We start from the raw sequence: 121,896 nt of genomic DNA on the forward strand, positions 1-121,896 counted from the left end.
GACGATGAGAATTCTGTCGCATTCTTTTGTCTTTAATACATCAAAAGCTGCAATTAGCACGAACAGTGGAGCCGCAATTGTAGCAGACTGTACGAAATTACAAAAGAGATCAGAAAACAGGAATAACTTCAATGAACTTGTCAAATTCGTTTTTCATTTCTTTTTATACAACAAGTAATTTGGTAGGGCGCCTGTGCTGAGGATGTGGTATGTTCGTTTCGGAGCGATCACTGAAGAACAGTTAAGGTTAAATATTTTCATTTACTGACTCAGATGCAGAACATACGGGACATTTCAATTGTTTCTTAAAAGTTTTGCATTTAGCATGTTCCCTTTAGTCATCCCGATTGTGGATAAAAGCAACTTAATCACACTAATTTCTTTATAAAAATGAAATCCTCAAAATATTGAAATATTCAAAATTGTGAACTGTGATTCTTTTGAAGTTATTAACTGATTAGCATATGAGCCGTGCCATGAGAAAACCAACATAGTGGCTTTGCGACCAGCATGGATCAGGATCCATGCTCTTCGCTTTCAAAGCCTATTGCAATTAGAGAAACTGTTAGCGAACAGCATGGATCCTGACCAGACTGCGGGGATGTGTGGTTTCTTTTGTTCTGTATTTTGGTCATTTCTTATGTGTGTGGTGTCCAAGCGATGTTTTACATATTACTCTTGAATAAATACTGACAAGGAACATTGAGGTATTATTTTGCCTTCTTCTGTTATTGATAAAAAGGAGACTAAAGTAGGAGACTAGAAAGCGTTTCTGTTTTAGATCAAAATGAATTCACTTGAACACAAGAGGTTTGTCGGTCTCTTTTCAATACATCATGCACGACACTTAAGATGATCAATTATGCCTTTAGTACTCAGACCTTTGGAATACAAGGTGAAGGAAAATCTCTGCGGAAGTCATCGTTCTTTTGTCTTTAATTCATCAAACAATGTGAATAAACAAATTAGCAAAGTGCATTCGTCAGTTGATTGACAAAAACAAGAAAACAAATCAGAAAACAAGAGTATGTTTTATGAACTTGTCGAGATTTATTTGTCAGCTATTGCAGTTGTTCAACAAGTGATTTTGACAATTGTCAGAATACTGCGGATTTTGTTTCAAACAACTCCCTTCCAGAGCTAGCAGAATATGGGAGATTCGGTCAACTGTACACAAGTCAGTTATATTTAGCAATCTGAGATAAGAATTTGGAAAAATGCTGAACGGAACTGCTAACGCCCCCGTTGATGGTTTGACAATTTATTTCATATTACTATTACTGCATTTATACTCCAGTCCCTGGGGACCTCCCGTGTGCAAAAAAGTCTACCGGCTAATTTTTATATCAATGTTTAGATAAATGTCTGAAGTGTCAGAAAATTTTGGGTGGAGTTGCCGCATCATGGTACGTTTCTAGGAATCCAAGATGGCGTCCAAGATGGCCGCCAAAATTATGAAAAAGCACTATCTATCATTTTTTAGTCATAATTTTATGAAAATTCGAATAGTTTTTAATCTTGATGTTCACAAAATATAATAAACACATTTTGCCACCCATGTAAATCAATTTCTCTCAATTATTTGTACATTTATTTAAAAAAATTGAAAAATGTTCATCAAAATAATGCGAAAAAATGACTAAAAAACTGATGCTGCTGTGTATTTTCACTTCTCGTATTTATAGTTTCGGTGAAATTTACACTTTTTTAGTTTAAGGTGTTAATATCATTAGTTTTATGTACATTGATATCATTTTTATAGTATATGGATGCCTAACTCTTGCTCTTTTATCATTTTAGTGGGTGGGGTAAATGGAAGGTAATCCCAGATGTGCTTCAATTACTGATAGTTTTATGACATTTTCCCAATGTTTCTTGAAAATATATGGTATTTATATGATGTTTGCCTTGATGTGATGCAGGTGTAATCTTAACATATATATCTATGATTTTAAATTCGACCATGTATCGTCGTTGCCATGGTAACATCTTGTAGAAAATAAGAGAAAACGTTTCAATATTTGTTGTTTTGGTGTTGATTTTTTTCCCCACAAAATAACCAACCAGTAATCTCTATTTTTTTCCATTGCCAGTACCTAAAAATTCAAGCTTAGAGAAGAAGAAATTTATATTTAAAAAAAAAAGTGTATTAGTACTCGGGTATTTGAAATTTTAGATAATAGACCGGGGTTATTGTTATCGTTGTTATTCTGATGAGCTTTGTATTATGAAAAAAGTTATGTTAAGTAAGTTCTTTCTTATCAAATTATATTTCACAACAAAACCTTATAGAATTAGTAAAAACAAAACTTCCTCTTCAAAAGTGTACAATTACTCGGATGATCAAAAAGTTTAGTTAACATTTAAACAGTACCTCATATTTAGTGACTCGAAGTTGATATAAAAAACACTTAAATAACAAGTACATTATTTAGATTTTGGGATACCATAGATTAAAGCGTAACATGTATTGATAGCTCATGCCAAAAAAGGGAAGGAGTATAATTGATTGTAAAATATTAATTTAATTTAAATTCCATTTCTTGAAAATTCCGCTTCACATAACATAGAATCCAGAATTGCCACAAACTATCATGCTAAAATATAGAAAATCCTTTTGTATAGTACTTTTATGCAGTTTGTAATTGCTCGAGAATTTGTAATTAATTAACAAAATATAAATAAAATATTCTATGTGAGAATTGTTTGTAACAGTAAATACAGAAAAAGTAGAAAACTACAGGTCACCCAAACGACACGACTTAAACGAAAATGCTGCAGCTCAGTTTGATTCAAAAACCATAAATACTTTTTCCTTTTAACATTATTTGATTTCTCTATAAGGTTCCTTATTGTAGACATTTCAGTGTTTGTTATGTATTATGTCCTTTATAGTCCCTTACTGGTTGAAAACCCGTTTCGGGACTACAGGAATGTGCTTTTCCGTCCGTCATTCCGGCGTTCTGTCATTCAGTCCGTCCGTCCGCAATTTCGTGTCATAACTCTGCCATTCTTTAAGAGATTTTAATATTACTTGGCACAAATGTTTCCCATGATAAGACGACTTGCCATGTACAAAACACGCTTGTCCTTAGCTAAAAGGACAAGATCACTCTTGAAAGTCAAAGACCAAAAGGGCCTTTTTCCTGTCGAGTCTGTGATTCAAGAATCATTGAAGGGATTTTAACCATGAGTGTCATGCGCAAGAAGCAGGTCTCAAGTCTAAGGTCAATGTCACACTTAGAGGCCAATTATTTAATGATCAAATTCAAGAATGACTTTGTCCGGAACATTTCTTCTTCATGCATGGAGAGATCTCAGGGCTTTGAATTTTTCATGTGAGGAAGCCATCCAGCTAGCTTACGGAAGGTTGGTAAATAATGCACGGAGGGGCACCTGGGGTCTTCCTCCACCGTTAAAGCTGGAATGTCGCCATATGATCTATCATGTGTCGGTGCGACGTTAAATCAGAAAAAAGATGTTCACTACAATGAGGCACCCTTGTTTTAAAAATTACTTCCCTTTTTACAATGAATAGCTTATATTGTAACTTTTTTTAATACTGGCCGAAGGGAAAAGTCGGGACAACTTTTTTGTGGTACAGCATGCATGTTATATCCAATTTTAGGTGTTTGTGCCTATCTCAACCTGATAAAGTGTGGACCTATATCATATAGATTTTTAGCTCTACTATTCGGAGAATTTGGGGGCTATTATACTCGCCCCGGCGTCGACGTCGGCCGCGGCGTGACCTTTCTTGGTTAAAATTTTTCGGCAACCTTTGTTTTTCTGTCATATCTTCGTTACTTTTGCTTATATCTTACTGTAACATCACATGAACATTGTCAAGTATACAAACAAAGTATGTGTAGGGACTGAGCCCATTATACCAATGGTCAAGGTCACCATGGAGTTATACTTAGGTTATTTTTAAGGTTAAAGATTTTCGGAAACCTTTGATTTTCTGTCATATCTTTGTTACTTATGCTTATATCTTACTGTAACTTCATACAAATATTGTCCAATATAAAAATAAAGTATAGAGCCCATTATACTCTAGGTCAAGGTCACAAAGTTGTTTTACTGGGATTTTTTTTCATGTTAAATGTTTCCGAAAGCTTCGTTTATAGACATATCTTTGGTACTCTAAAAGATAGTGACTTGAAATTAAAAATATTTCTTTATGATTATCATCTACATGTTGGGTTACAAACCCCATTACTCTAACTGTATTTTTGACAGAATTATGCCCCTTTTGTACTTTAAGATTTGTTTCGCAATCTTCGCTTTCTGGTTATAACTTTTATGCATTATAAGATAAAGACTTGAAACTTTATATGTATCTTTATCATCATCATCTGCATATGTGGTTACAATCCCCATAATTCTTGATTTGTATTTTTGACCAAATTATGCCCCTTTCGTACTTAGATTTTTTAACAAACTTCGTTTTCTTGTCATAACTTTGGTATTATATAAGATAATGACTTAAACTCAAAATATATCTTTACCATCATCATCTGCATGTGTGGTAACAATCCCAATAACCCTTATTTGTGTTCTTGACAGAATTATGCCCCTTGGTGTACATTTCTTTTAAAGTAAGGGTCTGTTATTGAGATATATATTCATCTTACTGTCAAATCCCCGAATAGTGGAACGCGCTGTCTTACAGACATCTCTGTTTTAAGATTTACTCCATTGTGTGACCCTACGACAACTTCTTAATGAACAATCGAAATAGATTGACCGACTTCGTTTTCATTTTAAATGATGTAATTTTGACTCCCAAGTTCCCGTTTGATCGTCTGATTTTTGCACAGAAATCATGACATACAAGGGAAAACAACTTTCCTACGAAAGGTGTTACATTCAGCCAATATGAAATATGAAATTAAATTTGACCATTGGCCTCTAAGTGTGACAGTGGCCTTAGACTAGGGACCTGTTCTTGCGCATGACACTCATGGTGGTGAATATTTGTGCCAAGTAATATCAAAATCCCTTTAAGGATTGTTGAGTTACAAACTGGACAGGAAAAATACCCTTTTGGTCTTTGCCTTACAAGTGTGATCTTGACCTTTCAGCCAAGGGTCCGCGGGTTTTGCACATGAGACGTCGTCTCATAATGGGGAACATTTGTGCCAAGTAATATTAAAATCCCTTCATGAATGGTATGGACCAGACACGAAATTGCGGATGGAAGGACAGATAACAGAATGCCGGAATGACGGACGGCAAAGGATATTCTTGTAGTCCCCGAAACTGGTTTTCAATCAGTAAGGGGCTAATAAGGACTAGAATATATAACAACACTGAAATGTCTACAATGAGGAACCTTCTAGAGAAATTAAATAAATGTTAAAAGGAAAATGTATTAATGGTTTTTGCATCAGACTGAGCCTGCAGCATTTTCGTTTATGTCGTGTTGGGCGACCTGTCGTTTTCTACTTTTTCTGCATTACTGTTACACACAATCCTCACATAAAATATGTTATTTACATATACATGTATTTTGACATTATCAAAAGTTGTCGAGCAATACAACAGATTAAAAATCGATAATTACAAATTGCAAAAGAGTACTATACAAAAAGGATTTTCTATATTTTAGCAGGATGTGACAATTCTGGATTCTATGTTATTGAGAAGGGGAAATTTCAAGAAATGGAATTTTTAATACAATTAATATTTTACAATTTAATTATACTCCTCCCCTTTTTTGGCATGAGTTATCAATAAATCTTACGCTTTAATCTATGGTACCACAAATATAAACAATGTACTTGTTATTTAAGTGTTTTTTTATATCAACTTCGAGTCATTAAATATGAGGAAATGTTTAAATGTTATCCAAACTTTTTGATCATCCGAGTACTGGTACACTTTTGAAGATTTCTTTTCGACTAATTCTATAAGATATTGTTGTTAAATATAATTTGATAACATATAGAACTTATTTAACATAACTTTTTTCATAATACAAAGCTCATCAGAATAACAACAATAAGAGTAACCCCGGCCTATTATCTAAAATTTCAAATATCCGAGTATTAATACACATTTTTCGAAATATAAATTTCTGCTGCTCTTAGTTTGAATTGTTAGGTACTAGCATTAGATAAAAATATAGATTACTGGTTGGTTATTTTGTGAAAAGAAAAAATAAAGAAAAAAAAATAGAAAACCCACCAAAACAACATATATTGAAACTTTTCTCTTATTTTCTTCAAGATGTTACCATGGCAACGATGAAACATGGTCGAATTTCAAAGCAAAGATGTATATGTTAAGATTATACCTGCATCACATCATATAAGTACCATATATTTTCAAGAAACATTGGGAAAATATCATAAAACTATCAGTAATTGAAGCAAATCTGGGATTACCTTCCATTTTCCCCACCCACTAAAATGATAAAAGAGCAAGAGTCAGGCATCCATATACTATAAAAATGATATCAATGTACCTAAAGCTAAGGATATTTACACCTTAAACTAAAAATGTGTAAATATCACCGAAACTATAAATAAGAGAAGTGAAAATACACAGCAGCATCAGTTTTTTAGTCATTTTTTCGCATTATTTTGAAGATCATTTTTTGATTTTTTAAATAAATGTACAAATAATTGAAAGAAATTGACTTACATGGGTGGCAAAATGTGTTTGCTATATTTTGTGAACATCAAGATTAAAAACTATTCGAATTTTCATAAAATTATGACTAAAAAATGATAGATAGTGCTTTTTCATAATTTTGGCGGCCATCTTGGACGCCATCTTCGATTTCTAAAAACGTACCATGATGCGGCAACTCCACCCAAAATTTTCTGACACTTCAGACATTTATCTAAACATTGATATAAAAATTAGCCGGTAGACTTTTTTGCACACGGGAGGTCCCCAGGGACTGGAGTATTACTAAACTCCTCACACAAAAGAAAAAATGTGTTGGTAGTAACATTTCAACAACATCGAGTAATACTCTACCCATTTTCAGAAATATGCATATATGTTTTGAAACATTGATACAGAGATGAACATATTAAATTTTCACAGATATATGGCAGCATGAAGAAGTCGTTTTGTTTCTATCAAAATTTGTCCTGCCTTACAACGAAAATTGCTGATTTTTTTTAATTCTGAAAATTAATATAAACATTAAATTCTGTGACTTGGGCTTCAAATCAGTTGTCCCTCACCATCATCCATGCATGAAACTATATTACAATGGCATGCAACTGAACATGGCAAAATATTATAAGTTTATATTGAGTGCAAACATGAGAAAATATTAAACATCAATATGAATATGTTAAATGCTTTAATAATAACAAGTATAGTCTACAAAATATGTTATGATCATTACTTTTAAACAGTTCAATAAACTTAAGCATATTTGGTCGATTTCATAGTAGGCGGGAATTTGTGATTCTCGCAAATCTTTGTATGAATCAAATAATTTACAAATTGCATTGTTACTTAACAAGGGGTTTCGCAGAATGACTTAATAATATATGTATAGTGGCAGAAAATGTTTGGAGATGCAGCATCATCCGAAAGTACTGCTGTGATAATTAAACAAGTATAGTATAAACCATTTTGGAAACTGCCTATTAAAAAAGATATACAAAATTCTTTATCAATATAAGTATCAAGATTTCCTATACTATGCATTAAAACTACGTAATAATCAAACATAAGAATATCAATACCTCATTAATATAATGTTACTATCCTAGACAGATCGGTACCCGTCTAAGAGTCTGTATAAAATACTTAAGAAAACCATTTATTTTTTTGTTAATGTTTGACACCTGGTCAACCAGGGCTGACGATTCACGGTTTCCTCGTGTCTATTTACTTCTTTCGTATATCATTATTTGGACGCTTTGTGTGAAAATCCATTATCATGAGACACAATTATATTGCATGATTTACCAACTACAAATAATTCTCTCTGATTTAGTATACAAATGATATAGACGTTTATTTCATCCATTATTGTTGAATAAAGTTGCAAAGAATAACAATGCCATCCATTTCGAGTACGTATTTGTGCATTTTTATCAAAGTTACTGTCTACAAATAATGCCTGAACTACAATGCATATCACATTTAGGATATACATGTATAAACATAATTAAATACTCGTTTTAAAGTATTTAAATATTCCTTTCTTCCGTTGAATGAATTCTTAATATATCAATTTCATGACATCGTGGCCGTTTTCTTTCTTCCCAAAACTGAATATTTTTTAATTAGAATAAATATAAAATGTTACATATAGGAGTCAATCTGATCATTACGGAGAATACGGAAATACCCGATGTTTCACGATTGATATACGAGTACGTCATATGATCCCTATCATGACATATAGGTTGTGGTGTTCGAATATGTCGATGTTTGTATTAAGCAATATGTTGTTGGTCGGCAATATAACCGGAATAAGTCACGGCTTAAAGTTATATATATATAGTATTCGTTATAATGAATAAAACATTAAATACAACTGAAGAAAACCTTTTCGACCATTTTCATACAAGTTGTGGTGTTTGAGTATGTCGATGTTTGAATCAGGCCAAAACGTTTTTGGGCGCCAATATAACCGGAATAAACACACGGCTTGTAGTATTCGTTCTCATCAATAAAACATTAAATGCAATTGAAAGAAACTTGTTGACCATTTTTTGTCGCTTTAGAAATTTTCTGCAAGTTGTTGACTGACCATAAAAATAAATACTTTAAGAGGTTGGCATAAACCCTTTGTGCACAGAACATTAAAGATAACTAACAATGTTATCTCTGTCGCTACCGTTTGCTTGTGAGTTTTATTGTGAAAGGTAGGAATCTGCCAGAAACTTTAACTGAGCCTCACCATGAGAAAACCAACATTCTGGTTCTCTAACGGTTTCTTTAATTGCAATAGGGTTTGAAAGCGAACAGTATGGATCCTGACCAGACTGCGCGGATGCGCTGGCTTGTCTGGATCCATGCTTGTCGCAAATGCACTATGTTGGTTTTCTCATGGTGCGGCTCAATTATATTTACAACATTTAAAGCACGAAAATGTTGGTCTTAGCATCTAATTCATAAAGTATTACTCTCGTTGGTTTTTGGCATCATGGAGGTTTTCTTATATTGCATACCCATATGGACGTAGATGAAATGAAGTAGTAAATTATAAGTCAGTCTATATGTTTTTCTCTACAATTTATTTTATTATCGCTGTTGGATGTCATAACTCGGACGTGTGTGTGAAAACCCATTACTGCTAGACAATAATGTCTTCAAGATTTATAAGCTGAATTCCAGCTTACTGGCTTTCATGATAGTAAAAGTATTTTGAATACTTTTTTAAGAGCTATGGTAAGGCTTTAACAAAGTTGTATACTCATTAATGAAGAAATGTCAATTTGCTTATTTTTAGAATAAGCATCACGCTCTTAATTTCTGTTGTTGTTTTTTTATAAGCAAAGTATATACTTGTGAGCTGGTAACTGTAATTAACGATTTAACACAAACGTATTTATTTTTTTAATCATTCCCTTTTCTTAAATTATGCTCAATTTCTTAACAATGTTACAACTATATCTGTACATTGTGAAAGCAGCTCCTCCTACAGACTGCAAATAATAGATATACATCATCAGCATGAGTTAGACCTGCGCATATCGTCAGTTTGTGGGTATATGTCAGGTTTTTATTTATGCTTATTTCTTGAGCTTAACCATAACATAATAATAAAATTGTGTACCTAACTCCTACAGATTCTACTCATCAACACAATCTAAACGAAACTTACATTGTATTATTGACATGAAGCGGAAATGTGCATGTTTGGAGTTATGTTCCATCACTTTTTCTTCAGCTTAGGTCACATCAACACAATTATGTCATATGGTAACTTTTCCAACCCCTAGGGTTTCCATCACGGACGGGATACTTGCGTCGAAGCAACAATCTTCCAGAAGCCAGCTAAAAGGCTAAATTCTACACCCAAAGCGAGATTATGTACTTACATAGATGAGGGCTAAAGTGATTTGTAGTCGTTGACCTAAACTACTTGGCCAAGTTTCCTGAAATATGTCTCTTTTACGGAGTACATTAAATCAGAGCGGTGGCTGTGCTCTGGCGTTTTCAATGATTTTTTGTTCAATTAATCCCTTGAATAAGGGAGTGGTTACATATCCGCATTTAATTGAAGGAAAACTACTTAATATAATAATTGAATATCAGTACCCCTAAAGAATGGAACTGTCCTTTGTCCTACTTAGTAATGTGGGTTTATTTTACCTTTTAAACAGTATATAGAGTATGGTGTCACATTTCTAATGGAAATATCCATGGGCTGTTAAAAATGCCATAAAACGTAAACGGTTCCTTAAATACATTTTTGAATAAAAGTAAATGCATTTATAAGACCATTCACCGGGGCTGTCAATACCAGAAAAAGGTTGTTCAGTGTATCAAGACACTTCTCAGTTGTATTGGAAGCATGAAAAAAATGTATTTAGCTCTAACTTAAAACTTTTACGTTATTCTATTGGATATTGTATATCTATCACTGCATATCAAAATGTTTGACTATTATGGTGTCATTTCACTCAAAATCTCTATTGGCTAGTCCAAATATCAAAAGCGGCCTTTTAATGATACATTGAGTTAATAAAGCATACTTTACACAAAGCTAGAGAAATGGAAGTGTATAAATTTTAAAAGACAATGTTATAAAAAGTCTCCATTGACGTATAGTAATATGTGTTTCATTCCTGTAGACCATGTTGCATGCTAGAAGATTGGTCCATAAGAACAAAACGTACCATGTTTCCAGATTTAACCCCAAGTTAGATAAAAAATAGTCAATACATGTCAAAGATGTTTATAGTATTTTGAGTCGTTCAAAATATTATAAACTTTAAACAGAGTCTATGACTCTTAAATGTCCTTTGAGCTACAGGTTTCACGTGATACCTATAAGGTACAAATTGGCTCAGTATTTCTGATTTAGCTCCAGCTTAGAATTCGCAGCTAGATTAAATCAAAACACATTCTCTTCCAATGTCTAAAAGAATCGTTGATTTTGTCTGTAAGATGTAAGATGTTTCCGCTATTCTAATTATTACTTTTGTCTATCTACTAGTACAGGGATATGTAATGTATGAAAAATAATTATTTTCATAATAAGACCAATACTTTCTAAAGTAATTTAGATAAATAATGTAACAAAAACGTTTTCGAATATGCAATCTGGCAGTGTTAGTCATTGCGGTCATGATTATTCGATTTATTGTGCACTAACTATAGAGGAAAGAACGCGGGAGTCTGATAACAAGCATTTTTGTTGAACGAGTTTTCCTCTAGCAAGTAATGTACTTGTTTGTCAACTAAGCCTCTTTAAAAGAAGGGACGAACTGAAATTTTCTGTCTCTAGATAACATCATAACTTAGTAATACAAATATAATTTTAAAAGGAAGTAATTCTGACCACACAGTCGGATATTCCTCATGTTATCATTTATAAAATATTATTTACGTCCCATAGATGTTGCTAAAGGAATATGCATTTCGTAATTTAAAAACCTCAAGGTAGAGTATTAGAACACGGCACTTTTTCTAATTTCCGTCTTTCACTGTATCAAGTTTCATAGTAATCACTTATACGCTTATAAAGTTATGGTAATTAAATCATTGTATTATGCACGAAGTTAAGAGTCTAGGCAATAAATTGTTGCAAGCAGACTGCATTATTTCGCTGTACATAAAATGCAACTTCTAGTTTGCAGCTATTTTTAGAATGCTAAATATTTACTGACAACCTTTATTTTCTTTAATAATTCTGTTAAGAAGAAAAAAAAGCCTTACTAGATTATGTAGAATCTACATATTGTATATAAATTGTAGACAAAAAAGCATCGCAGTGCGGATCAATATGGGACCGACGCGATATGCATACCTATCAGTTATTAGGAGAATAGGTTGATAAATTGCTCAAAGGCGGAAGGATAGACAGATGGACTAGTGACAAGTGCTATCACATAATACACCATTTGATCAAGCAAGGCAAAGACTACAAAACCTCAAAATTTAAAGAGATCCCTGGTGAATGTGGATTTTGTATTAACAGTCACTTAAACCTTGACCTTTGACCCAGTGATGTAAACTCTAAAAGTTATTTGAGGCCGTTCAATGACTCTGGCGAAAGTAGCATTCAAAGCATGGCTTTCTCAAGATATTGAGCAGAAACGATTGCGCAGAAACGGTTTCGTACAGCAGTCACTGTGACCTTGACCCACTGACCTAGATATAAGCAGAGTTTATCCACCTCACATATAAAATGAGCCTATCAAGTTTGAAGACAGTCATAACATAGATGGTGGAATGACAAGCAGAATGACATTATACATCATTTTAGGCATGAAATAATAAGATGTAAACTAAGATTAAAGGGGAAAGTAATATAAGTATTTGTATACATTATATTGGGGGGAGGGAGGAGGGTGGTGGTAATAAAACCCTTTGATATATCTATCTCCGTCAAAGCATTACATAGGTATTGAAACTTAACCCAAAGTCTTTTACCATTACTACTGAACTGAATATCAGTCCATACTATGCCCAATCATGAGGGTTACAATCATGACTATGAAGCATATGGATTTGAACATTTGAGCCGTGCCATGGGAAAACCAACATAGTGGCTTTGCGACCAGCATGGATCCAGACCAGCCTGCGTATCCGCGCAGTCTGGCCAGGATCCATGCTGTTCGCTTTTAAAGCCTACTGCAATTAGAGAAACTCTTAGCGAACAGCATGGATCCTGACCAGACTGCGCGGTTTGTATGAACAACATTTGTGCACAGTAATACTGAATGGATGGCTAAGTAACGTACCGAACACAAAAAAAGAACAAGTTAATATTTGTCCACAAAATTTGAGATTTGAAGGGTGACGTTTGAGCTGGAGGCGCGTAACATGTCTTCTTGCTAAAGGGATTATTTGTGCCAATAATTATAGAATGTCTTAATAAGTGGCAGAGATATGGACGATCAAGAGGGACAAAGGACTGGCAATATAAAGAACAAGAGGTGCACACCTATAAACGTTTTATTTCAGCCAGTAGAGAATTAATCATGGTCAGTTATTAATCATAAATAAGCTATTGCGAGCAGACCGTTCATTGAACAGATTAATAATCTTTGCTAATCTCCTTTCAATCAAATTCATAGGTCTTGACAACTCAGTATACCGAAACCATGCATCATGATTCAGTGTTGTTATATTTTCTGGTCCTTTGGGATCATGGAGTCCATTCAACATATGTGTAATAGAGTTCCGCTTAAGCCGGTGCTAGGGGGCGTGAGAGGTGTTGCACATTTCATTACCTCTCATGAACAGACTCAATCAAACCGAGTCTGCTATTCTTCTTCTTGGTTGCATTCCAAAGGATCTTTTTATAGATTTTATTTTTTTTAACTAAAAACATCAGGGCCCAGTTGTTCGAAACTTTAACCGGCTGTTCTTATTTACTTTATTTTAAAGAGTTTACAATGTTTATGATCCTTAACTTGTACATTTGATTTAACAAGTCTTTTGAAATGTTGAAATATAACCGTTAAAGGTAATCGACCGTCAGCTTAATCACCTGTTAAAATTTTGGACAACTTTGTCCAGAACAGAATAGAAAATAAGTATTACGCTCCGCGTACATTATACATGTACAATCAAATTTCAAGGTCAACAATACATATTATTTATCACACATTTGATACTAAGTAAAGAAAGTAAAATAATACCTGATGTACGCAGAAAATATTTTTGCTATTCGTTATCTCTGTTTAATCTATAAATCAATATGATTCTAAACAATTCAAACAAAAAGCCAAAGTAAAAGATAGCTCGTTATCTTGAAATTCAACTTCAATTTTCCCGTTATGTATACAGTCTTTTCAAATTAGACCGATAAACTGTAGAGGTTTTAAGTGTTGTGTTCACTTTATATCTATTTACATTTTTCAGAGTTAATCTTTTGACAAAGTGTTTTGAACAAATGTCAACCAAGTTGCTGATAAAGAAACAGAAATGGAAGAACAACTAACACAGAAATGTGAAAACACCAAGCAAGGACTTTATAAAGTTATGGATATGTTTTGTGAATCTTGCTTCAAAGATGGTATTGAGAATGTTCCGGCTGTGGTTTTTTGTACAGATTGTGTAACATTCTTCTGCAAAACATGCCTACGATATCATACAAAATTTCTTCCAGACCATGTTCAACAAATACATGATATGCCGAAAGATTACTGTCAGGAAAACTGCAAAAACCACAAGAGTGAGCTAATAAAATTCTATTGCAAGAAGTGTGACAGCTTTGCTTGTACTACTTGTACTACAGATAATCACAAAGGATGTGAATCTTTGACCTATGTTCCAACACTACTGAGTGAGTTTGAAGAGAGGTCAGAACAGGAAAACTTTGAAGAAAAGATGCTTGCCCTTGAAGAAAATCTACAAGAATCAAAGTCAGTCATTAAAAATAGGTATGACCGTATGGAAAATACAAAATCAGAAACAAAATCTATTCTGAGGGAATACAAAGAAACCAATCAGAAATTGTTTGACGATCTAGAAAGAGAGGTATATTGTAAAATTGACAAAATTAGCTCTGAAGACAAAACCAATCTTGCTAAGAATAATACAAAACTGGCGGAGTTGGAAATAAAATTTCAAGCAATTAAATCTGAATATGAAAAGATTAAAAAGACCAGCCAAAGATGTAAACTATTTATGATGGTAAAAACTAGTAACAAAGAGATTAAACACATTCAAGAAAAAATTGAAAAATTGAACAATGAAACCGAAATACATGAAATAAATTATGAACCAGCAAATATCATCAAAACCACCAATAATTTAGGGACACTTAAAATCGAGAGGTCTGGACAAACTCAAATTTCAGAGCATTTTCCTGAAAATATGAAACAAACTGAAAGAAAACAAAAGACAATATATAACACAGGTGCTTGGCTTATGGCAATAGTAACTGTTGTTATACCTGTCAGTGCTGCAATACTTTATGGAAACTATATTTACGGTAGAACTGACCTAGAGCATGTTAGTAAACTAAAGACCAGACGTGCATCTGTTACTGAAGAGGAACCCATACTTCTTTCAAAAGCTCATATAAATACAAAAATAAGAAATACAGATCTTATCAATTTGTCGAAAATATTTCATTTATACGGAAACTATCTGGTTTCAATAGATAGGTCTAATAAACTATTACTGTTAATTTCTACAGCTGAGAAAAAGATTGTTTCAACATTTGCGCTTAAAGCTGAACCACGTGATGTAACAAAGGTAAACGAAAATCAAGTTGCTGTCACATTTGATGGGCCATTTAAAATTATGTTCGTGAAAATAAACAACATACGCCACAGCGGAACTGTTTCATGGTCAGTTGTAAAAACGATGGCCAGTAAGTCGTCTACTTATCCTACAAGGTATGTTGTTTATTGTAATGAAAAGTTCTTTATCTCCTCAGGAAATAAAATAATAATTTTTGATGTGAATAGAAATAAATCGAAGACGATATTCCTTAAAGAGACAGACTATGTTTATGATTTTGAGTATCTTACATTGGGAAAGAGAGCAGAAAGTTTAGACATTATTTCATACCGTTTCAACAATTCATTGAAATTTATCCATGTGGCTCCTGATAAAGACTATGAAACATCTTACATGCATGAAGATCTAACGACACCAACTGGAATAGCAGCTGATGACAAAGGAAATGTGTATGTGTGTGGGTACGAGTCTAATAATATTCATGTGCTTTTTGGAGACCTAACTAAAGGAAAAGTACTACTAAATGAGTCTGATGGAATAGAATTTCCCTGGACAATAACATTTAGTGATGAGGAGAACAAGTTATTCATCTACTCATTATGGTCAGATTTTATATCTGTCTTCAGATTTGTGTGATAGTTACCCTTCACATTGATTATAATAAACTATGTAATACTAATTGTATTCATGATAAAGAGTCTTGTAAGTTTCAACAAATTTATCTATACTAACATTACATACATTCTATGAACCACTATAGCATACATGCGCCTGTTTGTTTAATGTAATATAATACTGACTTACAGTTACAGAACTTTATCATGTTTAGCGATAAGTGTGTATTTGCTGATGTAACTTGCCAACTTGTGTAAATAAAGGAAAAGCATAACACTTCCAGAGACAATATTTTATGAAGATACCTAAGTTTGTTTACTTTATGCAAAATTGCAACAGTTCAAGTCATTCAGTGACTATTCAGGACTTAAAGCTGGAGAGACCGAATATAGACATCATTACTGGCAGAAGCTGACATCTGGGTAGAACTATCAAACTTCCAAAACTAGTTAGACGACATCCTCTCATGGCAATCAAAGCGCCTCTCATGACAATAAAAGCTGGGCTAGAAACTCACCCACTGAAGTCAGAGATAAACGATTCAAAGTCAATGACTTGACCCAAATGATAATTAAGGCCCAAATCTGTTAAGTTACGTGACCTTAATTTTATTATCTCGGTTATTCATGCATATAGTTTTAATCTAACTTCGGCCATGTTTTCTTTCCAAATGAGGAATATTTCAATCCAATTCAATATAAAAAGAGCTGTATGAAAGGCAGCGTACTCAACTATACGAAACTATTAGTGAAAATGACAGATCATCCAATTCAAAAGAAAAAGTCTTTCTGGGGCGATGTAATGCGTAGATGCGTACAAGGACACTAACAGGTGGAAATTTTAAAAGACAGAAAAGAACGTTTGCCGTTGTTGGTTGTAGACGTGTGGAGAGAGAATGGAGTAGTTTAAGAAGACACAGTGCAAGTGCGAACCATGTCATGAAACTTTATTCAATACTTTGACAAAGTCTGACTCCAGTGAAAACTAGAGCTATCACTACATCTGTTTCATACCCCACCCCTCCACAAAACTGGTTTGTAAGAGAAAAAAAAGCTATCAGTAAACTGTATACTAACCGAATACATCATGTAGGCCTACTCGGGAAGATTTCCAATAAAAATCTGAATTGATATATTGTTATTGCTGTAAATAGTAAGGCTTTATATTTGGGGTACTCGGTACATAATGTATACCCCGACAAATATGAACACAGTCTTCTTTTGGAGTGGGATGACATTTAGGAAGGTCTATTATACTGAGGTATACATTAGAATATGTTAATCCTGCAAATAAAACGAAAACACATTTTTGGAAGGGGTGGTGAAATAGGACGTTTACTAGAAGATCCTTTATATTCGGGGGCACGGTGGTATATCCCAACAATACGAACTTATATTTTTTTTTTTATTATTTATTCATTTTTTTTTTGGTTGGGTTTAACGTCGCACCGACACAATTATGTCATATGGCGACTTTTCAGCTTTGATGGTGGAGGAAGACCCCAGGTGCCCCTCCGTGCATTATTTCATCATGAGCAGGCACCTGGGTAGAACCAACGACCTTACACAAGCCAGATTGATGGCGTCCTCACATGAAGAATTCAACGCCCCGAGTGAGGCTCGAACCCACATCGATGAGGGGCAAGTGATTTGAAGTCAGCGACCTTAACCACTCGGCCAAGGAGGCCCCTGAACTTATTATTAATACGATCAGCAATATTTTTTATGTTTGTACTAGCGAGGAATGTAACAGGAGTTGTTATACCTCGTTTTTGTCTACAATTATAACATCACATTAACCGAGAAAGAGATATTTTGACTGTCAAAAATATTTTCAGCCTTTTTGACACATGACCAAGCGAAAGTGACAGTCAGGTCATGTGAACGCGCTGATATTTTGAATGCCATATTAGGGCAAATAACTGATTTAATTTTTTAGCCAAATCATGTAATGATTGCCTCCCTTGTACATATATAGTAGTGACGTCACTTTTCAATGTGTACGCAGGCGATTCAGACGAAAGATCAAATGAATTTAAAACAATTTTTTTAACATTCTCATATACATAATGTTGTTCGGTATAATAATATAAATATCATATGACAGCATGTGTGACATTGATATTGTCAATCCTAGAAACAGAATGTCACCACTCGGCTTTCGCTTCGGGTGACATTCTGCCGTCGGGTTGATAATATCAATGTCACACAAGTTGCCATATGATAGTTATATATTATCACTACAACGCTTTTTGAAAATTAATTCAATGAAATATTTAAAAAATTGCATATTTTTCATTATGCATAAGAAGTAGACAAAACTATACTTTTTTTGAAAGATCTTTCAATACGCAACAGATACAATAAAACTGAACATTGTTCTTACCACTACAAAACAAGATACCCAAATTAGTCTAAGTCGCTCACCTGCGGAGGACCTCGAACCTTTAAACCTTGTTTCTGCCCAACTTTGGTGAACACCCATTAAGCATTTCATTGAAAAATATTTAAAGATTTTTTCTATATTTTTGCTGTAGCAGCCCATAAAAGGGTCATGTGCCAAAATTTGAAACAAAGTTTGGACAGGGTTCACATCAAGCTTGATGAAGATACATAAAGTAGTTCATGACAAGACGTTTAAAGATATACTACGCCCAACATTTGAAAACGTGAACAAATACTACGTATAGTTTTTGTAAACATAAAAGTAACAAGTTTATATGTGTTAACAGTTCTATGCATTAGATTAAAAATAGTACATGCTGCATACGTGTATAGCTGAACATTGTATAAATGTCAAAAAATGTAACATTTTTTTTATTGCATGACATTTAATTATGAAAATAGCTCTACATACACAATTAATCTATATACTCAGTAAAGTATATTTCATGAGATTTTTCTACATTTTAAGTAAATATCTAAACATATAATAGTTTAGTGGAAAATAGCAATTGGATATCTTTAAAGGGTTCTGTACTTTTTATCACTGGTGCCCCTATCCCCCAACACTAATAGTGGCCAAACTGATACATTTGAACAAGTCTTATAGAAGTCCATAAAAAGATGATATTGACCAAAAGCCTGATGTTATTCTGACTGGCAGTTTCAGATGTAACAAGAATTTTACACAGAGTTACCAATGCTCCCCCCCCCCCCCCCCCCCCCCCCCCCCCCCCCCCCCCCCAACGGAGGTTTTTCACAATACTGCATGCCAATAGAATTTCTTCTTCTAAGTAAAAGTGGGAAGCAATATGCAAACAATGTATGTAAATCATATCTATATATCAATTACTTGATGAAGAAGTTATGTAGTTTGAAAACGTCTGAAAATCTATTATAAGTGAATGATTTTTAATCTTAGATTTAACGTGATTGTTTTTTTAAATGATAAGAAAAACAAGGCTTAAAATATATTGAAGTATTTTATCATATTAAAGGAATATAATTGATAAACACACGAAATTCATGATACATGTATTTATATTGTACTCATGAAAGTTGTTTTTAAATTACACACCAGAAAAATACCAGTTAATACCAATGTTGTTCAATGCATAGCTGCACTACATATCAACCTAATGAATTGCAATCCTAATAATGCTATATTAACCATATATACCAAAACGTAGTCTTAGCTCAATTTAACTTGTGTTTATTCCGATATATTATTCTCAAAGCATACTGTTCAAGCTTATCAGTTTAACCGTTGGCTAAAATGTCGAAGAAAAGCGCAAAAGATGCTGCCAAGGAGAAGGCGAATAGATCAAGTACAAGGAGCATAATAAAGGAGATGCTGGGTCACCGATAGAGGAGATTGAACAAGAAAAAAAACAAGCAGAAAAAGCAGAAAAGCAGGTAAATTTAGACTCTATGCTTATCAGTCACCCGACCTCGATAGAGACAGAACAAAGTTTTGAAAACATGATCTCCGTGATCAATTCATTTGATAAAAAAACAGAGTGCGATGGCAAGTAAAGATTACACTGAAAAAAGTTTCAGTACACTTGTTTCCGAAAAGTTACTAGGCTACTCCAGACCGATAAAGAAATATTAGACCTGAAGAATTTCAACTCAGATCTAGTACACGATGTTGATTAAATGAAGGCTGAAAATGAACTCGTGAAACAAAACAATAAGGCGCTTGAAAATCTTTTCATGGAGAGAAGCACTAAATTTAATGAGGTGATGATTAACAATATGGAGCAATATACGCGGGATCTATGGAGTCGATGGCAAGAAAAAAGGACGAATCATACGGGGAAAGCAAAGACCTAGTAATTAAAATTCTGAAACTAGAAGCTAAACATCAGCATTACAACGAACGACAATGATATAGCACATCGGCTGGGCAAATTCTCCCCGGAGGGAAATCAACCAATGATACGCAGATTCGTAAGTAGGTCAATTCAATCACGTGAGAAAACAATTAAAAGGGAAAGCGATCGTTATCAGAGAGGACCTCACCATAAGAAATGCGAAACTTCCTGAAGCTGTTTCTGCAAAACCAGAGGTATCCAACGCATGGACCCACGACGGTAAAGTTATCGCATTGTTGTTATACGGAAAAAAAGAAAGATTTGATCTGCAATCCGACTTAGACCAGCCACTTATGCCGGAAGACGAAGTGAACAGGCTGAGAGCCGAGAAATCCAAAACTTCATCAACTAACCTGTAAAACAGGATTTACCCATTTGACAGTGACACGCACGTGTTTCTGTTTATGTTTAGTGACAAGACGTCTAAATATAGCTTTTTAGGTCAGGAATATGCTTACGATTGTTGATGTTGTGCGTATGAGATAAGATGTTGCTCGCATGAGATAAGATGTCGAGCGCACGAGATAAGATGTCGTGCGCTCGAAATAAAATGTCATAAGCTCGAGATAAGATATCGTGCTCACGAGATAAGATGTCGTATCCACGAGATAAGATGTCCTGCGCGCGAGATAAGATGTTGAATGCACGAGATAAGATGTCGTGCGCTCGAAATAAAATGTCATAAGCTCGAGATAAGATATCGTGCTCACGAGATAAGATGTCGTATCCACGAGATAAGATGTCCTGCGCGCGAGATAAGATGTTGAATGCACGAGATAAGATGTCGTGCGCTGGAGAAAAGATGTCGAGAGCATGAGATAAGATGTCGTGCACACAAGATAAGATGTCGTGCACTGGAGATAAGATGTAGTGCGCACGAAATAATTTAATCTTAAAAAAAGATGCATTTCCTAAACATATCACCGTAGCAGCATGTAAACTCGGAGCATTTCTATCTTTAGTTTCGATGCGCTAAAATAGCACAATGCCCCACGTTTCCATTTTAGTCAAAATGCTTCTTCATATTTCCAGCAAGTGCTTGTAACATTTACAATGGATTTCTACTTTATATTAAATTATTAATATTACGAAGTGTTGCGTTAAACCAATAGTGAATTCTCTATTTCGAATCGTTTAAATCTACGAATCGATATCATTGCATTTAGCACAAGATCAATGTCAAAGATCATTTTACTCTCAAAAACAATGAAGTCAGTGTTGTGCTAAAATCGATTGACTTCAACGTAGGTTTCAAGTTACAAATGTTAAGGTATTCATATAAACTATTCAAATCATATCAATAACTATTGAATAATACGGCTGCGTAGCTAAATAAAATAAGGTTTGTAGGCGAACTTCTTTTAAATGAGTTAAAAACTACACTGTAGTAAGAAATTATGATTTAATATTTTGAAGAAAAAAAAATCATCTAAATTGCTGTCATTTTAAATATTAGTGTGAATAAGATGGCTAAGAAGAAAGTAAAACATGCAACAAGAAGAGACTTGCTAAATCACTCTGACGAAATTTTGGATATGTTTTGTGAATCTTGTTTTAAAGATGGTATTAAAGACGTTCCTGCAGTTGGATTTTGTGTGGACTGTGTAACATTCTTCTGCAAAACATGCCTAAAATTCCACACAAAGTTTCTACCAGATCACGTTCAAAAATGTCACAATGAGATGCCAAAGGATTTCTGCCAGGGGAACTGCAACACCCATAAGAATGAAATTGTAAAGTATTATTGTACAAAGAGTGACCTTCTTGCTTGTTCAACTTGTAAGATAAATGATCATAAAGGATGTGAATCAGTGCAATATGTTCCAACATTACTAAATGAGTTTGAAGAGAAAAGAGAATATAAAAGTTTTGACGTTATGTTGCAAGCTACTGAAGAAAAACTACAAGAAACCAAGTTAGGCATTGAACAGGGATATAACCATGCAGAACAGAGTAAAGAAGAAACAAAATCTGTAATCAACATATGCAAAGACAACACTGCTAAACTGTTTGATGATCTAGAAAGAGAAGTTAAGTATAAGATTGATGAAATTAGCACCGAAAACCAAAAGAATCTTGAAAGAAGTTCAAAAAAACTTACTTAGTTGGAAACAAAATTTCAGTCCATTAAATCTGAACGTGAAAGCAACAAACTGACCTACCAAATGTGCAAAAAATTTACGCTGGTCAAAAGTTGTAGCAATGTAGTCAGATCCATTAAGAATGATATTGAGAATTTGAAACATGAAACTGAAATACATGAAATGAGTTTTGAGCCAGGAAATATCATTAGAACTATTGATGATTTTGGAAAACTAAACATCGTCAAGCCTGGAGAGCATCAAAACTCGGGACACGTGTCTGGAAACCGGAAGCCAGCTGAAAGAAATCAAACGAAATATTGTACCTGTTTTTGGCTTATGGGTATAGTGACTCTTATTATCTCTGTAATTGCTGGTATAATTCAAGGAGATTTTTCCAATGATAAATATGAGAACGTACATAAATTCAGTGCTAATGAATCATATAACAGCCGTGGATCTATAATTAGAGAGGAGCAGATTATCCTTTCAATGGCTGATATAAAGACAGATGTAAACAAAATGTTCTTTTTGATGAAAATTTGCTACTTAACCAGAAACTACCTTATTGCAATTGATGGAAACAATAATCTAGCACTGTTAATTTCTACTGTTGAGAAAAAGATTGTTTCAGATTTTCTGCTTGGAAACAACCCATGGGATGCAACAAAAGTGAGGAAAAATCAGTTTGCTGTCACATTTTTTCAGTCATCTGAAATTCATTTTATTGAATTTAAGAAGCTTCACGGCAGCAAAACTTTTTCATGGTCTGTCATAAAAAAGTTAACAATCTGCTGTCCAGAAATGATTTTAATTATATTATGTACAGAAATGAAAAGATTTTTACCTCTGCAAGGAATAAAATAACTATTTTTGATATGAGCATGAATAAACTGAAGACCATATTCTTTAACAAAACTGACGCTGAGGTATTTGACTATCTTACAACAAGAATAAATGCTGAAACTGTACATATTCTGTCACAATTGTTTACAGATTCATTAAAAGTTCTCCATGTGACTCCTGATAGCGTGTATGAAACATTCTACACCCATAAGAAACTCACAGAGGCGGCCGGAATGACGACTGATGACAAAGGAAATATTTATGTGTGTGGGCATAGATCTAACAATATCTTCATGCTGTCTAGCGATATAACTCGAGGAGAAGAACTGCTGAATGAGACAGACGAAATACGGTGGCCTAGGTTTATAGCTTTCGGCATTGAGGATAAAAAGTTGTTTATTCATTCAGAAGGGACAAACTATATATCAGTCTTCAGATTTGTGTGATATTTTATACCAAATGTATATTGGTTACAAATTCATGATTGTCTAGTATTCAGGCTTTTCCCATGTGCACGAGCTAGTTTGTGTTGATAATGATTTCTGGATGTATAATTTCAACGACAAAAAATGAGAGTTTGATTTGTTAGTTTCCCCGTGAAAATAATTGTCGTTTTGTCTTCCATCTGAAAATTCGCTTATGATTTATAATTATACAATTATTCATCCTGTGTAATAGATATAAAAGGCTGAGACGCATTGTTCTCACTTTATCAGAATACATTAACCCCTTACCCTGCTAAAATTTTATAATGAACTTGTCCATCTTTCATTTTGGACAGTACCAGTAACGATTAAAAGGGATGTTTACAAAAAACATACTGACTGAATGGCGACCAGTGCAGATTTTGATCAGGCTGCACGGATGTTTAGGCTGATCATGATCTACACTGGTCGCAAAGGCAGAATTGGTCGTGGATTAACAACAATTTAAATTTCAATAAGAAGTGATTGGGCGCGCAATCAATACTATAACTATCCCCAGCAAATCTATTCCCCCTGTGTCATATATGAAATGTTAAAAGTGCACAATGCATTGAGTTTGAACTTGTACGCTATAGCCGGAAAACTACAATTAACTTTTAACTGCTTTTAAAAATTCATTAACATGTAACATTCTATTTCTAACATAATTTCATTCTCAAATTGATGAGAACAGAAAACAAAGGTAATGAAATATAAACAAATATTTTTAGAAAGAAATATATATTAAGCGCACTATATATTGCTATACTGATATCCTATTGAGACAAACTTTTGGACAATGTAACTGGTAACTAGTGTTGAACACTATTGAATCGTCCTGGTGCCAGTAGAAACATTTGTAGTTAGTTCTTTGTACGACTTAGTAACCCATACGTATGGCTTACTAACTCCTGCGTAGGACATAAATACTTCTACTAAGGACTTACTAACTCCTAAGCACGACTTAATAACTCCTATGTATGACTTACTTACGCCTACATATGACTTACCAACTCCTACATAGGACATACATATTCATACTAAGGACTTACTAACTCCAACGTATGACTTAATAACACCAACGTTCGACTAACTAACTCCTTCGAAGGACTTAGTAATGTCTACGTAGTACTTAACTTATTCCTACCAAAAGATCAGATTCCATAATTTTCTCGACTTGGAACATTTTGTAATTTGACATGATAGCTTCATCTTCAGTCTTTAGTAAATACATGTCTTAACGTATATACAAAGTTTGAGGACATGATATTTTGTAGCTTTAGAGAAATCTTGAAAAATGTACCTTTATTGACATTTTTGCTAGGCAATTGCTTATATGGGAAGCTGCCAGAAGAAGTGTTAAATGCAATGAAAACGATTTATTAAAAAAATTGAAAGATATTTTTTCTAAACTGAAATTTTACTGTCTTTTAAATGATGTTATATTGAGTTTTGTAGAATATTTAGGAGCCTCGTTCCCCTGTGATCCTTTAAAATGGCCTTAAATGTGAAGACCTTAATTTTAGTGGCCGTTTTGGGTTTATTGTGTAATTTCTTTGACACTTGATTTAGGTGCATTAATAAGATTATTAGTATTAAATTAGAAATATAGTGATAAGATTATTTGTGCTCTAGTTTTTATGTTATTGTTTTTTTAAGGAAATTCATTCGATTTCTTGCATAAATGCCACTAGATGAGGAAAGATTTGTGAAAAAATCATTGACCAATCAGATTGCAGCGTCGTTGGTACTTTTCCATAAATATCGGCTTATCAGTTATTTCTTTCCTCTGTTAGTTCTTACTTTGGATTTAACACTTCTTCTGGATTGGAAATTGTATCTGGAAATAAAGAGCAATTTTTTAGAAATTTGGACACTATAATTCTGATTGAGAATAAATAAGAACGTTGATTATTTATTTTAAGTAACATTTTTTTGACTGTGTAAGTTACTGGAACTTTGTCGTTATGAGTGAAATATTATACATGTACAGTACAACCTCTACAGAGCGCCCCTCTCTTAAACAAAAACCTTTCTATAACAAAATCATCAAAATTTCCCTATGCTGAAATATACTATCAAATTTACCTCTCCAGAACAACAACCTCTAAATAACAGTTAATATTTGTACCTCCCAAAGGGTGTTACTCTACTGAGGTTGCACTGTAATAGATTTATAAAACTAGACTTGTTCTTGTGTGTTCATTTAAGAAGTGTGTTGACCTTTCTTTTGATCAAAGGTATGTGGTAATTATTCTATTAACTATTGCAGCACTTAGCATAATCAAAGCCCTGAGAGAGGACTGTAGGGAAGCGTAGCTGAACCGGTAGGCATTTTAATGGAGAAGCTGGGCAAGAAAAGATTCCATCATTTTGCAATATTTCACTAAATGCTTCAAGTTTTTTGACTCATGGAACCGAAAAAGTAACCCACATTCAGACCAAAGTCAGTAAAGGTTACTTAAATCATAATCTTTGACTTGACTCTAGATATAATAAGGAACCAATGTCTGTATGTATGAAGTCTGATCATCAGTAAAAGCATACGAAGGCTTTAAGGTCGTTTTGACCTCGACACCAAAATCAATAGGGGTTGTTTATGTCTTTGGCAAGGGTCTAAGAAAATCAAACGGACAAGACAGAAAGCAGGTTCGACAGACAGTTGTGGCAGGATCTTGTGTATACATCTTGTGTATTACCTCATGACTATTTTATTATTATTCAACATTTTGGAGAATTCGATTAGTGTGGCAATCCAGAATAAATCCCAACAATACACAAAATTATTATTTAATAAACCCATTTCGAGCACGATCGTGAAGTTTAGATAAATTACATTAAAAAATAAAAATTTTAAAATAAGACTAAAGAAAACTTATTTAAAAAAAATAATAAGCAAAGTAGCGTTATGGTTCCTGTAACTGCGCATCCTCTTATTGTGCAGTCAAAACGTGACGTTTCAACAAAATCCTCTCTCTCTCATACACACACACATACACACACACATACACACACGCACACACGCGCATACTCATATTGCCTACCATGTGGACACTGTAGTTTTAACCTTCACTGTGGACACTTTACTTTCTAATGGTATTATTCAAACAGAATTGATAATTTTCTTACTCTATCTTATTACTGATGCTACTCATTCGATGATTTACTGAAAATAGCTAATATAAATGAAGAAGGGGTAACCCACAATATGGACACAAATTAGTCGTTGTGGACACCAGCCTTATATGGTAGGTGTCCACATGGTCATATGGCTTCACATGTGCGAGTGTGCATACTTTTTGATACAGGTAAAGGGTAAGGACTAAGGGATCATTCAACACAATAGTATTTAAAGGCCTAGATCCACTACTATGTAAGTGTCCCCTACAATCCAATGAACAACTCCCATCATATCTGCTGCTTATCAGCGATTATGTAACAATAGCTGATTAAAGGGCAATTAGCTCAGCAGGGTCCCAACTAGACCATGAAGATGTGTGCAGTGGAGTTGAAAGAAATTAATTTTCCTTCAATGTGGAATACCGGTAATAATAATAATTACTATTATTTTGATATTATATAGATAACAATAATAATATAACATTACAAATAAAATAATAAAAGATATAGTAATATTATTACAAATAATAATGATAATAAAACACAGTTATAGTGAAAACTCAATGATTTCTTTGTGTTGACAAACAATATTTTCCAATATCATAATTATTATGAAATTCATATTGATGAAGGTGATCCTTATATTTATTTAGAATATTTACAAAAAGAATGGGAAAATGGTTTTCTCGTATTTATGCAATCACCATTATTTGAATATAATATACTGGATAAAGTCAAATTATTGTGTTCCATCTATACTGCATTTTCAAGCCAAAAGTGTACTTTTGTCATGCTTTATTTTGTAACACTGAAATGCACATTCGGTTTCAATCTTAGACAAGTGTTATATACAGTATTCTGCAAGCATTAAACAAAACTTTTAGATGAGTGAAAGTCAAATTTTTCTGCAATATCACACGTCTCCAGACAGAATTTGAAAAAAAATAAAAGCCAGTTTTTTTCCTAAACTAAAGTTTCTTATTATTTATTTATTGTGTTTGACCAACAGATATTTTTCTTTACATAAAAATGCCAACAAATAGGTATAACTTTAAAAGTTATCAATATTTATGTTTCCCCTTCTCACTAACCGATGCATTTGTAAGGTAGACTGACCTCCAATAAACAATGATCCTTGTTTATTGGAACCATACTGTGATAGTCATTAGCCCCAAACTGTGTTGGTGAAGATAGAAATCCCTTGGCCCACTGCCAAGATCTAGGCCTTTAATTAAAAATTCCTATCACTGTTAAGATGAAAACAAACACAGTGCAAAGGATGAATAGATGTATTCGGACCGCGAACACGTATTTATTGTAAATAAATGTAAATGAATGATAATGGACTAATACTTAAACAAAAGTTCTGTACAAATTCTGCAAGAATGAATTGTTTGGGAGGTATAACTTAGACGAATGATAAATCTTTAGCTTTCATTCAATAAGAACGACAACCTCAATTGAAGAACTACAATACTTTTATTTCAGTCATTTTTTTTTTCATGAATGAACCCGTGATAGTAATTTGTCGATATTTCATGACCTCTTAAAGGCCTAGATTTTGGCAGTGGGCCAAGGGATTTCTGTCTTCACCAGCACAGTTGGTGGCTAATGACCATCACAGTATGGTTCCAATAAACAAGGGTCATTGTTTATTGGAGAGTCAGTCTACCTTACAAGTGTATCAATTAGTGTGAAGGGGAAACAATGTTATTTATTTAAATTAATGAATAATTGATAACTTTTAAAGTTATGCTAGATTTTTTGGCATTTCTATGTAAAGAAAAATATTTGTTGATCAAACACAAGAATAAAATAATCAGAAATTTATTTTCACAATTATGAAATAATGAGAAACTAACTTAAAGAAATATGCAAGTTTTTATTTTTTTCAAATTCTGTCTGGAGAATTGTGATATTTCAGAAAATTGTGACTCTGACTCATCTAAAGCTTGCAGAATACTGTAAATAACGTTTGTCTAAAATTGAAAACAGAATGTGCATTTCAAAGTTACAAAGCAAAGTCACTTTTGGAAACATACTGAAAATAAAAATTGAGTATAGATGGAACTCAATGATTTTATATTATATTGTTTGTCAGCACAAAGAACTAATGAAGTTTTCACTATACTTGTGTTTTGTTATCATTATTATTTTCAATATTATTACTGTATCTGTTATCATCCTATATGCAATATAATAATGATATTAATAATAATAATAATGATAATTATGATCATTTTTATTATTATTATTATTATTATAACATTAAAGTAATAGTTATTATCATCTATATAATATCAAAATAATAGTTATTATTATCATCATTCCACATTCACTGAAGAAAAATTAATTTCTTTCAACTCCACTGCACACATCTTCATGGTCTAGTTGGGGTCCCTGCTGTGCTAATTGCCCTCTAATCAGTTACTGTTACATAATCGCTGATAAGCAGCAGATAAGATGGGACTTGTATATTGGATTTGGGGTGGGGGGTACACTTATATAGTAGTGAATCTAGGCCTTTAACATGAACATCCAGCAAAAACAATACTGTACATGAACGAGTGTCTGGGGACTTTATGTCAAAAAGAAACAACACATAAACATTTTTACATTTTGAAAATGTATGTCTGTTAGATTTCATTGCAAGTTTAACGGATGTTTTTTTTTCTGTTAACTTTTTTTTCAGACTGACTTCATTTTTTTCTTTAATCTTTGTATTTCATGATGGACACGAAATTTGATGTTCTTCCAGTCACGATAAAGCAACAGGCTCTCATTTTTCCTTGCTCGTTCGCATTCCTCCTTGTTAGGAACTCTAAAGCAGCGGAGATTTTTGGCGAATGACCTTCGCATGGCCGCTAACTGCTCCTCTGTCCAAGGAACGACCTTGATCTTTTTGCCTGTTTGTACTGGAAATTCTAATATATACAAGAAAAATGTTTCAGTTACTGGGTAAAAAACACATAAAATCATAGTACAAAGAATCATGAAGGATAAAAAGAAAGAAAAAAGAATAAATAAAGAAAAAATAAATAAACAAAGCTTTGAAATTAAAATGAATTAAATTTATCATATTCAACAAAGGGTTCTAATTACATTTAAGGTTTAGAAAGTACAAGTGGTAAAGAAGAAATATAAAGTTGTTAAGCCTTTACATTAATGTCTAATTTATTTGAATGGAAACTATTATTGACTGCAAAAAAATCATGCAGTGATTGTGTTAACACAATACCTGCTTTGCGTTGTTGTTGTTCTCATGACCAGTCGAACTACAGACCTTCCTTTGGTATTCACACGTTCTGCGTTCTACAGGAGGCTGTACGAAAAGGTCATTGTTTTTTCATTAATTTTGATAATGTATATTTGATAATGTTCGTTAAAATAGAAGTTTTACTGAAATATCTTGAATGATTTATTTCAACACTTTGTCTTAACATACTGGAAGTTCTCATACATGTATCTTTCAACCCCGTCGAAACGAGATTCGATACATTACCATATTTTAGCTAAAACATCCTGAATTAGTTATGTATCAGCATGTTTGGAGATAAAGAAGGAAATAGCCACTTCGTATTTTCATAATCTGATAACAAAATTGCATGTTAAAAGTTGTTTTAAATTTACTATCTTAAAGTGACTACTCAGTATGAATTATCAGTCCCAAATGGAATTAAATCTTTAAATACAATTAAAACTGGCTGTCAAAATGTCAATCTAAAACCCAGCGGAGACCGAAAATTGTTTTGTGAACATTAGGCATGGGACGCGTCCAAGGTCAAGTTCCGATCATATTCCAAAAAAAGTTTTATGGCCTGAGTGCATGTATAGAATTGTCAATGAAATTACATTTTTGACACCATTTGAACAATTCTGTGTGGTCATTTGATACAACCAGCTTAGCAGTCGAGACAAGCCTTTATCATTGACAAAAGCCTTTTTGGTCCTGTACCTTTTCGAACACATGCATAGACATGGTATGTGTAGATACTCGGTTTTGGGGAACTTGGACAAATATTTAAACTCATGAAAACTCACGGTATATATTGGTTTTATAATTTATCATGTAGCCATCTTTTATATCCTGATAAGATAACGTGACCGGGAAAACTGAATGAATTCAGTACCGTATAAAATGAATTTGTAGGGTTTGAAATAGTTCAGAATATACATGTATAATACCAAGTAAGACATTTTTACCGCGGTGCATTAAACTGTCGCGCATCGTATCGTGCATTTTCAAAATTGTGCGTCGTACAATAACATTTCAGCAACACGAGTGCATTAGTACGAAACTATGTTTCCAAAATCACTATATACATTCTTTGATACCAAATATTCAACTAAATTGCAACATACTGTTGTTTTGATTCCCTGATCTTAAATAGGCGAACCTCTTGCGGCACAAGGGAATAGGAAGAGTGTCTGTCTCTAAGACTTTCCTTACCAGGTGGTCATTAGAACCGGATGCTAAATACGCCGCTGTTCAGTTTTGCAAAAAAAAAAAAACCCAACTTACATACAGTTTGAGAAAACCCCTATAGTAAGTTCGCAATCCGTGGTCCGCAGTACGGGTCGAAGTAAACTGAAAATCTCTATTAGAAGGTCGCAGAAATGGCGAAAATCTGACGTTTATAACAAAAATGCACTTACTGACCTTTGACCTTGTGCTGTGACCTTACTATGACACTTAGAAGGCGACAGCCCCCCCCCCCCCCACCCCCACTGAAACTTTTCCAATTTTATTTAAGTTAACAATGAACATGGCTGTCGGGCATTAACAAAAAATGCCATCAAAGGCATATATATGGGCAGACTACTAAATACATCGGTTGTTAAATGTTTTCATAACCTCAAAATAAATTACCTGAGATATCGCGGAGCGATATCGAAAAATGTTCCAAGTGTTTCTTTATTTATATTCTCATATATTACTTTTGTTCAAATCTAAGAAGACAGCGAGTTACTATGGTTATAAGGTAACTCATAATTTTTGAACAATCCGAATTTAATATGCTCGTGTTCACGTTTACACAATGCCAGATGGTGGGCATTACAGTCCTGAGACATGCCTTCGAATGGCGCACAGTCCTGAAAAGCCCTTGACACCGGCATACATACACAGACAAAGACGCATATATTTTTAGATGAAAATCCTGAAACATTATACATTTTAAATATGAGTTGCTCTGTTAAAAGATATAGGCTCCTTACTGCGACCAAATATAATTATTCAATGCTTCAGATTAGCCAATTTAATTGTGCATGCTTGCCAGATCTTCATTGCAGCATATCTGCTTGTAGGCAGCTACGCGCCTGCAAGCAGACTATGATTCGATGGTTGTTCCAACAGTAAATACGTATACATGTTTAACAAAAAAAGAATCTTTTGTTATTTGAAATAAAGTTTTATTGCACATGTGCGAGTTGTCGTTAGAAAAGTCAATTAATTTCCTAAGTTCTCCGTTACTGATTCCGAGAGGATATTTTATTTTAAGCATATTAGTAATTGAAATCGTTGTTAAAGACACGCATTGCCAAGCTCTTCTGAAGCTAGGACACATTGTTTGCTAGCATAGTACATGTAGCATAAACAGGTTCTATTTAAAAAAGATCAGCCTATTAAAGTGCAAACGATGATTCAATGCAAACTGGTGATTATGGTATTACATACATTGGATATAGAACACTAACTTTCCATTGAAAATGTTTATATCATTTTATTAAATATAGATGTTGATTTAGAAATTAGAAATTAGAAAAAAATGCACTTGATATGATATATTTGTTACATCTTACAAAACAATCCCGCATAATTCATGATATCTCAATTTTATTTACTATCCTGGTATAGTATATTGTCAAAATGTATTCCAAAAGTATCATCCTAAATCTGTAACACATCCAGAAGTAGCATCCCGCAACTGTAACATATCCAGCTAAACTGTAACATTTTATAAAACCACGAAAAATTAGACCCACAGTGATTTTTCTACATCGTATTATAAGTGTATGCCTAAAGAGGGTTTTTATCGATGCAAATGAGCATAAAATATGGTTGAACTATATTTTAATCAACTTCTTTTAGATAATTTTCTATCAAAATTTCGAATTTTGTCATTAAACGCTTGATAGATATCAATATACTGTGTTTCGTAGGTTAAACCATGTCTCAACAGACGTATATACCATTGATCTAGAAAAACAATTTTTACTTTTGCAAATAAAGAGATAAATCTTTACCATTTCTTTGGCAAACAAAACCCCGACAGCGATTATTATCCTCCGAATGCTGTAACGTTATCCAGGAACACTGTAACAGTAGCATCCTAAATCTGTAACATGATATCCTCCACAACCGAGTCTCGTGTAACAGTTCCTACCCCGTGATTTTGAAAAGAAAAAAAAACTCAGAAGAATTATGCAATTTTTACCTGGATATTGAACTTTTTATATCAATATTGATACATATACTATTAAAAATATTAATTGAATAAAATAAAGGCATAGTAATACAAATTTGGTTGCTGTTTCTATTGTGATATTGTTAACGTGACACGCCGATACTTCATGCATGTGGTTTTTATACATATTCGGTTGCAATCTGCGGTATGAATGAAACAGGGCACCATTATAATTTTATGTTGTTACTATGTGTAATGACCCACGGAAAACTCTTTTGTTTGAATTATCAAAATATGTCGAACATCAAAATTTAACTTCATATTTTGTTTTTAGATAAGCTCCCGTCACTATGTTTATTCTTATGTACATATATCAGTTTTCTTCATTAAGAGGGAAGTAACTCCAGAAGGTTGTTTCTACATTGACATTTATTTCCCCCCGGCTCCAAATATAGGTTTGGTTCAGCTATCAGATAAAATTGTGCTACTTTAGAGGCTTAATTTACGGTGGTATGTTCAGGACATATGTTATTTTTTTTTAAGATTAAATTATCTCGTGCGCACGACATCTTATCTTGAGCGATCAACATCTTATCTCGTGCGCACGACATCTTATCTCGAGCGATCAACATATTATCTCGTGCGCACAACATCTTATCTTGAGCGATCAACATCTTATCTCGAGCGATCAACATATTATCTTGAGCGATCAACATCTTATCTGGACCGATCAACATCTTATCTAAAGCGCTCAACATATTATCTTGAGCGATCAACATCTTATCTCGTGCGCACGACATCTTATCTCGAGAGATCAACATATCATCTTGAGCGATCAACATATTATCTTGAGCGATCAACATCTTATCTTGAGCGATCAACATATTATCTTGAGCGATCAACATCTTATCTCGAGCGATCAACATATTATCTTGAGCGATCAACATCTTATCTCGAGCGATCAACATCTTATTTCGTGCGCACGACATCTTATCTTGAGCGATCAACATATTATCTTGAGCGATCAACATATTATCTTGAGCGATCAACATATTATCTCGAGCGATCAACATATTATCTTGAGCGATCAACATCTTATCTCGAGCGATCAACATCTTATTTCGTGCGCACGACATCTTATCTTGAGCGATCAACATATTATCTCGAGCGATCAACATATTATCTTGAGCGATCAACATCTTATCTCGAGCGATCAACATCTTATCTTGAGCGATCAACATATTATCTCGAGCGATCAACATATTATCTTGAGCGATCAACATCTTATCTCGAGCGATCAACATCTTATCTCGAGCGATCAACATCTTATCTTGAGCGATCAACATCTTATCTCGAGCGATCAATATATTATCCTGAGCGATCAACATCTTATCTCGAGCGATCAACATCTTATCTCGAGCGATCAACATCTTATCCTGAGCGATCAACATCTTATCCTGTGCGATCAACATCTTATCTCAAGCGCACGACATCTTATTTATATATATTAAGGCCCTTTGTGTGTGCATTTAGGTCATCAGTAAAACATACGGACAAGTTGTTTATTAGGGTCCCACCTATTCCGCTGTTATTTAAACTTCCCACAAGTACATGTACAAGTTTATCACATCAATTGGGAGAGCAATGCATATAACTGATCATCCTATCTTCAAAATCAAATGAACATAACCAATGATGCATACTGCATGTTAGAACAGCAACAAATTTCAGTTGGACTGATAAATTCGCGCAGAAAAGTTGCATGTATGAATTAAGGGAAAACAAGGAAAATCGTTTAATATATGGGCGAAGTATGGAAGCCCTGGAGGGACAATTGATTTCCGTACTTCCCACTTCTGACTTCTAACTTTTGCACTTCTCACTTCCAACTTCTTGACTTCCTACTTCCTACTTCTAACTTCCGCACTTCTGACTTCTAACTTCCACACTTCTGACTTCCAACTTCCTGACTTTCGACTTCTGATTTCAAACTTCCACACTTCTTACTTCCGACTTCTTAACTTCTTACTTCCCTCTTCTAACTCCCGCAATTCTGACTTCTAACTTCCGCACTTCCAACTTCCAGACTTTCGACTTCTGATTTCAAACTTCCACACTTCTTACTTCCGATTTTTTGACTTCTTACTTCCCTCTTCAAACTTCCGCACTTCTGACTTCTAACTTCCGCACTTCTGACTTCTAACCTCCTGCCTTTCGACTTCTGATATCCAACTTCCACACTTCTTACTTCCGACTTCTTGACTTTTTACTTCCGTCTTCTAACTATCGCACTTCTGACTTCTAACTTCCTGACTTCCAACTTCCGCACTTCTGACTGCCAACTTTTCTTTTTTGGAAGTCGAAAGTAAGAAGTGTGGAAGTTGGAAGTCGGAAGTATGAAGTCAGGAATTTGGAAGTCAGAAGTGCGGAAGTTAGAAGTCAGAAGTGCGAAAGTTAGAAGAAGGAAGTAAGAAGTCAAGAAGTCGGAAGTAAGAAGTGTGGAAGTTGGAAATCAGAAGTCGAAAGTCGGGAAGTTGGAAGTCAGAAGTGCGGAAGTTAGAAGTCAGAAGAATGGAAGTTAGAAGTAGGAAGTAGGAAGTCGGGAAGTGAGAAGTGCAAAAGTTAGAAGTCAGAAGTGGGAAGTACGGAAATCAATTGTCCCTCCAGAGCGAAGCCTACATACTTTTTTTTGTCAAGGACTTAAATTTATTTCTTTGCATCATCACTGATTTTTTGCTGCCTTTTTTATCAGTTTCCGTATTTAAATGTCTAACCCTGCAAACATGTGAAACGGTTATAAGTATAATCTAAATAAAAACAGAAACGGTGGCAGCCGTATGTTTTTACTAATGATCTGAATTCACACAAAGGTACTTAATAGATATTGATAAGATGACCGAGAAAAGATGTTGATCGCTCGAGATAATATGTTGATCGCTCAAGATAATATGTTGATCGCTCGAGATAAGATGTTGATCACTCGAGATAATATGTTGATTGCTCGAGATAAGATGTTGATCGCTCAAGATAATATGTTGATCGCTCAAGATAAGATGTCGTGCGCACGAGATAAGATGTTGATCGCTCAAGATAATATGTTGATCGCTCGAGATAAGATGTTGATCGCTCAAGATAATATGTTGATCGCTCGAAATAAGATGTTGACCGCTCAAGATAATATGTCGTTCGCACGAAATAAGATGTTGATCCCTCAAGATAATATGCTGATCGCTCAAGATAAGATGTCGTGCGCACGAGATAAGATGTTGATCGCTCGAGATAAGATGTCGATCGCTCAAGATAATATGTTGATCGCTCAAGATAAGATGTTGATCGCTCAAGATAATATGTTGATCGCTCGAGATAAGATGTTGATCGCTCAAGAAAGGAGTGTCGTTGACGCCGAAATAAGATGTTGATCGCTCAGATAGATGTCGTGCCAAATAAGATGTTGATCGCTCAAGATAATATGTTGATCGCTCAGATAAGATGTTGATCGCTCAAGATAAAATGTTGATCGCTCAAAATAAGATGTTGATCGCTCGAGATAAGATGTTGATCGCTCAAGATAAGATGTCGTGCGCACGAGATAAGATGTTGATCGCTCAAGATAAGATGTCGTGCGCACGAAATAAGATGTTGATCGCTCAAGATATTATGTTGATCGCTCAAGATAAGATGTTGATCGCTCAAGATAATATGTTGATCGCTCGAAATAAGATGTTGATCGCTCAAGATAAGATGTCGTGCGCATGAGATAAGATGTTGATCGCTCAAGATAATTTAATCCTAAAAGAATAATTCATGTCCTAAACATACCACCGTATATATCAGCTAAATAGATTGATATCAAATATACATTTGATAGATTGGAAGATAAATATTTCTAGTACATTCTTTTCTCTTTTGCTGTTACGCCACAATGTTCCTGTTACTGTGAGAAAACTAAGAAACGATAATGTAAGCAACTATACACAGCCGGATCAAATTTTTCCGCAGTCCACTAAACATTTTACAACTCTTGTCTTTCTTGTAGACTTTGAAGTATTTGTCCGGATTTCAAAGAATTTACTGGCGTTTCCTGGCGATAACGACTTTTTAATACAAAGCAATGTAATGAGTTATCTCACTAGTGACCTGGTCAATCGTAACTGACGTTTAGATGGGTCTGTTGCAGCATACATGAAGAAGAAAACAAAGGTGGTGAAACCGGACCGATTTTTATCAAACATTTTTAAACGCTGTAAATAAAGATGCAGAAATAGGCTGGTTCCCTGACTGCAAGGTTATTTTTTTTATAAATACTTGAAACATTTTATAAGAAAAATTTGAAAACAAAGACAAATATCAAATTAAATCGGTGGTATGTTTAGGACATATGTTATTTTTTTTTAAGTTTAAATTATCTCGTGCGCACGACATCTTATCTTGAGCGATCAACATATTATCTCGTGCGCACAACATCTTATCTTGAGCGATCAACATCTTATCTGGAGGGATCAACATATAATCTTGAGCGATCAACATCTTATCTCGAGCGATCAACATCTTATCTTGAACGATCAACATATTATCTTGAGCGATCAACATCTTATCTCGTGCGCACGACATCTTATCTCGAGCGATCAACATATCATCTTCAGCGATCAACATATCATCTTGAGCGATCAACATTTTATCTTGAGCGATCAACATATTATCTTGAGCGATCAACATCTTATCTCGTGCGCACGACATCTTATCTCGAGCGATCAACATATCATCTTCAGCGATCAACATATCATCTTGAGCGATCAACATTTTATCTTGAGCGATCAACATATTATCTTGAGCGATCAACATCTTATCTTGAGCGATCAACATCTTATCTTGAGCGATCAACATCTTATCTCGAGCGATCAACATCTTATTTCGTGCGCACGACATCTTATCTTGAGCGATCAACATCTTATTTCGAGCGATCAACATATTATCTTGAACGATCAACATATTATCTCGAGCGATCAACATCTTATCTTGAGCGATCAACATATTATCTTGAGCGATCAACATCTTATCTTGAGCGATCAACATCTTATATCGAGCGATCAACATATTATCTTGAGCGAACAACATATTATCTTGAGCGATCAACATATTATCTTGAGCGATCAACATATTATCTTGAGCGATCAACATCTTATATCGAGCGATCAACATATTATCTTCAACGAACAACATATTATCTTGAGCGATCAACATCTTATCTCGAGCGATCAACATATTACCTTGAGCGATCAACATCTTATCTTGAGCGATCAATATATTATCTTGAGCGATCAGCATCTTATATCGAGCGATCAACATATTATCTTGAGCGATCAACATCTTATTTCGTGCGCACGACATCTTATCTTGAGCGATCAACATCTTATCTCGAGCGATCAACATCTTATCTTGAGCGATCAACATCTTATCTCGAGCGATCAAAATCTTATTTCGAGCGATCAACATATTATCTTGAGCGATCAACATCTTATCTCGAGCGATCAACAGATTATCTTGAGCGATAAACATCTTACCTTGTGCGATCAACATCTTATCTCGAGCGCACGACATCTTATTTATATATATTAAGACCCTTTGTGTGTGCATTTAGGTCATCATTAAAACATACGGACAAGTTGTTAATTAGGGTCCCGCCTATTCCGCTGTTATTTAAACTTCCCACAAGTACATGTACAAGTTTATCACATCAGTTGGGAAAGCAATGCATATAATTGGTCATCCTATCTTCAAAATCAAATGAACATAACCAATGATGCATACTGCATGTTAGAACAGCAACAAATTTCATTTCGACTGATAAATTCGCGCAGAAAAGTTGCATGTATGAATTAAGGGGGAAAACAAAGGGAAAAACGTTTAATATATGGGCGAAGTATGGAAGCCCTGGAGGGACAATTGATTTCCGTACTTCCCACTTCTGACTTCTAACTTTTGCACTTCTCACTTCCAACTTCTTGACTTCTAACTTCCTGACTTTCTACTTCCAACTTCCTGACTTTCGACTTCTGATTTCAAACTTTCACACTTCTTACTTCCGACTTCATGACTTCTAACTTCCGCATCGACTACTCCCCTTTAAATTCCAGACTTTCGACTACTGATTTCCAACTTCCACACTTCTTACTTCCGACTTTTTGACTTCTTACTTCCCTCTTCTAACTTCCGCACTTCTGACTTCTAACTTCCGCACTTCTTACTTCTAACTTCCTGCCTTTCTACTTCTGATTTCCAACTTCCACACTTCTTACTTCCGACTTCTTGACTTCTTACTTCCCTCTTCTAGCTGTCGCACTTCTGACTTCTAACTTCCACACTTCTGACTTCTAACTTCCTGACTTCCGACTTCCAACTTCCGCACTTCTGACTTCCAACTTTCCTTTTTTGGAAGTCGGGAGTAAGAAGTGTGGAAGTCGGAAGTATGAAGTCAGGAAGCTGGAAGTCAGAAGTGCGGAAGTTAGAAGTCAAAAGTGCGAAATTTAGAAGAAGGAAGTAAGAAGTCAAAAGTCGGAAGTGAGAAGTGTGGAAGTTGGAAATCAGAAGTCGAAAGTCGGGAAGTTGGAAGTCAGAAGTGCGGAAGTTAGAAGTCAGAAGTGTGAAGTTAGAAGTAGGAAGTAGGAAGTCAAGAAGTTGGAAGTGAAAAGTGCAAAAGTTAGAAGTCAGAAGTGGGAAGTACGGAAATCAATTGTCCCTCCAGGGCTTCCATAGCGAAGCCTACATACTATTTTTTTTGTCAAGGACTTAAATTTATTTCTTTGCATCATCACTGATTTTTTGCTGCCTTTTTTTTAATCAGTTTCCGTATTTAAATGTCTAACCCTGCAAACATGTGAAACGGTTATAAGTATAATCTAAATAAAAACAAAAACGGTTGCAGCCGTATCATTTTCCTAATGATCTGAATTCACACAAAGGTCCTTAATAAATATTGATAAGATGACCGAGAAAAGATGCTGATCGCTCGAGATAATATGTTGATCGCTCAAGATAATATGTTGATCGCTCGAAATAAGATGTTGGTCGCTCAAGATAATATGTTGATTGCTCAAGATAAGATGTTGATCGCTCAAGATAAGATGTCGTGCGCACGAGATAAGATGTTGATCGCTCAAGATAATATGTTGATCGCTCGAGATAAGATGTTGATCGCTCAAGATAAGATGTCGTGCGCACGAGATAAGATGTTGATCGCTCAAGATAATATGTTGATCGCCCGAGATAAGATGTTGATCGCTCGAGATAATATGTTGATCGCTCAAGATAATATGTTGATCGCTCGAGATAAGATGTTGATTGCTCAAGATAAGATGTCGTGCGCACGAGATAAGATGTTGATCGCTCAAGATAAGATGTCGTGCGCACGAAATAAGATGTTGATCGCTTAAGATAAGATGTTGATCGCTCAAGATAATATGTTGATCGCTCGAGATAAGATGTTGATCGCTCAAGATAAGATGTCGTGCGCACGAGATAAGATGTTGATCGCTCAAGATAATTTAAGCCTAAAAAAGTAATTGCATGTCCTAAACATACCACCGTACATCAGGACCAACTCTTTAAAAATAAAAAATGTTCCCATGAAAGAACTCTTTTGAACTATATATGATTTCACTCTTTCCATAACAACCGAACATTTTTGGAAAGGACAACCATATAGATGATAAACAGTCATATCTTGGTCAGTTTTGGTGATAAAACAATAAAAATGGTATCAAAATGGAGCTAAGACATTGACCTTATAATAGCTGTATTTTTATGTTAATTATCTAATTTGCATATTCATGAATATTAATGAGAATATTACAAAATGACAAAATTTTATTAGAAAATAATATTTTCTAATTTTTAAATCAATTTAAATGTATCAAACAGTTTTGATCAGTTCTGAAAGTCTCTCAGTGTTTTCTTAAATAGTATTTTGTAACACTGATGGTAAATATTTTACTTCAAAGTAGGTATGTTCAGCTAATTTGCATAAAATTAACCACTACCTAAACCAACGTCTCAGGAAACAAGATACCACTAAACTTCAATAAAATGATATAATTAATTGTTATCAATAAAAAGCAATTATGTGAGCTATATTCTTTGGAAATGTACTTTAAACACCTTTTTGAAGGAGGAATCAGTATGTAACATACTTTACACATGTTACGTTACCATTTCAATAACCTTGTTTTATTACATCAATTATTTAGAAAATATAGATCAGACAGTTTTGATCTGGTCTTGGTGTCTCTCAGTGTTTTCTAGAATAGTATTTTGTTACTCTGAAGGTAAATAATTTTTTCTACATTAGGCATTTTAGCTAATTTGCATAAATTAATCTATGCTAAAACAGACATCTCTGGAAATAAGATATAACTAAAACTGAACAACATGATGAAATAAACTGTAATAAACAAACATGTGTTATTTGAACTATATCATATGAAAATATAGCGTAAATACTTATTTGACGGAGGAATCTGTTTGTTACATACTTTAATTGTTTCGTGATTTTTCTCAGAAAAATAGTAGAGGAATATTTAGATATCAAGTTATTAAATTCTCCTACAAAATAGTATAGTTCCATACTTCTCAAGCAATGAGATTTTTTCCATAACGGCGCTTTAAAATACGTTACCAGTGTATTTTGCTGTATTTAGAAATACGTAGGAAGAAATTTGAATCATTGTTATCAATATTATGATATCACCGATTTGTTAATACTTTAAAGTATTAGTTCTAACATTCTTTCTTTACTTTTGTTAACCAAGAAATCATCTGAAACATTCATTGCACATTCAATGTTCCTTTTTCATTTTGAATTAATGCATCTATCAGTTAAATTATACTTATATCAGTTTCTTAATTATGATGTTCTTTTATTTGATGGTTTCAATATTGTTGTCAATAATTACATTTTACATTGATTATGTATTTTTATATAGATATTCTGTATATATTAATTATGTATAAATCCCTGCTAACATCCATACACTGATAATAGGGTTACAATTTGGGGCTGACTTTCATGGAAAATGTTTTCATAATGGACAATTTATCTTGTTTTGTGTGATTGTGAAGTGTATCTATGTAGTTATTTACCTGAGAAATAAAGCAATTGGTTTTTGAGTTTGAGAAAAACATGTATTGTATTGAGATATTTATGGGCTTATTAATAAATTAATCACTGTTGAAAAGCAGCACTGAACAAAAACTAAAAACAAAATGAAATATTCATGTACTTTAAGTAATCTTTAGATTTAAACTTATGAAACTGCAAAAAGCTGTCAAGAATGTGAACAATATTAAGTGTTTATAACCAAAATTGTTAAGAAAACAATTTCATAATGCTATTCAAAACTTCTAGGAAGATACTGAGTTCCTTCTGAATGACACTTCGAAGGTGCTGAAAACATGTTGCAATTGACTTTACGAAGATCCTTTAGAAGCAAAGAACGCAACCAAGCAAATACTAGTAAATAGCAAAATTAGTTGGATCAAGTCTGTTTATGAGAGATAATGAAGTGTGAAAAGCACCTTGCGACCCCTAGCACTGGCTTAAGATGAATTCTGTTCTATCAGTAAACATGGTCCAAAAGAGCCAGAAAATCTAACAACACTGAAAACGAGTACGAGATGACTTTTTATAAACATCACATGGCACTTAAAGACTTTATTGTGATAGCAAATACTTTTTAGATGATCCTTTGGAAGCATAACAACACATCCAAGCAAAATAACAGCTGATTTGATTTGATTGTGTCTGTTCGTTAGATTTAATGAAATGTGAAATTGCACTCACACCCCTAGCTCTAGCTTATACAGTGTTTTGTAATAGTAAAGTTGTATGGATTAGTGAAAATCTTAGTTTACAAGAGCTGTCTGTAAGACAGCGCGCTCAACTTTTCTCAGTACTTGACTCTGAATTAGAGCTTTGCCAGTAAAAAAAAATCCAAATTAAAAAGAGGCATAACTTTGTCAAAATTCAAATCCGAGTTATGGGAATTGTGTCTCCTGGTGTATACTTTGATAGTAAATAACTATTTTGAGTTTCAAGTCAAAAGCTTTAATAGTAACAGAGATATTTGACTTTATCAAAAATTTTAACAAAAAATTCTAAGTTAAAAAGGGGAATAATTCTGTCAAAATCCAATCAGAGTTATGGAAATTGTTTCTCCTGGTGTAGACTTTGATGGTAAATAAGTATTTCAAGTTTCAAGTCAAAAGCTTTGATAGTAACAGAGATATTTGACTTTATCAAAAACTTTAACAAAAAATTCTAAGTTAAAAGGGGCATAATTCTGTCAGAATTCAAATCAGAGTTATGGGGATTATTTCTCCTGGTGTAGACTTTGATAGTAAATAATATTTTAAGTTTCAAGTCAATAGCTTTGACAGTAACAAAGATATTTGACTTTATCAAAAACTTTAACCAACGGCGACGCCGACGCCGACGGCGAAGCCGACGCCGACGCTGGGGCGAGTGCAATAGCTCTACTTTTTCTTAGAAAAGTCGAGCTAAAAATCAGATGAAATGTCCGAAAAATATGAACTGCACACAATTTGAGGCAGCAGTGTTACAAGAAAATCACATTCTGCACGTCTTGATTAAGATGTGACTTACAATATTTTCACTTTAATGTTACCTAATATAGCATATTTGCTCTCTTGTTGGTTAGCTGTTATGAATAATATGTTGCTTTATAACATATTGTTTATAAAATAGAAAGCAACTGGCAAAAGTAGATCATAGGCTCTCAAACATCACCTTATTTTTATGAATGACATTTGATTACACTTTGATTCTGAAGCAATTTGTATCATGCTGTCGAGTTTCTTGCTGCAGTTTGAACGTTTGACAAAGACAGGTCATGCCTTTGTCATAACCTTTGGTACGTAACTTAATTGATAATCAAACTTTATTTGTTATGATTGATGCATAGCTTCTCTTAGTGGTGTTTCTCTTAATGTTCCGGTATATCCAGGAATATTGCATCACATAATACAATTTAGTCCTTGTCTGTAAAATATCAAAAAAATATTTTGTACATTTTGTCATTCTTGTAAATGTTTCAAAATGACAACAATAATTTTCTTTATTTCATATCTATGAAGTTTTATATATTTCTTATATCTTGATTTGGTATCACTAAAACAGTTTTGCCAACCTGGTTATCGTTTTAAATCTAAAGTGTTTACTTTTAAATACCTGCATATTTTCTTTTGTTTGTAAGTTTTGGTTTAGCACCGCTTTGCAACAGAAAGTCAGTCATATAATGTTGAGCAGTTAACCTAACAAGTGTCCCTGGATTCTGTACCGGAACTACTCAGTTCTCTACAGGCAAGTGCTAAGTTCTCCGTATTGTACAGGTGTAAGTCTATTGACTTCAGACACAATATCTTTATTGAATCGTCATGTAGAGCAAAGGCCTCATCCAGATATCTGACTCAAGACTCTATGACTCGTCCTATCGAGCTAGGGTTGGTTTTGTATATGTTCTTATAATGCTACAATTTCTAAAATTAAAAAAAAACAACTTTTTATAAAACTTGATTTTTATACACAGGACGATTGCACATATCAGCTGTATCATAATCAGATCATAATATAATGAACGCACAGATGGATATTATTGTATGTTTCATTGAAATTCCATCTAAAATTATAGTTACATGGATGTTGCAATATATATTTCAGGCAATTTCTGAAATAACAGAAGAAAACGTTCTTAAAACTTACCACTAACAGTTTAAATAAATCAGTATGTGACCATTTGGGCTTCAGTTTCTTCTTAAATATCTTTTTAAAAAGCAATGGTAGTGGTAACGTATTTTAAAGTGTGTTACGGAAAAAAAATCACACAGTCTGACAAAAAAAAAGAAGCATATTGTATTATTATAGTATAAAATAAGTAATATTAATTATGTTTCTGGAATATTTTCTAGATAATTGATGCAATACAACAAGATTGTTGAAATGGTAATGTAACATGTGTAATGTATGTTACATTTTTATTCTTCCATCAATAAAGTGTTAACGCGACGTCTGCAAACATTATAGACCATATAAAATTGTTATTTCATTGATAACAATTAATTATATCATTTTATTCAGTTTTAGTGGTCTCAGAATTTTATTTTGGTCATTCATTATTTATGCATCACCGTGGTATAGTAAATTTGTTTATCATTTATTCAGTCCGTTTTTTGGTATTGTTCAATTGTTGGCTCATTTATTCACACAAATTCCACACAAAGTTTCGACGAGATCATGTTCAACAAAGTCACAATGAGATGCCAAAGGATTTCTGCCAGGAAAAATGTAAGATCCATAAGAATGAAATTGTAAAATATTACTGTAAGAAGTGTGACTGCTTTGCTTGCTCAACTTGTAAGATAAATGACCATAAAGAATGCCCATCAGTGCAATATATTCCAACACTACTGAGCGAGTTTGAAGAGAAAAGAGAACATGAAAACTTTGACGACATGCTAAAAGCTGTTGAAGAAAAACTACAAAGTACCAAATTTGTCATTAAACAAGAATATGACCGCGTGGAGCAGATTAAAGAAGAAACAAGATCAATAATCAAAAAGTACAAAGACAACACAGCTAAACTGTTTGATGATCTAGAAAGAGAAGTGGTCACTGAAATTGACAAAATTGGGTCTGAAGATAAGAAAAATCTTGATGAAGATTCTAAAAAACTGTCTGAATTGGAATCAAGTTTTCAAGTCATTAAATCTGAAAATGACAGCAAGAAACTGACCAACCAGAGATGCAAAATATTAATTATGGTCAAAAGTTGTAGCAACAAAGTCAAATCAATAAAAAATAGTCTTGAGGATTTGAACCATAAAACTGGAATACATGAAGTAAGTTATGAACCAGCAAACGTATTAAAAACAACTGGTGACTTCGGAAAACTAAACATCACTAAGCCTAGAACGAACATAAACTTGGGGCGCATTTCTGAAAACATGAAACAACCTGAAAGAAATCAGAGAAAATATGGTACCTGTTTATGGGTTATGGGTTTAGTAACTGTAATTGCAGCAATAATTTAGGGAAACATTTACAGTAGATTTAAGTTAGAAAATGTACCAGCATTCAATGCTGAAAAATTGAAAGAAAGCCATACATCTGTAATTAGAGAGGATGTAATTAGAGAGGAACCAATAATCATTTCAAAACCTGATAAAAACAACATTTACACCCAGTCTGTACAAACTTCTTCATTTGTACAAAAACTACCTTATTGCAGCAGATATCAACAATCACCTATTGCTGTTAATTTCTACTATAGAGAAAAAGATTGTTTCAGAATTTCTGCTTCAACATAATCTAATGGATACAACAAAGGTGGCAGAAAATCAAGTTGCTGTCGCATTTTTTTATTCACCCGAGATTCATATACTGCAAATAAACAACATGAACAACAGTGGAGCTATTTCATGGTCAGTTGTCAAAAAGATGAAAAATCATTTGTGCAAGACTTATGACTGTCAAGTTGCATACAGAGATGAAAAGCTTTTTATTTCTTCAGAAAGTGAAATAACAGTTTTTGATATGAATGGAAATAAACTCAAGACTATATTCTTTAATACAGGAGACAGTTTTAAGTTACATGACTATCTTACAATAACAAAGAATGCTGAAAGTTTACATATTTTTGCATTAAGAACTAAAGATTTATTAAAAGTAACTGTTCTTCATGTGACCCCTGATGAACAATACGAAACATCTTACTCTCATAAAGACCTTCGGTATCCAAGAGGAATGACAGCTGATGACAGAGGCAATGTGTATGTGTGTGGACATAACTCTCACTATATACACCGGCTGTCTGGAGACCTAACCCATGGAGAAGTTCTGCTGAATGAGACTGGTGGAATTGGAGAACCCCGGGCAATAGGTTATAGCAATGAGGAAAATAAGTTGTTCATATTACAATCATCCAATATGATATCAGTTTTCAAAATTGTGTCGTAAGTTTGATAAAATCTAAATTGACTATAGAAAATACCGAGAATACTGATACTGAATAAACTGATTTTAAGTTCTTGGCAGTTCAGTGTGTGATCCTGTATAATGTATAATAAATGAAGTATATACTGAAACTGATCAACAGGGACAAATGAAAATATTATTAATGAATGATTTTTGGTAATGTAACATGCCCTAGTATGTGTAAACTTTTGTAAATAAATAGAGGATATAACTTCTAGTGTCAATTGTGTGATAAAAATACTTATCATTTATACAATAGGCTAACCTGTCCAGTAAAAAAAGCAATATATTAAAGCACATTTACATAATATCTGTATCTGTATTTTCTAGCATAATAATATCTACCTTTTAAAATTAATATGTAAAAAGTAAATAAAATGTAGAATTATCATTATAGCTTTACTTGTTTTACCCCTATCAAATGTTGTTCACATTGAAATCCTCAACTGACCAGTTACCCTAAGTTATTAGTACTTATTTTTATTTGCTTTGCTGGGTATTAAAACACATTCTGGTTATCTGTTTGTTTTGTCATCTTTGCCTACATGTTTAAAATTTGTCCATACATATTTGCATATATAACCATGTACAAAGACTAATGTAGGGTTCTTATTTAAGGGCACTGTGCTATTAGAATGTGGCACTTCCTTTCGGATATTTGTCCATATTTGTTTTCAATTTTAATGGCGGAGAAATACCACAAATGCAATTACCCTTCAAACAGAGCCAAATACTGTGAAATCATTTTTATTCGCGTAGGTCGAATTTTGGCGTATTTCGCGCTCGGACCGATGCGCGAATTTAAGACCGCGCTATTATATATTTTAATTTATTTTTTCATTTCTAAAATTGAAAATGCGCGAATTAAAGCCCGCGCAAAACAGTCCTTTCACGTTTGCGCGAAATTTCATGCCATCGAATTTAAATGATTTCACAGTAGGTGGATGGCTTCAGAGGCAAATGATTCAAAGTCAGCGACCTCCATCAACTGACTATGGAGGCCACAAATAGTTTTGTTAGTTTTGTTACACAATTCCAATCATTTATGATACGTGTAGGTCAATGCCACATTTATCATTTTATACTTTTTATGATAAAGGAAGAATTATCTTCACAATGCACAAGAATAAGTCAATAAAATCTACAAGAAGATTCTTTGGAAGCATAATAACATAAGCAAACAAAATTGCCGAAGTCTGTTCATTAGAGGTAATGAAACTGCAACACCCATTACACTCCAAGACATATATTTATAACATCTAGGAATATATATAACTAACTAATATCATAGAAAACTCAGGCATTTTATAGTAAATGGCATTAAAAAATAATACATAATACAACAGCATTTGCCAAATTAAATGCAATGCTTACATTACAGCCAAATCATACAGGAATATATATAATTACAAATAAGTTATGCATTGTACCTGAACCATTAACTACCTCAGAAGCCGAAATATTTGGAAAAGATGGGGTAAATTTTGTGTCACTTTGACATTTTTATCAGTTTCGGGGAAATTACAGCAGAGCCCGTTAGGTGGAGAAAATCACATGATAAAAAGACTAAAATTGAAGGAATAATTATCATGTTGTAATATAATTAACTGTATTTTTCATAATATGTTTCACTTTGAAAGTAAAATGACATACAAGAGGGTCATGATGACCCTGAATAGCTCACCTCAGTAATATGAGCCACATGATTAAAATGGCAACTGATGCTAAAATATTATAAATTAGGTCAGTATGTCACATTCATGGGCACTGAAAGTCAGTTTTAAAAAACGGTGTGCAAAACTGTACATGTCATCCTAATTTCAAGACTGTATCTTAAAACAACAAGGAAGTAGGTCAGTAGGTCAAGGTCATAGTCAAGTGACCCCTAAACGCTTGGGGTCATCAGGTAATTATAATTAAACAGTCTAATAAATATGATATGATAATGTTTGGTTATTTATTCCTATATAACTCATATAACAAGTGACCCCCAGCCTCTTTTCACCCCAGGGGCATAATTTGAATAATCTTGTTAGAGATCCACTAGGTAATGCTACATACCAAATATCAAAGACCTAGGCCTTGAACTTTCAGACAAGAAGATTTTTAAAGTTTTTTCCTATATAAGTCTATGTAAAATTTGTGACCCCAGGGACAGCGCCTCTTTTCTCCCCAGGGGCATAATTTGATCAATCTTCGTAGAGGACCATTAGAAATGCCACATGCTAAGTATTGAGGCTCTATGCCTTGCAGATTTGAACAAGAAGATTTTTAAAGTCTTTTCCTATTTAAGTCTATGTAAAACTTGTGATCCCCGGGGTGAGGCCTCTTTTCATCCCAGGACCACAATTGAACAATTTTCATAGAGGACCATTAGATGATGTCACATACCAAATATCAAGGTTCTATGACTTGCGGTTTTGGACAACAAGATTTTTAAAGTTTTTCCTTTCGCTTGCCATGGCAACCAGAGTTCTGCATGGAATTCAATTATTTGAACAATTCTGAAATGGGGCTACCCAAGGATCATTCCTGTGAATTTTGGTGTAATTCTGCCCATTGGTTTTCAAGAAGATTTTTTTAGAAAATGTTGATGGACACATGACGGACGACTGATGACGGACATTGAATGGTCACAAAAGATCACAGGTAAGCTAAAAAGCACACTGTATTGTGTTTTAAATGGTATGGTTTAAATAATTATATAGATGTACTAAAAGTTTTGGCTGAATCATGTAAAAATATAACAAGTGGGTCATGATAACCCTAAATCGCTCTCCTGAGTAATATGAGCCTCATGTTTCAAACGGCAAACTGATGCTATAATATTAGAAAGTACATGTAGATCAGTAGGTCACATCCATGGTAACTGAAGTCAGTTTTAAGATCGGTATGCAAAACTGTACATGTCATCCAAATTTCAAGGTTGTATCTCAAAAAACAAGAAAGTAGGTCAAGGTTACAGTAAGGTGACACTTAAACACTTGGGTACAACAGGTAAATATAATTAAACAGTCTAGGAAATATGATCTGATAATTTTTGAAGTATTTTTTCCTATATAACTCATATAACAAGTGACCACCAGGGCGGGGCCTCTTTTCACCCCAGGGGCATAATTTGAACAATCCTGTAAGAGATCCACTAGGCAATGATACACACCAAATATCAAAGGCCTAGGCTTTGAACTTTCAGACAAGAAGATTTTTTATTTTTCCCTATATAAGTCTATGTAAAACTTTGGACCCCAGGGGCAGGGCCTCTTTTCACCCCAGGGGATAATTTGAACAATTTTGGTAGAGGATCGCAAGGCAATGCAACAAACCAAATATCAAAAGCCTAGGCCTTGCAGTTTAAGACAATAAGATTTTTAAAGTTCTCGCCTATATAAGTCCATGTAAAACTTGGGACCCCAATGCGGGGCCTATTTTCACCCCAGGGGTACAATTTGAACAATTTTCATAGAAAACAACAAGGCAATGCTACATACAAAATATCAAAGGCCTAGGTCTTGTAGTTTTAGACAAGAAGATTTTTAAAGCTTTTTCCTACACAAGTCTATGTAAAATTTGAGGCCCACCTATGCGGGACCTCTTTTCAACCCGGGGTTATAATTTGAACAATTTTGGTAGAGGACCACAAGGCAATGCTACATACCAAATATCGAAGGTGTAGGTCTTGTGGTTTTAGACAAGAAGATTTTTAACGTTTTTTCCTATACAAGTCTATGAAAAACTTGTGATCCCCGGGGCGGGGCCTCCTTTCACCCCAGTGGCACAGTTTGAATAATCTTGATAGAGGACCATAAGATGATGTCACATGCCAAATATCAAGGCTCTACGTCCTGTGGTATTGGACAAGAAGATTTTTAAAGTTTTTCGGCAACCAGAGTTCTGCATGGAATTAAATTCTTTGAAAAATTTTGAAAGGGGACAACCAAGGATTATTCCTGGGAAGTTTGGTGAAATTCTGCCCAGTGGTTTTCAAGGAGAAGATTGTTTTTAGAAAATGTTGACGGACACACGACGGACGACTGAAGACGGACATTGAGCGGTCACAAAAGCTCACCATGAGCCTTTGGCTCAGGTGAGCTAAAAACAAGAGCACCTAAGTGTGACCTTGACCTTGAAGCGAGCCAACTGAAACATGCACTCTGCACGTTGTCTCGGTGTGGTTAACATTTGTGCCAAGTTTCTTTAAAATCCTTCAAGCAGTTCAAGAGTTGCAGAGTGGACAAGAAACAAAGTCATATGACCTTCGACCCCTTGACCTAGAAGTGAGTCATCCAAAACATGCGCTTTGCACGTCGTCTTGATGTGATGACATTTTGTGTCAAGTTTCTTCGAAATCCTGCAAGGGATTCAAGAGTTACAGAACGGACACGAAATTGCTTTGACTCCTAAATGTGACCTTGAACTTGAACTTGAAGCGAGCCATCCAAAACATACGCTCTTCAAGTCATCTCAATGTTGTGAACATTCATGTCAAGTTTCTTCGAAATCCTGCAAGAGGTTCAAGAGTTACAGAGTGGACATGTAATTGCATTGACCTCTAAGTGTGACCTTGACCTTGAAGCGAGCCATCTGAAACATGTGCTCTGCATATCGTCTCAATGTGGTGAACATTTGTGCCAAGTTTCTTTAAAATCCTTCAAGCAGTTCAAGAATTACAGAGCGGACATAAAACAAAGTCATATGACATTTGACCCCTAACTGTGACCTTGACCATGAAGTCAGCCATCCAAAACATGCACTCTGCATGTGAAATTGATGTGGTGAACATTTGTGTCAAGTTTCTTCAAAATCCTTCAAGGGAATCAAGAATTACAGAACAGACATGAAATTGCTAACGGACAGACGGACACCGAGGTCATAACACAATACGTCCCTTCGGGCGTATAAAAAATGCGTTTATTAGGGGAAGTTTTGTCAAATAAACAGGGGAAAAATACTATTTGTATAGAGGAATGGGCCCAAAATATGGGGCCCCAAAAATGGCCTAATAACCCACTACATACATATTTACCTTGTTAAAATCTTTAGCAACTTACTAAGCTATACTTTTCGAGTAAATACTGTTTAACATTCACAAATGATTTAATGTGAGTGTTGCTGTTCTGGTTGTGCATGTGAGCAAACAGAAAATCTTAATTTACTATAGATTTGATGCCTTTATCTCAGTGCTCAAGTTGTTTTGTGTGGACAAGGGTTTGCAATCTCTAACTTCAAAGATAAAAATGTGAAGTTTGCAAGTATGGATCTGTTTCCATGCATTGATACAACCATGACTTTCAAAACAAGACGGCCAAGATGGCCCTAGGTCACACACCTGAGGAACACATCAAAACAGTGTAAACATGTTTCCCAGATGACCCATATTTGAACTTGGCCTAGATTTCATCAAGGCAATCATTCTAACTAAATTTTATGAATATACAGTGTAAAATGCAGCCCCTATTGCATACACACGGTTTTTACTTTAATTTGACCGAGTGACCTAGTTGTTAACCCTAGATAACCCATATTCAAACTCAACCTTGATTTCATCCAAACAAATACTCTGATCAAATGTCATGAAGATCCGGTGTAAAATGCAGCCCCTACTGCATACACAAGTTTTTCTTTGATTGGATCAAGTGACCTAGTTTTTGACCCAAGATAACCCACATTCGAACTTGACCTAGATTTCATCAAGGAAATCATTCTGACCAAATTCATTGAAAAATACAGCCAATATGGCATACACACTTTTTATTTGATTTAACCTAGTGACCCAGCTTTTGATCCCAGATGACCCATATTGGAAATCCTCCTGGATTTCATCAAGGTAATTATTCTGACTAAATCTTATAAATATCCAGTGTAATATGCAACCCCTATTACCTACACAAGGTTTTTCTTTAATTTGACTGGGTGACCTAATTTTTGACCCCAGATGACCCATATTCAAACTTGACCTAGATTTCATCCAGAGAAATGTTCTGATCAAATGTCATGAAAATTTCGATGTAAAATGCAGTCACTATTGCATACACAAGCTTTTTCTTTGATATGACCTAGTGACTAGTTTTTGACCCAAGTTGACCCATATTCAAACTTGACCTAAATTTCATCAAGGCAATCATTCTGACCAAAATTCATGAAGATCAATTGAAAAATACAGCTTCTATCGCATACACAAGGTTTTTCTTTAATTTGACCTAGTGACCTAGTTTTTGACCACAGATGACCCATTTTCAAACTTGGCCTAGATTTCATCAAGGTAATCATTCTGACAAAATTTCATAAAGGTCAGTTGAAAAATACAGCCTCTATCGCATACACAAGGTTTTTCTTTGATTTGACCTAGTGATCTAGTTTTTGATCCCAGATGACCCATTTTCGAACATGGCCTAGATTTCATCAAGGTTATTATTCTGACCAACATTCATGAAGATGAATTGAAAAATACAGCCTCTATCACATATACAAGGTTTTTCTTTGATTTGACCTAGTGACCTAGTTTTTGAACCCAGTTGACCCATTTTCAAACTTGGCCTAGATTTCATCAAGGTCATAATTCTGACCAAAATTCAAGAAGATCAATTGAAAAATACAGCCTAATTCCCGGCTGTACATATTCCAGAGTAACTGGAAAAATTGCGGACAAATGCAAAACTTCCATGGAAAGTAGGTACTTTCCATTCCGCAGTAGGTACTTTCCACGGAATAGTCCGGAAAAGTCACCTGTTATATAACATGTCCAGAGTGATTGCAAATGTTTTCCACGGACATCTCTGGAAATTACGCTGGACATCTATCAAAATGTTCATGGAATATTCACGGACACTGCGGGAATGTAGCACTTTGAAAAAATTCTGGTCATTTAACTCTGGAAAATATCTCTGTCATTTTCTAAGGGATTTTAAACACATCAGAAAACAATTAGCATCAGACTGGGAATACCATGTGATCAAGATCAGCCAATTAGATCAACTGATCTTACAGAGTAATTTTCAAAATGTGTAACTGGGAGTCTGATGTTAACAAGTAGTGTAAAAATTAGTGAAACTTTATTATATGAAGTAATTCAGTTCAAAGTTAATATTGAGGATTCTAGAAATTGCTCAAGTAAGTTTGTTTACATAACTGACCAATGAAACAATACATACATTTGTAATTATGCTAATTAACACATGCATGTATATTTGTACATCAGTCATTACATAGCATAAAACAATGAATGCTAAAGTATAAACAAAGGCTTCACAAAGATTTTATAAATAATATGCATATATGAAAACAGATATCTTTAGGTACTTTAAGTGTAACTAATCTTTGTTCGAAACTATGTATATGCTTAAAAAATATTCTAATCAGTCACTTTTAACTGGCAAAGATTCATTTTCCTTGTTCATATATATCATATAGTGTTTGAAACTGCAAATGTGATCACATGCAATAAAATATTATTGCTTGTACTGAAGTGTTATTGTTCACTATACATGGACTGCAAAAAAAAGTCTATAAATCACATTTATTACTATTGAATAATACTGTCAACAGAACTTCCTGGACGACTGCGGAATAACTTGTTCACGGACGGCAGTGGGATCACTCCGGAAAACTGTCCATGGAAAGTTCTTCGGAAATCCCTGGACATTTTTCCGCAGTTTTCCGCAGTATTCCATATCAAGCTCTGGAAAGTTTGTCCGAATAGTCCGGACTTCCATGGAAATTCAAAGACATTCCATGGAAACTTCTGGAAATTTAACAGCCGGGATATCGCATACATAAGGTTTTTCTTTTAATTGACCTAGTGACCTAATTTTTGACCCCAGATGACCCATTTTCAAAACTGGCCTAGACTTTATCAAGGTTATCATTCTGACCAAAATTCATGAAGATCAATTGAAAAATACAGCCTCTATCGCATACACAAGGTTTTTCTTTGATTTGACCTAGTGACCTAGTTTTTGACCCCAGATGACCCATTTTCGAACTTGGCCTAGATTTCATAAAGGTTATAATTCTGACAAAATTTCATAAAGGTCAGTTGAAAAATACAGCCTCATGACAGACGACAGACAGACGACGGACATCGAACGATCACAAAAGCTCACCTGAGCAACTCTTTTTTGGTTGCATTCTATGCTTCCAATGGATCTTTTTACAAATTTTATTATCTATCACAACAGCAGTCTTTAAGTGACTTGTGGCGGCTGTAAAAAGTCTCCCTGTACTTGGAGTCAGTGTTGTTACATGTTCTTGTCCTATAGGATCATGGAGTCCATTCAACAGATGTGTAATAGAGTTCGGCTTAAGCCAGTGCTAGGGGGCGTGAGAGGTGTTGCACATTTTATTATCTCATGAACAGATTCAATCAAACCGAGTCTGCTATTATTCTTTTTTGGTTGCATTCTATGCTTCCAAGGGATCTTTTTCCAAATTTTATTCACAGTAATTTTTATCATAAACTCCTAAATAAATCACTGAAAAACAAAACTTAAATCAGTAAATCACTGAGAGATAAAACTATGTTCAGTTACATGGAGATAATGCACAACTTACCGCGGTATTTGAAACTGTATGTAGACAGGATGTAGGAGTAAGAAAGGATCAAGTATAATTTGTTCAGCTGATTATCTGTATTGTACTTGTAGTTTCTGGTTATTTTCCATGCAATATATTAAGTAAAGGCCAAAGTCCACAACAAATATAGACAAAAGAGTAAATTACCAAATCTGAATAAGGAATTTTGTAACCAAATGTTTTTTCATAAACGAACAATCAGACAGACTCAAATAAACTGATTTAATATTTTGGCATGAGTGTGTACTATACTTCGGAAGGATCTTTTTCTAGATTCAACTCATCTATTAGCACGTAATATACTGGGTAAGTATCCCTGCTAGGACACGGTTTTTTTATAGATATATAGAACACCTTCTTTTGTTATTTTTCTTATGAAAGATACACATTTTACATCAAATTTTATTTAAATCAGCATTTTTGTTTTCATCCTACGTAAAATGGAACAGTTTTTAAACCAAAAGTGACTGCTGTTTTTTATACAGTTTTAAGTTTCTCAAATTTCTTAAAGTGTTAAATTTACAAACCATTTTTATGAATAAATTACACCACTGAAAGATAATATCACTCGCTTTAAATAAAGAATGTTTTGTGTGTCATATTGATTGCTGATATAATTTACCTCAAGTTAGGTGCTCAGGTATTCATAAAAAGCATACTAAAAATCAATATACAGAGGTAACTGTGGGGAATCACATGATCAAAATAATCTCTAAACCAAAGTTATATTTTGAAAAACATGAATAAATTTCCTGTCATGATAAGATATGAAATTTAAACATAGCCTATCATATGACTAATGAAAATTGTTAAATTATCATGGAGTTGACAATAATGATAGATATCCTGTAATTACAAACACTAAGGAAAATAAGAAGTATCAGTTTCTTGAAGTGTTCCAGATAACCAGAAGGTGATTGTGATTGAAATCTATCTAGTTTTAGGATACATATATGTTGGTGTATGATAGGCTGTATCTTAGATTTACAGCAAAAGATTCTTCAATATTATCCGACATTATTCATAAATTTATTTTGGTTTAGAGATTATTTTGATCATGTGATTCCCCGCAGTGGGTAAAGAACTTGAGATTTGTGGGGTTAAAATACACTATAAGAAGAATATTGTATTTGACATTGAAATAGTCTAATTTAAATTTCTGTGTATTTGTTCTTATGGTAAAGTGCTCAAATTAAGGTATTATGAATTAAATGGCTTACAAGAAAACAGAAATGACAAAAATAGATCAAGAAAGAATAATTTACGCCAGAGAAATGAAGGATTCAGATCAAGTAATGGATATGTTTTGTGAATCTTGTTTTGAAGATGGTACTGAAAATGTTCCTGCAGTGGGATTTTGTGTGGACTGTGTAACATTCTTCTGCAAAACATGCCTAAAATTCCACACAAAGTTTCGACGAGATCATGTTCAACAAAGTCACAATGAGATGCCAAAGCATTTCTGCCAGGAAAAATGTAAAATCCATAAGAATGAAATTGTAAAATATTACTGTAAGAAGTGTGACTGCTTTGCTTGTTCAACTTGTAAGATAAATGACCATAAAGAATGTGCATCATTGCAATATGTTCCAACATTACTGAGTGAGTTTGAAGAGAAAAGAGAACATGAAAACTTTGAGGACATGCTGAAAGCTGTTGAAGAAAAACTACAAAGTACCAAATTTGTCATTAAACAAGGATATGGCCGAGTGGAGCAGATTAAAGAAGAAACGAGATCAGTAATTCAAGAATATAAAGATAACACTGCTAAACTGTTTGATGATCTAGAAAGAGAAGTGGTCACTGACATTGACAAAATTGGGTCTGAAGATAAGAAAAATCTTGATGAAAATTCTAAAAAACTGTCTGAATTGGAATCAACTTTTCAAGTTATTAAATCTGAAAATGAAAGCAAGAAACTGACCAACCAGAGATGCAAAATATTAATTATGGTCAAAAGTTGTAACAACAAGGTCATATCGATAAAAAATAGTCTTGAGGATTTGAGCCATGAAACTGGAATACATGAAGTAAGTTATGAACCAGCAAACGTATTAAAAACAACTGGTGATTTCGGAAAACTTAACATCACTAAGCCTAGAACGAACATAAACTTGGGGCGCATTTCTGAAAACACGACACAAACTGAAAGAAATCAAACAAAATATGGAATCTGTTTATGGGTTATGGGTTTAGTAATTGTAATTGCAGCAATAATTTATGGAAACATTTACTACAGTAGATTTAACTTAGAAAATGTACCAGCATTCAATGCTGAAAAATCAAAAGAAATCCATACATCTGTAATTAGAGAGGAACCAATAATCATTTCAAAAGCTGACATAAACACAAATATAAAGTCTACACCCCGTCTCTTCAATCTTCTTCATTTGTGCAAAAACTACCTTATTGCAGAAGATATCAACAATCACCTGTTGGTGTTAGTTTCTACTACAGAGAAAAAGATTGTTTCAGAATTTCTGCTTCAAGATGAACTATGTGATATAACAAAGGTGGCAGAAAATCAAGTTGCTGTCACATTTTATATGTCACCCGAGATTCATATACTGCAAATAAACAACATGCACAACAGTGGAGCTATTTCATGGTCAGTTGTCAAAAAGATGAAGAATCATTTGTGCATGACTGATCCCTGTGAAGTTGCATACAGAGATGAAAAGCTTTTTATTTCTTCAGAAAGTGAAATAACAGTTTTTGATATGAATGGAAATAAACTCAAGACCATATTTTTAAACATACCAGGTAGTTTTCATATATATGACTATCTAACAATAAAAAAGAATGCTGAAAGTTTACACATTTTTTCACCAGTTGATGGTAATTATTTAAAAGTTATTCATGTGACTTCCGGTGAACAGTACGAAACATCTTACTCTCATAAAGACCTTAAGGATCCAGGTAGAATGATAGCTGATGACAGAGGAAATGTGTATGTGTGTGGACATAACCCTCACAATATACACAGGCTGTCTGGAAACCTAACTCAAGGAGAAGTTCTATTGAATGAGACTGATGGAATAGAATCTCCCTGGACACTAGCTTATAGCAATGAGGAAAATAAGTTGTTCGTATTACATTCATCCAATATATCAGTTTTCAAAATTGTGTGATAAGTTTGATAAAATCTAAATTGACTGTAGAAAATACCGAGCATTCTGATATTGAATAAATTGATTATAAGTTCTTGGCATTTCAGTGTGTGATCCTGTATGACGTACAGTAAATGTAATATATATTGAAACTGATCAACAGGGACAAATGATAATTTTATCAATAAATGAATGTTATGTAACATGTCCAAATATGTGTAAACTCTAGTGTGTGTGATCAAAATACTTTATTTTAATTATTTATACAATAGGATAACCTGTTTTTCTAGCATAATAATATCTACCTTTAATATGTAAAAAGTAAATAAAATGTAGAATTATCATTATAACTTTACTTGTTTTATCCCTATCAAATGTTGTTCAAATCGAAATATTCAACTGACCCTAGGTTATTAGTACTTATTTTTATTTGCTTTGCTGGGTATTAAAACACATTCTGGTAATCTGTTTGTTTTGTCATCTTTGCCTACATGTTTAAAATTTGTCCATACATTTTTGCAGATATAACCATCTACAAAGTTTAATGAAAGGTTCTTATTTAAGGGCATTGCGCTATTAGAATGTGGCTATTCCTTTTGGATATTTGTCCATATTTGTTTTCAATGTTAACGGTGGAGAAATATCACAAATGACCCTTCCAGCAGTCTCAGCCAAGTAGGTGGATGACTTCAGAGGCAAATGATTCAAAGTCAGCGACCTCCATCAACTGACTATGGAGGCCACAAATAGTTTTGTTAGTTTAGTTCATTTATGGTGTACATCAATGCCAGATTTATTATTTATCAAATTTAAGTCTTTTTATCATAATTATCTTCACAACACATTAATTGACATGTGCAAGAGTAAGTCAATTAAATTAACAAGATTTTTCTCTGGAAGCATATAATGCAACCAAACAAAATAGCCAAAGTCTGTTAATTTAATAGAGGTAATGAAACTGCAACACACATTAGACTTCTAGACATACATTGACAACTTCTAGAACATGACTGTAACTGACTAATATCATGCAAAACTCATTTTATAGCAACTGGCAATAAAAGTAGTATATAATACAACATTCACTAAATTGAATCAGTGCTTACAATAAAGCCATACCATACAGAAATACATTAAATTATAGATAAGTTGTCCACACCTTTAACTACCTCAGTAGCCAAAACAGCTACATTTTGTGTCACTTTGACATTTTTTTCAGTTTTGGGGGAATGGTAGCAGGGCCCATTAGGTGGGAGAAAATCACCAGTTTTAAAAAGACTAAAATTGAGGAAATAAATATCATGTTGTTACTGTATTTTTCATAATATGTTGCACTTGGAAAGAAAAAAAGCTCACTGTCTTATGTTTAAAATGGTATGGTTTATTATATAGATCAGACTAAGACGAAGTAGTTTTGTTTGGATCATGTAAAAAGGTTTTTTTACTTAAGAGATTTTTTGTCAAAAAAGCAGGGATAAAATAGATTTTGTATAGAGATATGAGGCCAAACATTTGGGTCTTAAAATGGCCTAATAACCCATAACAATATTTACTTTGTTAATAACTTATGCAATTTACTTTGCTATACTTTTGGAGTGAACACTATTTTAATTATTATTCACAAATGGTTTTAATACGAGTGTTGCTGTTCTGTTTGTGCATGCAAGCAAACAAAAAGTAATAACACTGCTAAGTTGAAAAAAGGGGCATGATTTTGTAAAATGCAAAGTAGAGTTATTGAACCTTTGCACTGCATGTCATATCATGACAGCGAACAAGTGTGTGAAGTTTCAATCCTTCCCATAAGTGGATACTGAGATACCAGCTTACATACAAAAACTTAACCAAAAACAGCTAAATTATGTGCTGATCATCTATATTGTACTTGCAGATTTTTGGTTATTTTCTAGGTTATTGAGTGAAGGGCAAAGTCCACAACAAATATAGACAAAAGAGTAAATTATCAAATCTGACAAAGGAATTTTGTAACTGAAATTTTTTCAATAATCGAACAATCAATTTACTTATTTATATTTTTGGGTTTAACGTCGCACCGACACATTTATAGGTCATACGGCGATTTTCCAGCTTTGATGGTGGAGGAAGACCCCAGGTGTCCCTCCATGCATTATTTCATCACGAGCTGGCACCTGGGTAGAACCATCGACCTTCCGTAAACCAACTGGATGTCTTCCTCACATGAAGAATTCAACGCCCCAAGTGAGGCTCGAACACACATCGATGAGGGGTAAGTGATTTGAAGTCAGCGACCTTAACCACTCGGCTACGTAGGCCCCCTAGAAAAATCAAATAGACTCAAATAAACTGAGTTTAATATTTTTGTATAGTTGTGTTCTGTACTTCAGAAGGATCTTCTTGTAGATTCAACGTCTCTATTAGCACATAACATATTGGGTAGTATCCCTTATAGGAGATTAAACAGTTTTATATAAATAGATATTAGACCTTCTTCTTTTATTTTTCTTATGAAAGATACACATTTCAGGGAACCTCGTTACCGCCTAAACAGTTACCCTCGAGGCCGGATATTCCCTTCTGCACCTACAACCAGTGAAAGAGTCTTATAATCTACATTTCATATTTTGTTTTTGTTGTGTTTAAAGTCACAACGAAACATTTACAGGTCAATGGCATCTTTCCAGCTTTTCATGGTGAAGGAAGACCCAAGGTGACCCTCCGAGCATTATTTCATCACTGGTGGGCACCTGGGTAGAACCACCTTCCTTCCATAAGCTTGATGAATGGTTTCCTCACATTAAGAATTCTACGCCGCAAGCGATTCTCTTACCCTAATTGGTAATCAGCATTTGATTTAAAGTCAGCAATCTTAATCAATCAGCTACGAAGGCCCTACATTCTGTATTATAATGTTAGTAGTAAATAAAAATAAAGAATTATTATTATAACATCTCTTGTTTTATCACTATCAAATATTGCTCATATTGAAATGCTCAACTGACTGGTTACACTATATTATTAGTACTTATATTTATTTGTTTTACTGAGTTTAAAGCACATAATGAATTTATTTGGTTTTTTTTGTCTTTTTGCCAATATGTTTAAAATTTGTCCAAATATTTATAGGCTATTAGCTTTGTCAATTAAGTATGCAGGCCACAATAAGTTGAGTTACAAAATCCAAACAATTTATGGTTTAGATCAATGCCAAAATTATTATGTATCCAAATCAAGTTTAATGTTTCTTCTTTTTTTCATCAGCAACAAAGTATAATCTTTTACAAAACTATATTTTACATGCACAAATGTAAGTCAATAAAATCTACAAAGGGATCCTTTGAAAGCATATAACACAACCAAATAAAACTAGAAGATGCTTTTGTAGAAAAGCGCATGTCTCCCCTAATGCATAGTCGTATAGGCAAGAAGTAAATAGGGGAGAAGCGCAAGTCAAAGAGGTGCTAATGGTTAGCTGCGACAGGGACCATCTAATCATCCCAGTAAGTTTCAACATTCTGGGCCTAGTGATTCTCAAGTTATGACCTGGAAACGGTTTTCCATGTTCAGGCCCATGTGACCTTGACCTTTGATCAAACTCAGTAGGGGCCATCTACTCTATATGTCCAATTATCCTATTTAATTTCAACATTCTTGGTCAAGTGGTTCTCAAGTTATTGATTGGAAAGAGTTTTCTATGTTCAGACCCTGTGACGTTGACCTTTAATGGAGTGACCCCAAAAGCTACAGGAGTCATCTACTCTGTAAGTCCTATCACCCTATGAAGATTGGAGGTTCTAGGTCAAATGGTTTTCAAGTAACTGACCGAAAAGGGATTTCCATTTTCTGTCCACTGTGACCTTCACCTAAAAATCAGTAGGGATCATCTACTCTGCATGTTTCAACATTCTGGGTTATGTGGTTCTCCAGTTACTGACCGGAAATGGTTTTCAATGTTCATGCCCCTGTGACCTTGACCTTAAACAGAGTGACCCAAAAATTGATAGGGATCATCTACTCTGCATGATCAATCATCCTTTTAAGTTTCAACACTCCGGGTCAAGTGGTTCTAAAGTAACTGACCGGTAATGGTTTACCATGTTCAGACCCCTGTGACCTTGACCTTTTTATAGAATGATCCCAAAATCATCAGAAGTCATCTACTCTGAATGTCCAATCATCCTATGAAGTTTTTACATTCTTGGTAAAGTGGTTCTCAAATTATTGATCGGAAATTGTTTTCCATGTGTAGACCCCTGTGACCTTTAACAGAGTAACCCCAAAACCAATAGAGGTTATCTACCCTGCATAACCAACTATTCTATGAAGTTTCAACATTCTAGGTTAAGTCGTTCTCTAGTTATTGATCGGAAATTGTTTTCCATGTTCAGGCCCCTGTGACCTTTGACTTTTGATGGTGTGAAGCCAAAAACAATAGGGGTCCTCTACACTATAAGCCCTGCTAACCTATGAAGTTTGACGGTTCTAGGTCAAATGGTTCTCCAGTTATTGATCGAAAAAAGGGGTGACGGACGGATGGAAGGACGGACGGAATGGCGGACGGATGGAAAAACGCATTCCTATAGTCCGCGAAACTTGTTTTCAACCTGCAGGGGACTAATATGGACCTTGGTTGATGTGACCCAATCAAGTTTTTTTTATTGTAAGCTTTCATTGTTCCTTTTCAGTTAATTCTCTAGAATCTTGTCCTGTGACGTCTAATATTTGACCCACACCTAGAATGTTGAAACATTTATTCAATTTATGACAGGCATGGCTTGTCTCAAGAAGACAGAACCTAGTAAACAACGAAAATCGTCAGCGGATGCCATGATTTGAGCAGTTGCTGCGAAAGAGTATATGAAAAGCTGATGAAAACCATAATGTTCAAAAATCAGCACTAGAGAGAAGTATGAACGGAAAAGTTCAGACAGATGCTCCTCCAACAAGACCGTTTGTTTTCACTGAAGACCAAGAGTCGCTGCTCGTTGAGTATGTACTAGAAATGTATAATTGTAGATTTGGCCTAACTATTCGTGATATTGCAAGCTTGCATTTGAATGTGCTATTAAGTTAAATATAAAACACCGTTTCAATGTAGATAAACTGTTAAGTGTGACCTTGACCTTGAACCTATCGACCCGAGTCATGTGCTCCTCACGCCCGTCTTGATGAGATGAGATGAACAATTAATCCTAGTTTTATGAAAAGCTTTTAAGCGATTTAGACGACATGGGGCGGACACGAAGTTAAGCTACATATATAACTTGACCATCTACCTTAAAGTGTGAGTATGACCTTTGACCTATTGACCGGGTTTTGCTCTCTAGGGTAAATAATTGATGCTACTTTTATGAAAACTTCTCAAAGTTTTCTGGAAGATTCAGATCTATTTGACCTCCAAATGAGAATGTGGCTTGGACCTAGTAACCTGGGTTGCTCGTCTTCTTGGTAAATTCACATGATGTTATTTTTTATGAAAATATCGTGTGTACACGAAGTTACGCTATTTGACATTTGGCATCGAAGTGTGACCTTGACCTTAGAGCTAGTGGTCTTTGTTATGCGTTGTGCACATCATCTTGATGAGGTTTACAATTGATGCAAATTTTATGAAAATCTTCCCAGCAGTTAAGAAGATATGATGGAGTGAACGCAATGGACGGATATGATCGATTCCAGTGAAGCCCATCATGCACATTGTTTCTAGGGGTAAAAAAGTCAAACAAGAAAGTCTCGACAATATGCTCGTGTTGATGAAAAATACTAAGTTTCATTTGCATTGGATGGAAACTGTAGGAGTCGAGAATACAAGGTACAGATGTAATTGTAATATGGTAATGTCCGAAAAGGAGCATCACTCAAGAAAAAACAACCAGATGTGAAAGACCTGACAAACTGTGCATGTCAACTTTATATTGATGATGTATAACAAGTTTCATTTGAACTCTGTGGAAACTGTAGGAGTCGAGTACACAAGAAAGTATGATGGATGGAAGCCATTTTAATCCGATGTCAATTTTAAACTACTAGTAGTACTGTGTCCATTGGACACGGATGCTCCATAAACTGTGCCATCATTTTTCCTCTAAACAGTAACGTTTTTAGTACAGACCATCTTCACATGAAGGGTGTTCGATTAAAAGTTTGAAGCAAAATGTATTCAGATAAGATGGTGCATCCATTTTGAATCCATTCATTCAACAAGAGGCCCAAATGGGCCTAAGTCGCTCACCTGAACAAAACCTTAACCATCTGCCTTTCCTTCTAAGTAAGTTTGGTGAAAAGTCTTTAAGATATTCATTGAAACAAAAGTTATTTTAACCATGAGAAGAAATCATTTAAAAGTATTTCTATTTTAACTCTTGTGGCCCCTAAAAAGACCAAAGTGCCCCCAATTGAACAAATTTGACATAAGACCTTATAATGATGTTACAGACCAAGTTTGATGAAGATCCATCAAGCGATTCATAAGAAGAAGTACTTTAAAGGTATTTCTATGTTACGCTCTAGTGGCCCTAAAAAGGGTCAAGTGCCCCTAACTGAACAAAAATGGTAAAAGACGTTATGATAATGCTCCAGACAAAGTTTGAGGAAGACCCATCCAGGAGTTAATTAAAAGAAGTTAGTTAAATGTATTTCTATTTTTAACTCTAGCAGTCCATAAAAGGGGCCAAGTGTCTTCAACTGAACAAATTTGTTAAAGGACCTTATAATGATGCTACAAATCAAGTCTGATGAAGATCCATCAAGCGGTTCATGAGAAGAAGTCAATTAAATGCATTTCTATTTTTAGTTCTAGTGCCCTCTTAAAGGGGCTAAACGCCCCCAATAAGTCAATTAAATGCATTTCTATTTTTAGTTCTAGTGCCCCGTTAAAGGGGCTAAACGCCCCCAATAAACAATTTTTGGGGAGGACCTTATAATGATGCTACAGGCCAAGTTTGATGAAAATCCATTTAGTGGTTCATGAGAAGTAGTTGTAAAAAGGTATTTTTGTTTTTAGCCCTAGCTCCCCCCAAAAGGGGCTAACTACCCCCATTTGAATAAAATTAGGAGAGGACTTTCAAATGATGCTACAGGCCAAGTTTGATGAATATCCCTCAAACAGTTCATGAGAAGAAGTCTTTAAAAGGTATTTCTATTTTTAGCTCTAGTGGCCCCTAAAAGGAGCTAAGTGGCCCCAAATTGAACAAATTTGAAAAAGGACCTTATAATGACCCTCTAGACCAGATTTGATGAAGATCCATTAAGCGGTTCATGAGCAGAATTCGTTTAAAGGTTTTTCTATTTTTAACTCTAGCAGGCCCTAAAAGGGGCCAAGTGCCACCAATCATTCAAATTTGAGAAAGGACCTTATCATGATCCTCTAGACAAGGTTTGATGAAGATCCATTACGTGGTTCATGAGAAGAAGTCATTTAAAGCCATTTCTAGTTTTAGCTCTGTTAGCCCCTGAAAGGGGCCAATCATCCCTACTTGAATAAAATTGGGAGAAGACATTATAATGATGCTAAAAACCATGTCTGATGTAGATCCTTCCAGCAGTTCATGAGAAGAAGTCATTTAAAGGTATTTCTAAGTTTATCTCTAGCGGCCCCCTAAAAGGGGCCATGTGCCCCCGTATGTAAAAAATTGGGAAGCGACAAAATAATGAGGATAAAGACCAAGTTTGATGAAGATCCATTGAGCAGTTTCTGAGAAGAAGTATTTTAAAGGTTTTTATATTTTTAGCTCTAGTGACCCCTAAAAGTAGCTAGCCAAGTGCCCCCATTTGAATAAATTTGGGAAAGGACCTTATAATGATGTTACAGACCAAGTTTGATGAAGATCTATCTAGTAGTACATGAAAAAAGTTGTTGAAGAGTATTTATAATTTTAGCTCCTGTGGCCCATAAAGGAGCAACGTGCCCCCATTTGAACAAAATTGGGAGAATACCTTATAAAAATGCAACAGACCAAGTTTGATAAAGATCCATCAAGCGGTTCATGAGAAGTTTTTTGAAGTGTTTTTTTTTCTATTTTTAGATCTGGCAGACCCTAACAGGAGCCAAGGTGAACCATTTGAACAAACTTGATAAGTGGTCTATGCCAGCATGCTACTGACCAAGTTTGATGTAATTCTGACCAGCAGTTTCAGAGGAGAAGATGTTTAAGTAAAAATGTTAATGCGGGTACGATGGATGAAGGATCATCCACCTATACTATTAGCTCATCCTGAACAAATTTCAAGTGAGCTAAAAAGTGTATGAGGAGTTGAACACACCAAATTTCTTCACTATGGCCTATTTTGTGAAATAAAGAAAATGCTACAATTCTAGTAAAAATAGCCACAGAAATATCAATTTCAAATGAAGAATCTTCCTCTAATTTTGAAGCAAATCAGGCTAACAGTGTGGGAGGGGTTAGACACACAAGATTTTTCTCTATATTCTATATACCAAAACTATCAAAGGGCCATAACTGCAGTAAAAATAGTCAAAGAAAAATTATAGTCATCTGCATATCAAGCTTGTTCATCTGTGAAAGTTTGAAGCAAATCAGGCTAATAGTGTGGGAAGAGTTGCAAATACAAGATTTTTCTCTATGGGCCATAACTGCGATAAAAATAGTAATAGAAAAAAAAACATCCTTTATGATCATCTATACATCAAGCTTATTTAAATGTGACTAATTGAAGCAAATCGGGCTAATAGTGCAGGAGGAGTTGGACACACAAGATTCCGTGATGTACAGATGAACAGCAGCAACACTATTATGTCCCACCCCCACATACATTTGTGGGCATAAAAATCTTTACAATTAGCCTATGCTGATTCATGATATAATGTAGTGCTATTTCAGTTTGCCAAAAGCAAAAATAACATACTCTTATAATTTTTAGAGACATTTATTTGAATATTCAAACATTGTCATCTAGATATCACACCCAGTTATAATAATAAATAGTGCATAATTAACAACAATATGCTTTAAAATGAACATAGTATTACATACACTTACAAAGTACATCAAATGCATATAACAAAGAAACAACCTTTTGTTTTAAACTGTATAATTATATTATTTTTATATCTAAGTAAATCTACAATATACATCTTCTTATCATAATGATTATATTTCTTTTTACTGTAAATTATATGGTGAACAATTGCATAATTCTCAAATGTATTAAGTAGATTTTAATTTCCTCTTAGCACATTTTAAAAACAGTTGATCACTATAAAATAAAACATGTAGGCTGCTTTCCTTTTCCTCCAAGAACATTTTACAAACCACTGATCATTTGAAAATTACACATTTAGATTCCATTTTGTTTTTATGAAACAATCATTATTATGAAGAAAATAATTGTATATAAATGATTATTTATTTATACTTTTTTATAAGCTTGCCACTATTGGATAAGATTATTTGTGTGTTTTACCACAAAACAGCTTAAATCTTTGGAAGCGCACAGATATAACTCTATAATTTGCATGTCATAAAAGATGACAGTTTTCTTAACCCTTATTATGCTGGACATGACTGATTCTGCCTTTGCAACCAGTGTAGATCCTGATCAGCCTGCACATCCATGCAGTCTGATTATGATCTGCACTGTTCGCCTTTCAGTCGGTATCATTTTGGAAAGCACCCCTTTTAACAGTTAATGGCACTGTCCAGATTGTAAGATGGACAAGTTCATTATAGAATTTTAGCAGGGTAAGGGTTAAAATAGATGAATTCTGATGTACAAATTTCTATGTTGCTTCTGAATTCAGTAAATAAAAATGAAAGGAAATGGGATATTTTTCAACATTAATCTTACATATTCCAAAAACACATACACAATTAAGTGCTAATCAAAATACACATCAAGAAAATACACCAGTTGGAACACTAAACAAACAGTTTAAAAATAACAGAAAAGGTCCAAAATTAGATGTGACATGTGTTCAAATGTTTCCATCTATTAAGTAAAACAAAATGGATATATAATGCTCCAATATACATGCAGGAGAGGAGTGCCTATTCATAGAGAACAGTCTATGGATTGTGGTAAAATCATGTGAGATCTTTAAAATGTCAGGAAATTAATTCCTTTTTTAAACCACACCAAAATATGTTATGTTTTTGTTGGGTTTAACGGCGCCCTGACACAATTATAGGCCATATGGCGACTCTCCAGCTTTGATGGTTGAGGAAGACCAAAGGTGTCAATCTGTGCATTATTTCATCACTGGTGAGCACCTGGGTAGAACCATCGACCTCCTGTAAGCCGGCTGGGTGCCTTCCTCCCATGAAGAATTCAATGTGCCGAGTGAGTCTTAAACCCATATCGGTGAGGGGCAAGTGATAAAATACGTAATGTTAATCGACTATAAATATATTAAGTTCTGCAGTGATAACTAAAGCTATTCATTTCCTTTCAGACCAATGTCTTGTACATATACATGTTCCATTTAAATACCCTAAAATGATTCAGACAATCCAAAATATAACCAAACTGAAAATGTTTGTTTTAGTGGGTATTGTGGCACACAAACACAATTTTTGTCATTTGGAAACTTTCCTTCTGGATGTCGCTTCATGCTCTGACAGGAACCTAGGTAGTACCTACAACCTTCCAGACAGATAGCTTCCTATCTGAGCAACATTTAAACCAAGAGACTTTAGAGGTACGTCAGTAGCCTAAAACTGCTCGGCCATGGAGCACAGCGATGCTCGACTATTCAAAGCCTTGTCAATTGAATGAATACAAAAGTCGAAACAGGGGCATGATTTTGTAAAATAGTTTAGTTTATTACAGTGAAAAAGTATGTAAAGTTGTAATCAGTTCCCACAAGTGGTTACTGAGATACTAGTTTACTTAAAAAACTTAACCAAATCGGAACGCAGATGCCGGTGCTGACGCATGGGCGAGTCCAATAGCTCTACCTATTCTTCGAATAGTCCAACTAAAAACGAGACACTTATTCTAAAATTCTAATATCACAATCTCTCACATAAAATCAACATAATCATGGCAGTAAAAATCAAAAATATTTAATGCATGTACTTACATCATACATACACAACAGTATTAAATATTTTACAAATAAATAAATAATCAAAAGCACTGTTTATTAGGCAGAAAAAGAGGTATCCAAAAATTGAAAGGAACTGTTTTGTTTAGGCAAGTAAGTCTATCTTATGACTAGGATCTTTAAAGCATACAAATAACATACAGTACACAGATACCTTAATAAACTTTTAACATACATCTACCTTTTGTGTAAGCTAACACTATCAAAGGTACAGACATTTATTTTAAGTAAATAACACTTCTGGTTTTCAGCATATCAACTGAATTAAAACACAAAAATAATGAGGCAATATAAATTTTGTTCCAATGATAATAAACATATAAGAACAGCCAATTTGTTTTAATGTCAACTCATGTTTGGACCCTTTCATATTCATGTTATATTCTGTAACTACCAGTACAATAAAAGCATTAATCTATGCCATAAACAACAGAATTTCGAACTTGAATCAAAATAAAGTTATTAAAAAAGTAACAAAATCAAATAATTTTGTATGCTTTTAAAATGTTACAGTATAACTTCCCTAACACACAATACATACAGTTTTTTCTATTTTACTAAAAATGGGACTTTTTAACTTCACATAAACTGGATTGTCAAATTCTTAAGTATGAACTTCTTAACCTTTAGCCTGCAGGCAGCAAGTGATTCTGTGTTTGCAACCAGTGCAGACCATTATCAGCCTGTACATTTGTGCAGACTGATCATGGTTAGCACTGTTTGCTATTCAATCAGTAAATTTTCAGTGAACACCACTTCAAATAATAAATGGTACTGCCAAAACTGAATGTTACACCTGTCCATTTTAGAAATTTAGCGGGGTAGAGCTTAATTCTGGTAAAACTAAGAAGACAAAATTAGATGGTACCCTTGCCATGTCGTATATACATAACTTAACTATATACACAACTTCAAAATAAGAGCTTTACTGATAAAATCACACTATTCAATAACAAACAAACAATATTCTGTAACAAAAACATCTATTCAAGGGGAAATTGTACATTTATATCATTTTTAAAGTAAACACTGGCCAAAACTGAGAGCACATTTTAACAGCAGGAAATGCATCTGTGTAAATTAAAGAATTTACCTTCTTTATAAGTTAAAAATGTTCACCTTTTTGCTCTGAAGTATACAAAACAATAAAACAACTTTCTGGTAAGGAGTAAGTCAGCATCTAGCAAGAAAGCAACATATAGAAACAGCAGCATTTATGCACATTTACAAACACAATATAAGTTCTGTAAGTATTTTGTGTGAAGGTATGGAGGTTGAGATATTAATGCGCATATGTGTATTGAAAATTATAGACATCTACGCAGAAACTCCCTAGCAATGCCTAACAATGAGTATCTTTACAGTTATGTTTTCACAAGCTTAAACTCTCAAAAGATATTTTGAAAGTACTTTATAAACATTAAAATTGCAATTTTAACAGTTCAGTGTTTATCAAGTCTACACATAACTGTATATGTACATGTCTCAATCACTCTAATATGAATGTTAAACACTGGTACTCCAAAAGCATTGTTTGGCCTATAACAATTTCTGTTCTGGTCCCCTATCAAAACAAGACAAAACTGAACAATTAAAATATGACACAGAAAACACTGTAAATGACACAAACTTCTTGGCTGTTTTATGGGCAAATGCAACAGAATGGCAATCATTAAATAAAGGCATTGACAAGCAAAACAAACTGAAAATTACACATCAGCAAGTATATTTGAACAGCCAATTAGTAAATGTGAAAACTTATTTTTATCATTTTAATGATCTTTAATTTCTAAACAGAATGTAATAATATTTTTCTTTTACTATGTAGGAAGTCAATGGCAGAACAGAAAACATTCATAATAAACTGAAATTTACAACTTCAAACACGTTCCATTATACCTTGAAATGAACATTGATGTGATTTGTATGAATTCATAATACAGTACAAATATCTTGAAAACAACATGTGTCTTCTTTACTTGTACATCAATGGGCAAAATGATTTGTTCAATGCTTTTATGTAAACCAGTCCTGTAAACTAATGATGTTAACTAGAAAACAAATGCCATCTGATATATAAATTCCTCAATGTCACTTTCAAAGCAATGTAGCATAGTATGACATATGTTCAGTCATAAGTCTATTTTTAACACAGCAAAAATCATTTACTTTTTATAGCCCTGTCTTATAAACGCATCAATGGAGGCTTTTACAGTGTTCAGCATGTATATCAGTCTTAATTTCAGAACCTTCACCATCTCAACTTACAGGCAAATATGAGTGTGTCACCTCAGTGGAATAAATGGATAACTGCACTGACATAAACAAGCACTTATCTGGTCTTGTGCTGAAGTAACGGATGATCAGATGTAACTTTACAACTGTCTATATCACTTCTCTGGAGTTCACAAACACCTCTCACAGGCTATTGTGTAAATGAACTAACACTGAACATTTACTCTTTGGATGCTATCTGGAAGGTATATTATCAGTACATTTTGATGCTATCTGGATTGTGGATTAACTTAAGACCTTAACATTTTCATCAGCTTTTCCACTGCTATCTGACTGCGGGATTAACTGTAGACTTTTCTGCAGTCTTAAGATGTCATATGGAAGGAAAATTTACATTAGACCTTGATTATTCCTTCACTTTTCCTGGATGAAGGATTCACTTAAGATGTTAATTTTCATATTCCTTCACTTTTGTGACGCTATCTGGAAGAAGGATTAACTTTGGATCTCGATTTCCCTTGCATCAATAGCTGAAGTCTTCGGTTTTCCTGAGAAAGTCTAGCAATTTCTTGTCCAAGTGTATCCAAACTTTCCTGTTGGTACAAATATAAAAGATACATAATCAGAAATACATGTAAACAGAAATAAATTCATTAAAGAAGTCAAAAAGGAAACTGTTTTATATTAATGAATGAGGGCTTACAGGGAAAGATGGAAATGCACGAAAATGGTAAGGTTCTTATATGCAGCAAATGGCATGGAGGTAACACAATTTATTATACCTCACATAAATGTCCAATGCAAATTTCCCATTAGTTTAACTTGAATAATATATTATATTCCCCAGTGATTTTATATCACATGCGCAAAATCGTTATTTTCAATTTCTGTGCAGGTGATAAGATCCATAATTTCATATCACATGCGCAACAGTGTTATTTTGTTTTTCTGCACATGTGATTTTTTTTTCATATCACCCGTTGAGAGATTGATACTTTCGCATTGATTAAAAGACTGAGTCGATAAATTTTCAGACGAGATGCTTATATAATTATACGTTAGGATTAAATTACCCTTTTCTGGTGCTCTTGCATGTGCAAACACGGCTGAATTTTCCTTTTTATGCTACGTGCAAAATATTTCGAAAACAATTTTTCATCAAATATTGAAACGAAACTGCCACAATAAGTTTAAAAATGATCTAAGAAAATGAGTGCTCACACTTATATGTTTCGTTAAGAAAAAAGAAAGTTATTGCCGTTTTTCTAATGCTACTGATTGACGCAATGTTGAAATATTAGAATAAATATAGGGGTCAGCGATATGTAAACGTCTCGACTAAGTATATCAAAAAAAGTCTTATTACACAGCATATAAAAGATATTTCTTTTTACATATATCAAACAGCTGATATTAGACCACTCGACATGAATATTAACCAAATGCAATACAAGTGGTATTATTGCAGGACTTATTGCTACAATATGGTATTGACTATGTGGCATGCTATTGTAAGAATACTGCAAACATGGACTGACTCATTCATAGTACCAAGTATGGTAGTAACAGGGAAAATTTCTGAAAAACTACTGATTACATAGGCAAAAGAAAGCCGGGTGAGAAAACTATCTGTGATACTTACTTAATCAAAGTTTTTGCCACCAATCTATTAGGACACTAACAATCACTTTCTATTGATAGTTTGATCAATCCTAACAATCTACTCTCCAACCAAGTGAGCTCCACAACCAATTTGGTACCATAGTTTGTATGAACAATTTGGTTACAATCTAATGTAAACTACACTACAGAACATCAGTGTCATTTTTTGACCACACAGACATTTTATCTTAAAAACTTGATTGCAACCAACTCACCTTAAGTGTCATATTTTTGAGAAGCGTATCTTCAAGAACTGCCTGCAGTTTTCTGTTGATCTCTAATGAAAGGTCAAGGGTCATGGTCCCATCGTTGGAATGGGAACTGTACACAGATCCCATAATACTGTGCTTTCTAGATATCTCAGCCTGAAAATATATAGCAATTTACAATTGACAGGAAAACAATACAACTTCAAATTACTTAAGAGAATCTCAGTTTGAAGATAACTAATAAAGTTACTGTTTATCAGCACACAATAAAAGCCAACTTCCATTATTGTGTTAGAGTAAACTATGTTTAGATGCTTTTCGATCCACTTAATTTAAAGGCGTATGCTAGAATTCCTGTATATGAGATGGGGGAAATGCCGTTTTCAAGAGCAGATAACTCTTTTTCAATACTGGTGACCTATGACTTTTATTGTATATTTTCCTTTCTCAGATGATTGTCCTTAAACATCCAAAGTTTGAAGAAATTCCATTATTGGGAAAAATTTTGCCCATCTCATATACAGGAATTCTAGCGTACACCTTTAATAAGAACATATGTATGCAAGTGATAATTCTATATAACCCTTGTCTACTGTCTAGACATAATGACATTACTTTTTTTCACCTTTGAGACACTGTATTTTAAATGAAATACCTATGTGAGATAATGTAACCTCACACTGGTAACAAATCATTTTTACTATATGTTGTTTTGTTTTGATTGCATCAAATGCTACATGTATCAAACACAGTGCAAGACAGCCATGATCTTTGAAGAATCACCATGTTTGTGCTTGCACTCCACGATGACATTTGTTCTGTGTTATCACCAATACAGTTTATTTGGTGTATGTTTCCAATAACAGTTCAGTAATGCAGTAATAAGGAAATGACCCTCGACCTTTCACTGGAGATCAACAGGAAACTGCAGGCAGTTCTTGATGATAACTTCTCAAAAATATGACATTCAAGGTGAGTTGGTTGAAATAAATTGTTTTAGATAAAATGTCTGGAAGATATACATTTCATATCAAATTTTACTTAAATCAACATTTTTTTCAGCCTTACTTAAATAGAATAGTTTTAAACCCAATAGTGACTGGTGCTTTTTTTAACAGTTTTACGTTTCTCCCTTTTCTTAAAGTGTTTGTTTAATTTACAAACCATTATCATGAATAAATTACACCACTGAAAGATAGTATCACTTGCTTTGAACAAAGAATGTTTTGTGTGTCATATTGATTGCTGATATACTTTACCTCAAGTTAGGTGCTCAGGTATTCATAAAAAAACATACCAATAATCAATATACAGGGTTGAAGAACTGGAGGTTTAAGGTATATAAACTGTTGAGGTTAAAATAAATTGTAAGAAGAATATTGGATTTGATATTAAAACAGTCTTATTTATATTTCTGTGTAGTTGTTCTTATGGTAAAGTGCTTTAACATATTATAAATTAGATCGCTTACAAGAAAACAGAAATTACAAAAAAATGATCCTGAAAGACTAAATCACTCCAGAGAAATGAAGGACTCAGATGAAGTAATGGATATGTTTTGTGAATCTTGTCTTGAAGAAGGTATTGAAAATGTTCCTGCAGTAGGATTTTGTGTGGACTGTGTAACGTTCTTCTGCAAAACATGCCTAAAATTCCATACAAAGTTTCAACGAGATCATGTTCAACAAAGTCACAATGAGATGCCAAAGGATTTCTGCCAGGAAAAATGTAAAATCCATAAGAATGAAATTGTAAAACATTACTGTAACAAGTGTGACTGCTTTGCTTGCTCAACTTGTAAGATAAATGATCATAAAGAATGTGTATCAGTGCAATATGTTCCAATATTATTGAATGAGTTTGAAGAGAAAAGAGAACATGAAAATTTTGAGGACATGCTGAAATCTGTTGAAGAAAAACTACAAAGTACTAAGATTGTCATTGAACAAGGATATGGCCGAGTGGAGCAGATTAAAGAAGAAACGAGATCAGTAATTCAAGAATATAAAGATAACACTGCTAAACTGTTTGATGATCTAGAAAGAGAAGTGGTCACTGAAATTGACAAAATTGGGTCTGAAGATAAGAAAAATCTTGATGAAAATTCTAAAAAACTGTCTGAATTGGAATCAACTTTTCAAGTTATTAAATCTGAAAATGAAAGCAAGAAATCGACCTTGCAGAGATGCAAAATATTAATTATGGTCAAAAGTTGTAGCAACAAGGTCATATCGATAAAAAATAGTCTTGAGGATTTGAACCATGAAACTGGAATACATGAAGTAAGTTAAGAACAAGCAAACGTATTAAAAACAACTGGTGATTTCGGAAAACTAAACATCACTAAGCCTAGAACGAACATAAACTTGGGGCGCATTTCTGAAAACATGAAACAAACTGAAAGAAATCAAACAAAATATGGAATCTGTTTATGGGTTATGGGTTTAGTAACTGTAATTGCAGCAATAATTTATGGAAACATTTACTACAGCAGATTTAAGTCAGAAAATGTACCAGCATTCAAACTTCTTCATTTGTACAAAAACTACCTTCTTGCAGCAGATATCCACAATCACCTATTGCAGTTAATTTCTACTATAGAGAAAAAGATTGTTTCAGAATTTCTGCTTCAAATATGGGATATAACAAAGGTGGCAGAAAATCAAGTTGCTGTCACATTTTTTTATTCACCAGAGATTCATATACTGCAAATAAACAACATGAACAACAGTGGAGCTATTGAATGGTCAGTTATCAAAAAGATGGAAAATTATTTGTGCAAGACTTATCACTGTAAAGTTGCATACAGAGACAAAAAGCTTTTTATTTCTTCAGAAAGTGAAATAACAGTTTTTGATATGAATGGAAATAAACTCAAGACCATATTTTTAAACATACCAGATAGTTTCAATATATTTCACTATCTAACAATAACAAAGAATGCTGAAAGTTTACATATTTTTTCATCAGTTGGTGAAAATTATTTAAAAGTTATTCATGTGACCTCTGATGAACAGTACGAAACATCTTACTCTCATAAAGATCTTAAGTATCCATTAGGAATGACAGCTAATGACAGAAGAAATGTGTATGTTTGTGGATATGGCTCTCACAATATACACAGGCTGTCTGGAGACCTAACTCAAGGAAAAGTTCTACTGAATGAGACTGATGGAATAGAATCACCAGGGGTAATGGCTTATAGCAATGAGGATAATAAGTTGTTCATATTAGATATTAAATCTAATAAGATATCAGTATTCAAAATTGTGTGGTATGTTTGGTAAAATTTAAAATGACTATAGGATACTCTGAGATTACTGAATTGAATAACTGATCTTATATTCTTGGCAGTTCAGTGTATTTCATAATGATTATGTATAGTAAATGTAGTATATACCAGTACCAATCAACATGAACAAATGACAATTTTATCACTGAATGATTTGTGTTATGTAACAGCCGAAATGTGGGTAAACTTTAGCAAATAAATGGACAGTACTACTCTCTACTTGTTATGGCTCTCATTGAACTCAAAAAGGTTGTCAATGTTAGAAGTTAAGTGCAGACTGTAATGTTATACAAACATAGTTTCTGTATTGAAACGTTTTAAAGTCAATTGTGTGTTGTACAGGAAAGCCTGTCAGTTATGAAGATCAATATAAACATATTTACTTAAACAGGAGGGTCATGATGACCCTATATTGCTCACCTGGTAAGCTTGGCCTTGGAATCATCAACATAAAACATTATGACCAAGTTTCATGAAGATAGTGACATAAATGTGGCCTCTACAGTGTTTTTTCCTTTGATTTGATTGGTGACCTAGCTTTTGACCCCACAGGACCCAGTTTTGAACTTGGTCTAGGAATCATCAAGATAAACATTCTTACCAAGTTTCATGAAGATAGGGTCATAAATATGGCCTCAAGAGTGTTAACAAGCTTTTCCTTTGATTTGAGCTGGTAACCTAGTTTTTGACCCCACATGACCCAGTTTCTAACTTGGCCTAGTAATCATCAATACAAACATTCTTACCAAGCTTCATAAAGATAGGGTCATAAATGTGGCCTCAAGAATGTTGACAAGCTTTTCCTTTGATTTGACCGGGTGACATAGCTTTTAACCCCGTATGACCAAGTTTTGAACTTGGCACAGGAATCATCAAAAACATTCTGACCAAGTTTCATGAAGAAAGGGTCATGAATGTGGCTTCTAGGGTGTTAACAAGCTTTTCCTTTGATTTGACCTGGTAACCTAGTTTTGGACCCCACATGACCCAGTTTCAAACTTGGCCTAGAGATCAACAAGATTAACATTATGTGCAAGTTTGCATCAAATCAAAGCATAAATTAAACCTCTGTATGGCTGAAAAAGCCAAAATAGAAAAATTTGCCCCTTTATGAGACAGTAACTCTAGAAACTAAGATGGAATCTAGCCGGTTTTCGAAAGGAACCAAGATCTTATTTTGACTTAAGATGTGTATAAGTGTGCTTAAAATCGAATGTAAAATGTCACTTCTATCGTGTTCACAAGGTAAAATTAACAAATTTTGGCTCTTTCAGGGGTCAATCAAGGGCCGTAAACTCCGGAATCTTTGATTGTTTCTGACGATTTCATCATGGAAAGATGTATCCAAGATCTATTGTTGTTAAAGTTATTTTGCAAGTTTGTATAAAATCAAACCATAAATAGAGTCTCTATATGACTGCTAAAGCCAAAATAGCAAATTTGGCCCTTTAAGGGACCAAAACTCTGGAACCCATTATGGGATCTGGCCAGTTTTCGAAAGGAACCGAGATATTATGCCAATACAAGTTGTGTGCAAGTCGGATTAAAGTTGATTGCAAATGTGGTTTCAATCTGTTCACAAGCCAAAATAGCAAAATTTTGGCCCCTGAAGGGGTCATAACTCTGGAACCCATGATGGGATCTGGCCAGTTTTCAAAAGGTACCGAGACATTACGCCAATACAAGTTGTGTGCCAGTTTGATAAAAATTGATTGCAAAATGTGGTCTCTATCTTGTACACAAGAAATTGAAGACGGATGGACGAGGGACAGACGAAGGGTGATAACAAAAGCTCACCTTGTCACTATGTGACAGGTGAGCTAAAATGGGAAAAGTGAGCTGGGGCTTTGTGGGCCCAAAGGTCCCCAGCAGGGGCAATTGACAGAGGCCTTGTGTGTGGGGTGGGGGAGTTTAACAGTATAAGCTTTGCAATACATTCTACATTATATCTAAAAATGAACTAACTATATATTTCTTGAAATTCTACTCATGGAAATATCTGTAAACAAGAGCTGTCTATTACTGCAAGCTTGGCTATTTGAAGCCCTTCCACCTTATACTAGCTTACATACAAAAGCTTTAGCAATATTTTCTAAGTTGAAAACGAGCATAATGTTTGCTAAAATGTAAGTCACAGTTTAGAAACATGTGAGGTCATACTATGATGCTAAAAACATGTGGAAAATCTGAAAACATTTGGTCAAGTATTTCCTGAGAAACCTGCTTACATGCAAAATTGTCACAAAATTTCAATGTTAAAAAGGGGCATTTTTCACTAAATACAAAGCTAGAAAATATGTAAATTTTCCTGGGAGGTAAATATCTCACAAGGCCAAACACATGCATGAAGTTTAAAAGCATTTGGCTTTGTATATCTTGTGCAGGCTTTGTACATTTTGAGAAACCAGTGCTTACATGCAAAACTTTTGTGATGCAGACACAGATAAAAGGGTGAGAACAAAAGCTACTATTTAACCCTTAGCCTGCTGCAGGCGAATTTAATAGCCTTTGCAAACAGCTTGGAACCAGATCAGACGCCGATTAAATCGGCGTCTGATCAGGTTCCAAGCTGTTTGCTACTCTGACCATATTTCTTCCAATTTTGGAGCAAATTGAATGAACTTTACAATTTTAGCAGACGACATTTCCAGCAGACGACAATTTATCTAGCATGCTAAAGGTTAAAGCATTTCAAACAGTCAAGCTAAAAATAGTACATAATACAACAGCATTCACCAAATCAAATACATTTTGCTCACATTTACAACCAAATCATACAGAAATACATTAAATTACATATAAGCTGTGCATATTATCTGCACCTTTGATAACCACAGCTGCCGAAACAATAATTTTGTGCTTTGACGGAGAACATCATTGGGATTTTCTTTTTCTGTTTTAGGAGAATGGTGGTAGGGATTGTTACGGAGGGGAAATTGCACCGTAACACTAAAATACAGGAAAAAATCATTATAATGGTAATATAAACACTATTTTTCATAATAGAAAATGACTTAAAATCACACTGTCTTGTGTTTTAAATGTATGGTTTACATTATTATATGTAGATTTACTTAAGAGTTTTGATTGGATCAAGTAAAAAAATATTTTAGTTTTAAATTACTTCGAGAATTTTGTCAAAAAAAGGGGAAAATACTTTTTGTATAGAGGAATGGGGCCCGCAAATATTGTCTTGAAGTTCCATAAGGCTCTTAATTTTATGCTGAAAACAGATAACGCTACTAAGTAAATAGTTAAATAAAAATACTACTTTCAATATTACACATGAAATTAAGAAGTCACTGTCACAATGGGAGATAATCAAAACAGTGCATTTTATAGTATTTTCTATTATGTTAATCATATAGTCAAACAATTAGGACAAATACATTTTTTTGAATATTCACAAACGGCTGCTGTTCTGTTTGCGTATATAAGCATACAAAAAATCTCAATCTACTATATATTTGACTGCCTTTTCCTGGGTGCTCAAGCTGTATTGTATGGAAAAGAATTGGCTGATCAATTTCTAATTTCAAAGATAAAATGAATGTGACTTTTGTATGTTAGAATTTGTTTTCATGCATTGACACAACCATGCCTTTAAAAACAAAATTAATTCCCCAAAAATAATAATGATTTCACAGTAATTTTCATCATCAAATTATAAATAAAACATTAAGAAATAAAACAATGTTCAGTTACAAGGAGGTAATGCACAACTTATTTGAAACTGTATGTAGACAAGATGTACACATATGTGTAATAAAGGATGAAATACAATTTGTTCAGCAGATCAGTCTGTACTTGCTATTAAGTGAAGGCCAAAGTCCTAAATAAATACAGACAAAAGAGTAAATTATCAATCTAAAAAGGAATTTATAACTGAAAGTTTTTCAAATAGTCAACAAGCAAACGCAATCAAAACAGCACTGTATCCTGGTTTTACGCAAAAATTATACATGCACTGTCTTCCCCAAACTACCAGAAACTGAGTGATAGAGAAACCAACTGAACAAGGGTTATAAACTATATACAAGATAATAACAATAGATATATATATATAATAGATATATGTGTGTGAAGGTAAGTTACTATACCTGTGCAAGCTTTCCTAATGATGGCTGCAGGATATAAAGTTATATTGAAGCAAAGAGTTACATAAATTGCCTACTTTAAAACAGGGGTAATTTGCCAGAGTTGATAAATTTCTTGTAACTTTTTTTTCCATTGCTAAAGTTAAGAATTTGCCAAACTGGGTATTACATATTAAGCATATGCAACTTTTTTTAATTTGTGCTTTCAGTAAGCAAACTTTTTGCTAAACTCTTCAAAAAACTGTAGGTAGTTATACTTCCTGTCTAGAATTTTTAATTTTTTGTTAGTGCAAATCTTATACTTCAAGAAAATGAAAATTTGAAAAAAAAATACACAAAAAACTAGGGTAGATGGAGAATGAAAGTGGATTTAATATCTTTGCATAAAATGGCAGCCTCATTTGAAAGCAAAACTGAAAACTCTAGCATCTGACAAATGTTGTACAAGAAAAAACAAGAAAAAATTGGCTGTCTGATTATATTTTACTTAATTTTTCAATACATAGTATATCTAAGTCTGACATCCTGCCCTGTTTTACAGTAGTCCATGCAAAAGTGAACACTGAAAACAAATTCTCTATGTAGCTTAGAGTAATCCAATATTTTTACAAGTGTTTATCTTTTTTATAATGTGAAAGCTGACTTAGATATGAAAAGGTGATCAATCTGTAACACCATTTTGCGGCCATCATGCCACTTGCCAATGGATGTTTAAAACACACCCGATTGTGGATGTCACACAAAAAACTGTTGCACAGAAGTAACACAGGTCTGTGGACAGTCATGCCAACTGTGTGGTAAAATTAATGCCAGTTGCTAATGTGGAAAACAAAAATTATCTGCACCACAAAAGTAATTTTCAAATATTTGCTCAAATATCTCTACCTACAGCCTTCACAAATACAGATAATCCTCTAAAGTGTATGTGCATAATTATCTTATTGCTTCAGCTCAATGTAGGCCAGCAGAAATTTACTGTTAACTTCATTCAGATGCCCAGTAACACTGATTCCCTTAATATAATATTATCAGTACGAGTTGAATGGATTACCTAAACTATGGTGCTTTTTACTAGAATCTGTTATCGGAATAATTATGGGTCTGATTTGGCACTAATTGGAACAAGAGCCGCTGGAGGAGAGCAACTTCCAACTATTCAAAAGTTTTGTCACCAGAGATGGTTAAATAAAAGTATACCAAAAGTCGAAAACTTGTATAAAAGCAAGAAAAGTCAGAAAATGTGTATAAAGTCAAGGCAGCTATGGACCTGTATAATGCATATCAGATAATCACAGTTAACAAGTGCGTGAAGTTTTAATTGATTCCTGTTAGTGCTTGCTGAGATACAAGCTTACAGGTAAAACCAGAGATTGCTTTGTCAAAAAAGGAGCATAACTTTGCAAATTTATATGGAAAATAAACTTATGGAACCTGTGTATTGCTCATCATATTATCATAGAGTACAAGTGCGTGGAATTTCCAATTCCATTTCCACAGGTGGTTACTGACATTACGTGCTTACATACGAATACTGAACCAAACTGGGATGCAAACACAGACGCAGATGCCGACGGCAACGAATTGCAAAGTGCAAAGGCTCCCATATTTGAAAATTTCAAATATTCACCCTAAAAATAGCGACTAAAGTATGCATTGACATACTTTACTAAACAGATGTTTACTGTATCAATCCTCCAGTCATTCTAGGATTTGTCTCCCTTTTCCAGTCACTCATTGTATGATACAGATTCTCTCCCTCTATTAATAATAACCAAATGAAAAATAATTGCTGAAGAAATGTGTAAAACAAGAGGTGTCACTAGTTGGTGTTGAATGCCCCAAAAGAGTAGTGCCCTTGTCTGTGGGTCAGGATTAGAGTTTTAGGACAGATCCCTGCCTGTTACCTTGACCTTGAAGGTAGAGATCTGACATTTATGCTGACACACACACAGTCTTATCATGCTTAATCTACAAACTTTCAGTGGAATCCCTTGAATGGTTTAACATAATTGAGCCCCGCCATGAGAAAACCAACATAGTGACTTTGCGACCAGCATGGATCCAGACCAGCCTGCGCATCCGCGCAGTCTGGTCAGGATCCATGCTGTTCGCTTTCAAAGCCTATTGGAATTGGAGAAACTGTTAGCGAACAGCATGGATCCTGACCAGACTGTGTGGATGCGCAGGCTGGTCTGGATCCATGCTGGTCGCAAAGCCACTATGTTGGTTTTCCCACAGCACGGCTCATATAAAGTGTTTTGAACTGATGGATAAACTAACTAGCATACAGACGGACAGACGGATGGTAGGAAGACAACTAAGGAACTCATATCTGCTTTAACTTACAAAATTTTAACTCAACTAATAAACATGAAATGGTCTATTTAACTTTAAAGGAATGCTTTATTAATAATAAAAACAGGAGAGGGACAACACAATTACACTGGGAAAATTGGACTAATTTCAAAACAATCTACAGGCTTCAGTCATAAGATGACCGTCGTCATGATTTTTTACAAATCTACAGGATTACTGTACTAAAGTATAAAGAATTTAACGTATGTTACTATATTAGGTAACATGTGTTACTATAAATAGCTGAATATTGGCATGCTCCCTGATTTTTTAAAGAAAGTTATTTAGAACAATAATAGAGCACTTAAAACAACAGAAGAGAGTTAGTTACTTGTACTAAAGAGTCCATATATGCGGTGAATCTTTAAAGGAGAATAAATGAATCAGTAGCAGTGCACTAAACTGATACAAGCCTCGTAAGTTACAACAACAGAATATGCCTAGTAGAATACTACTGACCATGGAGTCATTCTAGTTCTGTTGTCATGGTAACAAAATGCTAACAACAGAATATTCTGAAATGTGCTACAGAGCCTAAAAAAAAATAATCGTCCCTCTAGCAAAAAGTACATTTTTTTTTACGAATAAGAAACTGGAAGAGTAAGTTTTAATCCTAGTTCTACAGCTTGTAAATAAAGTCACATTTTAGACTTTCTAACTTTTGTAGTTACATTAAATTTTGTATATCACAAACACTATATTTCATCAACCTTTAGTCTGCTGTCAGCAAGTGATTCTGCCTTTGCGACCAGTGCAGACAAAGACCCATATCTATGTAGGCTGATCTTGGTCCGCACTATTTGCTAATCAGTCAGTAAATTTTCAGTGAACACCCCTCTGAATAGTAAGTGGTATTGCCCAAACTGAATAATGGACCAGTCTATTTTAGAAATACATCAGGGTAAAGGTTAAAGCTATTAGTAAGGGACCATGTTTAGCTGACTTCATGGCCTGTATGAGCTGAAGGTTATGTTTTAAGCAGACACATGCAAGCCACAATAAATGTAAATACAGAACAAAAACAAACCTTTTCTCGATCTCTGTAATCACTGGTCATTGTGCCCGTCTCCTCTTTCAGGATATAACTTTGTATAATTCTAAAAATAAAGTAAAATTATACACATACTAATTTCAAAAACTGTTTGCACAAAAAAAAGATGATCATTCTTTCTCTTTATCTCTATCGAAATATTTTCAAGCTTACACATGAAGAAGATGATCATTCCTCTCCTTTTTTATAAAAAAATATTTTCAAACTTACTCCTAGTATATTAATGTTTCAGAGAATTCTATTCATCAGACAAGTGTGGAATTTTTAAAATATTTAACAGTTGTATCCATCATTTACTCAACTGTGTGTATTAGCAACAAGAATTTTGAACATTTTTGTCATTTTTTGCAGGACTGAGCATATTTTAACAGTTGGACAACTACAAATGGCTGAAATCAATTTTTTATCAGTTTCAACAGTGATTCTGTTCTATTAATGTAGTCAGTAAACCTGATTTCTCCACTGCATTCTGACCAGTAAACACATGTACTACACATACCAGAGACAACTACCCCTCACAGCACACGAGTGTAGGACATGAAATCCACAATCATACACAGTTTGGGCACAATATAATTTCTTAATGACTGCCTTCATTCAGTCTTTTTTATCATACAAAACAGAACATTTTTTTTTTTAATCTAAACTTCATTTGAAACTAGGTCTGATTCATTTAAATCTGCTTAAGAGTTTGATAATGAAAAATAGGAAAGAATTTAAAAAAAATAAAATAAAAGAAGTTCAGTAACTGTTTTTAAAATTGCTATCAAACATGGAAATAATTCATATTTTTTGTTTGCATAGATCCAGGTTTGTAATTTAAGAAAATACTTATTCTAATTTATAATACAATATTTACCAGTCAATAAAATGATCCTTCTGTTCAGCAGGTTCTTTTAATTACTTCTAAGTAGGCAGTATTTTACAGACTCGATTACAAATACTTTAGGTCATTGATATCAACTCATTTATTAGACGAGGTAACACATCTGATTGAAATCTTTTAGGAGAAAAAAAACGTCTTATAGGTGAGTAAATATGGTAAGACCTAATATTAATTATAAAACATCTGTCTAAGATTCATAGATCTTACCTGTTTTTCTTCTGTATTTCATCTACAAGTTGACTAATATGATCTTCCATGAATTCTATTTTCTCATTTTTCCTTGCAAGAGCTCGCTGTAACTTCACAATTCTCTCTATCAATGTCTGTTTATCTACCTCAACCTGTTCTGTAATCACTGGATACTCCTTCAAAAAGTAATATTTATACATGCACGTTATACCCTTTCATGAAAGTAGTATTTTCAATAAAACAATGAATAACAAGTATTGAGAGAATAAACCTGGAAGCAGTGGGTTATGATTAGGTTTCTGCAGCCTAATCCAGACGATCTACTGCCTGATACATCTTCTGTTTGAAATTTGTTCCCTTGATTTCTAGTTTAATATATAGAGGATATTACATATGTGTCTTTTCATATTGAATTTATTTAACGAGTTGAATAAAATGATAAAATGCGAGGCTCTGCCGAGCATTTTATCAATTTTATTCAACGAGTTTAATAAATTCAATGTGGAAAGTCACAAATGTAATATTCTTTTTATCACATGTTAGCCTTTCTTGTCGAAACATCAAAAAATCGACTTTCTTTTGTTATATAAACAAGACAATTTGACCAACGTCGCCTTTACTATAAATGACGTCTACGTCAAAGCTTTATTACACTGGTGTATCATCATTTTTATTTAATAGCTTTATTACACTCCCGAGACGTCAAACATGTGATAATAGAAAATACTATTCATAATATACAAGAATCTAAAGAACGGTTGGGCCTGTAAATAGAACTTCTTAGATTTTAGATTTTCTAAATATGCCGATGTTTTGAAAACAACAGATCCTATAGAGGGGAAAGATTTAGTCACAACACAATTTAAGCCATATAGCGAATTTTCCAGCTTTTCATGGTGGAGGAAGACACTAGGTGCCCCTCTGGGCATTGTTTCAGCCATGGGCAGCCACCTGAGTAGAACCACTGGATAGCTTCCTCACAATGAAGAATTCCATATGCAAAGTGAGGTTTCAAAACAACATTTGTGAGGACCAAGTGGTTCTAAGTCACTGACCTTAACTACTCTGACATAGATGCCCCTATGCCTCATATTAATCAGATGATATTTATCAATATAGATATACAGATAAAAAGACACTACATCAAGAAATACGCTATTTCCCAAGACATCCAATACCTGTTCTGGACTAGGATTTCTGTTAATGGAGTTCTGTTGCCCGGCAGCATGAGGTTGTACCACTTGAGTTGTTGTTTGCTCGGCAATGCTGATAGTGTTCAGGGAACCATTAGAACTGGTGCGAGAACCCATACTTATAGTGTCTTTATCACCATTTGTATTGGCTTCATAGTTCTCTAGCTTCCTACGCACCTGCTGTAACTGTCTCGTCAAATCCTAGGAGAAAAAGAAAACTGTCTGATATTCCTCTTAAAATACTCAGATATTCTGAACCTACAGCAGTGGAGGACAAGTAACTTGATGTCAATGCTCTCAAAAACTCTGCCATAGAGAACGCCCTATTATTACAGGTTCAATTATAAAAGCTATACTTATATAGCAAATTTCCATTTTAGTAAAACATGGGTTTAAACTTCACTAAACCATTTAGAGAACTTCAAAATATTTAAACTTACAGCATTTATAAATAAACAGACTGGAAAGGGAAACAATGAGTCCATGTTATTACTTTTTTAATCACAGGGTTTTTAGACTTACAGATTCCATGCAATCAGAATATAACAACAATATCCTTTCATAATTCATTTTGTGGAAGTAATATTCTCAAAGAAGAAAAAACAGGGCACAAACTAGAGTTTTCTTTTGAAAATGTCTGCAAATACTGATCTATATAAATGAAAGGCTAAGTTGATATGAACTAACAGGCAAATGAGTTATGCATGTTGTCCAATTATGGCAAAAACTTGTTCCAAGTTACATTTAAATCCTCTTAAGTAATAAAATAAGATAGAGAGTGGACAAAAGATACTGCCTATTCACTTTTGACATCACCATATGACCTTGACCTTTAAGCAATACGACTGAAAGTTGTGTTCTGCGCATATTTTTATTATGTAATAATGCATATATGCCAAATTATATGTACTGTCTTTGTTCTTATATGAACTTCGTTGAAAAGAGTTCTACACATTATCCTATTACACGAAATATTTGTGCAAAAAATTGATTTAAACTGGTAAGACATAAAATACTGCCTACTTGACATTTGATTTCACCATATGACCTTGACAATGAACCATCTTAATAACAGGTTCTGTTCAGAACAGGATATAAACATGTATACCTTGATATTGTTGGCATGTTTTCTTTTCAATGTTTTAATCTCATCCTTCTCATCTTCTAACTTCCTCGTCAGATCTTCAACTATAGACAACAAAATACACTTGTTAACATCTGACATCTATTTTCTTAAAAATAACTTCAGGAGGAATTCGGCAGGGCTTGAGAAACAGTGAGTGAGAAACTTTGAGCTTAGTGACTACCATGCACTAAAATTTGTTGTGCTTTATTTTGTTTGTCTGACTTGACTTGAACACCGTTTTTAATAAATATTTCAGTTGTTACAGAAGCACGTTTGAAAACTGTTAAGTGTTCCAGAATTTTATATCAGTACTGACTTATTATCTGTAAAGTACTGAAAACTTACCCACACATGTCAGCAGAGTGGAACAACTTCAGACAACCATGATTATCAAATCTCATGACCTCTTGATTCTAAATCTAATTCTGTACTTGAACTTCAGATCTAACAGTGTGTTTTTTTGTTTATAAGATAATCTTAACATATTTTCTAGACATGATATTGTGCTATTTTATTGACCTGTCAAAATATGTTCCCGGCTTTCATTATATTCTGTTCACGCCTTAGTAAGATTAACATGAAAGCCAGAAACATGTTTTGACAGGTCAATAAAATAGTACAATTAAAGCAGACTTTCTGGTAATTACAATAATAATCTGTTATAAACTTTATTTCTATAAGAAAACATAAAGTGATCTTTTTTTCATTCTTACCTGCTTTACATTTTCCAGCTAATTTTGTGTTCATACTTTGTGATTCCTCTTGTCGAAGCTTTTGTTCTTTCTCTAGGGAGTCGGCCTACAATATATTCTAGATATCATACTGCTCTGAGACTTGACTTCAAATTATTCTACTTTAACCTTTACCCTGCTAAATTTCTAAAATGTAATTCAATTTGGGCAGTACCATTTTATTATTCAAAGGGGTGTTCACTGAAAATTTACTGAATGGATAGCGAACAGTGTAGGTTCAAGATCTTGGTCTCCACTTGCCACCAGCAGGCTAAATGTTAACTACATGGAAGTTCTTTTTCTGAAACATTTAAGCTATATTATGAATTTATGATAGTGGGTTACCGTGAAGTATTCTTGAAAACAACATATATAAATCACATTTGACACCATCCATCGCCACAAGGGAAAGGGAGAAGCCAGTTACACCTTTTAAAGCTGACTGCCACCCAAGGGAGATACCGGTACCATTTTTCAGGTCGTTGGTTTGACGTAGTCAAGAATAGAACTTATAACTTCTAGTACTCAAAGCGGATACTTTCCCACTAATCTATCGGAACATGTTAATGATGACACATCCAATGGACACATGCTTAACTAGAGCTATCACTAAAGGTGATGAATTTACCCCCCGCATGCACTGACACAGTACATTGCAATTTGACGCACACAAGATTGCATAATTATGTGAACTGTATGTATATAGACTGTATGTATACAGTATAGTAACAAAAAACCAAGTCCCATAACTATGCAGAATATTTATCTAAAAGAACATTACATGCACCATGCACAACTAGGGTTGGTACTGATCACTTGTGTGAAGTTTCATTAAATTGTGTGCAAGGGTTTGGAAGATTAGGCGCGCACAAGATTGCATATGCAGACTGTATGTACATAGTATGTTTACAAGAAACAAAGTCCCGTAACTAGGGCTGGGTACCGCCTTGAAAAAAATACCGCGGTATACCACGGTTTTTTCCTAATTACCGCGGTATATACCATGGTATACCATCATATTTATCGCAAGACTTACAGCAATGGTAGTGGTCATAAAAATATTGAAAAACTCTCAGAATTACTTAATTTATTATGAGCAACAACGAAGACTAGTTACTTGACTAGAATTAAAGAAAGAAATACACTGGAATATTAACTTGACTAATGACTAGTTAGATTAATGACCCTTAGTATTTTTTACCAGCGTGTATTCGTCGGAAGACGCCATATTGTCTCTAGGGAAGCACTGGGTCACATGTATATAGGTCGCGCTTGTTTGAAGTTCGATTCGTGCACCCGTTTGATAAACCAGTAACGTTTATGAAGGCTTCATCAGATTGTTTTCAAACAAAAAAAAATAAATTTCGACTGAACATTTTCCATACTATTTATTTCTTTTTTAATACGTGCAAATACATACTGGGATATTTTAAACTATCATCATTTAAACAAGAAGTCGAGACTCGCCGAATTTACCAGACTCAAAGTAAAAACAAGTGCGCCCATGACGTCATTCATCTATACGGAATAATCTGGAGGTTTTCCAAGGTTTTGATTGGGGATCACGCGGTCGATCATACATGTTCATTTGCACCATTGGGTGGTTATTTTTGGAAACTAATAATAGTAGCATGGGAATTCCAGAGATATAAATCGGAAAATCATGCATGGTGTCAATTGCTGTTACGGAAGGCTACATAGACAAACTATATTAAAAATAAACAGAGGTAGGGATAATTTTGATAAAATACCGGTATTCCCCGATGGTACCGCGGTATCGTACCACGGGAAGATGGTACCACGGTTACCGGTATACCGGTAATACCGCGCACCTCTACCCATAACTCTACAATTTTTCTTGTTGAAAGAACCTAACATGCCCCATGCACAACTACTGTTGTTACTGATCATTTGTGCGGAGTTTCATTAAATTGTGTCAAGGGGATGAGGAGAGATGGCGCGCACAAGATTGTGTCTATGTATATAGTATAGTAACAAAAAACAAAGTCCCGTAACTCTGCAAAAAAATTTTCTGAAAGAACCTAACATGTCGCATGCACAACTACTGTTGTTACTGATCACTTGTGTGAAGTTTCATTAAATTGTGTCAAGGGGATAAGGAGAGATGGTGCGCACAAGATTGTGTCTATGTATATAGTATAGTAACAAAAAACAAAGTCCCGTAACTCTGCAATTTTTTTTTCTGAAAGAACCTAACATGCCCAATGCACAACTACTGTTGGTACTGATCACTTGTGTGAAGTTTCATTAAATTGTGTCAAGAGGATGAGGAGAGATGGTGTGCACAAGATTGTGTCTACGGACAGACAGACAATGGACGGACAGACAGACAACCTGAAACCAGTATACGCCCCCTTACAACTTTGTTGTTGGGGGGTACAACAAGTGACTTGAAATGAAAAGCTATTTTGTCAAACTGTCATGGAAAATATTTGCAATTCCTGAACATGGGTTATAAATAAATGATCAGTATGAATGTATTTACACATATCTGAAGTTCATACTTACCAGATCTTTGAGTTTTGTTTCAGTATCTTGATTTTCCATTTTTGCTGCTTGAAGTTCTCCTGTCAGATTGAGTACCTATAACATCAATAAACTATAAGTTTTTTGCAGAAAAAGGGCAAAACCCTTGTATAGCATTATCTATATCAGCCTGTGTTGCAAGTCTAAACTTAGTTATACCAGTCTACTAGTATATTTAATGGATATTTTTAATATGGTTCTCAAGTTTCTATTAAGATTTGTGTAACTTTCAAGTTCTGTTCTAAAATAACAATCAGCAACTGCAAAAATCTCATTACTAACGCTGAGTAAACGTAAGTTCTGTGTGTTTGCCTTGGCAAACATATTCCCTTATATCATGTTATCCTTCTCATAAACCCAGACTTGTTTGACTTTTCCACATAGTTCTACTCAAATTAAACTGCCTTGCGACATTATGTACCATCACACTAAACTTAGTTCTACTTAGTTTAACCTTTACCCTGATAAATATCTATAATGGACTGCTCCATCATTCAATTTGGGCAATATCATTTATTTTTCGAAGGGGCGTTCACTGAAAATTTACTGACTGAATATCGAACAGAGCAGACCATGATCAGACTGCACAGATGTGCAGGCTGATCTTTGTCTGCACTGGTCGCAAAGATAGAATCACTTGCCGCCAGCAAGCTAAAGATTAGTAAATAGCATAAGGTGCCAGAAAAGATCTACCTTGCTGCATAATGCAGCATTCTCTGACTCTATTGGTTCTTTTATATTTTGCTCAGTTTTGCACCAAGTCCCATACTGGTAAATGCACTCTTACCATGTTTAAGGTCACATGTGCTTGATAACTGCATCAATCACAGATAGGTAAGGGACTAAATTTTTCAGCTTAGTTTAGCATTAAGTTACAGTACACAGACTTACTTTGTTACTTAATGTCGTATTCTCTGACTGAAGTTCGGCATTTTTTCTGCTGAGTTTAGCATTAAGTTCCAGCTTATCAGTTTCACGTCGCCGACAAGCTTCCATCTCAGATACCAGTTCTTTGTTGGTCATCTTTAACTCTGTGATTTCTGTATCAAGGTTCTTGATAAGTTCTTGAGCACTGAAATACGAAGAACTAGCATTGTAATTTTCTCAATGATGAATCTATATGTAAAGCTTCCGAATTATGGGCAATGAAATGACTCAAGTATTTGAAAGGTTAACAAGAGCTGTCAGTGGACAGTGCGCTTGACTATTCTCAGTGCTTGATAGTATAATATAAGCTATGAGTAAAACTTTAACATTACAATAAGCATATTCTAAGTCGAAAAGGGGCCATAATTCAGTCAAAATGCTGATAGAGTTGCCTCCTCCTTTTTACAGACTGGAGTCATGATGGTAAACAAATATGCAAAATATCAAAGCAATATCTCAATGGACTTTGAAAATATTTGAGGTGGTACGCAAACTTTAACATTTATCCTAAGTCGAAAAGGGGCCATAATTCAGTCAAAAATGCTTGATAGAGTTGCCTCCTCCTTTTTACAGACTGGGGTCATGATGGTAAACAAGTATGTAAAATATGAAAGCAATATCTCAATGGACTTTGAAAATATTTGGGGTGGTACGCAAACTTTAACATTTATTCTAAGTCGAAAAGGGGTCATAATTCAGTCAAAATGCTTGATAGAGTTGCCTCCTCCTTTCTACAGACTGGGGTCATGATGGTAAACAAGTATGTAAAATATGAAAGCAATATCTCAATGGACTTTGAAAATATTTGGGGTGGTACGCAAACTTTAACATTTATTCTAAGTCGAAAAGGGGTCATAATTCAGTCAAAATGCTGATAGAGTTGCCTCCTTTCTACAGACTGGGGTCATGATGGTAAACATGATATGAAAGCAATATCTCAATGGACAGTGAAAATATTTGGGGTGGTACGCAAACTTTAACATTTATTCTAAGTCGAAAAGGGGCCATAATTCAGTCAAAATGCTTGATAGAGTTGCCTCCTCCTTTTACAGACTGGGGTCATGATGGTAAACAAGTATGCAAAATATCAAGAAATATCTCAATGGACTTTGAAAATATTTGGGCTGGTACGCAAACTTTAACATTTATTCTAAGTCGAAAAGGGGCCATAATTCAATCAAAATGCTTGATAGAGTTGCCTCCTCCTTTTTATAGACTGGGGTCATGATGGTAAACAAGTATGCAAAATATGAAAGCAATATCTCAATGGACTTTGAAAATATTTTGGGTGGTAGGCAAACTTTAACATTTGTGTGACGCTCACGCCGACACAAGACAAATGGCTGGTCAATTTTCAATAATATTATAAAATTCTATAAAATTATTTCACATGCAAATTAATAAATAATGGCAAAATTGTCGACCTGTCTTAAGCAGCCAGCCAGGGGAAGCAGACAATTTGGCGCTTAAGCCAGGTGACCGCTGATCGGAGGTGCATCAGTATATGTATTTTTCAGACTTCTGACCAGTTTAGCCTTTAGGCCCATTTCTTTTTCGATTTTCTTTTATTATTTTACCAGGATACATTAACGTGCATTTCCCTTCACAATACGAATGGTCTTCTTAGCAATCTAAAACTCTGGCGTGCTTTTATTTTACAACAAAAATTGTTACAGACAATTTTCCAACTTCAAAACAAGTTTGTTTACAATTTTCGCCATTTTGGTAAGGGAAGCTACTTTCCGTGCTTACTGTCTATGCAAAAGATCGAGTGGATTATATTTCTTTCAACAGTCAGGGGTGTAACTGTTTTAAGTTATGTAACCTATTTCAGTTACTTTTTCAAGCATTTTATAACCTGTATTAGTTATAAAATATAGTTAACCCAGGTAAGTTATTCAAAAAAGTCTTTTTGCTGTTCTCACAAAGTGACCTTAAAAGTGAAATTAGTAGCAAACTGTGGTTAATCAAATTCTCTTTTAGTCTGATCATGACCTGATAAGCATAATGGGATGTAAAGAGTTTTATACCTTTTAATCTTTTGCGTAAAGCTTTAGCAGCCTTGCGTAAAAAATTTTACTGCATAACTGGAAAGATAAAAGTTCAAGGATTCAGGAAATAATTGCATTAGTCTCATTCAAAATGATGAATTGGCACAGGAGGGCTTTGTAATATTTAATGATAACTGAAACAAGTTATGAAAGAATAAGCAGTAACTCAAATGGGTTATAAACTGCGATAACTTGAAACAGTTACACCCCTGACAGTTCAAACACAATAAATTTCGTATAACTTTCCTAGTATTTTGATGAAAGAAACAAAAAAAATCACAAATATTATGCTACTAATTAGATACCAAGTATAATCTTTAACCGAGATCAAACTGTGAACAACAAAACTGACACGAGGTAACACGCTAATTGCCGATAATTACTGGCCATTTGATCGTAACAAAAAGGGAATCACACCTTTGGTCATCAGTTTTAATTGAGAAGCTCATGTCATTTTGTCGTTCCTGTGGTGGTCACGCAAAACTTAGTAATCACGTGTTTCTCAAAAATCGGGTATCTTCAGTGATTATCGGAAGAAACATGGCCGCTGAAAGGGGTCAAATACGGCGGTCGGGAGGCAATTTTGGTGGCCGCTGGCCGCGGACGGAAGGCGGCCACTGAATTAAGTGATGAAATAGAGGAAAATCTGTCGGGGGCATCATAAAATGACCGCTGAATGGTGGTGACCGCTGATCGGAGGTGACCGTTAGTACAGGTTAGACTGTATTTATTCTTTTAAGTGTAGATTTATAAGTTAAGATGACGGAATTCATCAAGGAAGAACATTTCATTGAAGGTTTTTACCCAATTAATCAATGTCACAATTTATTATCTCTAACTTGCTGTATCCTAACAGAACTAATTATAAAATCAAAAACTTAGAATGGTTAAAATGTAAAAGCTCAACTATACCTTGTAAAGTCAGTTTTAAACTGAACAAGAGACTCTACTTTCTCCCGCAGTTCTTGAACTTCTTTTTTCTGCCGTTGAATAATATCTTCATATTTGGTAGCAGTGAGATTTATCTGTTCTTTTTCTGCCTCCACATTAGAGAGTTTATCAGAAAGGGCAGAGAACTTTGACTGAGATTCACGTAATTCAACTCTGACCTGTTCAAGTTCACGCTGGGTTTTAACATGTGCCTGAAACATAACATAATGTTCATAAGTGCTTTGCCTTTGGGTACTTGAACATTTCTTTTGTCATCTTATATAGATAGAAAGGTATGTCCATGGTTTGGTGATTCTAGCTGAAATACTTTTTTGAATAATAAGCATTTTCAATTTTTTTTTTAAACAAATCAAGGGGAAAAACTGCTTTTACTAGGTCAAGGGGGATAAATCTACGTGTGAGCAAAGGTCATGTGCTAATTAATACTTATGTCAGGTATGGTGATTTTAGCTTAAATCCTTTTTGAATTATAAGCATTTTCAATTTTGGACAGACAGAAAGGACGGACGGACTGACAAACATCCTGACGGACAATGCCAAAACAATATCCCTCCACCGTCAGCATGCAATAAAAACAATATTTCTATCTTTGTAAGGATTTCAATTTTTTTTGTCCACTACCTGACCTGAAAATCCATTTATAATAAATACATAATTTCATGCTTGTAAACCACAACAACAAAGATTTTAACAACATATGTAAGTCTATATTCAACTATTAATCATTTATAAATGATGCAGTTTTGACCAGAAGACTTACAAGCTCAAAATTGTTCTTTTGTACTTCTCTCGCAAGAAGTTCCGATTCCTTCAACTTTAGTTCCTTGTCCAAACTGTTAGATTTTACCTCCTCTGATTCCTGGAATTAAAAACAAACATATTTAAAATCTAATTTTATTCTGGCTTTTTTAATTTGTTATCTAAAAAAATGATTTAATAATTCTGGAATTAACATAAAATTTGTTGTACTGCACCAATGAAAGATAATGATATTATATGATAATGTACTAGTTACATGTTGTCACTATTCTTAGGTTTAATGGCAAAGTAATGCCTTTTCTTGTATTAAATAGCATTTAAATTATGTAACTTAACAGTACTTACTGAATTTTTATTAGTACTTCCTTGTTCTCATTATGTATTAACAACCTCCCCACATGAAACTGGATACACCAACTTTTTTTATATCCCAGTATCAGGAGTATATGATAAATCTTTACCCTGCTAAATTTCTAAAATGAACTGGTCCATCATTCAATTTGGGCAGTACCATTTATCATTTAAAGGGGTGTTCACCAAAAATTTACTGACTGAATAGTGAACAGTGCAGACCATGACCAGCCTGCGCGTCCGTGCAGGCTGATCTTGGTCTGCACTAGTCGCAAAGGCAGAATCACTTGATGCCAGCAGGCTAAAGGTTAAGAAACACAAGTTGCAAAGTTTGAATCAATACCTGGTATGTTTTGATGATGGCCTGACAGTCCTGTCTGATCTGCTGTGTCTCCTCCTTTGCTTCCTTCAGCTTCACCGTCATCTTCTCTAACTGAACTTTTGTCTCCTACAATACATACAACAATCATACACAACAAACATGGATGTGCAGGCTGATCTTGGTCTGCACTGGCCACAAAGGCAGAATCACTTGCCGCCAGCAGGCTAAAGGTTAATCCGACTCGATTAGTGGGTGAAACCAGTTTCAGTTTTGCAAAACCAAAAATTGCCCTCAAACAATAAGCATCCTACAATGTATAATCAGTATCTTTATTTTTACATGAGTAGTCCCCGATTTGCGTGTCGTGATATTTTAACAAAGTTGAATGATAAACTTCAGCAAAATATGACTTATGACAGCTAACAAACAATAAAGTCTCTAAGTTCCTAATGAATTTGAAGTCAGCTGCCGGAAGTACCTAGATAAGGTCATCAGAGAAGAAAGGAGTACTTTCATACTGGTGGCCAATTAACCGGTTCAATTCGATTTCATGTAAGTGATTATCTGGTTTCAAAATTTTGGAATAGTCCCAGTCCTAACTTTAACAGCATAAACATTCCAGTAAAAGTAAAAAAGGGAGTTAAATTTTCTCTTAAAAGCAAAGTTAACCATAACATTTTGAAGACTTATTGGATAACAAAGATTGTTTTTGCTATAACAAGATGTATTAAACACCTGAATACATTCACATTAACATTTTAATGACACCAGTCAAAGCCTGTTCTACCTCATTCTGGCATTATGTTACCTTGTGTGTTTCAAGTTCTACTTTCAGTTTATTCTGAGCCCACTTGACCCTTACATCAGCTGAAGACACCATCTCTTTATGTTTATCCAGTTCTTTTTGTATATGTGACATCTCTGCATTCTAAAAATAGACATATTTCTATATTGTGGTTATACAGGTTATACAGATATCTGTAGTCAAACAAAAACAGAATGGAAACTAATAATGAACTCAATTGATATAGGTAGCAACATGAATAATATTTAGCTGCATGGCCTGTTGGTGACCTGATATGTGATATATGTTGTCAAGGAAATCCAGTTTGGAATATGTCAGTTCAGCATGTGACGTATCTTGACAAGTAGAAATGCTGGAAACTATTAGAAGGCAATTTTTTTTTGTTGGGTTTAAAGTCGCACCGACAGAATTATAGGTCATATGGCGGCTTTCCAGCTTTGATGGTGGAGGAAGACCCCAGGTGCCCCTCCATGCATTATTTCATGAAGAGCGGGCACCTGGAAGGCAATATAATATCATCAGACTGTTAATATGGTATACCTAGAGTAAAAACTCCAAGACATAATTATGGCCCTTTAAAAAGTTCCTGATGCATCATGATTGATCATCTCCAAATACAAGAACCAATTCTTACAAATTTATACAGCATGATCCCTAACCCCACTCCACTCCCTACACACACTTTTCAGAGGGGGACAAAAACAAACACTTTGTTTCTGATATCAAAGAACTCACATTTATCTGGCATGTTCTTCAATGAAACACAATTATAATTATCATATTAATTCTGTCATTTTGCTAAATCCAAGCAAATACTCCAGATATCAAATCTGTACAGAATGTAAAAGCATATATGCAAATGCACACAGTTATGCAATATCTGCATACATATGTTTTCAATATGCAAACAAGCAAACAAAATTTCTTTGATGAATAGTAAGTTTCAATCAATATTTTGTAATGTTTATACATTAACTTTCCCTATAAATATTTCTCATTTTGCTCTATACTATATAAATGCCATGTGTTTACATTTTTGGTGTAAAACTGATGTCTTTTCAAAACATGTTAAAACTTGTTTACGTACAGGTGGCTTTTGGTATTAACTTATGTCAACATGAATTTTTGCAAATTTTTGACATAATGTAGAAAATACTAGAATAATGATTTAAAAAGTATGTCAAACACCTGACACTTTTTTAAATGATAAACAAAATCAGCAGTACACAATCATGTTTTTTTTTTTACAAATATGTAATTCTGCTATTCACTTCTTTTGATATTTCTCAATGTCAGATATGCATTTCATATCACACTATGTAAACAAAAACTTAAGTTTCTCTCCCAGATAATGAAAAGCTTCAAATTATTCCTCACATTCACATTCAAAATCAGGAAAAGAAAAAGAATCCTATAACCACTATAGGTTAGAGCTATATCCTCCAAAACTATGTAAGGGGAGCTGTAGTCTAGCAGATAGGGAATTAGCTGCTCAACCCTGAGGTGACTGGTTCGAGCCCCACTGGGGTCATGATCACATTTTCTCATACGACACCAGTACTGGTTTTTCTAAGAAGCTGACTTGACAGCAGTTTAAATAAGCTTCCAGAACACAATCAACTTATCAGGCTAAAATAAATTAATATAAACCACAACAATGTAAGGTTTTATAAAAAGTACCACCAGCATTTAACGCTACATCACTTTAACCTTTACCCCGCTAAATTTCTAAAATAGACTGGTCCATCATTCAATTTGGGCAGTATCATTTATCATTTGAAGGGGTGTTCACTGAAAATTTACTGACTGAATAGCAAACAGTGCAGAACATGATCAGCCTGCACGGTGCATTGGTCGCAAAGGCAAAATCACTTGCTGCCTGCAGGCTTAAGGTTAATGTCAGACTATCCATGGCCAGAATCTCTTCTCTTCTTACCTTTGCTTCAACCTCAGCAGCTAACTTGGACCTCTGTTCTTTTACTGCTCTCATCCGCACTAAAAATACATCTCGTTCCTTCTCCATTTCCTGGAAAAACATTTCAAAGATTTGTAAAGAAATAAAGGTAAACAATTCCTGAAAACTATGTTAAATTTAGCTATGTGAAATTCTAGCGTTGTGACGTTATTGCAAATGCATCAAAACAAAGATATGTAATAGTTCTTTGAAAATGAAGTTTTTAAAGGCACTGAACCGTCCAAAAGTGTGGCCCCTTTACACAGTCCTTTTCTAGAATTCAATGCAAATATCAGTCAACTGACAATCATTATGTAGAGTAGTATACGTGCTATATATATGCTGTTCAATTCTTATATAAAACAACTCTTTCTTTCTATGATTTATTGTTATTTGATAATTTTTTCTTCAAAAAATGGACCTAGCTGTTAAAGAGAACCTGGAACTTGCATACAAAATGAAGATAGAGACCAAAATAAAACAGGCTATAAATAAATCTCTGAATTTACACTGTAGCAGAAGAAATGAAAAACAGATGCCAATCTTCGAGCAAAACCAATTAAGGTCTACAAGAGCATTACTAGAAGAAGGAAAACATTCCATAAAAACTTGCTACCTGTCCTAGTCTTCTTACAATTATCATTCTATCAAATCTAAGTCCCACCTCACACAGTTTTGAAAGTTGTTACAACTAGAAGCACTGATAAAATATGAAATTAAATTCTTTACAAAAGTTGCTGTATATTTTTATAACAACATCAGAAATACTTGAAAAGAGAAGCTGCGATTTCTACACAACAATATTTTACCTTGAGTTTGTTTTCTGCCCTCTCAGCTTGTTTCTGGAACTCCAGATTTTTATGTTCTGCCTGAGCAAATTTCACAACCATCGTATCTTTTTCTCTAGTTGCTTCCTCACACTGTTTTGTAACCTGTCCAAGAGAAATAATTTCAACTGACAATGTCATTTTTTCAACCCTGTTTAAAGTATTTTGATGTAAAAAAACAAAGAGGATTTATAAGTCAAACACATGTCATGTACTTATCACCATCTCTAAATGAATCTGAGTCAACATTCAAACTCAGTATAGTGTAATGGATGTGGAAACCGACATGCTGTAAATAGATCATTTTAACACAGGGCAGAGTCCATCACTGGAACTGATGCATGCTGGGATTGGCCAGACAGAGAGGAAGGACGCCATAGTGTACAACAGATGTTATCACAGACAACAACTCTTACAAGTTTTATACAACCTAAAATGTCACTCGACCAGAGTTCAAATTGGTAAGCAGCCTGACAAATATCAAACTGGCTTTTTTAATACCATATATTTAGGTGCTTGTCTGTAGATTCTAGAATGTGAAGCACTATGTTTAAACTTCTGAAAAATATGATATTTAATCAATTTCTTTCCCAACAAAAATTCTATTCTCTGGCTTTGATCTGTCTTTGATCTGCCGCTTCAGATATGAAAAGATGTCATCTTTTACAAACTTGAAAAAAAACCCATAATTCTTCAGTTTTTTTTGTAGCTTCAAAATCCTCAGTAAATTAGTGAGTGGTTAACACGTTAACAAAGACTGAAAACAAGACTTATATTGAAAAGTGTACGTTAGACAATACATGTACAATGCTGTTTTTTTCCTGTTTCTGATTTTACTACATGAAATAGAATGTCTCTATACAATGAAGCCAGAGTTATTTTTTGTTGTTTTTATTTTTGCATTGCCAGATTTGACTTTTAAAGTTTCAGTAGGACGAGGAAAAAAACAAATTAAAATGAAAACAAGATGAATATTCTTCTTTCTCTTAACATCAGAAAATGCATATGTGAATATTGCCGGCAATGCATAATGGTTCTGTCTCCTGGACTGAAGCAGCTAAAACCTAGCAACATGGAGCTGCATGCAGCCTACAGATACCCTTGCCTTTTAATAGATAAATTCATCATAATGCACTAAATGTTTCAGGTTAAAATACACTAACAGTTTTTTTTATAATGCTACACAGAAATCGGATAAGTGATAAAAATAAAACAATAGTTTCAATTTTATCTTTATTTCAATTTCTGGAAAATAAGATATGCTCTCCTGTAATCCAGAAAAAAACTCAGGTCTGACTGAAATGATCACCTTTCATGGGGTAAATTAAAGAAAAAATCACGCTAACCTGATCTACCCTGATCTTCATTTCATGTTGTAGAGTAGCTATGGCTCGTTTAGCTGCACCGTCATGGGATGACAGTTTGTCTTTCAATCCTCGAATCTCATTGGTCTGTTGTGCTATAGTGTACTCTAACTGTAAATAAATATTGTGAAGATTAACCTTTAAGCCTGCTGAATTTCTAAAATGGACTGGTCAATCATTCAATTTGGGCAATACCATTTTTTATTCGAAGGGGTGTTCACTGAAATAGCGAACAGTGCAGACCATGAGCAGCCTGCATGGACATGCAGGTAGTCATAGCCTCTACTCCATCTAAACAGCTGATCGCATGTATTGACATGTTGCCATTTGACTGAGGCCTGATAGGGGTAGCCGAATTCGGAGCTCTATGTATAGATCTAATGGGCAGGCTGATCTCGGTCTGCACTGGTCGAAAAGGCATTTATCACTTGCTGCCAGCAGGCTAAAGGTTAACTGCACAGTAAAGGACTATACTAATGTATCTGTGAAACAATAAATTGAATAACATTTCTTACAAAAATATGCTACAATCTCCATTAAAATTTAAAAGAAATGAAGTCCTATAAATTGATCAACTTCCCCGAAGAGAATTCAATCCAACAAGTTCCAAATATTGAAGGAGAGTAGAGACATAATATCTGGACATTTAAAGATTTAAAATGCAAAATAGAAGAGTTCCCAATTTTTCTTGAAACTTGAATCAGGTAGGAAACATCAATTATATCTCAAATGGTTTCAGATATCTTCCTCATAATTATGTGTGCTAAAAACTCAGACTTACACACAACATTCTATTTATACTTCATTACTCTTTAGAAAAGATTATGAGACTACCAGTATATACTTATGCAGCATTAAACACGTACCTCTTTAATCTGTGGTATATACAAGTCATCGGAATTATGCATTTTAAGACGATCTAGTTCTTTTGCATTTGAGTCCCTTTCTGACGTCAGAGTTTCACATCGCGTTCTGTGGTCTGACACATCTTCTTTTAACCTAGACAACAAGACAAGACTAATTTACAAAGATTTTTGTACAGAATGGTTCAAATCATCATATGACTACCAGGTTATTTTTTTCAAACAAACTTTCAATAAAACTGACAGTAAACAGATCTCACTAGTAATCTAACTGAGCCGCACCATGAGAAAACCAACATAGTGCATCTGCAACCAGCATGGATCCAGACCAGCCTGCACATCCGCGCAGTCTGATCAGGATCCATGCTGTTCGCTTTCAAAGCCTAATTGCAATTAGAGAAACCATTAGGGAACAGCATGGATCCTGACCAGACTGCACGGATGGACTGTGCAGATGCGCAGGCTGACTGTGCAGATGCGCGGGCTGGTCTGGATCCATGCATATTACTCATTTCAGTGACTGCGTGAAAATGGAATACTGCTTGTTCCTGACAGTATGTTCTGTTGTATTTTATGTCATACTGACAGAAAAAGTCATTACTTTCTAGCTTTTAACAGCGGAGAAAGACTACAGGTTATTGTTGGGCATCATTTCTTGCACGGACAGGCCCCATGGTAAAATGACTGCCCTTCTTCAAGCCTGCCTGACAGCTTCCTAAAATAATGACCCAAGCAAGGCCAGAACCATAGGAGCATGAGACTTGAAGTCAACAACCTTAACCACTTATTAAAAGAGATCTATGCCCTCTGCTCTTTACAATTTTATTTCCTTTTAATCAACTTTCTGATTTATTTACTTTCATCCAAAAGACAAACTGTACTGATTCTTTTCCATCCTGGCATTCTTAACGAAGAAATTCTGTGATAAAAAGGTAACTGTACATGTTATACAAGAACATTTTGCAAGATTGTTCGATCAATGTATTCACTGCTAAATCATCCAATTCCATCTAAATATTATACATTTACATGAAGAGTTAGAAGCCCCCTATACACATCTTCTCCCTATGATTCTAACCTCTCATGTTTGTATTATTAAATTAAATTTGTACAGTAACATTAACTAATTAGCAATGCAAAACAAGAGGGCCAAAATGGCCCTATATCGCTCACCTGTTATCATTGCACTTAAGGACAAGAAGGTCAAATAATGACCTAGTTTTTGAAGGCATGTGACCCAGTTTTATACTTGACATAGATATCATCAAGGTGAACATTCTCACCAATTTTCATGAAGATCTCATTAAAAATATGGCCTTCAGAGAGGTCACAAGGTTTAACTATTTTTAGACCTACTGACTTACTTTTTGACCACATGTGACCCAGTTTCGAACTTGACCTAGATATCATCAAGGTGAACATTCTCACCAATTTTCATGAAGATCCATTGAAAAATATGGCCTCTAGAGAGGTCAAAATGTTTTTCTATGTTTAGACCTAGTGACCTAGTTTTTGACCGCAGTTGACCCGGTTTCTAGCTTGACCTAGATATCATCATGATGAACATTCAGACCAACTTTCATACAGATCCCATGAAAAATATGGCCTCTAGAGTGGTCACAAAGTTTTTCTATTATTTGACCTACTGACCTAGTTTTTGACCGCGTGTGACCCAGTTTCGAACTTGGCCTAGATATCATCAAGATAAACATTCTGACCAATTTTCATGCAGATCCCATGAAAAATATGGCCTCTACAAAGGTCACAAGGTTTTTCTCTTATTTGACCTACTGACCTAGTTTTTGACCGCACATGACCTAGTTTCGAACTTGATCTAGATATCATCAAAATGAACATTCTGACCAATTTTCATGAAGATCCTATGAAAAATATGACCTCTAGAGAGGTGACAAGGTTTTTGTATTATTTGACCTAATGACCTACTTTTAGACCGCATGTGAACCAGTTTCAAACTTGACCTAGATATCATCAAGGTGAACATTCTGACCAATTTTCATGAAGATACATTGAAAAATATGGCCTCTAGGGAGGTCACAAGGATTTTCTATTTTTAGATCTACTGACCTAGTTTTGGACCGCAGTTGACCCAGTTTCGAACTTGACCTAGATATCATCAAGATGGACATTCTGACCAATTTTCATGCAGATCCCATGAAAAATACGGCCTCTACAGAGGTCAGAAGGTTTTTCTATTATTTGACCTACTGACCTAGTTTTGGACTGGACATGACCCAGTTTCGAACTTGACCTAGATATCATCCAGATGAACATTCTGATCAATTTTCATGAAGATCTTCTGAAAAATATGGCCTCTAGAGAGGTCACAAGGTTTTTCTATTTTTAGACCTACTGACCTAGTTTTTGACAGCACGTGACCCAGTTTCGGACTTGACCTAGATATCATCAAGATGAACATTCTGACTAACTTTCATGCAGATCCCATGAAAAATATGGCCTCTACAGAGGTCACAAGGTTTTTCTATTATTTGACCTACTGACCTAGTTTTAGACCGGACGTGACCAAGTTTCGAACTTGACCTAGATATCATCAAGATGAACATTCTGACCTATTTTCATAAAGATCTTACGAAAAATATGGCCTCTAGAGAGGTCACAAGGTTTTTCTATTTTTAGACCTACTGACCTAGTTTTTGACAGCACGTGACCCAGTTTCGGACTTGACCTAGATATCATCAAGGTGAACATTCTGACTAATTTTCATAAAGATCCCATGAAAACTGTGTCCTCTAGAGTGGTCACAAGCAAAAGTTTACGCACGGACGGACAGACGGACGACGGACGATGGACGCTGCGTGATCACAAAAGCTCACCTTGTCACTTTGTGACAGGTGAGCTAAAAACTGGGTTAACATTTAATTTTACTAACCTACTTATCTCGCATTCTCGATCTAACAACATCTGCTTGGCCTGATAAAGTTGCTTCTTCAATTCCTTCAAGCCTGGAATGTTTGAATTACCTCCCTTTTCATGATGACTAGCTTTGAAAGAACACCGTAAATTGTTTCTTAAACACTGATCACATGACACAGGATTATCTCCCTTTACAATTTGTTCATCTCGAGACATTGCACAATTTTCTGAACTACTATCCACATTAGTTTCTACAGAATTACTCTTTAAAGTTGCATCTAACTCTGATAACAGTTCATCCTCTGAATTTACTACTTCACACTGTTCATGACTTGGTTTAGATTCTAAATTTCTACTGTGACTAGGAACATTTGTCCTTTGTGTTCTATTTTTTGGGATGGCACCAGATTCTCTGGTAAATGCTTGAAAGTTATCTATTTCAATAGCTTTAAAAGATTCATTCTGAGCTTCAGCAGCTTGCTGAGCTCTTTCATCTTCAGGTTTGTTTTTATCACAGTTGTTTGGACTCTCATCCAAATCTTCTACTTCCAAAGCATTGCTATTTGAATGTCTAGAATCAGTTTGGCTTTCAGTTTCATTGTTTATAACAGCTGAACATTCTATATCTCTGCTTGCATCTGCAACTGGATTCTGAATCTGATTAATTTCACCTAGATTAGGGAGAGTTCCATCATTTGCTCCTACAATACCACGACTAGCCTGTGCCTGCAAGTGTTTGCTTTCACTCTGATCACATTCTGGTTGATATGACTCTGGCTTTTCTGCAGCAACAACACTTATTTCATCCTCTGGAACATTTTTTTCATCACATGTAACATGTTCAGACACTTCCACACCAACCTCTTCATTTTCAATATTTGCTTCATCAAAACCTTCTGCACCACTTTCATTAACAACATTCATTGCATTCTGATTTTCATTTAGATCCCCACCTTCAGCATTGTCTGGATGTTCTTCAGGCTCATCTTCTCCATCAGATTCTGTTGGTTCAGTATCTCTTTCAAGAATTATGTGTGATCTACTTTCTTCCAGTTCACTTTCAGGTTCAAGAGAAACATCTTGTCCAGATGCTGATGCACCATCAGCTTCACAGGCCTCCATTGGATTTCTTGTCTCACTATCACCTTCTATCTCATTATATGATCCAGCACCAAGTTGCTGTGAATCATATTCATCTAACTGACAACAAGATTCAGTACGATGAGAAGTCACATTCTGTTCCTCTTCAAGACTGGCCCCTACAGCACCTTCGGCCTCTCCGTTGTTCTGACCACCAAACCCAACATTTCTCTCTGGTTGTAAAGAAACACTTGCATCTGCTCCAACACATGACACTGGAAAATATTGTTCATCTTCAGCAGCATATTCATTTATATTCTGAAAGCCATGTCCTGGTTCTGCACATTCATCCTCTATATTCTGGTTATCACCTAAATTCCCAGCAACAAAGTCTTGACCTCTATGTCGATTCTGATCCCCTTCCGTCAAAGAATTGTTACAGAAATTTGAATTATTATCTTGTCCTTCAGCCTCTGCCTGGTCTTCAGGTAGAGAAAATCCTTCAGGGTTCTCTGATGCTGATTCTGTCAAATTTTCATCATTTTCTACCTCATCTAGTGTCCCAACATTATGATTATCACACCCTTCTCTTACAAGACCACCTGATGCACTTGCACCATGATTCACATTGTCTGAATTCCTTTCAGTCTGTAAATTCCTTTCCACTTGTGCATTTTCATGGGAACTATCTTCACCTAAGTTTGTGCTACTTTCAGCCTCAGCGTTCAGATTAACACTGGCTTCAGCAACACTGTCTGCTTCTGGGTCAGGGTTTTCTAAAGTATCATCTTCTTCCTGCTCTGCATCAGACATGTCTCAAACAGTTCTGAAATATTAAATTTAATGGTTAAGTTGAATAAAATTTCTATTTGGATATTTTTAAAAAACTGTTCAAACAGTAGAAATTTAGAAAGACATCTCAGGTTCACAATGATGTATTTCATTTCATGATACCAAGATACCTTCTGAAAGAAACGTGTCAAATATATATTTAGCACTTGATACTATCAAGTCTACCATTCAGGAAGTAGGGAAAGCCACTCAAACTATTTCCCAGAACAGGATGTTTCCCCTACTGATATATGCTTTCTCCTAGCTCTATAACAGGTCCAGGAACAGGGGTATATTTATGGACTGTCTGTAAATTAATAGGTTATATAGTAAATTACAGTTTCTATCTATTGAGTGTACAAAAACTCCTGGAATTACATTTCTCCCTCAAAATCATGTGTTAAAGTTAATTGTTCTGCTAATCAATGGTATGCATAAATAAAGGTAACTGATAATTTTCAGTAATTTTTTTACTGAAAAGCCAAAAAATCAATGTCTAACTCACATAAATATAAATTTAAAAGAACAATTAACTGTAATCCACAATTTTGAGGAAATGGAATAGAGGCAGTTTAAGCATGTTAAGAGAAAATTCTAACAGTTATCACTTCCTGTGTGCCAGATCCTCTAATGCACATCATCTTTAAAACTCCTGTTTGTCTATATTTGTCTTGGCATGTTACTGCCACATAACAACAACAACAACACTGAATTTGTATTTAAACAGCCAAAGTAACTTCATATATAAGCAAAAGCATTTCTATCACAAATACTGATCTGGTCAATGTAGTTGCCATACTTATTTTGTGAAGTATAGTACAAATTGAATACTTTCAATTAAAAATATTTATTCATAAATGATTACATGACGGTCAACCCCTAGGTCAGGCTTCATAGGGTCCAGTTACTGAATGGATGGAAAGCAAGCTATCCAGTTACCTAACAGCTTGACACTTCAAACGCTATGTACCTCCAGGGTCTTCGCCACCAGTGGCATAAAAACTCCAATTCTGTGTCAATATTTTCTCCCTAAGCAGCAGACTATTTTCATAGACCTGCATTATGTAAAATATAAAATTGAAGTGTCTCAGGGTATGGATCCATACCTCTAGAATCTGATTCTAGAGGTACAGACCCATACCTCTAGATGAGCATATTAAACTATAATTAAAGTTACTCGCCTACTGTTAAGGTGAAATTTTTCAACAATGAACATTTTCACAGGGCGTCCACTGGGATTTTAAAAGTTGGAGCCACCAGTTTAGCCACTTTCAAAATTTTAGAGCCACTTTGGAGCAAATCCATTTTTTTGAAGCCGTGGTCTGTTTTGTATGCATAAAGAAGGGATATGTGTATAAGATAAACAACATAATACTTGTTACACTTACTACGGTATGTATTAATGTAATATATTCTGTGTTTTATATTTTCTTGTAACAAATAAATAACAATTTTAAGTCGTTTTATCAATGATGATACAAAATTAAATTAGCACGCTTATTAACAACACAATCTCATATCCATCATATAAATCAACTTTCAACTATCAACAGACTCTTTTAAACAGAAAGATGTACATTTATAGGGATTTTTCGAGAGCTCTTTAAAGGGCAGGGTACTGTTAAAAATGGGACAGGGTGCATTTTGAGCGTTGCACACCTTTGTCTACAACAAACAAAAGTTATATTTCCAAGGTTTTTTGGTTATAAATGTCTCTTTTGTAAATTACTGCATTGTTTACTACATGGTGTGCAATACAATCTTGATGCAGAACCTAACATTTTATGATATTTCTAATAAAGAAAACTTGCAAGACAAAAATAATGACTGCAATCATAAATCAGACAGAAGGTATGTATTAATCATAAGCATGTTATATAAACAAACAGGAATAATGTTCTGTTTCTTTGTTTTTCATATGAATTCATAGCAAGTTTCTTCTAGTGCAAATCTGAAAACATTTTCAATAAATGTCATTATACTTTCATCATATTACTGAACATACCGTTGATACTCATGTAAAATGTGCAGATTTATGACCTCCGGGACCACCCCCAAATCGTGAGGGCGTATATTTGTAGTTGCCACAGGTATACACAATTTTTCAACTTCAAAATAAATTTATTTACGATTTTCGCCATTTTGGTAAAGGGAAACTACTCTTCGCGCTAATTGTCTACGCTAAAATTTAATATTAATGTTACATTCCATAAAAGATCGAGTGTTTGTTGTTGATTTTTTCCTTATACAATTTTAATTTCATGTAAATTTAACATTATTTTGCTAAAAGAAATATAACAAGAGCTGTCCGTAAGACAGCCAAGCTCGACTATTTGAAATATTGACCCAGAAGCAGGAAAATATTACCCAAAAAAGTTAAATATCAAAAGAGTTTTAAGTTCAAAAGTGGGAATAATTTGACCAAAATGCATATCAGTTATGGGACTTGCTGCTATCAACTAGTTTTATAACCCCGAAGGCACATGAGAAGTTTCAATTCAATATCTGCATTAGTTTTGGAGATAGAAACTTGCATGTAAAACTTTAACCAGAATTTTCAAAGTCTAAAAGGGGGCATAATTTGCTCAAAAAACATGTCAGAGTTATGGGACTTGACCCAGTGAGGTTGGTAATTGATCTAGAAAAAGAAAAAAGAAATTTTAAATCTATATGCCTTTTAGAAATAGTTGTATGTACTTGCACGCAAAACTTTAACCAGAATTTTCTAAGTCCAAAAGAGAGCATAATTTGGCCAAAATGAAAGTCAGAGTTATGGGACTTGCTGCTATCAACTAGTTTTATAACCCCGAAGACACATGTGAAGTTTCAAATCAATATCTGCATTAGTTTTGGAGATGGTAACTTGCATGTAAAACTTTAACCAAAATTTTCTAAGTCTAAAAGGGGTATAATTTGCTCAAAATACATGTCAGAGTTATGGGTCTTGACCCAGTGAGGTTGGTAATTGATCTAGAAAAAGAAAAAATAAGTTTCAAATCTATATTATGCCTTTTAGAAATAGTTGTATGTACTTGCACGCAAAACTTTAACCAGAATTTTCTAAGTCCAAAAGGGGGCATAATTTGGCCAAAAGGAAAGTCAGAGTTATTGGACTTGCTGCTATCAACTAGTTTTATAACCCCGAAGACACATGTGAAGTTTCAAATCAATATCTGCATTAGTTTTGGAGATAGTAACTTGCATGTAAAACTTTAACCAAAATTTTCTAAGTCCAAAAGGGGGCATAATTTGCTCAAAATACATGTCAGAGTTATGGGACTTGACCCAGAGAGGTTGGTAATTGACCTAGAAAAAGAAGAAATAAGTTTCAAAGCTATATGCCTTTCATTGATGGCTGTATGTACTTGCATGCAAAAACTTAACCGAAAAAATCGTCGGGAAAACAGCGTGGAAACATCCATTCAAAACAAATGGGTCGCCGCCCGCTCATTGATCAATAAAATTGGTTTGGTCATCGATAATTGGATCAATTAAAATAAACATCAACGGATACTTCGAACATACCCATTGAAAACGTGCTTTCTTTAATAATTGATCGCATCCGTCTTCCCCGCTCCAGTTAACTCGCACACACATGTCACAACATTATGTAATATACACACCTGTCAAAACATGCGTCAGCTGATTACGTGCTAACCGTTTTATCTACCCGGGAGAATATCCGAGAGGTGCGAAACGGGAACCAGGCTTCTGGATCAAATACACAATAACGTGGGGAAAAAATGAAAATATATGTGGAGCCATAATGTTTCGCCACTCAAGATTTTTTGGAGCCACTTTAGTCAAAATTGGAGCCAGTGGCTCCAAATGCGATAGGCAGCGGACGCCCTGTTTTCATTTCCACCAAGTTTGGCATAGAACGTATATATATATTACACTGAAAAATGATAAAATTAAAGTTAGATATTGGTAAAAATGCAAGAAGAATGTAAATTTTAAATTAAATACAACGAAATAAACAGGTAAATCACAAATAGTTAAATAATAAATCACAAGAAATGTAATTTATTAAACTAATATAATGATCCTTTATATTATTATAATACAGTTTATCAAAGAGCCGGCTACCTCGACTTACATACAATATAGATATACGATATCATCAATATGTATAATATTATATACAGCTGGCTACCTAGACCTTTAGTATCAAAGGACCGATTTTTGTTGGGTTTGAATAAATAAAATGTCAACAGAAAGCTGACACTTTTCTTCTTACTCTTGTAGAGCCATAATTATAATTATTGTTTAGAATGTCAGATTTCTACATATAGAAACATTCTTTTTGCACGTAGAGAATGACTCAAAGCAGATTGTTGTTTAAACTCCAACAATTAATTTAATCGTAAATCTGATGTGTGAAAAATACCGTGTATTTAAATTTAATAACAATGATAATATCAAAAATTTAAACAAAAGGCGACAACGAATTACATTTAGTGGAAACACTGCTTACTCAAACTTTTAGATAAAACTCAGAAAAAATACCTAAGTTTAACATGCTTAAATGGGATGAACAAGCATTATATCCAAAATATTTTCAGGGAACATTTACAGCTTCGACTTGCAAATTTTATCAAAATATGTCCTAATTTTTTGGTTCTAAATACTCTGAATCAAGAAGGCAAATAGCATGTAAAAAAACAACATCTTTCTCTCAGGGTAAAACAAGCCCAGATTTAGCCATTTTCACAGGGCGAAATGTAACATTAATGCAGATATCTTGCATTCAAAAACAGATGCAGGCAATAATTTCATGGCAGAACTTTTGTTTTCAACAAAAATGCAACAGATGCTTTCCCAGACCCTCACTGAAAGGACGATTTAAACTGTATGGCGTAATCGTGTGGATAATGGCAGAATAACCTACAGCATACGCTTCGATTGGATGACAGGATAAACTAAGATAAATGCCGCATTCCAGTCCCCGTATCAGTTGTTCCAGTTAATATTAACTTTTAATAAGTGCGCACTCAAGAGTTCATACCAGACTTTAAAAATAAACAAGTTTTGAGACTTATTCAGAAGATACTTCACAAGTGGGGCCAGGATAGCGCAGCTAATAGGGGATTTATTCATGGCGCAAAGCGCCGGGATGAAAATCCCCAAGACGGTAACGTCCGTAGAGTTATTCGTCTTTATTGTTTGCATATATACTGAGGCAATTTTTTCAATGTTTTCCGGTTCTGGTTTATGTACACACTGCAGACTGGTTGTCTGCATGAACACCCGAGCACCCCGAATCAGTCACAGAAATTCGTAAACTGCGACAACATGATTCTTTCACTTCTTTTTCGTAATGAAAACTGTACATGCAACTGAAAAACACGTACTTTTAAAACAGTAAGGAAGTGTAAAGGCCGTCAAGTTTCTTCATGGAGTGCAAACAAACAAAAAAAGTCCTAAAGCCTGTGCGAGAACGCGGTGAATGATGTCACCGTCACGGCTTCCCGTAAATTTTGCAAAGTATGATATTCGCTGTAAGAGGTATTATGACACTAAATGTAAACTGTTTACAGCGAAGTTTCACTTTCTTTTGAGTGTTGAATATTTCTTCGTGAGTAGATATATAAATGATAAATCCGTATTTGCTAGGCGGTGCCTTAATTCATATTATTACGGCCCAAAGATCAAGGTATACAAAGATGTAAGGCAGTGGCTAGGTAGCCGGCTCTATATATAGATATCGTATATGAACATGTAAGTCAAGGTAGCCGGATTTAATAAACTGTATTATAAAGAATCATAATATTAGTTTAATGAATTACATTTCTTGTAATTCATTATTTATTCAGGGTTAGACACTAACTTATTTGAACAAGGTTCCCAAAGGAATCTCTACTTTTTAAATCTGGGGGTCCTCCTCAGGCTTTGGGATCCCTCATAATATGATATATAAAAACAATCACAACAGGTGTCTTATGAGAAGTTACGGTCGTAACCCAGTGGGATTCGAACCCGCAACCTCTGTATTGAGTGGCTGACACCTTAACTACTACAGAAGAATGTATCCAAACTGATATCAATTTACATGTTTGCCAATGTCAAGACAAGGTAGATATAATCATTGTCAAGTCTATTGTGACAACCACTAAAAATAATAGATCTAGTATTAAAAAAAAAAAATTCTTGAAATTTTTGACTTCTCTTCATATATTTTAAAATATAAAATCTTAATATTACCTGGCATTTATATTTCCGATGATACAAAATTTATTGTAGTTTCTCTTTGAGGTTTGAAGATATAAAGTGTTATAGTAAGGGAATTATATTTTAAGGCATAAAATTCTGTTTTGGATAACTTTCACATTGAAATTCATATACAATTTCATTTTGATGTTTGAAAGTTTGATTTATAGTTAATAGACTTATCTTCCGAATCGGAATTGGTAAGTATTTATATAAAAAAAACAACCATCAAACTGAATAACACTACAAAAATAACGGATCGTAAAATTTCTGAAAGTGCAAAAAGATCGCTGAGATCGAGACTCGTAACCGACTACAGTATTCTTGTGCTAAAAATTAAAATATTTTTAGATAATATTACGTAATATTTTGATGATCAAACATTGGTACATCACGGGTGACTTCCGCTGCAATTAACTCTTGGGGTGTCATAAAATATTTGGAAGCCGCGGTCCTTCTGTTTTGATTAACACTTCCCGTTATGTAAGGCCATAAATTCCAAGCCATCGTAAACACAAATTGTTGTTCAGGGGAAAACTGCATGTATCACGCGTGACCTTCATGACCTAACACATTTAAAAATACTTAGATGTGAAATGGTTGTTATTTTTAGAACGAGGCAAGTCCCGCGAACCGGCCAGTTGCAAGCAGTTTTCTCAGTAATTTTTCATGACGTAGCGTCTTGCACATGTAGGAAAAAAACCCGGTCTCTTTCTTTGCAAAGTACTCGATATATTTAAATAGTAACCACATGATCTTGTACGTAAATAATGATGACGAAATCCCATTATTTTGAGTTAGTAAACATCTGGAATTTGTTTCTTTAGGAAAAAAACGAAAATAAAGCGATTGATTATGAGACACGGGATAAAACGATTCTGTTCAAATGGCCGTTAATCGGTATTATACGTTTTTATCGGGTAACCGATAGACATGGGTCAATACGTTTCTATTTGGTAATCGATAGATACGGTGATAAACGTATCGATGTGGGAAAGGGTTAAAATATTTTTCAAACAGGTATTTATCTTATACTTTTTGGATATCATTGAAAAAAAAATAGGTATCCAGCGGGAATCCCAGCTTTTAGAAGTTGGTGTTCCTCCTCAAAATTTGGGATCCTCGGGCCCCCGGGACACCGTTAGTGTCGAACCCTGTTATTATTTGTGTTTAACCGGTATATTTCTTATTCAAGCGCTCATATCATATCGAGCGACATTTTCCATTTGTTATGTTAAAACGTACTCGATACATATATGAGATACTGTGATTCATTCTTAAAACAAAACAAACAGTAATAAAGGGCAAAACAAAGAGCATCAATGTACATTAAATGATGAGGCTCAACTGAACATACTGGCGTTTGATCCTTTCCTGCGCCCGTTTAAGTGATAATTGTAGGTGATCATCACTTTCGCACCTCTATGATTGTGCGTCTTTAATTAATTAACTACTACAAAATTTCTCCGCCAATTTGTTATTAGTCAATAATCTTGATTGGTTCTAATTGTTTGTTTGAACATATGAGCTCTTTATCTAAGGCAGCGTAATATTCTAGATACGAAAGATAATAACTAATGACCTAATGCTAAAGAATCGCCGTCAGTTGACATCATCTATCAAAAATGTTTTTCAATATATAACAAACTACAAAAAATCATTAAAAGATATTTCAAGAATTTATAAACGCGCCATTTAAACACGCCAGTGACAAAAACGACATGATAACATAACAAAGTATCGACAGATATGATATAAGTGCGTAAATACGGCGAAATAAACAAGTAAGTCACAAAATATAAATAATAAATCACAAGAAATGTAATTTATTTAACTAATATAATGATCCTTTATAATACAGTTTATCAAAACCGGCTACCTTGACCTTACATGTACATATACGTTATGTATATATATAACCGGCTACCTAGCCACTGCCAAGATGTAAATAACACTCAATATACAGTATCAGGGGGAAAAAAGACGTCCTACGCTTCCAAAATATGTACAACTCCCGAGTTTTTTGGAAAACATGGAATCTAGAAAATTAAAATGTACTGCACATAGTTTCTTCATTGCGGAATGCGACACAGAATGTCGAAAACTTGTTATCATAACAAAAAAAGGTCTAAACCTACATCGCGAAAAAATATTACAATAGTGTTCTATTCTTTTATTAGAAACTCAAGTAGCAACAATCCATCGTCTTTAATTAATTAAAAGAAATTAAAATGAATCTGTTTATTGATCTGACCTGAAGAGATAAACGTTGAAGAGGAAATATTGATTAAACTTTAATTTGACAGCCGATGCCAACATGACAAAATGGCGTCATAATTTGACAGATCACATGATCAATATTTTGTCGGGTTCCATATTTTATGAATAATTACATTAAGGTAATTCTGCACGTTTGGATCGAAAATTTTTCTAAAATGTAGAATTTGATTAACTCTGATTTTTCAGAACTTCGGAATATACTTAGAAAATTCAGCAAATAAAAAAGATAGGGTCGTGTGCTTGATTTTTTGGTAATGTAGCGGTTTTCGTAGCGGGTGGCCTCGGTAGCTCAATTATTCTCATTAAGCCGAAAACAGAAGACGGGTTCAATTATGTAATTATGATTTAATGTATAATCATGTACGACACGCTTTATATTGTAGCAAATACAAAATGAACAATAAATATTATGTTCCACAATCAAGCACATATAGCAGTATTTTAAAATACACAAAGAGCTGTAAATTCAAGAAACAGCTCATTCAAATTTCAATTCACATTTGATGCACCAAATGCATCTAACACGCCACACTGCAAGTTCTGAGTATATCCACTGTCTATCTTATTATTTAACACATTACATAACAAGAATACATAATCATGAAACAAACTGAACAAATGGGAAAAAAAAAAAAAATGGGGGGAAAAAAAAGAATAATGAATAAACATGAATAAAGATGAAATAATGAAGCAACTAAAATTTGCGTTGTAACAAAATGAAGCGAATAAATGCAAATGAAGCAAATAAAAGTACTGAAGAAAATAAATGATAATGAAGCAAATAAATGAAAGAAAATAATATGGGTGGGTGGGAGTGGCAATTTCAAGAACCGACTGCTACAACGACGTGTCGACAACTGTGAAGATATTTGGTGAGAAAAAAGTTCGTAACTATAGTGCGTAGTAATTTGTAAACAAGTACAAAACTAACCAATCAGAAAAGAGTTAAGGAAATCACCAGCATGATGTCATGTGAAAACAAGGACCAATAGAAAAGAGCGTTTCATTCTAATAATTAAATAATTTTATTGTTGATAAAATGTAATAAATTATTCTCATTAAGCCGAAAACAGAAGACGGGTTCAATTATGTAATTATGATTTAATGTATAATCATGTACGACACGCTTTATATTGTAGCAAATACAAAATGAACAATAAATATTATGTTCCACAATCAAGCACATATAGCAGTATTTTAAAATACACAAAGAGCTGTAAATTCAAGAAACAGCTCATTCAAATTTCAATTCACATTTGATGCACCAAATGCATCTAACACGCCAACTCCCAGCCCAAAGAAAGCAAAGCATAAGCAAAAAAGAAATTTTTTTTTTTTTTTTTTTAAAATGTCTATCAACAAGACAAAAACTAAATTCTAAACTTACAGATACTGGCATCAAAACACACTTCAAGATCTGTAAATATATACATGTGAAAAAACACATTATATGAATTCTTAAATTTGTACTCAACTTGTCTGTTATAACTATACCAACCCAAATAACTGACCCAATTCTATGATGGTATCACTTACTACCACACATAGAAAGATCCATAAGGAGTAACTTACCTCCTAACATGGACCCCCTTTTCTCCAAAGGAATTTTATTTCCTTTAAGAAGACCCCCCCTAAAAAATGAATTCTTAGCACAGTATCAAATATCACTGTCACTTCAGAATTTCTTCTCAGGAGTCACATACCTCCTTTAAAGACCTAACTGTAAAAGAAAGAATAATTTCTTTAATACAGGAAACCCACCCTCAGAAAGGTTGAACTCTTACATGTAAATCATGTTTATATAATATTTATATAAACTGACTGATACCTTATCACTACTTCACAATATATAAACTTAAATAATTTTCTAAAAATAATACCATTTGTAGCAACCAGCCGGCAGACTATCACCAAATTTTATAAAATTGAATTTTACTTAATTAAGTGAGCCACTGTATTGATGAAAAAAAGCCTAAGACGACGTGTGCCTTCTAAGTTTAAGTGTAAACCATCCCTAATTGCAAATAAAGCTCTGACTGGTTGACCAAATTTGAAAAAAGGGCGAAAGAATGAAATAAACTGACAATGCCTTTCAGCACATAATGCCTTTAACTGAGTGTTAATTGCTTTCACTTTCTGACCAGTTGTATCATAATCTAAAGGCCTGGGTAGAATACTGGAAAGTACCAAATATGTGTTGGAGTTATTACGGACAGAGGAGATCAAATCATTGTATGCGCTCATTATCTGACCTTCTGAATAATTTAAAATATCATTTGTACCAACATGTATTATGGTGAAAGGTGTAGAAATTAATGATAAATCATTATTAATTCTGGCAGTGAGGCGAGTAATCCCTATCCCTGGAAAAGCCTTAACACTGGCATGGCGAATTCCTGTCACATGCTTGGCAATGGAATCAGATAGGATTATAACTTGTAAACCTGTAAAAAAGAAAGGGAACAAGCTATGAATTCCATTCCAGAATTTGAAATTACATGGAAAACATATTCTTGAGTATGGACAATTTTTCTTCCCATGATAATTCCAAATAGCATTTATAGGCATCAGATTTCCAATCCCCTAATAATTGAATATGTTCTGGTAACACATTACGTTGAAAGGCTAATGTCGCAAATCCTCTACGAAAAGAATGAGTGGAAAACTGGGAAGAGTCTAAATCAATTTTGGTTATACATTCCCTAAACTTCTGTTGGAAAAGACGGTAAGTGATACATTTACCACCTGGTAATGAAAAAACAGCTCCCCACTTATTCTCCAAATGTAAATGTTTTAAATTGTTGTAAGCTGTAACTGGACATAACACTGAAGGCAACTTCAATAAAGGAGATATGACCTTTCTTTCTCCAAACTGAATTGTTTTTGACCAGTTGAAATGTACAAGTAAATGATCATCAAAAACTTCAATGCTATCTTTATGTAAAAAATGCCCACTGATTAAGTCTTGTTTTGAAGTAGGTACTAAATTAGATTTCCTAGCTACCAGAAAAAATGCAAATAAAAACAAACACCAATACACTGTATCTGCTGGCTCACTAAAATTAAAAATACCATATATATCTGTCAATATTTTAATGGTGACTGGTTTTGCACGTTTAACAGTATGTTGCTTTAATCTAGTCAAGCCTTTTAAAGATAGATTTAGTAAATACGTATTTACATGTGATATCTCCATTCCTAATATGAAATGTAAAGTCTTTACTCCAGCAATATAATTGCGTATGCTGTCAACTGATTTAAAAGTTCTACTTAAAAACTGTGCATATAACTGTAAAGTGACAGTAGATGCCGGCAAGAACGTAAGATTAAAAAACAAACAAAAAATTAAAAAGGTCTCCCACTGAATTCTCAAATTCTTATTAGTACCTTGAGCAAAGGCTGAAGCTGTAGTCATTTTCAAGTCCTTTCTCAATGACTGTAACTCTGAAAACAAAATGAAACAGCTCCTATGTTACCAATCATGGGAAAATCTGAAACTGTCCTCATTAACCTTTGTTTCACTTAAAGGCCCTGAATGAACTGTTAGTTTGTAGAATTCGTCTTGAAAGGACTGATCTAAATGCCACCTAGACAAACAATCTGATAAACGGTTTTTCGTACCTTCAATGTGACATGCTTTCAACTGAAATTCGTTTATAGAAGCTAAGAAACAAATTTCCCGTAAGCATCTTTGCAAAAATTGACACTTTGCTTTGCCTGTATTTACAACTATGCAAGCTGCCATATTATCACAAAAAAATGACTACTTTTTACCTTTCAAATTCGAACACCATAGTTTTAAACACACTATTACTGCTAACAGTTCTAGTCCACTGATATGTATTCCCAATTCTAATATGAATTTGGGATACTCACAATGAAAAAAATGAGAGCCAAAAACACCACCACAACCGGAAAGACAACTATCTGAAGAAAAAACCTCGTCAGCCTTTGACCACTCTCCATAATCAATTAAAGAGATGCCATTATATAGGGGAAGAAATTTCTCCCACCATACTAGATCTTTTTTAACCTCCTGTGGTATTGGGAAATATTTACCCTTTAGCTGATAACATTCTCTAAGCCAATTCAAAATTCTGTTAATAAATATCCTACTTGAGCGTACACAAGCCCCTACAAAATTTAACTTCCCTAATAGCTTCTGTATCTCTTTTAATGTAGAACTTTTCTTGTGTAACCATTCTTTAATCATAATTTTAATTTCAACTAATTTCTCAGGAGTGACCTGCATAATCATATCCTCACTGTTGAACAAGATACCTAAAAAAACCATGATTGTAGATGGTGTACAGGCTTTATCTAAAGCCTCTTCTATACCACTATTTAGGAATATTTGCCTTAAAACTGAGAATGCTATTGGAGCAATAACCTTTCTCTCTGCACCTGCAAAATCATCCAAATAATTTAAAACTGCGAATCCCAACCTAAACATCATATAAGCAAAGGCATTAGTTACCCTTTGACATATATGTGCTGCTGATCTCAAACCCATTGAAAGTACAGTATCACAAAATATGTGATTTTTCCATGAAAATGCTACTAAATTGTAATTTGATGGACATATACTAATTTGTCTGTAAGCCCTTTTTAAATCTAGCTTGTACATGAGACAACCTTGACCTTTATTTTTGATTAAGGAAATGAAATCATCTATTTTAGGGAATATAAGTTGAACTTCCTCATTCAAATAACTATCTTTACTTATATAATCATTAATAGCTGAACCATCCTTTGGGAAACTAAGATCTAAAATCACTCTACGTTGAGAAGGATCTGACTTTGGTACTGTGTTGAGTGGAGAAATATGAATGTCTTCTTCAAAAGGGTTTTCTTTAAAAGGACCTATGATGGCTTTATGAGAAGCTTCTTTAACCAAATACTTTATCATCTGTTCTGGGAATTCTCTGGCTCCTTTATGATTTTTAACTTTAATTTGGTCAGACTGAGACTTGGGGCCCAAATAACCTATTGGAAAGCCGTATTTCAGTAAATCACAAACTGATTTATCTTTATAATCATATAACATGCGTTTCATGTAATCTGTGTTAACTTTAGTGTTGACAGGAATTTTACATTTTTCAAAATTATATTTTCCAGAATCTTGAACTATTTTATGTATTTCTAATTTTTCTAGTGTGTCATACACCAATGAATTTTTAACTGCTTACAAATTTTGCAACGATGATGGTGTTTTGTGAAGCAAGTTTACTATCTGAATTGTTCTTAAAATTAAAGGCTCCTTTTTCTAGGGCTCGTGACCAATATTTAGGAAGAAAAGTGTCTACTATGCTGTCAATAGGTTTAGGTGAGTGCGCATGTCAGGCAGAGGAATGTGGACAGGCCGAAGAACATTCTGGATGGTTCAGCTCTTTATGATCTGTCTGCCAGCAGGTTGCACAAATATGTTTAGCAAGTCTCATTTTCCCTTTATGAGTTAACATATGCGACATTTTGTGATCACATTTATTCCTTTGAAATTTGGAGCAGAACCATAAATTTTCAGTATCAGAACTACTGCCTACTGAAGTCTTGACCTTACTTGAACTTGAAGAATCTGTAGATCTAAATTTTGTCCTATATCTTGACAAAACAGCATTTTCTACGTAATGAAATTCACTATCCCATTTTTTATGACCCAGTTCTATTTCCCTTAAGACCGCAGCATACAAAGTTCTGATAACTGAAAACTCATAGGCACTGCTCAAATACATGAGACGCTTTAAAAATTCTAATCTACCATTTCTTTCTTTTTTTGAAATTTTTGCACTAGAAATTATTTCTAATTCACCGGCTACAAATAAATTCATTTCTAACTTATTAAATTCAATGCTACGACTAACAAAATCAAATCGTAAGTGAGCTTG

General features: G+C 34.2%; 5 protein-coding genes and 1 long non-coding RNA gene across 9 annotated transcripts; 4 read left to right on the plus strand and 2 right to left on the minus strand.

The window, feature by feature from the left end:
* The first annotated feature begins 14,088 nt into the window (after positions 1 to 14,088).
* LOC123546190 (uncharacterized) lies at positions 14,089 to 15,990 on the plus strand. The gene has a single exon (XM_045332384.2). The coding sequence runs from the start codon at positions 14,089 to 14,091 to the stop codon at positions 15,988 to 15,990; it is 1,902 nt and encodes a 633-aa protein (XP_045188319.2).
* A 5,763-nt stretch (positions 15,991 to 21,753) lies between these two features.
* Positions 21,754 to 22,392, plus strand: LOC123547980 (E3 ubiquitin-protein ligase TRIM33-like). The gene has a single exon (XM_053550554.1). It carries the CDS (start codon positions 21,754 to 21,756, stop codon positions 22,390 to 22,392), a length of 639 nt encoding a protein of 212 aa, XP_053406529.1.
* A 6,668-nt stretch (positions 22,393 to 29,060) lies between these two features.
* LOC123531692 (uncharacterized) lies at positions 29,061 to 33,703 on the minus strand. Its single transcript, XR_006682470.2, has 3 exons — positions 33,045 to 33,703; positions 30,037 to 30,120; positions 29,061 to 29,722 (listed from the first exon to the last, which is right to left on the minus strand). It is a non-coding gene; the product is annotated as an uncharacterized LOC123531692 (long non-coding RNA).
* Positions 33,704 to 45,532: 11,829 nt separating this feature from the next.
* On the plus strand, positions 45,533 to 47,231 carry LOC128559278 (uncharacterized). Its single transcript, XM_053550555.1, has 2 exons — positions 45,533 to 46,253; positions 46,786 to 47,231. Exons 1-2 carry the CDS (start codon positions 45,533 to 45,535, stop codon positions 47,229 to 47,231), a joined length of 1,167 nt encoding a protein of 388 aa, XP_053406530.1.
* Positions 47,232 to 57,028: 9,797 nt separating this feature from the next.
* LOC123546192 (uncharacterized) lies at positions 57,029 to 58,948 on the plus strand. The gene has a single exon (XM_045332386.2). It carries the CDS (start codon positions 57,029 to 57,031, stop codon positions 58,946 to 58,948), a length of 1,920 nt encoding a protein of 639 aa, XP_045188321.1.
* Positions 58,949 to 67,779: 8,831 nt separating this feature from the next.
* On the minus strand, positions 67,780 to 116,070 carry LOC123547113 (coiled-coil domain-containing protein 186-like). 4 transcript variants are annotated; one of them, XM_053551380.1, is made up of 21 exons: positions 115,986 to 116,036; positions 108,387 to 108,576; positions 105,627 to 107,516; positions 102,722 to 102,854; positions 101,838 to 101,966; positions 100,474 to 100,596; positions 99,647 to 99,736; positions 97,714 to 97,833; positions 96,927 to 97,031; positions 96,234 to 96,332; positions 95,435 to 95,664; positions 92,436 to 92,616; positions 91,527 to 91,601; positions 88,980 to 89,064; positions 88,249 to 88,328; positions 87,126 to 87,341; positions 85,966 to 86,123; positions 84,849 to 84,918; positions 81,470 to 81,493; positions 74,084 to 74,233; positions 67,780 to 72,799 (listed from the first exon to the last, which is right to left on the minus strand). In XM_053551380.1, exons 3-21 carry the CDS (start codon positions 107,501 to 107,503, stop codon positions 72,686 to 72,688), a joined length of 4,059 nt encoding a protein of 1,352 aa, XP_053407355.1. In that variant the 5' UTR covers positions 107,504 to 107,516; positions 108,387 to 108,576; positions 115,986 to 116,036; the 3' UTR covers positions 67,780 to 72,685. The 4 variants fall into 4 exon arrangements, with proteins under 4 accessions (XP_053407355.1, XP_053407356.1, XP_053407358.1 ...); XM_053551381.1 differs by lacking the exon at positions 108,387 to 108,576 and having other exon boundaries at positions 115,986 to 116,070; XM_053551383.1 differs by lacking the exon at positions 81,470 to 81,493 and having other exon boundaries at positions 115,986 to 116,035.
* Between the last annotated feature and the right edge of the window lie 5,826 nt (positions 116,071 to 121,896).

Source organism: Mercenaria mercenaria, chromosome 9 (genome assembly GCF_021730395.1).
Source record: "Mercenaria mercenaria strain notata chromosome 9, MADL_Memer_1, whole genome shotgun sequence".
NCBI classification, from domain to species: Eukaryota; Metazoa; Mollusca; class Bivalvia; order Venerida; family Veneridae; genus Mercenaria; species Mercenaria mercenaria.

Bases quoted from the DNA above. Each gene is read 5' to 3' on its own strand.
- LOC123546192 (XM_045332386.2), top strand. From the start codon at position 57,029: ATGGCTTACAAGAAAACAGAAATGACAAAAATAGATCAAGAAAGAATA.
- LOC128559278 (XM_053550555.1), top strand. From the start codon at position 45,533: ATGCCAAAGGATTTCTGCCAGGAAAAATGTAAGATCCATAAGAATGAA. The intron at 46,254-46,785 runs GTACCTGTTTAT...TTATTTCTTCAG, and splicing joins AAGAAATCAGAGAAAATATG to AAAGTGAAATAACAGTTTTT.
- LOC123547980 (XM_053550554.1), top strand. From the start codon at position 21,754: ATGGCTAAGAAGAAAGTAAAACATGCAACAAGAAGAGACTTGCTAAAT.
- LOC123547113 (XM_053551381.1), bottom strand. From the start codon at position 107,503: ATGTCTGATGCAGAGCAGGAAGAAGATGATACTTTAGAAAACCCTGAC. The intron at 96,333-96,926 runs GTATTGATTCAA...TTTTAATTCCAG, and splicing joins CCATCATCAAAACATACCAG to GAATCAGAGGAGGTAAAATC. The intron at 88,329-88,979 runs GTAAGAATGAAA...TGTTGTCTATAG, and splicing joins AGCTGGAAAATGTAAAGCAG to TTGAAGATCTGACGAGGAAG.
- LOC123546190 (XM_045332384.2), top strand. From the start codon at position 14,089: ATGGAAGAACAACTAACACAGAAATGTGAAAACACCAAGCAAGGACTT.